Source organism: Phyllostomus discolor, chromosome 8 (assembly GCF_004126475.2).
Source record: "Phyllostomus discolor isolate MPI-MPIP mPhyDis1 chromosome 8, mPhyDis1.pri.v3, whole genome shotgun sequence".
Taxonomy (NCBI): Eukaryota; Metazoa; Chordata; class Mammalia; order Chiroptera; family Phyllostomidae; genus Phyllostomus; species Phyllostomus discolor.
Window position 1 is genome coordinate 34,303,469 of NC_040910.2, and position 121,896 is coordinate 34,425,364.

At 51.5% G+C, this 121,896-nt stretch overlaps 3 protein-coding genes across 6 annotated transcripts; 2 read left to right on the forward strand and 1 right to left on the reverse strand.

Annotated features, from left to right (window-relative positions):
• The first annotated feature begins 1,072 nt into the window (after positions 1-1,072).
• On the forward strand, positions 1,073-8,212 carry SOX7 (SRY-box transcription factor 7). Its single transcript, XM_028520718.2, has 2 exons — positions 1,073-1,519; positions 5,139-8,212. Exons 1-2 carry the CDS (start codon positions 1,282-1,284, stop codon positions 6,056-6,058), a joined length of 1,158 nt encoding a protein of 385 aa, XP_028376519.1. The 5' UTR covers positions 1,073-1,281; the 3' UTR covers positions 6,059-8,212.
• Positions 8,213-29,014: 20,802 nt separating this feature from the next.
• C8H8orf74 (chromosome 8 C8orf74 homolog) lies at positions 29,015-51,895 on the reverse strand. Its single transcript, XM_028519179.2, has 4 exons — positions 51,848-51,895; positions 50,101-50,293; positions 31,486-31,892; positions 29,015-29,344 (listed from the first exon to the last, which is right to left on the reverse strand). Exons 1-4 carry the CDS (start codon positions 51,893-51,895, stop codon positions 29,093-29,095), a joined length of 900 nt encoding a protein of 299 aa, XP_028374980.1. The 3' UTR covers positions 29,015-29,092.
• Positions 51,896-60,584: 8,689 nt separating this feature from the next.
• Positions 60,585-102,525, forward strand: RP1L1 (RP1 like 1). 4 transcript variants are annotated; one of them, XM_036032020.1, is made up of 4 exons: positions 60,585-60,953; positions 92,061-92,688; positions 94,890-95,031; positions 96,582-102,525. In XM_036032020.1, the coding sequence occupies exons 2-4, from the start codon at positions 92,080-92,082 to the stop codon at positions 101,642-101,644; spliced, it is 5,814 nt and encodes a 1,937-aa protein (XP_035887913.1). In that variant the 5' UTR covers positions 60,585-60,953; positions 92,061-92,079; the 3' UTR covers positions 101,645-102,525. The 4 variants fall into 4 exon arrangements, with proteins under 4 accessions (XP_035887913.1, XP_035887914.1, XP_028374890.1 ...); XM_036032021.1 differs by lacking the exon at positions 60,585-60,953 and adding an exon at positions 80,272-80,387; XM_028519089.2 differs by lacking the exon at positions 60,585-60,953 and adding an exon at positions 90,316-90,380.
• Positions 102,526-121,896: the final 19,371 nt, after the last annotated feature.

Here is a 121,896-nt window from a genome sequence, read left to right on the forward strand (position 1 = left end):
GATGGCCACGTTTTTATACAGTAGGGTGCATCTAAGCCATATTTACTCACTCATTTATTCATTCACTTATTTGGCAGTGCCTGAGCACCTACTGTGTGCCAGCACTGAAGTAAGAGCCAGGGAACAGTCCTACTCACACGAAGCAGGGTGACACGGAGCTGTCATTGGAAGGAAGGGGTTCAAGTCCTCCAGGGACACGGTGAGCAATCAGCCCGCGGCCCTCTGAGTTGAGCGCTGGTCCAGAACCTGCAGCCCCCGTCTGCCCTGGAGGTGTCAGGATGAGGGGAACCCGAGGGCTCTCAAGTCCTGCCAAAGTCGTAGGGGACACGTGTGGGAGGGCCCCGTGACTCCACTCGCTCTGTGGGAGCTGGTGGGAGGAGAAAAGAGAAAATACAAGAAGGGAATTCCTGGAGGGAAAAGCTAGAGGCAAGGGAACTGGAGACCTGGACACCAGACACTGGGGTGGGGTGGGGAGGGATGGTAGAAGAGAGAAAGCAGATGGCAGAGTGAACAAGAAATGAGAACGCAGCCATGGTCTCCAAGAGCCAGGGTGCTGTGGGGCCGTCGAAGGGGGCCGTCGGGTGGGCACTGAGTAGAACCCGATGCGGGATCTAACCCGAGCCAAGTGTAGCCTCTCGTGATCACCAAAGTTGGCTGGAGGCTGGGGTCCTTTTAGAAAAGCAGTAGGTGTGTTCTCTGGGGGGCGGGGGGGGGGAATGCATGGTTAATGTCCCTCGTGCCCCGCCATTCCCAGCGAAACCTTTTTGGTCTCGATTCTCTGTAGGATTCCACGCCCGGGAGGAGTTGATGAAGTCCGGCCCTTGGAGGCTGCGGCTAGGGGCCTGGAGTCCGGCTCCTACTTTCGAACGAGGTAATTGCGAACGGTGCCCGCCTCCCTGCTCGGCGGCACCTGCGCCGGGAGCGGGCGGGACGGAAGGCGGCCCCCGGGCGGCGGGGCGCGGAATCCCTGGAGGGACCCGTGAGGCGGAGGGGCGGGCTGGGGGCGGGCGATGCGAAGCGGCCCTCCTTCTCTCTCCGGCTCCCCGCAGGTTTGAGCCGGGAGTCTGAGTCCCGGGACGCAGGGAGGGGGCCGCGCGGAGACGGAGGGAGGGGCGGAGCCGTCTTCAAGAGTCATTGGAGGACGCGACAGCCCAAAGCTGATAAATAAGGGGCCGGGACGCGGCTGCGGGCCAAGTTGGACGCCCCGACCAGTGCGAGGGCCAGGCCAGCGCCCGCCCCGCGAGGCGAAGCGAGGCGAAGCGAGGCGACCCCCGTGCGGCCATGGCCTCACTGCTGGGAACTTATCCGTGGCCCGAGGGGCTCGAGTGCCCAGCCCTGGAAGCAGAGCTGTCGGATGGGCTGTCGCCGCCTGCGGCCCCGCGCCCTCCAGGGGACAAGGGGTCGGAGAGCCGTATCCGGCGGCCCATGAACGCCTTCATGGTGTGGGCCAAGGACGAGAGGAAACGTCTGGCGGTGCAGAACCCGGACCTGCACAACGCCGAGCTCAGCAAGATGCTGGGTGAGTGATCCGGCGTGAGGGCGCGCCCCGAGGTCTCGGGCTGGGGACGCAGGCAGAGGCGGCTTGGGGCAAACGCGCGAACCGTGGCAGAACCTGGCAGGTGGGGACGCGTGGAGAGCGCGGGCGTCTCGGTGCCCGCCAGGTTGGGCATCTGTGTGAGAGTGGGTGTGATGGCGGTGGCCGGGATTCAAAGTAGGGACCCCCTGGCAAGGCCCAAAGTGAAACAAGGTGGCCCCGGCGTGGCCTCGGAGGTCCACTCGTGAAGACAGGAGAGGAATTGGGGGTCCTAGGCAGAGCGGGACAGCGTCCAGGCGCGGATCGCCCAGCTATGGAGACCCGCACTCAGAAACTGCCAGGACCGAAACGCTGAAACGGGGTGGAACTGGCCTTTGCTAGGAATACCGGAGTGGAAAACTCATCATTCCATTCACTTTACCTCTGGCACCATCACAGAGGGAGGTGGTAACGACCATTAACGAATGTTCACAAAGAGACCTTTCGGGAACGCATTACTGCTTTAACTTTGTTATGAAAGCAACAGAAGAAAAAAAAAAAGACTACCGCAAGTAGACTCCATTCAAGACTATTTCTCAATCAGACCAGTTTAGTTAACTTCATCTGGATACTTACGGCAGCCGTTGAGGGTCTGTCTGTCTGGGAACCTGGCCGGTGGCTTCCCTAGTGATGCTGTGCTGTCCCAGCTGGAGTAGTCGGACTGCGGACAGGGCAAGCCAGACAAGAGGAGACAGAGAGGATGTTAGGGCATGTCCGAAAAACCAGAGTTCCTGTCAGGGTTTCTTGTCTCTCCCCTGTCTGGAGCTGAGCAGTTTTCACCTCTGCCCTACTCCTAACCTCTTAGCCCCTTCGATGTAGTATTTATCCATTTTAACGGGTGGAAACCTTTGAAAGTACTTTGTGTGTGGAGGGGACCCTCGGCCCTGTGAGCAGGGACAGTATGTGGTCACCAGAGATCGGCCCTGCTCTCCCAACCCTACCAGACCCCAAACCAAAAAAGCCGGTTTCCTTTTTCATTGGAGCTTTGGGCTCCTTCCTGGTCCGCACCTTGGACTGAGGCTGCCCACCTTTCTGCTGGTTAAAGCCGCAGGCCTGCAGAGAGAGTCTCTCCTGCAGTCTAGCGACCCTCTCAAAGCAGCTGGTGGAGTGCCGGTTTCAAAGAACCTTTTACAGCTCAGCCTCCTGGTTCGCCCTGCCCAGGAAGCCCTTGTCTTAGGGAGCCCCTTCCTCCATAAAAAAAATATTTAAAACTGTATTTTACACTGTTGGCACAAAGACAAATGAATTAGTATACACAACAATAAAACATTTTCTTCAACCTGTAAGTTTATATTTTCCCTCAGATTGCTAAAGAAATAAAAGCACTATTTTGTGGGCCCCTAATTTTTTGTGTGTGGGTGCTACGTGCTGCTCCTAGGTGCTCTTGTGACAGGAGTACAGCAGGGTTTCTGTTGTAGACCCAGGGCCAGAGATGGAGAAGGATTTGATTTGGGAAGCCTTACAGAATTGAGGCTGCCTGCGTCCAGGGAAAGGGCAGGCCAAGGGACTTGGGTGACAAATGCCTCCAGTAAGCTGATCCTTGCTGTCTATTTGCACGATAGCTTTCAGAGGTTACAGTTCATTTTACAGGAAAGACACAGATTCCTTCCTGCTTAACCACACAGCCGTTGGCACTGGGTGAAGGGAACCAACCTGATGTTGCTCTTTCAAATACGGTCTTTCTAATCTGTTCAGAGGATGATGTATTTCCACTCCCATGATCTCGCCCGACCCTTTGCTTTCTGACCTTGGAAAGGAAAGGACTGGATGTGAGTCCCAACTTTTTTGACTATAAGCTTTCTAATCTTTAACATTAAAAGTTTCATCCATGAGCACTAGTATTTTTAGTCCCTACTAAAATTATTATATGAGAAAGCACATAAAGGCAGTTAGTTACCCATTTAGTGGCATTTAAAATTAACCTATATTTTATTAATACTGTAACATCCAGGTATGCTTAGAAACCAGAGCCACATTTTAGGTACTCAGTCCACAGACAGGGCAGCGTGCGGGCAACTGGGTCTTGGGTCTCTTGCAACAATTTTGTGGTCTCAGTCCTAGGCTGTGAATTGCAGACCAGTTAGCTCCAAATCCAGAGTTCCTAACACTTTTCATGCTGCCCTTTTAAATGACAGCTAGTTACATTAATTGATGACTGTCAGAATAGTTATAAACTTTCATCCCAGTGGTGGGACACCTTTGGTAATCACCATCCTCCAGCGGTCTCTGAGGGCCTGGGTGCAGAGCCTGCCAGCACAGGCACAGGCAGGAGGGTGGCCAAACACACAGCTCCACTCTGCCCTGTGCAGAGGGTTCTGGGTCGGGGAGGCTTGCCCCTCTCCTTACTGGGTTTATCCGGGCCTGTCCTCCAGGCTAGTGACTCTGAAACTTTAGCACACATTAGGGTCATGGGGGAACTTGTCAAAGTTGTAGAATCTGAGTTCACCCTAGGAGGTAACTACCTAAGGGGTCCAGAAGTGACCTTCAGAAAACCTGCAGCTGGCAGGATGTGCAATGCACTTTGAAAGACTCAAGCAATTTACAAAACAACACCCAAGTGAGTAAGGACAAATAAGAAATACAAATGAAACCAGCATTTCAGTACCAGGCGATGCACTTTTGCAGTACTTTTTACAGAGTGAGTTTTGTGTTGGGTAGTGTCACAATGTTATTTTCTAGTGAGGAAAACAGAGACCCAGGGAAGTTAAGGGGTGTTTGCTTCCATGTGGAGAGTCCATGGCTGCGCAGGTGCCCTTCCCTGCCATGGTCAGAGGGTCCTAAGTAGATGACTGGAAGCTGCGGTGCATGGGCCTGTGTGTATACACGTGTGCTTGTTGCATGTGCATGCTTACATACATATGTACATGTCACAGGCCCATGCTAGCATTCTGGCCACGGTCAGGTTTTCACACAGAGGGGTCCTTTTGACCTTCAGATGTAAAGGATAATAAGTGAGATCCTATAATTTAATTACGTCTGTGAAACTACCGAACTCTACCTGGGCTCCCTCAAGGGAAAGCCTGTGAGGTTTATGCCATAAATAAATACTACAATATCACTTCTTGAGAAACAGCAACAATCAGCGAAGGCAGAGAATTTTCATTAAAATGCACAAATAATTAGAATTGCCTCTCCAAGGGTTAAAAGTATCCATATCAATGTCGTGGTCCTTACATGTTTTTATCCTGTGGCTGACATTGGCCTTTCGCTGTGGGGCCCACATTGTTTCCATATTTGTGTTCCCTGATGGATTTTATATTAGAGGTGATGTGACTGTGTGTGTCGTTGGCATGGAGTGGTTTTGCTCCGTGCAGGCGAGGGAGGTTGGTTTGGCCTCGCGGTGCGCTGCGCGGGCAGGTCCAGCGCTGGGAAGAGGGCGTGAAGGGGGAGTGCCTTCCTGTATTTTGTGGAGAGGTGGGGCCGCAGACGCGACTGGGCTCGGACGGGGACGAGGGCGCCCGAGTGTGCCCGTCTGGTGCTTGGGGGCGCCAGTCTGAGACAGGTGCACCGGCCGCCCCAAGCCGCGCAGATGCTGAACGTGCCCTTCTCTGACTTGTGTGAACAGGAAAGTCGTGGAAGGCGCTGACGCTGTCGCAGAAGAGGCCCTACGTGGACGAGGCGGAGCGGCTGCGCCTGCAGCACATGCAGGACTACCCCAACTACAAGTACCGCCCGCGCAGGAAGAAGCAGGCCAAGCGCCTCTGCAAGCGCGTGGACCCCGGCTTCCTCCTGAGTTCCCTTTCCCGGGACCAGAACGCCCTGCCCGAGAAGCGGGGCGCCAGCCGGGAGGCGTTGGGGGACAAAGAGGACAGGGGTGAGTACTCCCCGGCCGCTGCCATGCCCAGCCTGCGGGGCTGCTACCACGAGGGGCCGGCGGGCGGCGGCACCCCGGGCAACACGGACACTTACCCCTACGGGCTGCCCACGCCCCCGGAAATGTCGCCCCTGGACGTGCTGGAGCCGGAGCAGACCTTCTTCTCCTCCCCTTGCCAGGAGGAGCATGCGCACTCCCGCCGCATCCCCCACCTGCCCCGGCCCCCTTACTCCCCCGAGTACGCCCCCAGCCCTCTCCACTGCCGTCACCCTCTGGGCTCCCTGGCCCTCGGCCAGTCCGCGGGCGTCTCTATGATGTCCACTGTTCCCGGCTGTCCCCCATCTCCTGCCTATTACTCTCCTGCCACCTACCCGCCTCTCCACTCCAACCTCCATGCCCACCTGGGCCAGCTCTCCCCGCCTCCCGAGCACCCCGGCTTTGATGCGCTGGATCAGCTGAGCCAGGTGGAACTCCTGGGGGACATGGATCGTAATGAGTTCGACCAGTATTTGAACACTCCTGGCCACCCAGACTCTGCTGCAGGGGCCATGGCTCTCAGCGGGCATGCCCCGAGTTCTCAGGCAACACCAACGGGCCCCACAGAGACCAGCCTCATCTCTGTGCTGGCCGATGCCACGGCCACGTACTACAACAGTTACAGCGTGTCGTAGAGCCCGAGGCCGCCGTCCTGCTCTGCCTCGACGCCACCACGCTCCGTCCTGCGCACTGAGCAGAGCCGGCTGCGCGGTGCTGCCGCCCACGGCGGGCTTGTCTGCCCTGCGGGTGCTGCGATCCGGGATCCGCGGATCCGAGGACCCTCTCCACCCCCTTCCCTGCCTGCCCCACTCCCTGAAGCCTGCGTTCTGAGTATATTCCTTCGAATGAGTCTTCATTGGCAACACCTAGGAATAAGACAAGGTCGTTGCTGAGAGACGCTGGTTCCAGGTAGAATTTTCACAGACCTCTCCTCCCTGTCCCCATCTCAAAAACAAATGTTCGAGAAGCCCAGCAGCACTGTCACCGCCCAGGCTCTGACACAGCCGCAGGGATGCAGCCGAACTTGGGGTCTTCACGCGGAGGGAACCCTGGGCTGGGATCCAGGGACCCAGGATCCTCAGAGGGCTGGTGACACCCCAGCTGGCCTCTCCTCTCCTTCCAACCTGTGTTCCCATCTATAAAGTGGGGAGCACAATTGACATCTAAGGTCCCTTCTGCTCCAGGGTTTTCTGACTTAGGATTCTCGCAAGGCTGAAAGGAAAACGAGGTTTGACTCAGCAAATTCGTTAAGGTGTAACCTGTGAAGATTCCCTGTGCACAGCCTAGGGCTTTCTGCACTTGCACTGCCTTCCAAACCGGTCTTAGTCATCCAGATGGACTCTCTTCCAATTCGAGAAAAGAAAACACTCATCTTGACTTGGGAAATTAACCACTAGGGTTGGCTGCATTGCTGAAAATGAGATCGATTCAACCTGTATTTTTAAAGTATATTTTATATGTTCTTTTTTTATTATACACACATTTCCAGAGAGTATCTGCCGCCTGAACAGATGCAGTCAGTGTGTGAGACACATAGCACACAGACCTTCATGCGCACCCTCACATGCATGCCTGTGCAGACGACATCAGATACTCTTGTTGACGTTGGCAACTTCTTGTCAACTCCCTGTTCCTAACAACCCAAAGAGCGGGGAACCTGAGAAGAATCTCCTCTAATTTGAATGTGTTGGTTTCTTCAGCAAAATTTCAGCACACTCTTTAGCAAAGTTCCGACTCCCCTCTGCAGACGCTGCCTCCAACTCCTTCTCTTCCTTTTCCGGGGTTGTTTTTGTTTGTTTTTGTTTTTGTTTTTCCTCTGTTCTTCCTCCACACCTGAACTGGCCACTAGTTGAAAGATTCCAAGACTGATGATGCCCATGGGTGGGATGGGAATTCATCCCTCTCACCAGCAAGTTGGTTCTTTAGGTAACATCTTCACACAGCACTTTAAAGGGACTTCTCCATGGCACCTTCGTGTGCTTGCTTCCCAAAGAACAGAGACCCACTGTGATCCAGAAAGTGTTTCTGAGCCCTGGCCCCGCCCCCAGAACATTTCTCTCTTCCTCTCAGACTTCCTTTGAAGGAACGTACCTAACAGTGAGTGAAAAGGCAGTCGTTTGTCTTTTAATGTCAGCATATTATTGCCTGTATGAAATATGTGTTTTATATATTCTCCTATTATTTTCACCTTATATTTTGTATTGTTGAAAGATCCTTTTTTTCCTTCCAAGGAGTCCAATTGTAAAGTCACTTATAAAATATACTTAATCTTTATGCTATGACTGTATACAATGTTTGGTAATAAATAGTAAAGCACTGACAGTATGATCGACTGGCGCCGTCCGGAATGTGTATTAATAATCTTGTAAACCACGATCACAGACGTTAAGCTAAACTGTTCCATTTCCTGCTAAGAACTACACATACTTTGGAATGGTTGTAGATAATTGATTTGTCTAAACTATTTAATTTAAATAAACACTTTTTGTATAATGACCATTCTAGTAGTGCAAAAAAGAAAACATTTTCAAGTGAGGTGGAGATACCATGCCTCATCAATTTTGTTTTAATTTTAAAAAGTTGCGTTTATAGGGGTGGCTTATTTGATTTTTGAGTTTCTGGTGAAGTCATGCAGTCTAATATTATACATTGGAAACAGTGCTGTTATTATTAGTAATGGAAAAAAAGGCTAATTTATAGTCTTTTTCTCCCCAGGATATCTTCACAATTGTAAATTAGAACCGGGTGTTATCTCAAGATAGGAAATAAATTCTGCCCAATTACTTGCTCACTTAAGGCTACCACATTTATTTTTTCTCCGTTTTGAAGTAGTTTGAGAAATACCTGGATTGCTTTCTCTACTGCGAGGTGTGGATGTGGCGACGACAGACATGCGGGCTCCCAAAACTGGATGGAGTGCGGTGAGAGGAAGGGGAACACGGGCCAGCAATTAAAGGATGAAACGTCTTGTGAGGTTTAGGGTTAAAATGCCAGCCAAAAAGTGCTTGGAAAAAACTGGGGATTACTCAGTCCCCATGCGGGTCACCCATGTCTGGCTCTCTCCGTGGTGTAGCAGTTGTAACTTGTTCCAGTCAAGGGTAGTCTTGTGTTCTTTCGGGCCCTCTGGCCAAGGAGTGGGCCTTGGGAGGGCCCAGCTGGGCATATGATTCTCCTTCAATTCTGATCATAATCTGTAGTCATTACTTTAATAGCACTTTATAGATGTAGGGAGTTTTACAGTGAGTTTTATGGGATATTTCTCATCCACAGCCCCAGGTAGGTCCCTGTCATCCATCCACCCCATTGTGCCACCAGGGATGCTGAGGTCCAGGGTGGGAGGTGGGGCCGTGTAGCTCCCCCCACCCCACTCGGCCAGTGGTAGCTGGTTTCAGCCCTCACTTGTCCTGGACATTTGTTGGCAGCGTCAGCCTAACAGTCTCACAGCTCGAGGCTTTGGGCTCCACCATGATGTGGAATTACTGTGCACACGATCCGGTACACACCTATCGCAGCCCAGGGAAAGAAGAATGAACAATGAGGAAATCACAGGGCCAGAAACAGACGGAAGGTGAACTCATTGCCGTCCAGGCTGCTGCGCAGACAGTGGCACTTGCAGGGTCATCAGCTGGCTGGAGGACTTGTCTGGTGGCATCTGCCTAAGACATTGGCCCTCGGCAGTGCCGGCGGGGTGTTTCATTCCAGGACACACGCCATGGGGGTGGGGCGTTGTCCCGACTCTGGAGGGCAGGGAACAGGCAGGCAATAGGGCCACTCTTCCCATTTCTTTTTCTTTTCTTTCTTTCTTTCTTTCTTTTTTTTTTTTTGGCTCTTTCCCTTTCACTCAGCTGTGAGTGAAACAGCGGTCACCCTGAGGGACAAGAGAACCTTTCGCTTTGCCTGATAAGAAGTCATGGGTATGAAGAGCTGTAAGTTGTTTTTTCTAAAATGAAGATGTTATCATTTCATTCTTTTCCTTAAGATCCCTCAGCGTCTGCTCGTCACGCACGGCAGAGGATGAGCACAAAAGTGGGATCATGGGGTTCATGCCTCTTGGTCTCTCGGTTCCTGGAAGGGACCTGGTAAAGTAGCCACATGGCCATTTGTTTCCATAAGCTTTGCAAAAAAGATTTTATTTTGTATCTTTTCCTTTAAAAGCCCCTTCCTCCAATTGTACAAACTTCAGCACCCCTAACACCTGGCTTGGTAGCCTGTGAGTGCCCGTGTGGCAGAAGCCTCTTATGGTCCCCATCACCCCTCCACAAGGTGTACCTATTGCACAGAAAGCTTATTGTCCCCCAAAAGCACTGTCTTTTCCCATACTTTCATGTTCTCCCATGCTTTTCCCTGGCCGGGGAGACCCTTTCTCCCATTACCTATCTAGTGACATCCTGCTCATGGTCCAAGTCTGGCTCAGACGCCCCCGGCCCTGCTGGGAGAAGGGCTGGTAGGGCTTGAGCACTTACCGCCTTGTGTCAGAATCGTTTTCCTGAGATGTACAGTAGCTGCTCAACAAATAAATGGATGAACAAATGAATAAAGTAAACATCTGAGATGTCCTGTAGGTATTCTTCACATTGGTGGGAAAAACCTGAACCCTTTGGGTTTCTAATTTTGGGGCCCATCTCTGCAGAAACCAAGCCCCTAGAGCCTTCGTGTGTGTGGTTCTCAGGCTCCGAGGCTGGATGAGATGCAGCGCCGCTACTTGCCCTCACCTGCCGGAGCAGAGCCTGGGGCAGACGGGTCGGGAGACAGGCACGAGGACACTGGGGAGGGCTCTCCTCTTCCATCCTGTCTTAGAGAAGCAGAACAGAGCTGAGCACAGACAGTCTGTGACATTTGTAACTGCCTACTCTTCCTTCCAGAAGGTTCTGCTCCTGATTTTATCCCAGTGGAAGGGATTTGGAAGGAAGGAAGGAAGGAAGGAAGGAAGGAAGGAAGGAAGGGAGGAGATAACTCTATCTGTCCATCAGTCTTATCTGTCACCTCTCTCTCTATTATCGTCTATCCTGGACCCATCCATTCATTAGCCCTCTCATCCTCCTGTCTATCTTTTGTCTGTCCCATCCATTTATCTACCTACCTACCTATCTACCTACCTATCATCCTTCTATTGATGTGTTAATTCTCAAAAGAGACAGTCCTTGTAGAAAGCTTAGAAAAAAATAACATCATAGAGAAAAAATGTCATCTATGGTTCACAACTTAGAGAGATTACTGATAATATTTTTGCACCCATCCAGTCTTTTTGTCTAGTTCTACATATTCATCTGTCTTTTATAATAGACATTTTATTCATTAATATTAAATCGACATATTCCTATGTCATTAAAGTATATATTTCTGCAAACGGTGTTTCCTTTCTAGTTGAAAATCAATATGAAAAAATTTTGAAAAAATTACCCACTCCATCGGCATAACTATTTTTAACATACCTATTTTTGTATACCAAACTCCCTAGCCTTGTATTCACATGTTCAGAATTGTACCTGATGTGTTCACAGGGCAGATATAGATCTGTTGATACTTGTCTTTATATTTGTCATTTTTGGTAGTGGCACTATGCTTCGGTGCATCAACGTGGCTCAATTTATCTGACCACTCGCATGCTATTAGATAACCAAATTGTTCCATTTTAATTTTTTGCCATGATAACTGCAGTGAACATTTATTTACTCATGTCCTTGGCTGGACTCCCAGCAGGGGATCACTGGGTCTAAGCATCTGGACAAGTATCCAAAGAGTCTCAGTTGATAGTTGAGGCACAAAATGACTGCATTCAATACCCAGAATGAACTGACTCTTTCTTAACAGGAAGAATTAAAAGCCCTGAAGATTATTTATAACTGACGTAATTCTGACCAGGCTAAAGTGGCTTTACTCACGGTGCCTTTGTCTTCCTGAGGACCTTTGCTGCGCCTGCTGCTGGCTTCCACTGGAAACAGGGAAGGTTCCTTTCCCTAAACGCCACGGTGGATGGCACCCCCTTCCCTGAGCATAAATTTACTATATGGGGGGGAAAGGATTGTGCCATCATTTAGCAAGGCAAGAGGTTTGGTTCCCCAGAGTCCCTGGAACGCTCCATTGGGGCTGCTGGCTGTATTCCCAGGATGCTCAGGGCCCTAGGCACAGGAGGACAGCATCTGGAAAGATCTGGGGTCTGGGGCAGGGGGCGAACCTTACCCCATCCCTGGGTTTTGATTGGGACTTAGGTTAATCCTTGGACCTTTTTCTCATCTAACTGGCACTTCATGAATTTGTAGGCACTTGAGAAATTGTAGAACTTTGTATGCATGTATAGGATAGCTATTATCTAATTTTATTTTATTTTTTAGGGAAACTTTTGTCATTTATTGACTTTTTAGGAGAAAAGAGGCAGGGGACAGAGAGAGAGAGATAAAAAGAGAGATTTGTTGTTCCACTTACTTATGCATTCATTGGTTGCTTCTTCTTTGTGCCTTAACCAGGGATTGAACCTGCAACCTTGGTGTATCAAGACAACGCTCTGACTGATAGTGCCACCTGGCCAGGCCAGGGCTAGGGAATTTTTATTAAGAGTTTATCTGAGCCAAGCTGACAACATAGGCTGGGGTCTCAGATGCTCTGCTACTGTCTATTCTAGATTTCTCCAGACAATTTCGATTCCTTTAGGCCTGGAGGCTGGTACTGGAGTGAAAAATCTGGAGCCATATGCTTGGCACTTGGTGCACCGGGATTGACCGTGTGGGAGAAATGAGGGGACAGAACCCCCAAGGGAGCTCAGTTTTCTTCTCCCAGCCCTGAGCTGGGGCTGAAAGAGGCCATCCAGGTCATTTAGCTCATTCTCCTGCCTCTCTTGCCTCTTAGTCATTCTGAGCGGAAGATTTGCATTTGACTTGAGAGTCCTTTTAAAAAAAGGGATTTTTTTTCTCTATAAGCTAGTTTAACAAGTTCCATCGTTCAGAAGTTCTTTCTTTCACCTCCCCTGAGTCCCTTCTGCTTCAGCCGGAGTCCACGTCTGCGTGATGTCATCTGCAGGGGCGTGCACACTTTGTCCCCATCTTGCCCTGAAGGCTGGAGGTTAGCATGGGACCCTGTTTGAGGCTGGGTAGGGGTCGTGGTTCCCTCCAGGCCCTCTCTCAGGTCTGCATTCCCTGTAGTCAGGGGCTGAGTGTTGTGTGCGTGTGCGGGGGGTGGGGGTGGGGGGGGTGAAGGAGCGGGCAAGGCCAGGGATTTCACCCATGGGACAGCAGACTCTTCAGGCACTTTTGGAATGTTCTGCACGTAGGTGTAGGGTGTGGTCACTTCCCAGAGGTTCACGTCACTGGATCAAATAGTCACTCACCTTCCATCTACCCGAGGGGCCGTGGGGTGGCACCAATCTGGGACAAGGGGAAGGGGACCTTGAGACAAGACCAAGATTTCACAGGACTCTGGAAAAAGCACTAGGTTACGATGGGTAGAACGGCTCTGCAGCCCCCAAGGGGCTCTGACGGCTGATGATCGTGTTCAATGATGCACCTGAGAGGCAAGGCTGCGACTTCCAGGGTGAGAGCTCAGGTGGCCAAAAGCATCCGCTTGTTCTCACCCATGTCTCTTCATGCTGCTTGGCTCCTCACCACGTCAGCGATTCCGAGAAAACGTCATGGCTCCTCTGTTTCAATCCTGACAAGTCCACATGTCAGCGTGCTGCCAAGGTCAGGGAAAGCGTGTAAGCTTAAGCTCTAGCTCTGCAAAAGGGAGTATGCTAAGAGAAAGTGATTTGCTCTGCTGAAGACTGTCAGCTGTGGGGGGGGGGGTGCCCTAAGGTAAACAGAAAGTTAGTTCCATCAGTACTGAAACTGGAAAGAACATGAGTCTTGGAATTAGGAGATTCTCGTCCCAGCTCTGTGACCTTGAAAAAAAAATCACTGGCGGTCAGAGCTGGAAAAAAAATCGTTGTTATCATTCTGTCAACCCCCAGATTTGATGAAAAAGGAAATGGAGGCCCAGAGAGGTCAGGAGATATGCCTGAGAGCCAGAAGCTGGTGAAGGGCTGGGGGTGGAGGGGCACTATGAAGAGTGGGGGCCTGAGGGGGCCGGCCAAGACCCCTCAGGGATAGCCAGTCATTGTTCCGTAGCAGCGGTGGCCAAGGGGGCAGCCAGGACAGGACTGTGGGAGAGGGTCCCCCCTCTGCTGGCTCTGAGGTGTCAGCTGTGGGCAGGAGCTAGGAGCACAGATACAGGGATGTGGGATGAGGGGGAGAAAGGGTCGTGGGAATGTCAATGGGAGGGGAGACGGAAGCCCTGTGCATTAGCATGCCTTCAGGAGACCTCGCTCCAAGTTTCTTTTTGTGCTTCTCTCAGCCCAGGTGGTCTCAGTGGGCCCTGGCCCAGGAAAGGGAGGCTGGGGAGATGCACTGCACTCCCCCAGGAGGCAAGCACATGCCCTACGCTTCCCAGACGTTTCAGGGGAAAAGTGGTGGCTTCTGAGGGCCGGGGCTGGCACGGAGAGGCCTGAGGAGCCTCCACGGACACCTCCCGGAGCCAGCGCCCCTTTGTCACGTTTCCGTCATCCCTGCCTGCCCCACCCAGTGTCCAGGCTGCAGAGAAAGGCAGCAGGCAGTCCAGGGGCGGCAGAAGGGCTGGGAAGCCAGGGCAGCGGGGCAGGGCTGGGAGGGCAGCAGACCACAACACCGGACACCCTGCCTCCCCAGTGGGCTGGAAGATGAGGAGGAGGAGGAGGAGGAGGGTGAAGGCGTGCAGGAGGGGCTGCAGAGGGTGGAGGGGCGGCCAGGCCGCTGAGTGTTTTCCTGCCCCTGGGAGCTGCTGTGACCAGGAGGAGGAGGATGTGGCCGGACCCAGTGTTTCCTGCCTGATAAGCCGGCCCCTCCCTGGGAGCCCGGCCGGCCTACCTTCCAGCCCAGGGCCCTGCCCAGGGAGGGGCTGGCTGAGGAGGAAAATCACTTCTCCAGATTAGCTGGCCCAGGCCGAGCCTTCCTCCCCCGCCCCTGTCCCTGCAGCGGCCAGAGGAAACGGGGCTGGGGCCCAGCACGCCCAGAGGTCCCCACCTTCGGGCACTCAGGCTCCAGGCCCAGGGTCTGGGGGCTGTCTAGCCCCCCCCCTCCCAAATTCCCCAAGTGCGGAAGCCTTGAGGCTCCAGAGTCAACCCCTTCCAAGGAGGGCAGCTACTGCAAACCTTTTATGTGTTTGTCAGATCTCATGCCTGGAGTTTGGGCCTAGAAAACTGGTTCTTTTATTCACAGCAAGTTTATGTACCTGCCCCCTCCATGCTGGTCAATTGTCCCAGGGCACGAAGCACACAGGGTGCCAGTCTGTCATGGAGAGAAGGGAGGGGCTGGCTCCCCAAGACCCAGCTCCCACCCTGCTCTACCCTGTGGGCTCTGTGTCAGGGGTGAGACCCCCACCCTCTCTGAGCTTCGCTCCTCGTCTGTAGCTGGAAGGGATGACCATATGGGAGCTAGAACCTCCCTTACTCCCTCCCAGCATTCGGGATCGAGGACTAGGGTGCTGGACCCGAGCACTTGTAGGAGCACGAGGGACAGGGGCCGTCCCTGGAATAAGGACGGAGGCCCAGGGAGGGTATGGAGGAGGCTCCTCAGAGACCTGTTCACAGACACGAGCGCCACCAGAACTGTGAGCCGCTGACACTCAGTCAAGCCCGTTTCACAATAGTGTGGTGCTCCCCCAGGCCCACGGCCCCGAGCATTCCGCCCCCAAACTGTGGATACCACCTCCTTCCCCACAGCCTAGACCTGCTTCCCCAGCCGCTGGTGAAGGCACCCCCTCCACCCTCGCAGGGAGCCGGCACTTGGTGATAAAGGTGCACAAAGGCAGCATTTAACACCCAGCGCAGAGGAACATGTGCTTGTCTTGGAGAAAACATTCCCGTGGGTGCGGACAGGCCCCTGAGTGTGCGCACTCACACCTTACAGGTGAGCAGGCAGCACCTGCCCTTCTCAGGCAGGGGTAACCACTGTTTACAAAGCGCTTTCCCGCTTGGTATTTTAGGGGATCCTCACAGCAATCCCACGTAGGTACTGATTAGGTCCTGCCACAGGTAGGGAAGCCGGTGCTCGGGTGGGGCACAGGAGCCAGTAAGGTCGCATCACTGGTAAGCAGAGATAGTGACCCGCCTGTGGATTGGGAGACAAGCTTGCCCTCCCCGGTTTCTGCCCGGAAGGAGGGGCTCTCTGTCAGCCTGCTCTTGGGGGCAGCATCCTTACACACCACAGCTGAGCCTGAGCAGCGGGTGGGTGGCTGAGAGGAAGAGAGGGACTTCCCTGGGCCACAGACTGTCTGCAGCCCTGCCGGTGCGGTGGCACAAGGCCACGCCAGCTGCCTCAGCCGAGCAGCCCTCCCTAACCTGGGATCTCCTGGTTGTGGGAGACCTGGACCTGGCAGAGGCGGGAAAGGAAGGAAGATTGGGCTGTAGGCCTTTTCATCTTACTGTGCAGGGCTGGCCCAGCAGCTTGCCACACTGTAAGCTCGGGCAAGTCACTTTCCTTCTCTGGGCCTCTGCAAATTAGGACTCCGGAACTGGGAGTCTTCGGGGGCTGGAACACCGTGGTCCTCTGAGACTGTGAAAAGGGAGAAAGGGAAAGAGGAGTGTCCCCTCCTCTCTGCTCCTGGCTTCAACAAGACAAGGCGGTGCTCTCTGGGGAGGTGGCACCAGTGGGTGTCCTTGGGCCAGTGCTAGGGTGTCCCTCTGAGCAGAGTTGAGTTGTGGCTCCACAATCCAGGCCCTGAACACCTCCCACTGCTTCACCCACTTCTGCCTCAGCTGCCCTGGGGCCACAGCACGAGGCCCCCAGACACCTGGCCTGGCCCCATTCCTACATTTCACCTGGGCCCTGGTCCCACCTCCTTGGAACTCTGCCCCATCTTGCCTACATCACATAATCTCTCTACCTCTCCACAGGGGGCGTTGGGCTGGACAGGATGGGGCAAGAGGCCGCTGTCATCTGAGTCCAGCCTGACAGGTCCTCACGTAAAACACCCAGGAGGACCTCCCTCACCGCCAGGTGGGCTGCAGCACAAGGGCTGTGTCTGGTCTCCCGAGGGAGCCTGGGACCTCCAGGGTCCATGGAGCCTCTTAGATTTCACCCTCCCGCCGACCCCTGTCTACTCCCAGCCCTCAGCACAGCCCCTCGGTAGCTAACACCCTGAGCCTTTTCCCCTCCAATCCAGCTATCGAGGGTCCATAGGGTCTCACAATGTCACCCTTTTGCTTAAGCTTTTGCCTGTTCAGTGCTGCCAACAAAGTGAAGCTCAAACTTCTCAGAGGGACATGCAAGTCCCAACTCACCTGGCTGGCCTTGTCTCCCCTGACTCATTCTCCACCCTGTGTGCTGTGCATAGCCAATTTCCAAATAGGAGTTGTTTCTTCATACCCCAGTGCCTTTGCATAGGCTGTTCCCTCAGGTTGGAATGCTCTTCCCTGCACCTTCACTATGAGGATCCCTACTTATTATATCTCAGGACCCAGCTCAAATATTTCCCCTCTCAGAAAGACTTTTCCTCACATCCTCCACCCACCCACCCACCCACCCAACCATCCTCTGGTCTCCACCCCAAGTGAGTCTGTGGCCCCATTTTCTGCATATTCCCACCGCCTCTCATACAGCATCTATAGAGGGCTGATGCAACCTCTCTGTTTTTAAGCCTCTCTCCTCCCACTAGTCTGGGAATGTATTTATCTGGGAAAGTCATCTCATTTATCTTTGCTTCCATGGGACCTACTTTGTGCTAGGCACACAGTAGGTGTGCAGCCAACATCTGCTCGGTGGTGGAAGAGCTCCATCCTGGCCCACCATCTGCTCAGTGTTTGCGCTTAGACCTGTCACTTTACTTCTCCACGACTCAGCTTCTCTCTGTACGTTGGTCCTGGCATTTATGAAGACCTTTCAGATTATGGTACTGCACAGAGGCAACGGGACAGCACAGGAGATGATCAGTGCGAGGTATAAAGTCCTAGTACCGTCGCCTTTTGATGATCCCTGGAAAAATTTAATTCTCACTGGCTCTCTGCCACCTCCTAGCCCGGGCCCTCACCCCACCCTTGGCCACCAGTCAGGAATGAGAACTATGTGTAATATTGTCCCCACCAGAGCCTATCAGGAAGAAAATTTGTGCTGCATGTGGAGATCATATATATGTATACACATATGTGTTATACACATGAGTATCATACACACATGTACTATACACATGTGTGTTGTGACTTCATGAGGCCTGACATGAAAGGCCCCAGGACGCCTTGCTCCCTGGCTGGCCCTGGAGGACGGATGCAGGGGCTGACACTAACAGTTGGTGTCAGGGTTCAGCACAGTGAGGAGCTGGCTGCTTATTTTATAGTAATAAAAATGCTAAATCCACTCTGAAAATAAATTTAGCCCTTTAGTAAGTTGACTTTCCCGGGCCTAATTAAAAAGCACTTAGTTATTTCCTTTACTAAATGTGTTGTGTGGGTACTTACAGAAAACTTGAAAATACAGAGGCACAGCGAGAGGGAGGGAGAGACAGACAGAGAGACAGAGAGGGAGGGAGCCCTGTGGTCTGACCTTGCAAAGACACCTCCTGTTACCTGTTGCTGTGTTCTTTCTAGGCTAGTTTTCTATCCCTGTGTGCATACTCACAAACATATTTTGTAAATTTAATTTTAGAATATTGGGTTTACATTGTTTCATAAACTCGCTTTTTAAAAAAGTGAAGATGTAGCCTGAATCTGTTCTGCATGGATGCCTGCCTCTTAGTGGGTGATGAACGCTCTGCGTGGCCCTTTAGAAGCCACGTTGCTGTCCCTCATGTTACCGGGCCCCGAGAGCACCCTGCAGCTTGCTGGAGAAGCCCAGGTTGCCCCAAATGAGACCCTTCCTCTTCTGCTGGCGAGTTCACCCACTTCTCACATCTGATGAGCAAAGTGTACACTCCCAGCCTTCCGGGGTTTCTCAGGCTTCGGCTCCCCCCTCTTCCTGGGAGTACAGCCACCCCCTGGACTTCCTCCCATGCATGCTCCCATCACTCAAGATGTGCGTGGGGCTTTCTTTTTCAGTGGTGTGCATTGCGAAAATAGGTAGGCACTGTTTTTACTCTCTAAATGTAGGTTATACATTTTTCGTGGCATATCAGCTTTCAGATGACATGTGTCCCGCTCTCCAATATCACTCGACCTCCCTCCCCACCAGACCAGCTGCTCTGATGGGAAGGAAAGGCTGGAAAGGCTGTGGGCAGTGAGGGACACAGGGGTGCCCACTTTCAATGCCACACCGGGTGCCCGGGAGGGAAGTGACTTGTCTGAAGGTTGCTCGGTGAGTCAGCAGCTTGGCGCAGCTGCCCGGAGAATGCTGGGAACAGGCTCCAGACAGAGGGCTGCCAGGTCCCGGCCTCTGACGTGCATGCGCTGTCTTGCTCAGGGCGGAAACCTGTCTTCCTGGGAAGGAGGGGCAAAGGCCCTGGGGTGTCCCTGGGCCTGGAGATGCCTCCCTGTGCTAGAAACCACACCAGGGGCTTGTGGGTGGTACGTTCCTGTATGTGTCGGCTCTGTCCAGCCAGACTGTGACTGTGCAGGACGTGGTCTTCCTGTCTCCTGTACCTTCCCAGGTTCAACCCTTTCCAGCTCGCTGCAGGGTCAAGACAGCACACAGGGAGGGCACAGACTTGGGCTTGGCTCTCAGTTCCTCCCCGTGCTAGCCGTGAGACCCGGGGTGTGTCACTCCATTTCCTCGAGCCTCGGTTTCTCCAGCTGGAAGGACGGGAATACTGAGACCCCCTCCCAGGGTGGATTGAAATTCCATGCTGTCCTTGAATGGTTCAAAGCAGGCCCTTTGTAACTGGGCTTTTTTTTTTTTTTTCCTTTTGCTTCATCCTGTGACTGCCCATCTGGGAATCACAGTGGCTCCCTATCCTGGGAATGCCGCTCCAAAAGTCTCCACCTCACATCTAGGCCCTTTTCCAGATTCTTCTCCAAGCCTTTGTCTGCAGCAAGACAGGGTTGGTGGAGGGGGCACGACGCCTCCGTGAACATGCAATTTACAAAACAACAGGGCTCGCTGTGCCAGTGCAGCATGGAGACAGGCTTCCCTGTTCTCCCCCCGAACTTGGAGGACAGGAACCCCCCAACTCCTGCACAGCCAATCCGAGGCCTTGGATTCCAGCATCACCTCTGGCGCTGCCGCCAGCTCCACCTGTCTACTCCTCTTCTCCGCAACAAACCTTTGCTCAGGTGGGCACTCGGCCAGCTCCAGTGCCATGCCCCTCCCCCCCCCCAAAACCTCCTATCCCCGAGGTCCCTCCTGGGCAGCAGTCTGTCTCTCCTGTGCCGGCCCTGCCCCTGTGTGCTGGGGGCTTGCTGCCCTTGGGCACATGCCTAAGGGTTGAATGTGAGCTTGTCGGCCTCTTGCCTAGAAGGGAGGGGTCACATTAGTGTGATGACTGATTTAAGGAAGGGGTAAATGGCTGGGGTTAGGTCCGATGGGCCTGTGTTTGAATCCCAGCAGATTACTCATTAGCTTGGGAACAATGTAAGTAAGACCCCAACTCCTCCCAACCTCAGTCTCCTCGCCTGTAAAATGAGGGTAATGAAAGGAAGTGCGCTTGGGCACTTGGGTAGGTACTGAGTACTAAGTTAGAGATGGCTTTTGAGGTGCTGTTTCTGCATTCTCCTCTGTGCCTTGTGTATTCCAGGGATTCCGCCTAGTCCCCAACATGGGGAGGCAACAATGGGGACGGTTGTGGGTGTGCTGGGCCGGGCCGTGTGACCCCGGCAGCGCAGACGCAGAGCTGCGACACGCCGCACAGAGGCCTTGCTGACTTGCTGGGTCCTGCCTGTGCTCTGCCCCTGTGCTGACCCCTCCGCCGTTCACCGGCTCCCTCCTGTGCTCCGGTTTTGAAGAGTTTCCAGCAGCTGCTTACACCAGGTTGGAGCGTGGCATTTCTGGGGGATAAAGACTTGCAAGGGATTGGGAAGGCAGAGGTGGTCGATATGGAGAAGGCAGCCCTTCCTGCTTTCCTCCGGGCCGCATCGCCGTGTGCCGGCAAGGTCCTCCCTGGGACTTGGAGCCCTGGGTTTGTGTTTGCCTGGCCAGGGACCATGACAGTGACACTGGGCCAGTCCCTTCCTTTCCCAGGGACTGTTTCTTCAGCTGTGTTGTGAAGGACAACCTCCTGGGAAACTCTTCTGCGTGGATAGGGACTGGATAACACAGTCTTACTGCATCAGGTTCAGAAAAGTTTCTCCCTGTTGCTACCCTATCTTAGGTGCCTTGGAACCGTGGCTGGGAGCCACGTTCCAAGAAACCCGCAGTTTCTTAGAATGTTGCAGGCAGGAGGGGCTTCAGAAAGGATACAAGCATTACCTTGCTCCTCATGTAGAAACTGTGGACACTGGCGATGTTCTCTGTTTTCTCAGCCTTTGGTGGAAGTATAAAAGAGCTTGATAATGTCAGAAAGCCCTTTGGGTTCTTGGGGGAACATTTTACAAGTACCACTGTGAGGGGCTATAATAGTAAAGTGTTGATGGTTGATAGAATTTTGGACCTAATGCATTTTTAAAAATCCTCACTCAAGCATGTTTATTTACTTTAAAGAAAGAGGAAGGGAGAGAGAAAAGCAGTGATTGGTTGCCTCCTGCACACACCCCACCTGGGGATGGAAGCCGCGACCTAGGTATGTGCCTGCCTGGGGAATTAAACCTCAACCTTTTGGTGTACGAGACAATGTGCCAACCAAATGAGCCACCCAGCCAGGGCTGAACTTAATGCATTTTATGGAAGCGACCCTATTGAATGAGTAGGATATGATGGGGTAGAGTTTTTCTGAAGACAGAGACCAGTGATTGGTAAATTCTGTTTCATGTTACTCACATCCTCCACTTGGCTTTGTGTGTGCAAGTTCCCAGAGAAGGGGCTCTGTCCCCTGAGTCCACAGCAGTTTTCTAAGAGTAGATGCTGTGGTCCCACTCGGAATCCAGAACACACAGGCTGACTTCTACCCAGGGGCCATTACATCTGGGGGCAGGGTGGTCTTGGCTATAGGGACCACACCCTTTAGCTCGTGGGTGAGGCAAGAACTCTCAACGAGAGGGCAGAAGTTCTGTTTGCTTCTGTCCCGGCTTCACCCTCTATTAGGCAAGCGACCTTGTGCAATCATTTCACCTGTCCAAGCCTCAGTTTCCTCCTCTGTCTTGGAGGAAGCATTCCCTGCCCTCCCTGTCTCACTGACCTCCGTCAGACCGTGGGTGTGAGCACACCACTGCCAGGGTGGAGCTGCCTCCCGGGTGATTGGATTAAGCAGCAATCTCTCAATCAATCTTTTTCTCTCCTGCTTCCTATTGTCTGTTGTTTTTCTTCTCTTAGGCTGGAAGAAGCTACTGGCTGCTCTGATCCACAGGAATCCTTACAGCCATCACAACCAAGAAGAAGAGAACCCTGCCAGCAGTAGGTAGGGAAATTCCTGAATCAACTGGCCTGGCTGGGCTGCGGTGGGTGGGATGAGGATAGAGTATTTTGATTGGTCTAGGTTGGGTCACGTGCCGATGCCTGGTCTAGTCACTCTGACCAACAGCAGTGGAGTCCTATGAGTGGTCCACTTGGGAAATGTGCTTCTCCTTTGGCCAGCGAGGGAGGCACTGTGGCTGGGAGTCCCCATCAGCACCAGCTGCTTGTGGCAGGAGGTAGAGAACAGTTCTTCAAAGAAGGAGCTGTTGACCTTGGAAGGCAAAACTGTAAATACCCTCTGAGGTGTAGGGCTACTTTGTTAGCCTACTGGTGCCAGGTAACATCAATATTTCAGTTGTTGGCCCTGTACCTCAGTCCTGTGAGGAGACCTGGGAACTGGCACCCTGCTCCACTCTGAGTTCCCTGACCAAGAAGAATGGGGACTTGAGTTTTTACCCATCATGGAAAATTCCGGTGTCTGATGGATATAACAGTTCTTCCTCTTAAAGCAAAGAACACAGGATGAGTCCCCTTAAAGTGGTCCTGCCCATCATGGTTTTTTTTCTCCTCGATCAGCACAACTGCTGATTCGGCTCTTGGCTGAACAGGGGGCCTTTGGCAGTGCTCTCAGGTCTGTGTGCACGCAGTGTGCCCACACTGTGCCTCTAAGAAGATACACTTGTGGTACAAGGCTCCTGGTTGTTAGGGAGTTGCAGGCCAGCAGGCAAGGCAGCTGGCAAACGCAGCACAGAGGGGCGAGTGGTTGGGCGCTGGCTGGGGAGAGGAGGGAGGAGGGAGGCAGGGGCACTCGGGGTGTCTGCTCTGGTGGGAGGAAGACCCCTGCCATTGCCAGGCCCCCAGCCCTTGAAAGGCAATAAAATGTGGAAGGGAAGAGTGTAAGCTCTGACCTTCTGGTATTATTTAATCCCTGCCCATCAGTTTTCTCATCTATGAAATGGGAATGATAATAACAGTATCTACTCCATAGAACTGTTATGAAAATAAAAATATGTTAGCCTAGCCCTGGTCGGGTAGCTCAGTTGGTTGGAGCATTGTCTCGATACACCAAGGTTGTGGGTTTGATCCCCAGTCTGGGTGCATACAGGAAGCAACCAATGAATGCAAAAGTAAGTGCAACAACAAATCAGTGTTTCTCTCTCTCTCTCTCTCTCAAAAAATCAATAAATAAAATTTTAAAAAATATGTTAGTATATATCAAGTGCTTAGAAGAGTGCCTGGCACAACAGTGTGTGTTCAACTCCTAACTGCCGCCACATGTTTATTCATTTACTCCCTCCCCACTGAACTGTGAGTGGAGATGGTTTTCCTCTTTGGTGTATTCTCAGGGCTTAGAATGGTCCCCGGCACACAGCAGGCACTTACTAAATATTTATGTGTAGCAGACTGACCAATAACATTATATTTGACTTGAATTATTTTAAGATTATTTTATCTTCCAGGTTTCCCTTCTTCCAACCTCTATCTCCCCTGATCATTTTGCTCCCCCGCCTAAAACTGTGTCATGGCTCCTTCCCCACAAGGGAAGAGCCCACAGTCCCTGGCCCTTTGCTTTATAATCTGTCCCACCCTGCGTGGACATCGTTGTCAGCTGCTCTCACTCTGGTCCCCGCAGCCACTTGCCACAGCCTGCTTGCTGCCCTGGCGCCAGCCTTCTCCAGCCTGGCTCTTGCACATTCTTTTCTGTGTGATGTACTATCTCTTATACCCCCCCTCAGATAGAGTCCTAATTATCTTCCCATGTTTATTGCACATTATGCTTCATCTGAGAATCTCTCCTGTGTCTTTTCCATATCTTTGTATCCACAGCCCAATGTCGTTAATATAACAGGCACTTAATAAGTGCCCATTGAACTGCCTCAACGGTGAGGTTTCTGACACCCCAAAGTTACTTCCGTTATCTACCTGCTCGTGGCCTTCATATCACGCATCTCAGTCAGTGAGTATCTGGTTTCATTGCTTGTCTGCGTCCTGCGTTAGAATGGGAGCTCCTCAGAGATGGAGGCCTTGTTTACCCCGTTGATTTCTGCACCCCTAGTGCCTAAAAGCGTCTGGTACAAACCACTGGTGGAACAATATCCATGAGATGAACAAAAGCACAGTGTCTTCACGGAAGGAGTCTGACTCTGTATTCTGAGTGGCTCACCACCTAGCCCCATCCCTCCTTCGTCCACCCTTCTGCTTCCTGACCCTCCTGGTGCGGGTCTGACTGCTCACGTACGCCCAGCAGCCAATTCTGGGCACGTTTCTCCTCCATAGTTGTTCTTTCAATTTAGTGAGAACATTGCTTTCACAAACATTTACATATTTATAGATTAATGGGTTAATATTATAACAACAACAAACATTTCTATTTTTCACATTGAACTTTTAAAAAGTGAGTTTCCAGTAGCATTCACAACATTGAGAAATGTTTCAGCTTGAACAGAATAAATTTCCAAAAGCTTTACACTGATTGCCTGAATTAGATGAAAAAATGAACTGTTATTGGCATTGACTGGTTTGTTTCTATTGACGCACGTGATTACACTAATACAAAACTGATGTCGTCTGAGCACATGTGAACTTCTCTTGGTGGCTCTAGCTAACGAATAGCTACCACTGCCCTCTTAGCATGTGTACGAGAAAACTTGGATTTAACAAATGGACTGAACAGAGTTCTCCAGAAACACACAACCAATAGGACATAATATAAATATAATTATTTGATCACATATATGCATACAGATTATATGAGCATATAAATTTACATATATATGAGAGAGACTGGCAATTCCAAAATCTTTAGAGCTGATGTTTCTGCTCAAGTCTAAAGGCCGGCCGGCTGCTATGGAAACGGGAGCTGATGTCCCATTTCAAAGGCCGTCAGGAAGGAGAAATTTCTCTTACTCCACAGAGGTCAGTGTTCTGTTTTATTCTGACCTTCAACTGATTGGATGAGGCTCACCATGTTAGGGAGGGCAATCTGCTTTATTTAGTCGACTGAGTCAAATATTAATTTCATCTAAAGCCCCCTCACAGAAATATCCAGAATAGTTTTTGGCCAGGATTTTAGACAGTCTTCTTAAAGTTATAGATGACCTTAGAGTTAGATGCTGACGCCTCTTGAGCAGACGTGTGTCTTGCTTTTTATATCGTCATTGACATCACTGTGGTTCTCGGGGGGACAGTAAATGCAGGAAACCATTTTGTGCATGTTACAGTTTCATCATTAATTTTCCCAAAAAAGAGAGAGTCAAGATAACTTACATTTCAATACTCATGCACTTCCCCTTTCTTTTGTCGAACTCATTGCTACTGAGGTTTATTGAAAAGTGAAAACGCCATAGCAAATGCTAAGATAAATAGTTGTTGACTCTCACTGTGCAGTCAATGGCCAAGTCTCTGCCGCAAACCGCTGCCAGGCCCTCCAGCAAGAGGCCTGCCTTCCAGCTCCTGCACACCAGGCAGACGCCCCTCACTGGTCACCCCCACCTCTGCCTGCTGACCCTGGAGCCTGGTGGCTGGGCGGCGTCATGCATTTTGCAGGCTGTGGCATGACGGGCAGGAGTAGCAACACTGACTTTGTCTCTCAGCATCACCCCACAGGGGAAATGAACGCTTATTAGCTGCTTCTGTCTGCAAGTGTTTCCCCCTCGCAGGGAGAGCTGCATGTACTGTCCCTCAGAGGGTCACACTGAGTCAGGAAAGAGTGGGGACGGAGGGGCAGGTCAACCCTCATCACCTTCTGAATTTAGGTTTGTGCTGGGGTGCAAGCTCGCTCACTGCACTGGTGTCTCACACGCCAAGAGACACAGTCCTGGCAGAAGGAGGGAGTACAAGTGGAGCGCTACCAGTCTTGTCCTGGCTTCTTTTAAAGGGTTTTAAATTGGATTCCCTCAAGCAATGAGAAACCAGGTAGGACACGGGGACAATAGGAGTCAACCAGGAGGTATGGTCACCTCACCTATGGGGCACTTGACCCTCGGTCTGTAAGAGACGCTCCTGTCTCAGCCTGATTATAGGGTAGTTTCTCAGTCTGGGGTTCCATGCCTGGTGCCAGCATCCAGGCCTTGCCTGCGAGTGGGGGACGGGGGGGAATCTGCCCTTCCACAGTTGGCCTGGGGTCCTCCACCAGTTGCTGCAGAAGGCTGCTCAGTGCCGCTTCCTCAGGTGGGGGAGTGGGTGGGGCTTTCCCGGTGGGGCCACCCACTCTCTGTTCCTACCTCAATGTAGAAAGCTCAGTTTTAGGTCCCATGGTGGAGGGGGCTTGAGGCCTCCACTCCTGTTTCTGAGGAAGCCTTGAATCCACTCCTCACTGTGTCTTCCCTCCACACTTCTGGTCTCTGTGACCCTCCCATCCCCACATCCTTCATACGTGCAACCCAGCAACACAGGCAATAGATGTTTAGCAAGCTCTGTGACCAGCACGTCTACATATTTGGGTAGGAGCTAAGGGAGGAGGGCAGTGTATCAAGGTTGCTCAGGGATCTGTGTTTGAAATTCAACTTTTCCAAAGGCCACTTGGTTTTCTCCCGGGTTGGAAGGGCCTGGGGGGTTCAGCAGGGTGTCCCTCCTCCTCCTCAGACACCAACGATCCAGGCTTCCCCTGCTTGTCCTTGGGCAGGTGATACCAAATCACTATGGAAGTCAGCTGAGCATGCAGGTGTTGGTCTCCCTTGATAAATGGAAAGATCTTTTTTTTGGATGGAAACTTCTAGCCCAGTGGAGGATCCCATAGGGAAGGGCAGGGCAGGGCAGTCTCTTATTTTCACCAACTCTGCTTTTGCCCTTGGAAGGTCCAGTGTCCCAGGGAGGAGTGCCTTATACCTGACAAGTTTGGTAAGCTTCCCAACACCTCTGCAGACAGCAGAAGAAGGTGCCAGGATTTTCTTAAAATTTTCATTCATTTATTCATCATCCATCCATTCATCGTTCTTTCATTCTTTCTCACTTCCCAAATGTTATTTAACATTGGTATCTGTGGTGTGGCTGAAACCCTAGTTCCAACCCCAGCCCTTCCAGGTCAGGGGTAGAGCTACCCCTGAGGTCGAAGGGAGGCCCTGCAGGCTGACCGAGTAGACACACAGCTGCAGGGACCACCTTCTTCCTTTGGAGCCTCTGTAGCACCCACCCCTTTGTTCAGTGCTTGGCTGGTGCTAGGGAGATGACCCTGGCCAGGCTGGGGGTCTACCCATAGGCTGGTAACTGCAGGCACCCATGGCAAGGATCCTCCTGGGAAGGGCCAGGTCCACTGACCGTCAGGTCCACTGAGGAGGACAGTGCCAGTAGTCCATTGTCCACAGTTCTGTGGACAGAACTGGCAGGGCAAGGCTGGGACACTGGGGTGTGGGTGTGGATGGGACGGTAGAACCTCCCTCCACTTGGAAGTAAGACAAGGCAAGAGGGGGTTATTAGTTCCTTTGTGCTGAACGCTCCCAGCCCAGCATCAACAGGCACTTCCAGTGCCTCCGGGTCACTATATCAGTGCTCTCAGTCCGGCGTCTGCCTACGATGGCCAGGATGGGGGTCCCCAGCAATGGCCTGGTCTGGAGTAGTACCCGCTTGCCTCCGCCCCCCCAAAACACATACACTCACATACACATGCGTGCTTGCACATGTGTGCACACAAACACACATACACACTACACACACAGGCTGCATGGGTGTTTTGGGATCCCGATCAGGCCTGGACAGCATAAGAGGGCAGCTCTCCTTCTTTCCTCTGGAGCACAGCAGTTTCAGCAACACGGTAGATGTGGGTATTAAAAAATGTGGAGCAGATGATAAATACATCAATGAATGAATGAAGAGATGAAAAGTTTAAGATAAACCTGACACCTCCTTCCTCTGTCCAAAGAGGTACTGGGAAGCTTATTAAATGTCTCAGGTATAAATTACCCTCACTGAGGATAAATTTATCCTCACTGAGAGCAAATTTATGGGGAGAGTCTGGGGTAGTGTTCCCAGTGAGACACCTTCCTAGCCAGGCATCTCCTGTCTCCCGGAATTCTCTCAGAATTCCTAGCCTCCAGGGCTGGTGACGTGCCCCCTTTGGGGTTCTGTCTCCCCTACCCAAGTCCAGCCTGGCCTCCACAAGCAGGCTGACTTTGCCTGGAAACACCTAGACACAGGCACACCTTTAGTGGCAGGACCTAGAAAGCAGCTGTGGTCATGGAGACACAAACATAATGACGACAGGGGGAGCTGCACTGTGGCCTGCCCCATTGTGAGCAAGGGGCACGGGGCAGACAGCAGAGGAGACAGCAAGTCACTGGCCTGGAAGAGACAGTGAGAGGCAACGTCCTTTCTGGCCTGATCTCGCGGCCCCATTCACCTGTCAGTTATATGTCTGTGCCAGCCAACCGCTACCGGATTGTGTGGCTGTTTGCACGAGGCACCATGCTGCAGGGCAAGGAGCACTGCAGTAAGAGTCTGGAGACCTGAGCTTGCGTCCTGGTTCTTATGCTGCCCCACTGAGTGGCTCTGAGTAAACCCTCCACACCTCCTTGAACCTTGAATTCCTTGATGAATGGGAATAGCAACCCTTGCTTCATCTATCTCCTCGGGTGTGGAAGATGGACCTTAGACACCAGTCAGGAACTCCTCCACTTGACAGAAGAGAGAGCTGGGGCCCGGAGACAAAAGGGTCATGGGCAAGGTCACCCAGCAGAGGAACAGCAGAGCCAAGTTTGAAGCCAGATCTCTGCCCTCTAAGGCAGCGCTTGCTCCCCTGACTTAGTCTAAACAGTGTAGATTCTTCCAGAAGGAAGAGTTCTCCTCCAGCAGGGAGACCAGCACATGCAGGGGCTGCATGTGGTTGATTCTGTTGCACCAATCTCAGAAAGGCAGCGGAATCCCAGGACCCGTGTTCCCCATCCAGCAACAGAACCACTGTGTCAGCTGGAAGTCCTTCTGGTGTCTGGGTCACCCCTACTCTGACCAGGTTCAGCCCACTCACTGGTGGTTCTGTCTTCAGTGTCGAAACTCAGGCTTAGTCAACAAAAGGGCTGTTTGCCCACCAGGCACAAAGCTCTGTGCTTAGCAGAGCACAGCCGTCTTATTTGGGTTAGATTTTCAGGTGATAGAAGATGGTTTCTAGAATGAAGAGAAGTAACGTGATGAGTGTTGTTTCATTTCTTTTAATTGCTAGAAATCTCTGATCCATTGGGTGCCAAGCACATCACATAATGCACAATAATGATTGAGGAACGGCTCTTCCTTGATCAGTGTCTGTAGACAATGGACATGAGGGGTCTTCTACTTCTTGCCTTTTGCTCTCTTTCCTTTTTCTTTCTTTCCTTTGTTTGCTTTGTTGAACTTTAGAGATTCATCTTGGCCTGGCTGGCCAGTGATGGACAGTGGGAAAGGGACAGGAGCGTTGAGCTTTAAAGTCTTCTTCCGAAGTTTCAGGTCCAAAATATCGTAAGTTACCTGTATTTCATACTGCAGCAGCTCTTGCAGGCACTCGATCTGGATGTGAATGGCCTCCTTGATGAGATTCTCTAACTCCTGGGAGGAATGGAACATGGATGGTGAACAGGGCTCAGGGGAAGGTCAAGGCCATCTGCAGATAGGGCACCTCAACAGCATCTAATTCTTTTTCCTTTCACTGGGTGCTGGGACTTTCCATTTTCCCTTCCAGATCTCCTCTCCACCCTTCTCCACCCTGTTTTGTGCCCTGGGAGGCCGACTTTTGAGGGCAGCACCAACTGGGCACCGTGACCTTTGGTTTCTGGTTGAGTTCTGCCATTGGGACCTCCAGTTGGGAGGTCCTGGCAGGAGAGCCGAGCATGGGAGGAGAATGCGGTCTCTCATCTCCCCCACCTCCCAGCCCTGGGTTGGCCATGGCTATGATCCTCTCCCTATAGCCACTCCTGTCCCACGGCCTCTCCTGTAGCTACAGCTCTCATTTGGGGTTCCAGGAATTGCTCCTTTCCTTCTGCAGTCAGGTCCGTTGTGGCGATCACCCTGTGTGAGTGTCATTTGATACTGACATTGTTCTGGGACCATAGGCCAGTGCCATACCCCCTGTTGTCTGGTCAAAGCAAGCTCCATTTAGATTGCACCCCCTCATTTTCATCCTGCCCTCATCTCACTCTCACATCTCAAAGTTCTAGTAGCTTCTTTGGAAGGGAAGGGAAATTTCTTAGAGAGTGGGCATGTCCGTCAACTAGCGACCCACCATTGGCCGTGTTCAACAGAAGATGTTCTCGGTCACCTAAACCAGGATCATAGCATCACGAAATCCTAGAGGTTGTGTGCCAAGAGGATGCACCACGTGTATTCTACGGTGTTGAATGTCCCCAGCTCAGGCACACCCCCAGGGCACACAGCGCAGGAGACCCTAGCCACAATCCACCAAGCAGGGCCCCATAGCTAAGTGATGGCCCACAGAGAAGCTGGGAGGAGCAGGGAGAAACGGCTGTGTGTGGTGGGGGCAGGTGGGCAGGAGCTAGACAGTAGGTACCCCCTTCTACCTGTGGCCTTGCCCACATGTTCTAGAGCAAGATCCCTGGAACGGGGTGGAGGCAGGCTGCTGTTTGGGTTCTACCAGTCCCGTTGGATGTCTCAATGCACTGAGATTACGTACAACTTGCCATGCTACTTATCTGGGAGACCTAACCTTAGGAGGGCATCATTCCTTCTGCTGTGTTGATCGTTCTTTAGAGATTTGCCCAGTGTTTTATATATATTTAAATGATACTTTTCAGGGCTGTTCATTCTCTGGCTGACAATTCAGGAACCAAAAGCTTTTTGGAACATGCAGGCCCTGTGACTCGCAGCTCCACACCCAGTCTCACCCCTATGCACATGCGCACATGTATGTACACATGCACACATGTATGTACACATGCACGTGCCGCATGTCCCTGTGCTCAGAGACCATGTGACAGTGATGACATCAGTGACTGTGTGTAGTTTAAAAAAAGCTTTAGACTCTGCCAGGCCCTCAAGAAGCTGGCTGCCCTGAGGCCAAGCTAGTCACCATGTATTGAAGAGCTGCTCACTGGGGACTGGCCCCCAGAGCCCCAGAGGCCCTGGAGACCCATCAAGAGGGCGACCTAGTTCCTTAGATGCACACACCAGACACCAGACACACCAGGTCCTCCCTGACCGGCCAGCCCTGCCCTTTGCCTGTCTCATCGCAGCACCGCCCTGGCTGTGCCCCATTGCTCTTCCTTCGTCATCTCCACCCAGGCCTTGCTGCGAGCAGGCAGACAAGAGGCACCCAGAGAATCTGTGGTGGTCAGAGCCTGGGGGGATTTTTGGTGGAACCTGTCACTGATGGATGATGCCATGGAAGGAAGTTGGGCTTTGGAGTCAGCCAGGCCTCAGTCCAAATCTAAACTCAGCCACATGCTAGCTTGGTGACCTAGGATGAACCGATCAAATTCTCTGAGCCTCAGCTGTCCCATCACTAAAATGGGGACATGAATTATACCTTATAGGGATGTGTTTCATGAAACATGCGTGCAAAGCCTGTGGCAGATGGCCAATGACTCGCTGTCCTTTTCAGCCCCCTCCCATGCGTGCAGACACCTGGGGTCTCATTTGTGCATCTGACTCCAGCCTGGATGTTCTCGTGGTAGGAATGGGGGTGTTTGCTCATAGCAGGGGAGCAGCCCTCCCACCTTGGGGCACAGCCTTACCTCTCTCTTCAGAACCCGGCCCTGCTGTGCTGGCTCCTCCTCCGAGAAATATTGCTGCAGCTTGTGCTCCTGCTCCAGGTGCAGCGCCTCCTTCAGGAGCAGCATGTTGGTGCGCTTCTGCACCTCCTCCATGCTGAACTCGGCCACCTGCTGCTCATGCTTCCACAGGTCGCTGTCCTTACCCTCAGCCAGCGGGAGGGGCTCGGGTGGCGAGCACACCTCCAGGTGGGTGACCGTCAGGTTGACTTCCTGGTCCTGGCCCAGGACGTACTGGTAGAGTTTGTAGTGGCGGAGGAAGGTGTTGTGGAAGTAGTCGCAGAGGGCCAGCAGGTGGGTGGTGTTGAACTGCCCCTGGTAGTCTCTGAGCTTGTTCCCTAGGATCGTCACAGCCTCGGTGATGGAGCAGCCTGTGGGCACAGAGGGGCCAGGCCTGGAGTGTGAACCGGGGCACAGCTGCATCGATCGATACAGGCTCTGAACCCAGGCCCTCTGACCCCAGAGCCCATGGGGTCAGAGCCTACCAGCTATTTTGTATGACCATTTACTAGCCGTTGACAGCTACAGGGTGTATCACATTTTCCTTTTTACCTTGGGCTCTTGAAAACTCAAAGCCAATTTTATGTAATATCTTACATTTACCCCTTTTTTTTCTTATGTGATTATCCCTCTCCTCACCTGTATTGTGACTTTTAACTCTTGTTTTCAAACCTCAGCTGTGCTGTATATTGTTTCCACTTGAAACCCTTTGCGAAGGAGATGAGGGTGTGAATAATGGAGTCGGATAGGAGTGGAGAGTGAGCTGGTCAGAGACACAGACAGGTGTCCAGGCAACTGCTGTGTTGGAGACCCGTGTCGCAGGGTGCTCATCCCACGGAAAGGTCAGCTCTGAGGGCGGCGCTGCTGGCCCTCCCACACCGGGAAGCCCAAAGTTGGGCAGCAGCTCATCTGTCTCCGCCTTCTGACTTGGTCGCCTGCTCCCCACTCCTGGCACCCTGGCCTGGGCCTAGGGTGGTGGTCCCTGCACAGCACTCACTCCCCAGCCCCAGGAGTGCCACTTGCTCACAGAGCACGCCCACCACAACCCCACCCCACACTCCCTAGAAACTAGCTCTTTTGCTGTTTCAAGCAAAATTAAAAGTTAAGTTTACTGAAAACAGTTTTTAAGAAATTAATCTTATCAATTGTTTTGCTAGAAAATGACAGTTTTAAATGATACAAGATTTGATTGCATTGCTCTTATTATGTATTTATGTAAATCTCTTTTATGCATATGTAATTTGGCAATCCAAATTTAGGTAAGTAGATAAATTACTTCAAAAGTTACTCAGAAAGTATAGATACTTTTTTAAATAATTTCCTTTAGATTTTTAAAAAAGATTTTATTTATTTATTTTTAGAGAGGGAAGGGAGGGAGAAAAGGGAGAGAGAGAAACATGAATGGTGGTTGCTGGGGGCCGTGGCCTGCAACCCAGGCATGTGCCCTGACTGGGAATCGAACCTGGGATGCTTTGGTTTGCAATCCATTGAGCTATGCCAGCCAGGGCTAGATACATTGTTAAGTTAGATGTTGATACCTTTTAATTTTTTAATTTAACTTAAAAATTTTACTTAGTCATCTTTAGCCCTGACTCGAATACAAAGAGTGAGCTCCCTGTGTGTGTAAAGCAGACACTGTGCACACCCATTGTGCAATCAGACACACAGGCCACGGTCCCACCATGTGATAGGGGCGGGCCATCAGCAAAGAGTCTGAAACAGCTCTTCGCTGTGACTCGGAAATCCCACTTCTGAGTGTGTATCCAAAGGTAATCACATCAGGCTCTTGAAGAGATTGCTGCGTTCTCACGTTCACCGCAGCATGGATTACACCAGCCACGCCATGGACACGACCTAAGGGAACGTCCACAGACGAATGGATAGAGGGAGGGATGCCCGCGTACACACACATACGCACATAATAGAATGTATTTACCCTTAAAAAAAGAAGGAAATCCTGTCATTGGCAACAACATGGATGGACCTGGGAGATGTGATGCTAATTCAAATATGACGCAGAAAGACATATATTGAATGACCTCACTGAGATGTAGGATCTCAGAGGGTGGAGCCCATAGAAGCAGAGAGTAGAATGATGGTTGCCAAGGGCCAGGGGTGGGGGAAGTGAGGAGAGGTTTGTTGCTCAGGGAGGACAAAACTCCCATTGCCTAGGGTGTACACATACTAGAGATCACCGATCCAGCATGGTGCCTAGAGGTAACAACACCATTCCAAGTCCTTGCAATTGGCTAAGGGAGTAGATCGTAAATGTTCTCACTACAAGTAAAAGTGATAGCTATGTGAGGTCATGCATATGTTAATTAGCTGCACAGCTGTAATTATTTCACAGTGCATATCGTGATGTTTCCTTGGACACCTTAAATATTTGTGAGTTATTGACAATTGGCAAATTATTTTTCAGTGATACCTCAACCAACCTGGGAGAAAAACACACACAAAAAAGTTTTAAAAAATGGTTCCTGAGGAGAGCTAGAACAACAAGAAAAGGCTGAGATGCAGCTCTGACGCATGCACAGTGTGCGAGGCACTTTCCTCCCCTTTGCTCATTTGATTCTTACAGCTTCTGGTCTGTGTCACGGAGACCCAGCCTTGGCCTGTTCTGGGAAATAAGCCAGCCAGGTTGCTGGTCCCGGGGACCTCTTCACCCTGATCCCGTGTCTCAGGTTGGTGGTGGGGAAGGGCCCAGGGTCTGCAGGAGCCCTACATTCCAGAATCGCCGGGTGCTAAAAATACAGAGCCCCCTACACACACATGCACAAACACACCCATGCATCACACGCACATATACACGCATCTCAGAAGAGGAAGTGCTGATTCCAAGGAGGGGGATGGTTTGGGAATTGCTGCCTCCTGACCTTGATCAATGAGCCAGACTGAGCTGAAAGAACTCAGATGTAGACATACAAGGCCCACTGAGTCATCAGATGACCAGCTGCAGAAGGATGGTGCCAAAGGTCCCAAATGCCCTGTTCTGCTGAGTGACCTTGACACATGGAGTCTGCCCTTAGGACCCTGGTCCCCTCCGTGTGACATGGCTGCTGGGTCCCTTCCTGCACATGTGTGAGCTTCATGCTACTCAGAGGTGATGGGAATTTTGTTCTGTTTCTTTTTGCTTTTGGAGATAGGTGGTTAAAAATGACAAGATAGAGTGTCTGTTTTCTATGGTGCTCATGTACGTTATGTAATCACAGAACAAGAATTGAGGACTCCTCTAAAGGCAACACGCAAGTCAGTGCCCAGGGCAAGTCAGTCCCCCCGGGCACCCGAGTGCAGAGAGGAGGAAGGGGAAGCACAGTGATTCTGGGTAGGGGAGGCGCTCTGGCCCTGGGTGCAGGGACTGGGTGCTAGAGGAGGTTTCCTGCAGAGAGGACCCTGGAGCCCAGAAACAGGAGGAGTTTGGCAGAAATGGCATTCCCAGTGGAAGATCAGAAGGGATAAAGTCTAGAGGCAAGTGGAGTACTGTGTGGCTATGTGCAGGGGTCCACAAGGTTCTGAGCCCCTGGGAAGCAAAGCTGGAACCCAGGGGACTGGGCTGGGGGACAGAGGGCTTGAGGTCTTCCGTTTGCAGAAGGCAAGCATGCATAAGGCACACAAAAGAGCTGCACTTCTTCACAGAAGCCAGAATTCGTGGAACCCGAGGACATCCAAGGATGGGCTTCAGGACCCTCGGGGACCCCCAGAATTGCACCCAGAATTTTGCATGAGCATGTATTTCTGGGGAGAGTGCGCATAAAGAGAATCATTTAATTAAGAACCGCAGGAAAGTTAAGAACTGTAGCAGAGAGCTTCGGAGCCCCTCAGAGCTGTTCAGATCAGAAGTGAGAGGCCACTCGGGTATTTCCAAGGCATGGTGGTGGCCCCGGAGGATGACAGGGAAGACCAGTAAGGAATCCCGGGGGGTGGGGGGAGTGGGGCAGGGTGAAGGCACCGGTTTCTGGTCATCAGTGCTGGTGCCCAGGCCAGTGTGGAAGTGACCGTGTGCTGACTTTGTGAGATGAATCATCACACCTTCTCTGGGCTCTGAGGAGCTGAATTGCTGGAAGGTGCCCTGTTCCTCCCCCGGCCTGGCCAGCAGCTCATGGTCCTGGGTCACGGCCAAGGCCAGCTCCTAGTATTCTCTCTTTGCCCAGCAGCCACACACACAGCCCAGGTTTGAAGCAAGGAGTCCACAGGCCCAGCAGTGTTCGGTGCCCTCCATAAGTGTGCACATGTGCTCCCAGCTGCCTGTCAGCCTGGTGGAGGCCCTGCTACCAGCATGAGTGGTGGCCTCGGCCTAGAGGTCACGAAACACGAGTGGGGACCTGGTTCCGGAGCAATAGGGAAGGAGTCCCTGGGCTGGATTCTAACTTTCAGCCCTGAGACCCTCGACTAAGTTTGGTTTTCAGCAAAGCTCATCCCAAGCTGGCTCACGAGATGCTTTCCTGGCCTCCAGACCCCTCTCCATTTGCCTCGGGTTGTGAAGTCCTGATGACTCAGAAAGCCGAGGATTAAGTCTCAGGGAGAAGCCTCTGGCTGCCAGGGCAGACAGATCTGTACCTGCAAGTGGCTCTTCAATAACAGGGAGTGGTCTTCATTTGCATTGGCTGCTGGGAACTTCCTGAAGATGGTCCCCAAGCCCCTGGAGGCCAGCACCTGCTGGGGATGAGGGCATAGGAGTGGAGGAGAGCAACGAGCAGGGAAGAGCGGGGGTGGGAGGACAACACCATGTGCTCCAGAATCAGGGCAAAAAGGCACTGGGCTTGGACGAGGGGCTCGTGCACCCTCCCGGGATTCCTCACTGGTCTTTCCTGTCGTCCTCCAGGGGCCTCCCACCGCCCCTCACATGCGGTTTAGGGCTGGGCAGGAGCAAGATGTGCCACATCCCAGTGGGCGGGGAGTGGTGAAAAGGAGCTGTTCCTTCTGGGTGGGCGTGAGGGGGAGGACCCAGGTGCCACTGCCAGTGCCCCCTGACAAACCAGTTTGGTTGCCCCCGCCTTGGCTCTCAGGGCAGGAACCAAGTCAGGCCACAGCCCGGCTTCCCTTTCTGAAAGCCGAGCGCCAGTCAGGGTTGACCTTGGATGACAGGGAGCACACGACAGCCCAGGGCCCGCACCACCACCCCCATCCTGTGGCCTGAATGCTGTCATCCCCCCACACCCCGCCCATCTTTCTGCTCTTGGCCAGGCTCCGCTGAACTCATTCACCCTGAGGTGCCCATGACTCGACAGCCCAGAGGACAGGGTGTGCTTCCCTTGCAGGCACAGAGAACTCCCCTGTGGGGGGTGCTCCCACTGTGCCTCTCGTTGCTCAGGCTCCACCCAGCCCTCCTGGCTCTGACACAGGTGTAGGCCCCAACCCTATTTTACTCGAGAAAGAAACTGAGGCTCAAGACGGTCAGAGAATTTGCTCAAGGGCACGTGACTGGTGAGTGGCAGAACCAAAATGCAAACTGCGGTGTGGCTAGGGGAAGCACCTTCAACCATTCCCCGGGGTTCGGTGAGGCTTTGGGCTCTCTTTGCAGAGCCTTGTAAGTAGAGACCAGAAGGAGCCCCCACCAGGCAGTGACTACGTAGAAGTGAGTGCGCCCTGGCCAGAAGCCTTGAAGATATGTTGGATCAAGAGAAATTAAACGGAGCCCTTCATATGCTAATAAGCTCAGCAAAATATGCTAATAGGTTCAGCAAATGGCCAGAAAGGGTTGAGCATACGCAATGTTTCTCAAGTTTATTTGAATTAAATAGTCTCTTGGGACCAAAGAGCATATTTTGGCAACTATTGAGCTAGTCTAGTCTGTTCATTCTGTAGATGGGAAACTGAGTCCCAGGGAAAGGAAGGGGCTTGCCTAAGGCTCATTCTCACCAAGTCAGGACCTGAGCTCCGGCCCAGGGGTTGGTGGCCTGGCACCCGTTACCACTTGCACCATGGGGAAGGGACTGGTCTTGGTTTTCATCACTGCCCCCTGCCCTGGGGCTTCTTGGTAGGGCAGAAAGGTCTCAGAAGGATGGGCAGGGGCTCTGCCTGCCCAGGGGAGGGACGAGCTAGGTCAGGAGACTCAGGTCTGGCTCTGCTCCAGGAAGTTTACTCTGTGGCTGCCCTGCTAACCCCTGGCCCTGAGGACAGGCAGGAATCTGGGGCAAGAGAATGAGAGCTCTGTACCTTCTGGGGCTCCTTCCTGCCTGCCCCAAGGTCTGGGCTGCTGGCCTCCCCTCCTTCCACTGCAAAACAAGCAGTTCCTTTGGGAACACCCCTTCCAGGTGTGTCCGGTGATGGAGCTGCCTGGAGGGCTGCTGGGAAAAGAGAGTGGGTGGTCTGGTTTGGTCTGACATCCCCCATCTGGGGACATGGATCTGCAGCGTCCCTGCTGACCTCATCAGCACTGTCTGGGGGTGGCCAGAGAGGACCAGACTGGCTGGAGAGAAACCTTCCCTGCAGCCTTGTGACCACAGCGCCAAGGATCCCACGGCACCTCATCTTGCCAGACATGCACTCTGTTTTCAGCCACTGTTCACAGTCACACGGAGGCCACCTGTGAGCCTGGGGTAGCCCCAGGATTGAAGTCAACATTGACCTTAGGGATCATTCTCAGAGCTTAGTGTGGGGTGCCGGTTAGAGCACAGACTGGAAATGCAGACAGATATAGGCCCATATACTGCTTCTGCTTCCTAACCACTCACACAGGTTATTTACTTCTCTGGGCATCAGTGATCTCATCTGTAAAATGGGGGTGATAAAAACGCTGCCTCACTGCAGTAGATGAGGGCACACATGTACGGAGCTTTCCAGCATGCCTGGCACACGGTAAGCACTCAGTAGGTAATGGGATCGTCATGAGCAATACGGTGCAGAGGCTACTGGCTGTGAACTATTCTGGAATCAACCAGTTCCTCTGAGGTCCTTACCTGACAGCGGAGGGAAAGGGTGTCTTGGAAGTCAACTGTCCCAAGTTTTGGGGTAGAGGAAGGGTAAGGGAGGATTCAACCCTTCCAGTGAGAACATTTACTGAGTAACCCAATAGTTTATAGTTTTACTGTTTCTTGGTTATCCTGTTCTCTCCCTCTTATCATGAGCTTTTCAATGACAGGGACCTATTAGAATGGACCAGATTTCCCAATCTCAATGGATTTTTCCAGGAAATTCTGGACATGTGGTTGCTGCCTAGTGCTAAGCTCTCAGTAAATAATGATACAACCAACCTTCATTGGTATACCATTTTACAGTTTTAAAGCATTTTAATTATCCATCAATTTATTTAATTGTTCACAATCAAGCTATGACATAGGTTAATTGATTCCATTTAATAGAGGAGGAAACTGAAGCATAGAGAACCTATGGAAAATCAGGACTCAAACCTGGATTCTCCAGCTCCAAGGCAAGTGTACCACAACTACTGAAGTATCTTTGAGGAGGGAATATACAACATATAGGAAATATATGGAACTACACTGCTTCCACTGGGGCTTTTAAATCTGTGTTTATAGTGGTAAAATATATATAACATTGACCTTACCATCTTAACCATGCTTAAGTGTACAGTACTATGGCCTTAAGTACATTTGCATTGTTGTACTGCCGTCTCCAAGACTTTCTTCATGTTGCAAAACTGAAACTCAATGACATTTAAATGTTAACTCCCCATTCCTCCTCCCTCCAGCCTCTGGCAATCACCAATCTACTTCTGACTCTATGAATTTGACTGTTCTAGCCACCTGATATAAGTGGAATCTACACAGTTTGTCTTTTTGTGAATGGAGTCTTTTACTTAACAGAATGTCTTCACGGGTCACCCACACTGAAGCACGTGTCAGAATGTCCTTCCTTTATAAGGCTGTATAGTATTCCACTGTGTGGACATAGCATATTGGTTTGTCTATTCACCCATCGATGGGCACTTGAGTTGTTTCTGCCTTTTGGTTATTGTGACCGGTGCTGCTATGAACATTGGTGTCCAAGTCTCTGTCTTCAGTTCTTTCTGGGTGTACACCCAGAGATGGAATTCCTGGCTCATGTGGCTACTCTCTGCTCAGTGCATTGAGGAGCTGCCATACTATTTTCATATCCACTAGGTTTTTTGTTTTTAAGATAAACCAATAGCCTCATCAAAGGCAAAATCTTCCCAAATACTTGAATTAGAGAGACATCGTTGTCTTTTTAAAGAATTCTTCTCTTTCACTTTCCTGGGACCCGAAGGGTAAACACAGGGCCAAGTTTTTAAAGGTTGTCATGGGCTTTTGTCCAAGCATTTCTCTTCACCTACAGCGGTCGCCCTACTTTGTCTGCTTAGCAAATGCACTACACCATTTCTTGCCCCATTCCTCAAGAAGTTGCATGCTCAGTGCTAGAGAACTCTGGCAGGAAGAGCAGACTCTGAGAGCGGAAGGTCACAGGGTTAAAGCTGGCTCTGCTCTTTACTGTGTAATGATCTGCAAGTTACCTAACCTCTCTGAACCTCAGTTTCATCATCAGGGAGTGAGGACAATAGTACCCAGCCGCCCAAGACTGGTGTGAACACTAGATGAGCTGATCTGTGAAGGGGGCTTAGTGCCTCGTGACTGCTGAGTGAATGTTCACTCTTTCCGGTCCTCCAGCACAGTGCTCTGGCAGTGTCTGCTGGAGAATGGCCGAGGGAGTGGAGCAGGGTTACACAGATACAGAGGGTTCAGAGGGCAGCACAGGAGCCATTAGGCAGAAGGCTCAGAGAGACAGATTTCAGTTCAGCAGCAAGAAGAACATTCTAGAAGCAAGAGATTTGTCTGTGGAGTGACTCTTGTTTGAAAGAGTGAGGAAGAATTTATCTGGAGAAAGGATTCCTGAATAACGTGTGTGGTGGTGGTGGTGGATCAGGTGATCTCTTGAGTCCCTTTCAACTCTAAGAAGCTATGGTGACTTCCATGAAGCCGACAGTTCCTCAAAGCCCTACCTGGGGCACTGTGGGTCCTCCTGGCAAAGCCCTGCATCTGTCTCAAGCTTGGGGAGGGGATTCTTGACTGTCGATCTCCATCATCATCCTTGCTATCATCATCCCTGAGATGAAACCAACCAAGTCATCCCACCATGTCAGGGACAGGGCACGTCATAGCTACTCCTCATCCCCTTTGATGCTGGGGGCCTCCAGGACCACCCAGCATGTCCAGCTGACTGAGGAAGGATGTGGGGAGTTAGAAGTAGGACATGGGTTCACCCCAAAGGACCACAGCTTTGGTCTCAAGGGCACTGGTACCATCTGCCCACATGCTGGGGGCACCTCCAGGCCAGAACACATTAGCCAACCGGCACAACTCACCCTCCCAGTTGGGCCTGCACCACCCCCACATCAGAGCCATCCTGCTGGGGGCCAGCATCCCAGGCTCAAGTTGTGACTAACTCCAGGTGACCCAGTTAGGAACTCAGCCCCTAGGTGTTCCACCTGGTTGTTCCAGGTACTCAGCTCTTCCTGCCCACCAACAGCCTTGTTCCCCTCACTGCAAGGTACTCTCCCGGGCTCCATGTTTCTCAGGCCTTCACATGCCTGGCCTACAGATCCCTCTGGTCAAGATGGAAGGTTGCATGGTGAGGCTCGTGCTCTGCCATCAGGCAGACCTGGGTTCAAATCCCAACTTTGCTTACTGGAGGTGTGGCCTGGGGCAAGTTACTTAAACTCTCTGGGCCTTAGTTCCTTCATCTTTAAAATAAAGCTTATGATGCAAGTTTGAAGTGAGGATCACTGATGATGCTGTGTGTGTGAAAGCACCATGTTATGTGCAGGACACTCATACCCTTGGGGAAGGTTCTGGAAGGTTTCTATGGCATATCTTGATTTCTGACCTACTAACTGGTGCAGTGTCCCTGGTGAACTGTGACCTCACTCAGTGCCGTAGTTTGATTTCACATGGCGCGCCCTTCCATATGGTGAAGTCCTAACCCCCAGGACCCTCAGAATGTGACTATATTTGGAGATAGTGTCTTTAAAGAGGCAATTAAGGTTAAATGAGATCATGTGGGTGGGCCCTAATCCAATACGAGTGGTGTCCTTATGGACAGAGGAGATTAGGACGCAGACACACAGAGAGGGAAGTCCAGGTGAGGTGCAGAGTGTGAAGACAGCCATCTACGAAGCAAGGATGGAGGCCTCAGAAGAAACCAACCCTGCTGACACCTTGATCTTGGACTTCCAGCCTCCAGAACTATGAGGCAATAACTTTCTATTGTTGAAACCGCCCAGTTTGTGGCATCTTGTCGTGGCAGCCTGAGCAGCCTAATATGCTCAGGGAGGAGTGTCTGACAGGATAGCTGCCTGTTTGCTCCCAAGATATCAACCAATGGCCTTTTCATAAACTTCCTCTGCCCATTAACAAAGAAGTTGCCCCCAAAGGCCCCTCCTCTGGGTTTAGTCTGAGGGACATCAGGTTCATGCTGGCGCAAGATTCAGTCAGCTGCTGATGTTGACTCACTGTTCTTAAATTCGCTTCAGTTGCTGAGTGGAAGCTGACATGACGTGCTGGAAAATTGCAATACTTAAGGAACCATGCTCTAGGTATGAACCATTTCCCGAAGAGGCTTTTAAGGTGTTCCTGCTCTCTGCTCAGGCTGGTCCTGAATCACTGGAGGCTCCCCCACGTGGGGTGGGGGACTTGGAGGCTGGTGGATAGACCCTGGGCATGGCCTTGTGTGCGCTCAGAAGAAGGGTTTGTGCAGAGGAGCCAGGGGGAGTAATCCCCTCCTGCGGACCCCAGGCTGTGGGGGGTGCGTGAGGGGGCTGCCTTCCATCCTGGCTGCCTGGTTGATGTTTTCTGAAGAATCAGGAGTGGCCATGGGTGGGACTGCAGATACCAGTGCTGTGACACACTTCACTGGGCGTGCCCGGCCACCCCATGCCTCCACTGATGGGTCATCAAGGCCTACTTCCTCCCATTCCCCAGGACAGCAGGGGAGGCGTTCTTCCTAGCCCACATGTCTACCTGGAGCATCAGAGAGGCCAGTGCTCGCCAGACATAGAGGATGGCAGGAGGCAGAAGCTCCAAAGTGACTGAAGTGCAGAAATCTCCACAAATGAGCAGCAGTGGTGGGTCCCAGGCAAGTGTCTGCACTGGCTCACACACCTCCAGCCCTTGACTCCCTGCTGAGTGAACTCTGGAGCCGGCGAGGCTGTTCCTCCTTCTACCATCCCCAGCTGCAAGGCGTCAGTCACACATGGGAATTACACCTGAAATGTCTGCAGCTCCCCCAGGCAGAGGAGGAGACCTTAGCGTTCCCATATGCCCCAACGTCTCTCTTTAGTCCTGGTCTTGGCAGGGTATGCAAAATCTGCCTGTTACCTCTGACTTTCTCCCAGCAGGACGGAGCTGGCAGCCTCTGTCCACCTCTGCTGTGCCTGGTGACTTTGTGATGGGAACTACCCAGGGCTTCTGGGAGGCTGGCAGAGGGGATGCAATGAAAGGACTTATTCTTCCGGCCTGGGGTTGGACCCGAATGTCCCGGTGAGCCATTTGCCAGGACATGGAATCAGCTTACACTTTTGAATAAAGAGCTACCCGTTCCCTCCTGGTCCTGGGGCTCGATTGGGCAGGGAGATAAGCTGAGCTGTTGGCTGTCCTGGCAGAGTTCTGATTCATTGTTGTGCAAGCATGACTCTCCTTAAACGCTGTCTGCCAACTCTGTTATCTGGTGTATGAGCAGAGCTCAACCATCCTTAGCCCGAGATTAATCTCTCTCTCTCTCTCACACACACACACACACACACACACACACACAAATCCCTAGAGAAGCTACCTTCCAAGACAAGTGACAGACCAGTGTGGACTGTCACTGAAACAGAAGCTTGAATGTGAGCTGGTCGGCCAGTGGGACCCCTGGCTGGATGCATCTTGCACCCCATGACCTGTGGTAGGTGGGACAAGTGCCCAGGAGGAGGGCAGGGCGGGAGTGAGATGAGAGAGGCCTGACCTGCCTTCCTCGCCAGCCTTCCTGCCTGTTAACGCCCGGGCCCCTAACAGGAGCAGCCAACAGATGGCTTGGGCAGGGATGCTTCCTTACATGTGTGCCTGAGGGCGGGTCACATGTGCATGGCCAGGCTAGAGGGTGTCTGGACCACTTTTCTCGTGGCCCATGATTTGAACCCATCTTCAGTCTCATCTGCAGGGGGAGGGGAAGACAAGAAATGGCACAGACAGTAAGCCCTCTGAGGGAGAGCATGCAGTAACTTCCAGCCCTGGACTGCCCAAGTCTGCTGTTCACCCTGTCTCTCCTTCGTGCATGATGGGCACAAGGGAGCTAACATTTGCTGAGCACGTACTCTGTGCCTGTCATTCTGCAGTATGTCTTGCATGCCCTGTCTTAATTTGATCCTGCCAACTGTCCTATGAGTTGGAATTATTATTGTCCACACTTTAGAGATGAGGAAATGAAGTCCCAGAGAGGTAATGTTTTCAAGATTATACAGTAGGAAGTGATAGAGGTGGGATTTGAACCCAGATCTTTGGACTGCAAAATTTCATGCCTAATCACTTTGTTGTGCAGCTTTTAACACCATCTGGACACACAATACTCAGTGCAGTAATCTTGGGACAGGTCAAGTAACCTAAACCCTCTCTGTATACGGAACATACTGTCTCCCTGGGCATCAAAAATCCATTCATTCATTCATGGGATACCTACCATGTGCCACATGCATTATTTAGTCCTGAGGGGACAGATAGAGGGGATAAAAATAAAAATAAAGAGGGCATAGACACCCTCTCCAGTGGTTCAAGCCTCCCATGATCAGCCTTCCTTGCTGTCCATTAAAGGTCTTTGGGGGAAGAGTTTAGATCTGAATAGAAAAGGAGAGTGGACTGCCTGGTGGAAACGAGGTTTGAGAAGGGTGAACTAGGCAGCCATGGTAAGCAAGGGGGTGGTGAGCATGCATGCAGGTGCTCAGAGAGGACACACCGCAGAAATCCAGGTCTTCATCCCTGTGGTCCACTCCCAAAAATCAGAGCTAACGCTCACTGAGTATTTACCAGGCACCAAGCCCACACTATGGGCTTTACATGTACAACATCACTAAAACGATCCTAGGAAGTGGGTGCTCTTGTGTTCCCATGCGTAGATATGTAATCAGAGGCTCAGGGGGGATATGACTTGCCCAGGACCCCACAACCATCAGGAGACCAAACTGGGATTTGCACCTTTTCCCTTTGGCTGCTGAGGTTCTTGGTGGATTCTGTTTTCAGGGAGCAAAATTCCAGGTTTGGAAACCACCCAAGAGCTTGTTTCTACTCCGTGTCTGTACCAATAGTGTTTTAGAAATTTTGAGATGATGTAAAGCTAAGAGGAAGAGCTTTCAGCTGAATGGCCCAAGCTCAAGATTTTAAGATGTCAGGAGGAAGGAAAGATGGGCCAACACTGACAAAATGGAATCAGTGGAGATGATTTTAAAGTCCTGAGTGTACACTCAAAATTGTGATTGCACAGGGGCAGGATGGGACAATGTTACTTACAGAGGACTGCTTGGCCAATATGAATCAATGTGACCTGGATGCTGATGAAGTAAATGCACCCCTGGGCTGTATTAACAGCAGCAGCATCAACAAGATAGGGGAGGTGATAAATCCATGATCATGTCACTGATCGAAATCCAGGTCGTGTTGTGTTTGGATCTGGATGCCACATTTTAAGAATGATATTGACAAACACAAGTATTCCCAGAGAAAGGCAGCAAGAAAGGGAGCAGTGGGTGGGGAGATGGGGAAGAGGGGTCTACGGAAATGATACCTTATTAAGAATGATAAAAGACCCGGGGGGATGTCTAGTCTAAATGTGAAGACATGATAGTAATCATATCATCTCTAGCAGAGACTATATAATCACTAAATATCTCTAGGGCCTGCACTCTGCTTCTAGAAGGTAGACTTTGAGCATTTGAGAAAAGGTGTAAAAGGAAGATGTGGCTAGCTGTAAAAAAGAACTTCCTAATAACCAAAGTGGTGTACAAAGGAGTGAATTGCCTCAGAAGGAGGGAGCTCCCTGTTGCTTGGATGGTGCTCACAGAGGCTGGAAGAACCTCGTTGGCTGGCTGGGCTCCCTGCAGAGAGGGGAGTTTTCTAATCACCCGATTTTCTTCCAACCCTGGGTTTTAGAAGCCTATATGACCCAGCTAGGCAGTGTTGGCAAGGCGTGCGACGACCAGAGATGCCAGCAGATCCTGCGCAATCTAATCTCCTCAGTTTGAAGTTGGGTTTGCATCATCCCGCCTGTTTTTCAAGGGTTCGGCCTGTGGAAGTCTCTGATGGAAACTTGAAAGAGCCCAAGTTCCCACCTGCTCGGGGCTGACATTTTTCTCACTAGTCAGTGTTTGTTCTGGCCACGAGCCACTGCAGAGCTCAGGAGCTGAACTCTGGTCCCCACGCGTTGCTGTGAGCAGTGGGGAGCAGGACACAGAGTGGTGCCAGGTAGGCCCCGGGGCACTGGGGCTGGGGGGTGGCTGGGGTGGGAAACCAGGCTATGAACAATGCTGCGTCTTGCTCAAGCCTTCAACCTGGGACCACTGGGTGGGAGCAGGGACGTGAAAGGACACGTGAGCAGCTCAAAAAACAAAAGAGGCCGATCCAAGTGCACATATGATGGGTGATGGAAACACCGAATGGCCTAAAGCAGGGGAGGGATGGGGTTTTCTTTGTGGGTGAAAAAAATCACTGTACTGTTTGGTGAGTAGGTGCAGAGGTACAGAATTAGAAAGGTCAAGACATGGAGCTAGGTGAGAACAGGTGGTGGAGGAGGCGATGGAGACAAGTGGTGAGATCAGGGAAGGACGTGGAGGTGCTGCCGGTAGGGCTGGTGGGCGAGCTCTGGGTACGTCAGGGACGCCGTGCATCGGGAACAGGAAGTGTAGCTTGGACACAAGCACTGCAGGCCTTCCCCAGCCTTTCTGGTCACCCAGACGGCCACTAAGTGGACAACGCAGGGGAGCGTATGCCGTGTGGGAACACTGGACACAGGGGTGATTCCCGTCTCAAGAGGGGCAGAGCGGAGCAGCACAGGATTTCATCACACTACTCAGAATGGTGCACAGTTTCTGGAACTTCCCATTTAACATTTCAGACTGCAGTTGAATGCAGGTAATGCAGTTGAATGCAGGTAATTGAATCTACAGAAAGCGAAACTGTGGACAAGGGGGACTACTATATGCAAAGAATCTTTAAAATTAAACGAGAAAGCAACCCGATTACAAAATGGGCAAAGATCTTAACAGATACTTCACCAGAGAAGGTACACAGATGACAAATAAGCACATAAAGAATCCTCCGCATCCTGTGTCACCAGGGAGATGCAAATTAAAACCATGAAATACCACTGCACACCTATTAGAACGGCCAAAATCCAGAGCCCAGATGACACCAAACGCTGGGGAGGATGTGGAGCAGCAGGAATGCTCCTTCATTGCTGGTGGGGACGCAGCCACTTTAAAGGCAATTGGGCAAATTTGTACAAAACTACACATACTCCAGTCATACGATCCAGCAACAGCGCTCCCTGGTATTTACCCAGAGGAGCTGAACACTTATGTTGGCACGTAAACTTGCACACGGATATGTACTGGAGCATTATTCAAAATTGCCACGGCGTGGAAGCAACCAAGATGTCCTTTGTAAGTGAAGGGAGGGAGAAACTGAAGTTTACCCCCAAAATGGAGTAATATTCATCCCTGCAAAGAAAGGAGCTATCAAGCCATGGAAAGACATGAAGGAAACTGACATGCGTATCACTAAGTGAGAGAAGCCAATACGGAAAGGCTGCCACCTCTTGTGCCACCCCAACTGCAGGACGTTCTGAAAAAGGCAACACCACGGAGACAGTAACAGGGACCCAGTAGGGGGAGGGACGAACAGGGGAGGCACAGGGGATTTGTAGAACGGCGAAACTGCTTTGTGGCTTTACTGGTGGGTACAAGTCATTATGTATTTTTCGAAACCCATAGAATGGACAAGACCATGGAATGGAGAGCGAACCCTAATGTGAGCTACGGACACTGGGCGGCTGTGGTGCAGGTTTATGGGTTGTAACAAGCGCACCCCTTCGGAGGGGGACGCCAACAGTGGGGAGGCTGTGTGTGTGCAGGTAAGGTTTCCGTGGAAGATCTGTGTGTCTTCTGCTCTGTTTTGCTGTGAACCTGAAACTGCTCTGAAAAATAAAGTCCATTAAAAAAAATAGTACAACCTGAAGCCACACAAGCCCTAGAGGAAAACAGGAATAGCTCCTTGACACTGATCTTGACAATGATTTTGTGCATGTGACACCTAAAGCACAGGCAACAAAAGAAAAAAGTAAGTGGGATTCCATCACACTAAAAAGCTTTGGCACGGCAGCGGAAATGATAGACAAAATGAAAAGGCAACCTATGGCATAGGGAAAAATGTCAGCGAACCACATATCTGATAAGGGGTTAATATCTGAAATGCATAAGGGACTAATACATTAGCAAAAACTCAAATAATTCAAGCAGAAAACAGACAAAATACCTGAATCGACATTTTCCCAAAGAAGACATTCCCACGGCCGACAAACAGGTGCATGAAAAGAGGCTCTACAACATTAATCACCAGGAAAATGTAAAGCAAAACCACAATGAGACATCACCTCACACCTGTTAGAAAGGCCACCATCCAAAAGCCTAGAGATGGCAAGTGCTGGAGAAGCAGGGGACCCATACGGAGAAAAGGGAACCCTTGTGCGGTGTTGGTGGGAGTGCCAACTGGTGCAGCCACTGTGGACAGCAGTATGGGGTAACAGTGGAACTGCCATATGATCCAGAAATCCGCCTTCTGGGTCTATGTCTGAAGGAGATGAAATGGCTGATTTGAGGAGCTGTCTGCACCCTCACGTTCACTGCATCATTCTCCATAATAGCCAGGACACGGAAACCTCTGTGTCCATCAATAAATGAATGGAAATGTGATTATACACATGCACACACAGGTGAATATTATTCATCCACAGCAAGAAGGAACTCTTACCACTTGTGACAACATGATGAACCTTGAGGACACAATGCTAAGTGTGATGTTACTTACATGTGGAATCTAAACCACTGAACTCACAGAAACAACAGAAAAGACTGGTGGTTGCTGGAGGCAGGGGTGGGGGCAGGGGAAATGGGCGTAGCTCTTTCAAAGGTATAAACTTCCCGTTGTAAGATAAGTAACTTCTGGGGATATAATGTACAGCATGGTGACATTACTGTACTGGTTAACAGTACTGTATTGTGTATTTGAAAGTTTCTGAGATAGTAGACCTTAAAAATTCACATTATAAGAAAAAATTTTAACTAGCCATTTTCAATATATACATATATCAAGTCATTATGTTGTACAGCTTAAACTAATACAATGTTACATGTCAATTATATCACACTACACTGGAAAAAATAGTGCAAAGAAATTTTTCCCAAACTACTGAAAGAGGTCCCATCATCCCAGAACCTTTTCACATGCATTTTGCTAACATGGGGACATTCATAACCACAGCCACCAGAATCAGCTGCATCACTGCTTGACACATGGCTGCCTAATTTGGTGTTTCCTCATGATTAGATCAGGTTCTGAGCCTTTGCTAGAATCATCATGGAAAGACGCTGGGTTCTTTTGCACCCTACCCAGTGGCATGGGATTCTCAGCGTGTCTTACTGAAGACGTCCACTTGGACCATTTGATTAAGGAGGTGTCTCCCAAGCTCCCCCACTGTCCAAGTATTCCCTGTCCCCTGTGATCAATAGGGATGTCATGGGGAAGTTCTTAGGAAATGTGAAAATACCCCATTCCTTATTAAACATTCACACAGTGGTTTTAGCACCCGTCGATGCTTCCTGGTTGAGTACTACTAGGATGGTGGCTATAGAAGGCTGCTCCATATGTTGTTTAATGACTCAATCCACATCACACGGCCCAACAAGTCGACAGATGTGATCACATCTCATGCCAAGGAGACCCATCTGTAGTTGCTCCATCTATAAACTCACCTGACTCTCTTTCCCCATCCCTGCCAGCAAGCTGATGCCTGTAAAAGCTTTTCTCAAGACATTCTGCAGAACAAAACCTGATACTGGGAACAATTAGCAGTCTTTTAGGAACTCAATGGGAAGTCCATGGATGGTTTTAAGCACAGGAATGTCACATTTGATTTATGTTAAGCAAAAAGAAAACTAGACTAACCAAACGTTCTGAATTATGATCCTTCTTCTCTCTTTCCTCAAACAAAATTTGATTTCCCTCTGGACCTGCTCTCTACTAGCTACCCAGAGGTAGTGATTTGATGATGATATTCATACTAAAGTGTTAACATCTGACTGGGAAGCAAACTCCTGGTGCTGTGTGAACATCTAGGAGTGGTGCAAGGTTTTCACCAGTGAAAAGACTCGGTGAGAATATTCTGTTTGCTCCACTTTCAAGAAAGCCTGCACAAGGACCCTGTTGATATGCATGTGAAAAGGGTAGATTTAAGGGGAAAAAAGGAAGGGGCTCCTGGCTCTTTAGAGCATTCCTGGGTGTGGACTGCGGGGCGGGGGGAGGGGGTCCTGTGCATCCACCTCCCCCTGCAAGCCTCTCTGACTCCTGCCCTGATGTCCCATACCTTTGGTTTCCTTAAGTATCTCTTCTGTGAACTTCACCACCTCGACCACCTCCACCCATGGAAAGCCTTTGCCCACGGCAAAGATGATGCTTTCGTAGAGGGTATCCAGCAAGATGCTTTTGCGGGAGTCTCCCACCTCGTCAAACTTCTCCCAGTTCAGCAGCCTCCGTAGGTGCTCCCGACCCTCTGGTTTCTGCGGAGGGTGCAGGGTGTCAGGGAGGAGTCAGGACCACTGGGCAAACACTGCTGGGGGTCTCCCCGTGGCGCCCCACTGTCCTGAAGAATGACCAAGAATGTGGATGAATATGCTTTCATTTCTGGACAGCTTTGCCTCCCATTTCTGGGGCGGTACTCTTCTTTCTAACTCTTCTTTCCAGCACTGCTCATTCCCCTAAGCACTCTCACGCCAGCCACGGTTGCTCTGAGTTTGGAAACCTCCAGCAGGCTTCAAGTCCTCAACTATGGTGCTTCCTTCCTCTTCCCTAAAACAAAATTTGACTCTTTGGGCCTACTTTCAACTAGCTCCCCAGGGGTATTGATCTGATAACATAATTCATACTAAAGTGTAAATGACTGAGAAGGGGCTTGCTGAGGCCAGAAGGAATGTATTTTGCTTGGTGAAAACTCTGGCATTCTACAGGTCAGGAGGAAAGATGGATCAAGGTACCTTTTTTCCCTATCTGTAGGTAAGAACCCATTTTACTTGAGAATTCATCTGGCCCTTCCAGAAAGGTTCTTATAGTTCATCAACAGGTGTAGGAGAAACAAGAGCCTTGAAGGGAGAGGGTAAGAAAAGGTGTGGTGTGGCTGGAGTGTTGCTTCTCTGGAGCAGGAGGCAGCTCTGGCCAGGGGGATTGTGGATGGAGATGTGGACTACTGGCTGACTTGGTGCCAGAGGGAGGCCCAGAGCCCTGGCCACAGCCCCCATGAACTTCTTGTCCACCACGGCCACTTCCCGGCCTGACCCAGGCAGTCCTTTCCCGCAGCCCTCGCAGATCCCCAAGCTAATGGTTGATGGGACACCTCATTGGAAGATATAGAGAAGGTGGTGGGAGCCATGTCCCAGGACAGGGATGGAGGCCCCACCAGGGGCAACCTTCGCCTGGTGCCGGCCCATCAGCTCGTAGCTGCGGGGAAAGGACCGGGGCACGCAGTTGGCGGGACCCTGGCCTGAGGTCTGCAGCAGTGCCCTGACACCCCTCTGTGGACAGCCCTGCTTGGGAAGGAGCTTGCTGAGAAGTCCGGGCCCTGCGGGTTGGATCCTCATCACTCCTTGTCACACCTTTTGGCCTCCAAATTGGTTCTGAGAAACCAAGGAAAACTGCCCCTCCCTGCCCTAAAGCAAGAGAACCCCCACCCCGCCCCTGCCTCCCACACACCACACACTCCTTACACACTTTGACATAGAATCCCAGAGGACTCAGCGGTTCCTGACGCTCCCTGGTGAGAGGTGGCAGCCCCTGGCTCTCTTGGAGTGGAGGCAGGCCCAGAGCCCACACACCCATCCCCTCCTCCCCTCCAGCGGGCTCTGAAGACAGCCACCAACTCTAAGGGCCAGTGAGCCTTTGGCTGGGCGATCTGGAGCGCACACACCCGTCATGGGCCAGAGGTGCTGCTCCAGGGAAGGAAGGGGTGATGTCCCAGGTGTGCGTCTGAAGTGGCTCCAGCGGGGGCCACTTCGCACACACACCTCACTGCTAGACCAGTCTGAGCAAACTTCCTTTTAAAAGCCGTGTTTTCTCTTTACCTGAAATTGGAAGACTTTTTTCAGCTCCTGGGGTGTTAAGTGTGCCATGGCCCCTGGGTCCGGTTGCTGGAAGACCCAGCCAGGACTGACTCAGAGTTCCGGGAACCTGGGGGTAAGGGTGCGGCTTTGTGAGGTCATGAAGACCTGCTTCTAGGTGGCTTTCTTTGAGGCTCCCTCCCCCTCAGCCCCTCCTCTGTAGCTGGGCTGCAGCTCTCCTACCCAACACCTTTGCAACACATAGCTGCTGTGTCACGGGTCCCTTTCCATCCTTGTCATCCTTGGTAGATGCCTCTGTCTAACATAAGTTTACTTCTTGCTTTCAAATAAGCTGCTCTCTCCTGAATGATCTATCTCTCCACCCATTCCTTCCCTGCCTTCCGAGAACTTCGCTCTGTTCATCCCTTATCTGTTGGTCCCCTCCAGGGTTCTGTCTGCACCGTCTTATTTTTCTAGACCACATATCCCTTTTAAAAATTCTGTCACAGCAAGAACACAACAGAGACATACCTCAATACACTGTATTGTCGTGAGCACAATACAGTGTGCACGACAGACACACAACATTGTACACAGACCTCTAGAACTGTCCATCACGCATCACTGAAAGTTTATGCCTTTTGATGAGGAACTGTCCATCCCCCTCCCCCCAGAGTCTGGCAACCACCTTTCCACTCCCTGATTTGACGGGCTTCACTGCTTCAGACATCTCGCACGTTCGGAATCACACGTTGCTTGTCCCCTGTGACTGGCTTATTTTGCTTAGTACAATGTCTTCAAGACTTATCCCATGTACTCTTTTTTTTTCATTTTTAAAATTTATTTTTTCCATCAGGGTAAAATATGCATAAGATTTACTTTGTAAACCAGTTCAATCAGCGGCACGAAGCACATTACCGTTGTGCAGCCATCACCACCACGCATCACCAAAGCTTCCCCAACCTCCCACACTGTCCCCACTAAACACTCTCCAGCTCCTTTCAGCCACCGTTTGGCTTCCTGTCTCTCTGACTCTGACTACTCTGGGTATTAATGTAAGTGGGATGACACAGTCATCTTTCCCTTTTGTGATTGGCTTTCTTTCTTGGTGGGCGTTTTTATGACAGTTATGACCCTTTTCTGCCTTTGCATATGGGGGGTGCTGGGACAGACTCTGCCTTTTAGAGCTTTGGGCCACAAGGGACCACATGGTAGATGTGACAGAGAGAAGAGCATCACTCAGAGTTCCTTTGTGTCCCTTAGTGGAAATGTGAAGTATATGTGAATATGAATGCAAAGAATGGTCTTTATGGGTGATAGGTAGCTCAAGAGGGTGGATCCTGGCAGATGCTATTTGTGGTCTGTTCAGCATTTACTCTTCCCTAGCCTTACCATAGAACCTCAGTTTTCCCAAGGGCTGCAATGTGCACAGCTAAGAAACATTTCCCTGCTTTTTTTGCAGTTAGGAGTAATCATGTGACATAGCTCCCAGGCAGGTTTTCCAGGCTTTAGAACGTCCATTTGACCTTTATTTCTTTCTTTCTTCTGGTTGGGAATGCAGAGGTGATTGCTGGAGCACCAGCAGTCATATTGCAAGCATGTGAAGGAGAATCCCATCCTGGGGTCCTTAATGATAGCCAAGGCCTGTTGCACCAGCCACTGACTACTGACCTCTGCACTTTTTATGTGAGAAAAAGAAAAAAAAAATCCATATCTTGTTTAAGATACTGTTATTTGGGTTTAGATTTATGTGTAGCTACACTCAGGCTCCTGGTGCTAGATAGACTGATTTCTGAGGCTCACACTGGGTCACATCAGGTCAGAAGATGGACCAGGCAGTGAGGGGTTCTCGTTCACAGAAGTAAAGTGATTTGCCAGAACCAGGAAGTGGGGGCGTTGAGGTCGCCGGATATCGCCCCTGGTCACCAATGTGAGCTGCACGTCCCGCTTCCTGTCAGGGCCCTGAGAAAGAGACAGTTGGTCATCTTGGGAGTCTTTTCCAGGGCTGGGGAAGGGTGGGAATTCTGCTCGTGAAGATAAAAGGAGCCCCATCAAGGACAAGTCATCGTGATGGACCGAGAGTCTGCCCTATTGTGGACACTTCTCAGCGGATAAATTTAGGCTTTGCGGACGTGCAGCCTGTTAGACAGGTAGGAGCCCTTAGTTTCCCTGGGAAGGAGCCCTGGAGGTGGGGTGGGGAGACAGGCCGTCGAGAAAGGTCATTTTTAGGACACAGTAATCATTCATTCGTTCGCTCGTAAAAATGTTTATTGCACATTGAAGAGTGGCCAGTCTAGTAAAAGCATGAGCTACAGAGGCGCCTGTAACGTCTCCTGTGACGTGGCCCCTGACTTCCTCTTCCACCCTGTTTCCCAGCACTGCCCCCCACTCCTCCTTGCTGCTCCGCTGGACTTCCTATGCCTTGCGGCCCACTCCTCCTTGGGGCTTTTGTACTTTCCCTTGCCTCTGTCTTGAAGGCTCTTCTCCCAGGCACCTGCTCGGCCAGCTCACTTCGCTCAGGCCTTGACTACGAGCTGCATCCCCAGAGATACTTCCCCCATCACACCTCTGCTGTGGCGGCGCCTTCCTCTCTCTCTCTCTCTCTCTTTATCCCTTCATTCTGCTTTATTTTCCTTCCCAGCCCTTATTGCCACTTGACACATGTGTATTTACTGTGTGTTTATTGTCCCTCTCTAGGACGTATGTCTGGGAGGGTCAGGTGTTTGCTTTGTTCACTGTGGGGACTTGGGCCTAGAAGGGTGTCTGAAGGGCAGTGGAGGCTTCACTGAATGAAGGAACACAGGCCCTCAAGATACGCTCACTCCAGGGAAGAGAGACTGAGTCACAAATGCGCTAATGTATTAACAGTGCGTGGTGAGGGGGAGGGTCATGGAAAAAAGAAGGGGCGCCCCATCCAGCTTCCAGGAGGAACGGACACGGCCTTTCTGCCTGGGGACAATGAAGTACTGGCTAGATTGGGGTGGGGGCAGTGGCAGGACCCTGGAGTAGGAGAGATGAGCGATGTGGGGCAAGAGCAGGGCGGAGGAACCTGGGATCCGAAAGGGAGGCCGCCATGGAGAGTCCTCAGCAGCGGGGAGGGGGTAAGGATCAAAGTCTTGGCTACAGGAGTGTGTCAGAGTCTCTTTAAAGTGGCCTTCCTTGCTGGGCTGAGGTAACCCTGACAGCCCTTCCTCCCCCCTAAAGTTGCCAGCATCTGTCATGCGCATTGGTCTGGTTGTGGAGAAATCAGGGCCAACGGAGCTTGGGAAGGTAGCAACTCAAAAGCCCCTCTGTGAAGGGCTGGGATTTGGCAGCGGTAAGTGAGACCTGGGGGCAAAGAGGTAAACGTTTCAGCCCTCCAAATCCCTTCAGAGATATGGGGAGGGGTGCTCAGTTTTTCACCCATGTGGGGTGGGGCTGGAGTCTGCTTCACTGTTTCTCTTAGAAGAGAGAGCCCAGCCCGGCTTCCATTTCACGGTGAAGGGCACAGGTGACGTCATCGCTGAGTGTGAGCGGGTGGGATGGGCTTCCGCTTGCGGTGAGCAAGGGTTTGGAGGAGCAGCTGTGGAGAACAGCATGGTGACCCATGCAATGACAGCCCTGCGTGCCCCCAGCCTAAACTGTGGCAACCGTAATTCAGTCAAAGCCCTCACCACACCCAGTGGATGACTTGGTTGAGGTCCAAAGCTTCCCCAAGGGGAGAGGAGGCTGTGCCAGGGAGGTCAGAGGCACCAGGAACCAGGAGCCAGCCCGGGAGCCCGGGAAAGGGAAGAAGAGACTGGGGACTCAAAACGGCAGCCCATGAGAGCACTTTTTGTTTATTTGGCATCTCTAGTGCCTAGAACAGTATCAGATGCATCATAAGATTAGATTAACATTTGTTAAACCAATGAAAGAAAGAAATTCCCTGCATGATCACCGATCATGATTGCATGATCACCAATCAATCATGACTGCATGATCACTGATCAATCATGATCATGATTTTGCCGCCAGTGGCCCTGTTGGTCTCCAGTTTACAGCTGGTCAGACGCTTCAAAACTGAGCCATGGTCCTCCAAGTCCTGCCCCGTTAGCTACTCTGTTCCAGTTCAAGAGCTAAGGCACTGGAGAGTGCTGGGAGTAGGGAGGAGAAGACGCATGAGCTGGAAGGACGATGTCCTAACTGTGTGACTTCACTTGTAGTATGAGCTGAACTGTGTCCCACAAGTTCCCATGTTGAAACTCTCACCCGCATGACCTCACAAGGCGACTGCCTTTGGAGAAGCAGTCTGTAAAGAGGTGATTAAGGTAAAGTGAAGTCATATGGTGGGCCCTCATCCAATCTGACTTGTGTCCTTATAAGAAAAGATTAGGACACAGATGCTAGCAGAGGGAAGGCCGTGTGAGGGCATGGGGAGAGGAGGGCATGGGGAGAGGCGGCCATCTGCAAACCAAGGATAGAAGCCTCGGAAGGAACCAGCCCTGCTGACACCTTGGTCTTGGACTTCCAGTTTCCAGAACTGTGAGAATAAACTGATGTCGTTTAAGCCCCCAGCCTGTGGTACTTTGTGATGGCAGCCTGAGTGGACTCATGCGATGTGGACACCAGCCCTTTGTGGGTGGGATGGGGTGGGATAACACAATTACAAGAAGGTTCCTTCCTTTCAAAGAAAGGGAAGGATGCTGTGACTACAGCAGGGAATTGCTTCCCAGATAAACAATCCATGGGGAAGAAACTGTTTGTTTTTTAAATTTCCAGTCTGTGGCAGGTCAATATGGAAAAGAGCACAGTAAAATGAATCATTAGAAAACACATCATCTCTGTGCCCCTAGCGTGGTCGCTTCTTGGCCATGAAGTGAGGATTACCGAAAGCAAGGAGAAGTCAGCAGATGCTGACGACAGAGAAGCTGTCACGTGAGCTGCTGGAGGTTTTTCACAGCCAGAGCCCCGGGATCGAGAGCACGCATGACATGTACCAGATGGCTGAGCCTGCCCCGGACACCGCCCCAGCCACAGACCACAGCTCCTGGGGGTGCGGGGTTGGGGGCAGGGGCTCCAGGAGGAGCCCAGGGCTCTCTACAGCAAGAAACAAAGCGAACCACTGCTCCCTGGAAAATACCTGAGGCTAAAGATGTAGTTCATTTTTAAAGGCAGGCGGGCCCTACAGGAAGGATGGAGCCATATGTTTATTGCTTGTGAGTCTTCTCTTTGTTGCCTAGAACTTGCTCTCCTTGCCCTATTTCCTTGCAAAGAGGCAACAGATCAACTTGCATTTCCCCCAGGAAACTTAGGGCCCATCCAGGCTTCTCTTCCCTTTGCTCAGGGTAATAGGAAAGGAAGCACTTTTAGTATCAGAAAGGTTTATTAGAAAATTCTCACCCTGGACTGTGTAGCGTGTGATACTGCTGTTCATTAAAACCGACTGGAAGAAAAAAAGAGAAAGAAAATATATTAGAAAATATAAAACACAGGGCAACTGCTTCACATTCAGATATTAGCATAAGGTCAAGTTGTTATAAAAGTTTCTAAATGCTTGCTCTCAGTATCTGGCCTCATCTCATTTTGTGCAGGTAACCAGCAGCTCATGAACTCACTTCCAGCTGCACTCAGTAACATCAGTCTAAGGGCATTCCCCTCATTCTGGAAGTCCGGCTATAGAAGTCACACACATGGCTAACCGTGCCCAGCCGGGAGCTCCTGGGGGCCCTGCAGAGGTGGCCAGTGGGTGGCTGGCTGCCTGTGGCCAGGAGGGCCTTCCCTGCATTTGGGAGGAGGGAAGTGGGCACTCTTCCCTCCCAGGAGTAGTGAACAATGAAGGGGCAGAGGGAGGAGGAGGATCCAGATGATGACAAGAAGACAAAACCCCTCTGTCTGACCAAAGCAGCTGTCTTAGATCTGAGGGCAGTGCCCTGGTGGGTTTCCTGCTGAAGCCAATCCAAATTCTACAGCGGGGTGCAGACCACAGCTGGCTGCACTACACGAGGAAAGGTGGTTGTGGAGACCACACTACAGCAAGGCACCAACGATTTCTTTCCAGAGGATTTCCTATTCTGCTGCAAGCAGAAGTGGCTTGAACCCTATGGACCAAAGCTCAGCTCCTATCATCCCGATCAGAGGTCTCCTGAGGTGGTGACTTGGGCAAATAGACGTTGGTCGAGAATAGCCACCGTGAGGACTGGGCCTGACCTGGGAATGGTGGAAGCATGGAGGGGTCGCATCGGAGGCCCAGTTCACACTGAGACCATGAAGCTGAAGGAACCTCAGTGCCCAGGAAGGAGTGAATTCCTCCAGCTGCTTCCCAGCCCTGGAGGTGGAAGAGAGGCAGGAGTGGGCTGGATTGATCAACAACAGAGTGGCTGAAGTGGTGTCCCATGGGCACTGGGCTGGCGGCAGGGCAGTCTCGAGCCAGGAAGGGGATGATGGGATCCGAGGAGGGTGACTAGGGTCTGCCGAGAGTGAAAACAGATGGAGGGAAAAGAAGAGCAGGAGAGAACCCAGAGATGGAAGGCTGTGGTCTGGGACGGACCCTGTAGAGTTGAGGTTCCTAGAGTGGAGCACGTCTGGGCACAAAGGCCTGGGGAATAGACAGGGGAGTGAGTTCGGGGGAGGGGGGTGTAGACAAAGGGTCTTAAATAAGAGGAATCTGAGTGCCACGCAGTAGCTGTTATCTTATCTGAGATTCCTTTGCATCTTCAGTAGTGGCTATAGCAGGTACATTAAAAACATTGAGTTGTGAATCTCTTACTGATTGATACAAAGGCCACTGAGGGCCAGGTACAAAAGCTCTAATAATTTAAATAGGTTTTCTGGAGGACAAAGTCTATTGGACCATGCAACTCATGGAGCCACAGACATTTACACACAGTCCTTTTAGAGGTAGGGCAGTCTCAGGCCCGGTTGCCTGGGGCAGTCTCCTCGGCCCCTGCTGTCCTGAAGCAATTGACGGAGCCCCGTTTCACTCCCTGAAGGGTTGTGGATCGGCTGATAAAATGTATGGTCTCTCCACTTAGAGGTCGCTTGGTGCACTCACTTCGTAGATGTGGGCATCAGACGGATTTATTTTCCCTTTACTTGCAATGATTTGCATATGCTTTTGGAAAATAAAAAAAGCTAGTGAAAAATTTGATGGTCTTTGTGTGCTTTATTCGTAGGCTCAGATGAAGTGACATTTATTAAATATCAATGAGTATTGCACACTTTGCCAGTGCACTGCAAATGTGAACGATATGGCGCTGCCCACACTCTGCACTTTGCACAGATAATCTGGGTTTCAGCCCAACTTTTGTGTTTGACAATGTTTATTCTAACTTATTAAAATTATGTGGGCAGGCCCAGTGTGATGGATATAATTTTAGGTGTCACTTTGACTGGGCTAAGAAGGCCTAGATAGCTGGTGAAACATTATTTCTGAGAGTGTCTATGGAGGTTTTTCTTGAAAAGACCAGCACTCACATTGGTAGACTGAGAGAAGTGGATCTCTCTCACCAGCATGGGTGGGCATCATCCGATCTGTCGGGGGCCTCGATAGAACAAAAAGGCAGACATGAAGTGAATTCGCTCTCTCTGTTTGAGCTGAGACCTCCACCTTCTCCTGACCGTGGCTGGACATCAGCGCTTCTGGTTCTTAGGCCTTCAGACACAGAGCATGACTTACACCGACAGCTTCCCCTATTCTCATGCCTTCGGGCTGGGACTTGAACTACCCCCTGGGCTCTCCTGGGCCTCCACTTGCGGAGGGCAGATTGTGGGGCTTCCCAGCCTCCATAATTGCATGAGCCAATCCCTCATAATAAATTTCTAGATAGATAGATAGATAGATAGATAGATAGATAGATAGATAGATATAGATAGATATAGAGATAGATAGATGATAGATAGATAAACAGATAGGTATCTGTATATATCCTATTGATTCTGATCGTTTGGACTGAATGGCTGTAACTGGTAGCCAGCAGCAAGCCTTGAGTGATTTCGTTGGCAGAATCAATCAGTCGTATTGATGCTGAGCACACATTGGCTCAGTTTTTACCTCTTGATGACAATGCAGTCTCAGTCCCAATTGCGTCCACAGGTGGCTCTTTAACCTAATTAATTCACAGTGAGGAAACCACCAGCTTCAGGTCACACAGTTCATCCCTGCCTTCAGGCAACCTTGCACATGAACTCGGGGATTCTAAGAAAGAGTAGTTTTCTGTCCTCAGAGAGAGTGGGTTCGATGGTTCCAGGCTTCAGTAGTTCCCCCAAAGTGTTGCCCACCTGAAGCCCAAATGATCAATTTAGACTGCAATCAAGACTGAGGGTCCTCCAAGGAGGAGACCGGCCATTCGGCACTGGTGGAGAAAGCCGCTGCCGATGGTTTCTTCAGGTCCCTGCACACCTAATTCCTGTCCCGTGGGATGCCATCAGATTTTTTTTTCCTGCTTTATGTGGGGAGATGGCAACCAGCCAACCACCTTTTCCCTGCTGTCCCCCACTCAGGACTTGTGTTTTTGTGGGACACTCCCCGTGGACTGGGCACCCCCACCCCTGCCAGCATACCTCCCCCGACCCCAACAGCACACCCCTGCCAGCACAGACTCCTTGTGGCCCACCCAGGGGGCTGGAATTGGGTGGGAGTCCCTGGGGTTTGGAGGGCTCCCTGTAAGCCCACTGGACTGTGTTGAACAGTCCTGAGGAGTGTACCCTTGGGCAGAAGGCCAGGAACAGCCTGGGTAACCCACTAAGCTAATTACTGTCTCTGCAGATGGTGTCCCCTACTAATCCTCTTTTGGTGTATAATAATCCAGCCTGTTTTGAGAGATGTGAGGTATCTGGCCTCAGTGCAAATGGCCTGTCTGCCTTGGCTGAGAAGGCAGGGTGGGCTGGAGTTCTGGGCTCTGGAGCCAGGGAGAGTGGCTGTGAGGACCATCTGGAGGAGGGCCACGAGACCTGTGGCTCCTGGAAGGACCAGCAGCAGGGAGAGAGGCAATATTCAAAGCAGCCGGACATCCCCCTTGGACTCAAGGGGGCTCAGGAAGCCGGGCATGACCTTGCCCTCCCTAGAGGACGGTGAGCCTGTGTCCTGTGGGTCTCCCACCTGAGGACAGTGTCTACTGGTTCTGGGAAGTCACAGCCAGCGGGGTGACATTCCAGCCTGAGACTCTGGGAGGTATGTCTTGAGCAGGATGCTCGATGTGATGCAAGACTGGAGCTCTCCCGTCAGCCTGCCAGGCCATTTGGTGTTAGGTCATGTTTGAACACGGTGCACCCTGGATTCAGGCTCCTGCTCGCTGATTTATGGGATATTAATATTATAGCCTGTCTCGTCCTCCCATTGTGCACCTGGAGGGTGAACAATGTACTCAGAGAGGCAGAAGTGCCTCCTGATGACCCTTCTCCATTTCTTGGTGTGGCGGGGGTAGGAGAGGAGCTCCACTCCTGCAGGGTGAGACCAGCATGTGAGGGGTTTGGGTTGGGGGTGACACTGGCTTCTGAGAGGATCAAGGCTTCAGGGAAAGCTATCAGGGGCTGGGGCGAACATAGCATGTGTAATGAGGTCAGCGGTCCCTAGGAATGACCTCATAGGATTTCCTCTACTGGCCTGAAGTTCAAGGTCACTGGGCCCATTTTTCTCAAAGAAGGAAGTGAGGCACCGGAGAGTAAGTAATGGGAGGTCCGAGAAGTCAAACTCGGGTCTGCCTCAGACCCCTTCTTCCTTGCGGCTCTTTTTAAGGTTATTGCTGGGCAAGGCAAATGCCATTTTCCTGCTCAGGGCTGACTGGCCAAGAGGCCAAGGACTGGGGGCAGGTGAGTCTCAGAGGGCACACAGCCAGGGAGGCCAGACCCTCAGCCACATCCCGTGTGACTGCTGGTCACTGTCTCTGTGCCTTGCGAGGTCCTGTGCATTCTGTACCTCACTGCTAGCTCACCGCACACTGTAAGCTCCCCCCACAGTGGAGGGAATTAACCCTGTAGTGATCAAGAAGGGGGCAAAGCCACTGTCTCCTAGAGATGTAACCATGGAGGTGGCCCTAGAAGAGACTTTGGTCCCCTCCCACAGCCCAGAGTGTACCTCGGACAGTGAGGACATCCCCTGCTCGGGACAACCTCCAGAGAAGCACAACCCACATCCCACTCCATTAACCCTCTTAGATAGAAAAACATCATCCAGAAGTCCTCTTCTGAATTCTGCTGACCTGGGCCTGCTCTCCTAGGCTAACCCTGGGGCTAGAGAAGAGCTGGCTGCCATCTGCAGCACCTTAGTGCTTATGTATATTTGTGTATGTGCATGTCAGAGTGTGTGACTGCAGGTGTGCGTATGTGCGTGGGTGCTTGTATGGGAGTGTGTTGACAGACATGCTGGTTGGGGAGACCCGAGGCTGGAGAGACACCACTGCACCTGCAGTCATGGCGCGTAGGCTGGGCTCTGGTTCTGCTCTGTGGCCCTTGGTTTCCCAGGTGGGATGTGAGCAGGGAGGACTAAAGAGGCCATAGCCTCTCTCCAGTGCGATAGCCTATGCATGCAGCGTTCAGCAGCTCTCTCTGCTCCAAGTTAAATAACCCCAGTCCCTGTAACCTTTCCCTGTAATGCACATTTTCCAATCCTTTAATCATCTTGGTTATTTTCCTCTGAACTCCCTCCAAGATGCCTATGTCATTGGATAAGTATGTTGTATAAATTAGTCAGTAAATCAATCTGTCAACAATATCTCTTGTGCAACCACCCTGTGGCTTGCAGGAGGTACCGGGCTGATACAACCCAACCACACAGGAACAAAAAGAGTTTTCACTCTGGCTCACACCAAGAGTTCACTTGTCCAGCAGTGGCCCAAGACACTGGGGTCATGCTGGGAAAACAGGGTTCCTTTCAATGCCATCACCCTCCAAAGATCAGGGCCTTCCCCTAGCATCAGAGTCTGAATTGTTTTAAGTAAACATGTAAGGGAGCCTGCTCTGTCCAGAGCCCTGTGTGAGACTCTTCGAGGGTCACAAAAATAAGTGTGATGCAGATCCTGGCCCTCAGGGGGAGAGGCAGGGGCGTGAGGTGGAGAGTGGGGGTACAGAGGCAGAGAGGATTCTGGATGGGGAACTAGCCAATCCCCACCCAGCCTGCAGTCTGGAGGCTGCAGAGGCGCTGCTAGTGTTAGAGGTGGGTTGCTTTGAGAGGTTTTCTCCCAGACGCAGCATGATCAATAATAAAGTGAAGTAGCCAAAAGAATTCAGAATTTGGAGGAAACTATTTATTTGAGTAATGGTTTTATCGTTCATTAGCTAGGTGGATCTTGGGTGAGTTATTTAAGCTTCTGAACCCCACGTTCTTGAAGAATAACATGGTAGGATTACACCGGCCCGGAAGGACTCTTTAAACTTTGATGATGTCACATTTGTGAGTATCTGGTGCATGGTAGGTGATTCACATGCATAATCTCTCTTCTCAACAAAAATTGCAGATGAGTTTCAGGAGAGTCTTCAGCTCTTCTGGATGGATGGATGGTGTTGACCATCCACTAGTGTGGGTTCTAAGTTCTGTTAGGTGGCTATGTGATGTGCACAATGGTATCATCTCTGCTTCTTGATCCTATTTTCTTTAAGATCAGAGGATAATCTATTATCTATGGTATAGTGTATGCATCATGATTTTATAGTCTTAGATCAACAGCTATGATTTTGTGTCTTGGCTTTTATCTTTATGGTTGGCCTTTTCCAATTTAGCCTCCGTTTTCCATATTAGAAAGAGCAGTTTGCTCTTGATTGGACCTCCAGCTAACCCGGCAGGGTAACTTTGGAGACGTCGCTGGAGAGCCAGCTTGGTGCACAGCAAACACTTCTCAAACAGGAGTGTGTATCAGAATCATGTGGAAGTCTCACTGAGGTACAGACTATTGGAACCCACCCCAGAGTGTCTGATTCAGTGAGTCTGGGTGGGGCCCAGGCATTTGCATTTCTAAGAAGCTCCCAGGTGATGCTGAGGCTGTGGGTTCTGCACCGTGAGAACTGCTGCTGTAGGAGGACCAGCCCTGGAGCTTCCTGGAGCTCAACCAGCTGAGTGGACCTTCCGAGCCTGCTGTTTCTTTTGTAAACCTCTGCCTTACAGATTAGATTCAAAGGTAATAATTAAATACATTATGACGCAGAAGGCACTTTGGATACTATAAAACACAATATAGCTATTAATAGCTTAATGTTGTCCAGTCTATAGGTAAATTTACCTATAAAATGGGAATAAAATAGTAATTTTTATAAGGATTAAGTGAGATGGTCTATATAAAAACAATATGTGAAATATGAAGAACTGTAGAGTCTTATTCTTATCACTTCCTTGAGCCTCAGTTTCCTCATCCACAGCATGACAGGATGGCCAATGGGCTCACCTTCTGTGCCCTCTCGGTCACGTGGCAGTTCATTATTCCAAATGTGAATGCAAATTTGTATTTCATACCCTGCTGTTGCTGCCCTGTGTTTTGTTGGCCCTTTTGGTCAAAGCTGCATGTCAGATCACTTCTGTTAGATGGCTTCAGGCTGCAAGAAACAGAATTCCCAGCTAAAAGTAGCTCTAAGATACGGGGCTTGTTGTCTCATCTAATGGGTCTAGAGGCAGGGTGGTTTCAGGGTTGTTAACTCAATGGCTTGACCAAGTTCAGATTCTGGAATTCTCTTGGCTTTCTCCTCATGGTCACAAAGTGGCTGCAGCAGTGCCAAACATCACATCCACATACGACAATAGCCAACAGCAGGAAGAGATGAATTTCTAACTTGTATTCCTTTTAATGGATAAAAATACTTTCTTAGAGGCACTTATTGACCAGTGTTGTATCACATGCCCTATGACAAGGGAAATGGAATTACATGATTGTCTTAGACTAGTCAATATTCAACCACTATGGCCTCTATGGGGAAGAGGCCCAAGAAACGCAAGGTCACCCAATCAAGCCTCTGCCAGCAAGTGAGACAGTGGTGCAGGAGTGTCCATGCAGAGGGTGGGGGCGGGTGGGGGACCAGCAGCCCCTGCTGTACTCCAGTGTCTCTTTCCAGTAGGAATCCCATCCGTAAGGGCTTTACTTGCATATCTACTCTCCAACATTGTGAGATCTTCCCATAGCTGGGAGCACAGCTAGAAGGGGCCCCAAGCAGAATCTTGAAAAGCTGTTTAAATTAGTATTTGTGAATATTTGCAAGAGAAACTGAGCTCTCTAGGAAAATCCAACCCCCCGTGCTGGCAAGGCAGATCTACAAGGTCAGGGCAAGACCACAGCCTAGAGGACTCAGAGGCCACAGGGTTTTTCCCGGGCAAAGTGCTTGACCCTGAACACAAACCAACAACACAGCGTGACTCTTGTGTGTGGCATCTCCTCCTGAATCTAGCATAGTGCCGCAACCACAGCAGGTGCCTGACAAGTACCCATGTTTTTCTCAAGAAAGAAGCTCTCGCTGCTATGACCGAAGGAGTGAGTGAGGATGGGGAGAGCGAGGGAGGCTTTTGCAGTGGCACAGCTTTTGCTGGAGTTCTCAGAAATCCATGTCTGTGGGTTGGTCCACCCTCCTTCTTCCTCCTCTGTCAGAGCTCTGTGAATCCACTCAGGGGTTTTCTAAGGGAAGAGAAGAGCCCTACTAAGTTTTTTTTTCTAAGGAGCAGGCTCCAGTCTAGGCTCAGGGATGGCCACCAGGTTTGAAAGGAAGCAGGGCCAGGAGAGAAGGGGATGTAGCCTCGCTGTCCCAAGTGCCCACAGGGCAGTGATGGTAGCACAACATAAATGTGCTCGATGCCACTGAACTATATACACTTAGTGCTAAGTGCTATACAACAGTGCTAAGATGGCAAACTTTATGTTATGTGCAGTTCGCCTCAATTCAAAAGAAAAACAGCAACAAAAGCACACTGTCAGCCGTCACAGGTTGGGTTCCCCAGAAAGCAGACCCCAAGCGGAGGTTAGGGTACCAAGGGTTATTAGGGGGTGCCCTTGGGCCCAGTCCCTGAAGGGGGAAGAGAAAGAAACCAGACCAACAGAGCAGAAGCCTGGCCACCCTGTCAGCTCAGTGGAGACTCAGCCAATTTCACAGGAGCTCTGAAGGCAGGACAGCTCTTCGCTGTTGTCCCAACTTGGGGCGAGGTGACCAGACCGTTGGAGCTGGGCCCGGAGTTGTCATTGGTGTGCACTGCCTTGCAAGAGGGTGGCCTTGGGCAAGGCTGCCTTCTGCTGAAGCAATCCTGGGGGTGGCAGGGTCGGGGGACGGCCAAGGGCTGCCATTTGGGATAAATGGGTACAAGGTGTGTAAGAGCACAGGCACATGAGGGGCCGTCAGTGCCCGCCCTTTAGTCTTCACTGCGACGGTAGCAGCCCCCTCTGAGGAGAGCAGCATCTCCTCGTTTTACACGTAAGGCACCAAACAGTAAAGTCACTCGCTGGCCACACAGCTAGTAGTAGATGAGTGGGTGGAGAGCTCTAACCTTCCTGCCTGAATCCAGGGCTCCGTCCATGCCTGCCACCCTTAAGTATGGGCAACAAGGCTCTGCCTTGGGCCTTGGACATTAGAGGGGCTGGCTCTGGCCCTCCTCCATCTACATCCCTTCCTGGGAAATAAGGAGTACAGAAGGGTATGGGATGTCCCCCACCCAAAGCTCATATCCTTCCGTCTCTTCTTATCCACCCACTGGGGACCCAGAATTTCCTGGAAGGTTCTAGAACCTGCATCAAATCTTCTCTTGGTCCATCCTCCATAGTAAGGTATGCAAAATCCTTCAGCGGCTCAGCAGTGAAAGACAGGGTCTTAACATAACGCAGAAACCAGGACTGGCGTCCACACTCCGGGTTTGAACCCAGCTTCACTCCTGAGCTGCTGCTTGCCTGGAGGTAGTTTCAGTCTCTGAACCTCCTTTTCCTCCATCATAACCTGGAGAGGATGATAGTGGGTCCTGCAGGGTATGTGGGGAGCAGGCTGGCAGGGAACTCGACCCCTACACAGTGCTGATGTTCTGAGATACTCATCACCACGGGCTCTCAGCAACATCCTTGGGTCCAATGTCTGTGATGCTGTTTGCATGGCACCTTCTGTTTTCCTGACACAGCGTGGTCCTCACCTGTCTCCCAGACCAGACGCTAAGCTCTGGGCTCAGTCTGTGCCTGCTGAGTGAGAGAATGAAGATGGGGCAGCTCACAGGGCGTTGCAGGAGCCAGGGCTTCCTGAGTGAGGCAAAGGGCAAGCACGGGGGAGGAGAAAGCCAGCTTCAGCAGGTGCCTCCCATGTGCACAGTGTGGAATCTGAGTCCACTGGTGGCCCATGTACAAAGGGACATGTCCTCTGCCTGGCCTGGTTGTGACATGGGGCTGCACTCCCTGCAGGATGGGAAACAGCCTGCGGGGTGTGTCTCTGAGCACCCCCAGAGCTCACACTTCCAGATGTCCCATTTCACAGTTGGGAACATGGAGACCCAGGAAGTGGGAGTCGAAGGCTCAAGGTCACAGGACTTCTTCCCTTCCCGGAGGCCTTTCTTGGCAGGATGTGCCCAGCCCAGGATGCGTTCGCTGTGGTTCTCCAACCTGGCTGAGCTTCTGACTCACCAGCAGCCAGAGCTCCTCCCCACGCCCCGCCCACAGAGGTCTGCATTCAGTCTCGTGGAGTTGGCAAAATCTGTGACTTCAACCAAAACCTCATAGTGGGGATATACTAGGTGTTGAAGACTGATGTTTGGGAACCACTGGTTGGGAGATCTTTACAGAAATTAATTGAAGACGCCATTCTTATTTATTTATGTATTTACTTTCTCATTCTACTTATTTATTCTCTCATTCCCACAAGAATCTGAAGAATTATAAAAAGCCAACAGAGCACTCTATGGGGTCACTTGATGTAAAAATTGAACAATGTAAAGATAAATGGTCGTTAGTACAAAAATCAGCCAAACTGGTTGTTACATAAGCTGACGAATGACTTGGCTGAACTTCTCCTCTTTGGTGGCGACAACGGCCCCCGTGTCTGCGCAGAGCGCCGGTTCAGTAAGGAGCAGGGAGCGGGGCTCAGGTGTGTCCTCGCGTGCAGCTGGGTTCGGAATGGCCTCTCTGGCACCGAAAGAGCTCCCCCTAGTCACAGGCTTTGTGACATCCTTAGGGCAAGCCAGTAAAAGGGACGGAGATTTTGTTTTTTATTTGATTGGTGAAAAATGATGGAAAGGCTGAGTCCCAGATTGGTGAGTGGACCAACCAAAAGCTAGAGAGGGAAAGGGCTGCCTACGTGTCTCTGTTGGAGATGATGTAGCCTCCCCTGGATGGGACGCCCAGTCATCACGGCTCTCCACATAGTCGAGAACAGGGGTGAATCAGACCTGTGTGGCCTCCTGTGCACCTGCAGAGGGCAGGGGTGCGGCAGGGGTGGGAGGAGTGCCGTGGGCTGCCTCACTCTGGGCGCTGCAATTCAGAAGGTCACTGGCTTCCTGCAGAAGCATCACATGCTTCCAAGATCAACACGTTCTTTAGGGGCCACCTTGCCTGCCTTCTTCGGTTTTTTTGGAAAAGAAATCCGAGTCCAGAGAAGGGGTGTGAAGTCCTTGAGTCCTCACGGCCCCAGTGAGACAGTGTCTAGCCACCTGGCCCCAGTCCTGAGCACTCCCTAGGATGCTGTTGCCTGGTCCATGATTGGAGCCTGGGACCTGCTGGAGAAGAGAGCCGGGGAGCAGCTGCAAGCTTCCCTGGGGTGCAGAATGAGGCTGGGTGCTCTCAGGACCCAGCAGGGCCTCCTCACATTTCAAACCACTTCCCTTGAGATGTACCTCCTTGTTGACAGATGCTGGAAGGTCCTGCTACCCTCCCTGACCACCCCCCACTCTCCTTCTGCCCACCCTTGGCCCTGTTTGCCAGAATGACACAGACTATACTCAGTTTTATTGCTTCATCTTGTAAATCAGTTTCTTGTAACATTCCAGTTGCTTCCATTCTCTGAATTTCCACGGATCTATCAACATGTTTCTGGACCTGGGTGCTCTGCCACACAGCACCACCTGCCCAGGTGAGAGGTGGCTGGCAGGGCCCTGGGGGAGGAAGGACTGTTTTTCCAGCGCCCACGTCAGGTTGTCGGCAGAACCAGGATCTCCTCTTTCCTGGTGCCGGGACTGGCTTTCCTCTCCCAGGCAGGAAAGACCACATTCCAGCTTTTTCCAGGCTCTGTCACCTAGAGAAAGAGACAGATGGGAAGACAGTGCTGATGGTTTTCCTAGGACATTAGTGTATACGTAAATGCTTTCTGCCCTTTCTGAGAAGCTGAGAATGTGTCTCTGGTTGCTGATTCCCAAGTCTCACAGCTAGCTCCCTGCAGAGTGGCCAGGCCCTCAGAAGAAGTCAGGTTAGGGGCTGTCAGAAGGGACAGATCTAACATGAGCACTTACTGTGTCCGGTCATGGTCAAACATGTGCTCTCGTGTACATCTTGGGGTCGTTTTTATTTTCTTTTTCAGATAAGTAAACTGAGGCTTTGGGTCCTTAGTTAATTTACCTAAATTACATAACTACTAAGGGTGAGAAAACCCAAAATTTGACTGCAATTGGAATTCTCAGCTTCATTGTGCTTTGATTGGAGCTGTGGGAAAAAAGAAAAGTGGGGGAGAGGAAAAGAAAAATGAAAAAGAAAAATGAAAGACAAAGAACTTGCCAGAATTTCCTCTTAAAAACTAATTTTTTGTGCTTTTTAAAAGTTGATCATAGTTTTTCTAGAGCAGATGTTCTCTTGCTTATGCCTCCTAAAAGCATGCTGCTTTCTTCTTAGCTTTCACTCAGCTCATCGGGCACCGAGCTCGGGAGACGATGGGTGCAGACCAGCCTCGAGTGGCCCAGAGGCACCTGGGCTGCCTGCTGGCACCTCTCAGCATGCTGTCAGGATCTGAGAAACACTGTTCTGACATTTTAAAAATAATTTTCCAAAAACCAGATCTTTACTAAAACCTCCCTAAAAGGAGTAATTTCATGGCAAAACAACCAACAGAACTTCTTCATCAATCTTTTTTCCCTAAATTTTCCTAGAAGCGTTTCAACATTTTTCTCTCTGGATCTTCACCAATACATTCATTATCCTCTCTTCTTTTCCCTCACTTTCAACTTCCTAATTATTTTTGTTCTTTTTAAATTTCTCAAGAGTGTTCTAACATAGATAAATCTAGGATTTGTCTGTTCTTTCCATTCTGCAAACTTACTCCCTGCCCCTGAAGCACAACCAAACCCCAGGCCAACTAATCACCTTTCTTCCCTCTGTGTGGGGGGTGGGGCTGCGGGGATGGTAGGGACTGTCTGGGGGATGAGCAGAGAAATGGACTAGACTCCACTGTGGTGGCAAAATGGTGTCTGTAGCTCCAGCCATCATGGACATATTCCAAGCAGCTGGAAGGAGAAAAGAGCCAGAGGAAAAGGGTTTTTAGCAACCTTGAAAGAAATTTCCTAGAAGCCCTTCCAAATGACTTCTGCTTAAAACTCATTGGTCATCCTGATGTGAAAAGAAATTTGGGAAATACAATTTTATTTACTGGATATATTGCAGTTCTCAATAAATAGGATTTCTATGAGCAAGAGAAAAATAAAAGGACAATGGATTAATAGTCCCTGCCACATATGTTAAATAAAAGTGGTAAATAATAATTTTTGTCTTTGTCACTCTTGGGACTTTTTTTAGACCTCTGTAAAAAAATTAAACCTTTTATTTTGAGGTAATCGTAGATTTATATGCAGGTGTAAAAAATGACACAGAGAGATCTCCTGTACCCTTTATCCAATTTCCCCCATTCATAACATCTCATAAAACTAGAGTGCAATATCACAACTGAAATAGTGACATTGATCAAGCATGGTACAGAACACATTCATCACCATGGGGGTCCCTCATTTTGCCCTTTTATAGCCACGCCCACTTCCTTCCTTCACTGCGGTATCATTCATCCATTCTCCATTTCCATAGTTTTGACATTTCAAGGGTGTTATATGAATGGATCATAGAGTAAGCAACATTTTTCATCGTTATTTGTTGCGTGCATGAATAGTTTGTTCCTGCTTTATTGCTGAGTAGTATTCCATTGTAAGGATGGACCACAGTTTGTTTAACTGTTCGGTCATTGAAGGACATCTGACAACTAACTGGTCATTTCCAGTCTTTGGCTACCACAGATAAACTTGTGTACAGGTTTTTGTGTGAGCCTAAATTTTCACATCTCTGGGATAAATGTCCAAGAGAGCAACTGCTGGGCCATACGGTAGTGACATGTTTAGTTTGTAAGAAACTTCTGAACTGTTTTTTAAAGCGACTGTACCATTTTATAATCCCACCAGCAATGTGTGAGTGGCTCAGCTTCTTCACATCCTTGCCAGCCTTTAATGGGGTCACAGTTTTTTATTTTAGTCAACCTGCTGGGTAGGTCAAGATATCTCATTGTGATTTCATTTGCATTTGCCAGTGGCTAATGACATTAAATACCTTTTCACCTGCTTCTTTGCTATTCACATCTCGTCTTTGGTGAGGTATCTGCTCATGACTGCTGCCCATTTTCTAACTGCTGCGTCTCGAGATTTCGTTATGTATTCCAGATACTAATTCTTTGTTAGATATGTGGCTTGTAAATTTTTTCTTCCATTCTGTCACTTGTCCTATCATTCTCTTAATGGGGCCTTCCACAGGGCAAATGTTTTAGATTTCGATAGGCCTCAATTTAATCAAGTTTTCTTTTTCCAGATCATGTGTTTGAGTCCAAGAACTTTTAAATAGCCCCAGAGCCTGACAGTTTTCTATGCTTTTTTCTAAAATTTTTATTTTTTTATGTTTTACAGTTATGTCTGTGATTCACTTTGCATTAATTTTTGTAGAAGATAAGAAGTTGAGGATAATTTTGTTTTTACTATGGATGTCCAATTGCTCCAGGACCATTTATTGAGAAAGCTTTCTTTGTTCATTTTGCATCTTTGTCAAAAATCAGTTGAACATATTTCTGTGGATTTATTTTGGGGGGAGGTTATTTTGTTTCATTCATGTATGTGTCTATGCCTCCAATAATCCATTCTGGGGCTTTTAAAAGAAAAGTGTTTTTACCACTTAAAGTAATATAGTACATTATAGAATATTGAAAATATGCTGAGAAGTTTTTTTAAAAATTACCTACAGGTACCACCATCTAAAAAACAGAATTATAAACACTTCGGGGTGTTTTATCCATGCATTTTTTAATTATTATTTTTAATTTTTAAAAGATTTTATTTATTTATTTTTAAAGAGAAGAGAAGGGAAGGAGAAAGAGAGGGAGAGAAACATTGATGTGTGGTTGCCTCTTGCACGCACCCCAAAAGGTGACTGAACTCTCAGCCTAGGCATGTGCCCTGACTGGGAATTGAACTGGCAACCCTTCGGTTCACAGGCCCATGCTCAATCCACTGAGCCACACTAACCCAGGCACGTGCATATTTTTTTAAATGTGTGCTTTTGCTTTGTTGCTCTCATGTTTTTGCTGTGTATTAGTATGGATAGGCTAGGTAATGCTGCAGTGACAAATCTCAGGGGCTTAACCTGACAGAAATTTACTTCTCATTTGCACAGGAATGATGGCAATCTGGGCCTCCCACTATGGCTATTGTCCTAGCAGTGGTGACTCAGGCATCCAGGTTGCTTTAACCGACTCTTCTGCCCCGGCCTGAGGCATCCACATTCACTGTCTCAGCATAGTAATGGCACGTCTGTTCTCATTTCATTGGCTGGAGCTGGTCACATGGCCCCCTAACTGCGGGGAACAGAAAGTGTGGTCATGTACTAGGAAGGAGGAGTAGAACGCAGGATAGAACATACGGCCTTGCATTGGCTCCATATTGAATGAAAAAATGTTGTGCTTTATTTTATAGGTTAACATAACAATTTCTTTCCTGCTAATTCTTCTTCAAAACATTTTTAGATGATATACAGCCTAGAAAAAAAAGACCTTGGCATTTGAAGAAATAAATCTTTTGTCATCTGGAAAGTTGATTTACATAAAATGGCTCGTTCTCCAACCACCTGAGATAGTGAGGCCTCACTGTGGGAACAGCATCCTTGCTGAGACGGAACGGACTGAGAGGAGCACTGGCATCAGGCGGCTGCACTTCCCGGGCCAGGCTGTGCACGGCTCCTGGCAGCCTTCCTCTACAGTCTTCCAGCTCGCGTGCTGTCTTCCCTACGGCCCGCCTCGTTTCATGGTAGCTTTGTTTTGTTTTTAACTTGAATAAAGTAAAATCAAAAGACAAATAAGGGAAAGACCCAGACCATTTAGCACCCTGTAACAAACACACCCTGTGTGACATTCTGCCAACACCATCCCCTAAGAGGAGAAAAATGTCACAGGGCCTTTGCTCATGCTGCTCCTCTCACTTAAAATGCTTTTCATTCTGCCTTTTCCCAGTTAAATGCCATTCATCTTTTGGATTCCTTGTGTGAGGATACCTCGATACGTTGGTAGTCTAAGTACAGTTCAAGTAAACTTTCCTTAGAGTCGTGAAACAGAAATGGTCATCCTAAGATGCTCAAAGAGCACAGTTTATTAAATAAATTGAAAATATCAGTGGGAAGCAAAGAGAAAGAGGTGGATAGGTGAACACAACTGCATTACCTGAATCCTAGGTGCACAGTGGCCATGGCCATGCTCTCTCTCTCTCTGTTTCTCTCTCTTCCCCCCTCTCCCACCCCTCCCCATTCCCTTCTCCTTCTTCTACTACCTTTCCTGCTGCTGATGGGGTTACAAAGACCAGAACCGAGGGTGAGCAAAGGGCCTCAGCAGACAAAATGTGTGCTTGCTCTGTCGTGAGCTGCCCAGCTGTGGCTCCTCCATTAACCTGTTGAGCAGCTAATGGGTTTATTTGTGTCTTTCTGTCTGGTCAGCCCCCTTATTTGTCCTCAGCTCTGGTCCCAATAATTCCAACCCTCAAACAATCTGAGTAGAAATTCTTATCTGAGTTTGTAAGGAAAAAAAATCAAAGGAATGAATTATTGCAATTCTTTCTTTAACTTTCTTCCTCTGCGATACACTCAAATTCCTGTTTAAGTCGCCAGCATCCATGGAAAGTTCCTACTCCTTCCTCCCCAAGTGCCTGTGGATAAATGGAAGTGTGTTGGCATGCATGCTTAATTTGCATAGGCAAAGTTTAGCCTGCTCTGTGTTCACATATTTAATCCACGTAAGGCATACCTGAAACCAACAAAATATTACAAAGCAGGTATTTTCCAATTGTTCTTTCCCATTGTGGATTCAGTGCATGTTCCCCGGGCCTGTGTCTGCACCTCTTAGGCTGCCCTGGCCTCTCAGACCGTCGGCTCCAGGAGTGGGTGCTTTGCCACTCTTCAGAGGGCACCGGTCCTGGGGCTGCCGACGGGAGGGTGGGGCCATCCCAAGAACCAGCTCCTTATCAGGAGGATACAGAGCCCTGAAAATCCCCCCACCCCCGGAGCCTGTGTTTCCTTTTGGATCTCTGAGCATCTTTTGATCTTGAAACTAATCCATTTTTCCTCTCTCTCTTCCTATTTCCCCCCTCTCTTTCCCCTCCTGTCTCAACCAATTTAGGGAAATAAGAACCTATGTGGGAGATAAGTTCCCACAAATAACAGCGGCATTAACTCCTTCCTTGCAGGAAAGCTTAGCCAAGTTGTAATTAACTGGAGCATCTTGTGTGCATCAACTGGGTTGCTTCACTACAGGGGACATTCTTTTCACTATATTTTTTATTGATATGTTTATTCCTCTATTTATTGCCAAACAGACCTAGAAGAGTCTTCTGTCGCCACATGGCATCACACACAGTAAGTGCTCATCTTAAATTTATCATCCAGTTGGCTTGATTTCAGCGTTATTAGATAAATAGCTCCACTTCAGGGCAAGAGGACCCTGCCACTCAGCAGATTCTGTGGCAAGTTGCAGGGTTGGGGATTGTGAAGCTGGTGCCTCCTGAGCGTGTGAGCATTGAGTCTGGGTCCTGAAACCTGACCCAGAAGGTTCTACTCTCTCCTTACCTGCCCTGTGGGCCTTTCTTCTCTCTGGGTCTCAAGATCTTGTGCACTAAAACGCTCTACCTGTCTGTCTCAGTTACAAGGTTGTTGTGGGGTCAGCTGAGAGTAGGTGAAGGAGCTTTGTATTCTGCAAAGAGCTCCCCCAAACAGGGCCTTTGTCACAGCCTCAGGTCCCACGGCTGGGCTGGCTTGGAAGTTGTTTCCAGGGTCTGTGCAGACAGGCTGCCCCTCACCCTGCTCACTCTGACCCCCCTGGCAGCTTCCCGAGGGGCATCTGTGCCCAGCCAGCCTCAGTGACAGTGAGGGTGAGCTGGTTCCGACCCGCTGCAGCATCAGGCCCAGCTCTGAATCACCTAATCCCAACTAAGAGCATTTCTGATTGCTTGACCGCTGACCTCCTGCAGCTGGATTATCAGATGTGGCTTTGGGGAATAGGCTTGTTTATAATGCCAGAGACAAAGGGAGGAAACACAGAGCAGTTAAAACAACGGTCCTTCCTGTTGCTCCAGCGCCTTTCATCCAAGGAGGTCATTACGAAGCAGGCTCCTGGGGCTGGCGGGGCCCTGAAATGCCATTCCAGGGGGAAGGGGAAGAAGGAAGGCACTGACTGCAGGAAGGGTGCAGGTAATCCCACTACAGCCCTGCAGGGCAGGTGTTGATGTGTCTGCTGTATGTGGGAGTGGTGTTAGGGTCACTCATGGGTCTAAGTTCAATTTTCTGCAGCTGCCATAGGGTAGCGCTGGGGCTTTGAGGGGGTCTGGCTGACTCCAAACCCTTTTCTTCTCTCTTTGCCTCATGTTGCCATCCTTATGCTGAACAAAGCAAGCTTTAACCTACCGCACATGCCCCCAGAACCCCTCTTCGGTGCCCAGGCATGAAGTGTCCTGGAGTCTTTGTCACAGACTCAGAAAGGGAGACTATTGGAAGGTTCCATAATCATCACTGAGTCCAAGTAACTCATTATTCAGATGAAGGAACTGAGGCCCAGAGAGGTGCAGCAACTCATGCACACTCACACAGCACCCACACTGCACATGGCAGAAGGCAGGTCATCCACACAGAGCTGCTGAACACGTGAAGGAATTAGTGGCAGAGCTGCGCGTAAGCCCAAACCCACCTCTCCCCGTCTGGTGTCAGCCCCGTCAGTGGGGGTGGTGTTGTCCCCGGGTCAACGTGGTGGCCTGACCTGGGGTCTGTGCTTGTGCCCACTGCCTCCAAGCATTCCGTCTACTGACCGCCAGGTGATCTCAAGTCACCACTATTCATGTTTTTAAAGTAACCAATACTCATTTTGAAGTAGTTCCAACCTGGCTGAAAAGTTGTCAGAACTGAACCAAGAACTCCCACCTCCTGCATCATCTCTGCGAGCGCCCATCACCCTCCCCACCTGCCTCCTTCACCAGCAACCCCGGGCAGGGAGGGGAAGGCTGGAGGAGGTGGGATGCTATTAGTGTTGTTTAAATCAAAGGGTTTTCCCTTTCTCTGTTTCACAGTTGCCTGGAGAGTAGAACATTAAAGAACTCTGTCCTGAGAAGTCTTCTTTCTTGTAAACGCCAAGGACCCAGCTGGTACCCAGTGGGTAATTGTAGAGTGAACTGTTCTCATACAGTACCACAGTTTCATTAGTTATGGTCCCTTAATACACCCAAGAGGGAACAGAAGGCACATGAAGCGTTGGGTCTCGGGGGCTGGGTTGGGATGACAAGGCTTGGGGGTAGGGTGAGAAAGCCCATGGGTTAACTTGGGAAGGTGCTAGATGCCTAGAAGGCGATCCTCTTGGAGGAGGTGATGGGATCACAGGCCGCTGAAGCTCCAAGATCACTTAGAAAGTGCCTGGGACTTTGTCTCTTCCCCCACTTTCCCCAGTGAGACAAAGTGACATCCTCAAGACAGGCAATGGTCATGGCCGAATTGGATGCAGAGCTAGTCTTCTGAGTCCCAAGCTTTTGCTTGTCCCCCTCACCCTTTGTTCAACTGTTCTGTGCACTTATTATGATTGGCCCATGTTAATGTAGCAGAGAGGAGACAAAAAACTCACAAACGGTACACACTTTCACCCAGGCATGGCAGGCGAAAAGTGGCCAAGAAGGCTCAACACTACCCAGGGCCTGGGTGGATGCATTCCTGAGGGAGGCGGGCCTCTAATTCCCAGTGAGGAGGGTCCCAAGGAGACTAGAGAGGCGGTGCCTATTGATGTCTCTTGAGAAGGGGAAATCCCAGTTGGGGGTGGCGTGCTCATACCAGACAGAAGAGTCATAATGTCTAGAGGTGGATTTGCTCTGCCCACAGTGGGGATAGGGAGTCATTGGCCTGGTGGCTTCTGTGTGTGGCTCCAGGAATGCTGGAGCAACTATGCCTGCAGATTCCACTCCTGTTGGGGTGCCCACTAAACCCTTGGAGAGTCTCCTAATTCAGCAAGAGCCCGGGGACTTGGTACTCTTCTGCCATCTGCTCTGCCAAACCTAGAGTCTCCTTTAGCTCCAGCTAGCAGTACCTGAGCAATACCAGTAACTTTGGAGTGACCCTGGACAAACACGGAAACCAAGTTCCCCATGAAGCAGCAGCACACTCAGTACCCACCTTCTATATGCTGACTGTTTTTGTTTTCTTCGATTTGATCTTTCTCGACTAGTCACAATCACAGAGAATGAGTTCATATGCTGGTCAAAGCCTCAAAGATGCCAGTGAAGATAAAGTTGCCCTGAAGGATGCCTCTTGTCCCGCAGTCCAGGTGCTGAGCATCTTGCTGTTGTTGCCAGCAGCCTTGGTTGCGACTCCGTCTTAGATCCTGGGAGAGCGTGGATTCTGAACTGTTTGCAGAAGAGATAGGGTGGACCTGTGTTTAGCTCCTATAGGAAGTGAGTGAGCAGGGTTGTGTCAAATAGGAGCAAGGGTGCCTTCCCCCTCAGCAGGTGCCTCCATCACTTCTTTTCTGTTCAGGCAGCTGTGCTGGGGCCCAGCCTGACCCTCTGAGCCCTGTCTGCTCTGCTTCAGAGCCTGAGTCTGCCTCTACCCTGCAGCTGGGACTATGCGAGGATTTTTTACAATAATATGAAAATGCCTGTAACAGTGACCCACCATGAATTAGTGGTTACTACATGATTTGACATAGATCTAGAGAACTTTTCAGAGTAATTTGGGTCACAGGCTGCAGGTTTGAGGCCCCTCCTGGTGCTTTGAGGTTGACACCAGATTCAAGAAGGATAAAAATGGTGGCATTTTACTTCTCTCCCAGGACTGTGGGCAACTCTGGATAGGCTGTTGACTCTTCAGTGCCCCCCGCCAGAGTCTGGCATATAGTAGGGTGATAGAGAGTATTTATGGAGCTGAAATGCGCTTAAGGTTTCAGGGCTATTGCTGGTGCCCCTGCCCACAGTTTCCTGTGGCTAGAAGCGGAACTCATGTCGGGCGTTTGGCTTGTTCAATCTCTGTTTGACTCTCCGGATCTATTTTTAGTCCTTGACCTAGGAGTTTGACCTCTATGGATTGCCTCATGGTCTCCCTCACCCTCTGGCTTCTTGTTGGGTTTGCCAATGGGAGACACCAGCTGAAAATCAGAGGGCAAGACAATAGAGAAGTTAGGGTATGTATTTGTTAGCTCAGCCCCTGCCAGGCCATCAGTTGGCAGTGTCTACATTCCTCTACTCAAGGCCATTGGGTGGCTGTTTTGTAACTTCAGCTCTCACTGGTCCAGCAATTCTGCTCCCCATCTCCTGCCCCTTCAGGCCCAGGGGCAGTAGCAGCTCCCTGCTCTTGCTATCTCCTAGGTGCATCACCATTCCTTGTTGGACGCAGAGTGTTGGACACTCTACCATGTTGCTTCTCTAAACTCTCTCCAATTAACTGACTGTGCCCTGTGTTTCCCATAGGCAGATGCCACCGGATGCTGACCCTCACCCTCAGAGTGACTCCTAGGAGTCAGTGGCTCTAGGCCTTGTGCTTCTGTGTGGGAGGTCAAGCCCAGCAGCATAGATAAGTGAGGGCATTGGCTGAGGTACCATTCTTTAGATCCCACAGTCTCAGCCTAAGGAGGAATGAGTAGAAACTAATGACTGAGAGGTGAGCTGAGCCATCTCAAGGGACAGGTAGGTCAGTTTTGGCTTCAAATATGGACAGATCATCAAAGGGTCCTCAAAGGCAATTAAATCCTAACATGGACTGCATTGAACATATATCAGGTCAACCTCCGACTGAGAACCATACGGCCATTCTTTCTAATGAATGTTCATTCACTCACTCATCCAGGCACTCAACACACATTCCCTGAGCACCTAGTACGTGCTGTGCACTGTGCTATGCACTGGGGATCCCAAAATAAATGGCCTAACTATATCCTAGTGTAGTAGGAGAAATAAGCTGTGTATGCACATGACAATTACACAGTTGGCATGAGAATGGGAGAGAAAGAGATAAAGTACTGTATGAGTTCAAGGGAGAAAGAGGACATCAGGATGAACTAGAGCATCCCCTCCCCTGATTTCGGGTGGAGAAAGCCACATAAATCAATAAGTTGGATCATGTAGCCAAGAGCTGATTGTTTACCAATGAACTACACCACATGGGAGACCCGATCATTACTGCTGTCCTGCTACATCCCAGGTACTTCACAACCATCATTTCATACCTGGTAAATACTTTATCCCTGCTGGGCTCAGCAAGCTCCAAACTCCAGGTATGCCTCTCCACTGTCTCTCCTACATTCACGTCACAGACAAACTGCTTCCACCCATCTCCCAGAGGAGGAACGGCTGACTGGAGTGTTCCGTCTCCATCCCAGTGGAGGGCCATGGAGGGGAGGGCTAGCCAGATGTAACTAAACCTAAACGGGGAAACAGGGATTTCCTGCCACGGTTACACGCCGTGGTTGTAGCCCCAGGTTATTGTTTACAGCATTTGTTAGGATCAGGGTGTGGTGGTTAATTTTATGCTTCAACTTGACTGGGCTAAAGGATGCCCAGGTAGCTGGTGATACATTATTTCTGGCTTATCCATGAGTCTGGTGTTTCTGAGATCAACGTTTGATTCCGTAAACTAGGTAAATAGAGAAGGTTACTTTCACCAATGTGTGTGGCATCGTCCAGTCCATGGAGGGCCTGAGTGGAACAAAAGCATAGAGGAAGGGAGAATTCTCTCTCTGTTTGAGCTGAGATCTTTGTCTTCTTCTGTCCCTGGGCATCAGCGCCCCTGTTCTTGGGCCTTCAGACTCCAGGAGGACCTACAACAGCTCACTTGGTTCTCAGACCTTTGGACTTTCCGGGGCCTCCTGCTTACAGATGGCAGATCTAGACTTCTCAGCCTCCACAATCACATGATTCAGTTCCTCATAATGAATCTCTTTCTGTGTATCTCCATATATCGTATTGGTTCTGTTTCTCTGAAGAACCCTGACTAATATGCAGCGATGGTTGTGAAAACACCACCCCCTCCCCAAGCCTGCATCTCTGCCTCCTCTTTGGACAAGGTCTGTTCCCATCTTCGCTTCCTTTCCTTCCCCAATAAGACTTGGCCTCCGGTGGCCCCTCGCAGGCCCCTCCCCCACCATCTTCCACTGTGTGAAGCATGATGACAAAATGACAAAAACATTCTCAAGGAAACGAGCTGCCCCGCTCACGGAGGCCACCGTAAGTGTCAGAGAAAGCAGGGTTTGGAGTTATTCATTCTGCTTCCATGGAATGAGTCCAAATCCGTGCTGGGCTGGTTCCCCCCTTCCTGTTTTTCAATCCAGACACTTGCCGTCACAGTATGGTTCCCATGGTGGTTCAGAATCTTTACGGGTCGGTTATCCTTGGGTTTTATTTCATCGTGAATAGGCTGTTCCTCGTTTGCCTTCAACCAGTCCTCATCAACAGGTTGAGGCAGCCTCATGGGGTTGGGGTGGGGGGAGTGCAGGGGGAAAGAGCATGGCATTTGCAGTCTACAGGCCACTGAGCCTTGCCTATCATTCATGACCCTGAGGGCAAGAGACAAACAAACCCTGGAACTACGCCAGGCCTTAGACTTCTCCTTTGTTCAGTGGGGTTCCCAGCCTCGCCTCTTCTTGTAGGTTAGCCGTCCTCAAGCATGCTCCCAGTCTCAAATCCCATGAACAGAACCATTCTCCTCTCCTGTAACAGCATAAATTCATCATGCCTGTTTAGAACTATATGAAAGATTACATACTGTATGATTTCTTATGGATAGTTAAGGATTCTTTAGGCTTTGTGAACTTTTGTTGGGTTGTGGTTGTACATCCATTATCTATTTTGAAGAAGTGCCCTCTCCCTGTTGTGTGTGTATGCACAGTGTTAGGTACTGTTGCCATGACTACATCCCCACTTGGGCCTTACTCTCCCTAGACCCTCCAACCCATCCTGCTGCTTGATCTCAGGTGATCACCGCTTTCAAGGCATTGTGCCCCTGCTCAGAAGTCTACCAGGGCTCCCAACTGCAGTGCCTGCTTTATGTGTAACCCCTTCTCCCCCAAACCAGGCAGTGCCATTGCTCCTGAGATTCAGGCATCTGCTCCATCAAGTGGGGCTCCATTCCCATGGTTGCTGCAGGCCTCTCCCTGCTCTGTCAGTCAGTGCACATCTCCCCACCCCATAAAGGCTCACCTGGAGGTTCCAGTCAAATCCTCTGGATGCCATGACCAGTCTCTCACTTTAGGAGCTTCTGTTGGACTTAGACTCAACATCACATGGGTTGGTGTGCAGTTGAGTCCAGGTGTTGCTTTAGCTCAGTGGTTTTCAACACTGGCTGAGAGTCAGCTGGGGAGCTTTTCAAAGAAACTGAAAACATTTTTAAATACTAAAAATTGCTTGGCACCTCAGGCCAACCAAAGGCTCTGAAGGTAAAGTCTGGGTGTCAATACTTTCAAAAGCTTTCCAGGAGTCATGGGCTGAATTGTGTCCTTGTCCCCCCTACACCCGACCCTGCCACATTCATGCATTGAAATCCTAGTCTCCAGTCCCCAGTGCCTCAGAATGGGATGGTATTTGGAGACAGAACTTTTAAAGAGGTAATTAACTTAAATGAGGTAATTTATCAAGGTGGGTCCTTATCTAATATAACTATCTGAATAAGAAGAGAAAATTAGGACACAGACACACACAGAGGTACGACCCTGTGAAGACACAGGGAGAAGATGGCCATTTACAAGCCAAGGACAGAGGCCTCAAAAGAAACCAGCCAACCCTCTGACACCTTGATCTTGGATTCCAATCCTCCAGAACTGTGAGAAAATATGTCTGTTATCGAAATGACCACATGATTCTACTGCATGTACAGGGAGCAGCCTTTCTTCCAGCCACCCCGATCTCCCCCACCCCGCCTCCCAGCTAGATCATAATCACCTGAGGGCTGGAGGGAGCTGTGCCTTTTGAGTTCCTCTGTCTCTAGCTGGCTATTGACCCACTGGTGACTAATGACCTGTTCTGCCACGGCACGTGGCCTCCATGCACCTCTCTCCAAGGTCATTTACTCCTGATGCCCCCATCGTACTTGGAGATGCTTCAGACTTTTTTCCCCCAATGTCTTTTATGCTTATCATCTTGGCCAATTTTCCATCATAAAAAACTGGTATCATTTTCTGTTAAAGGCCTTTTCCTGTTCCAGAGATCTCAAACTTAGTTGGCATGCCTAATATATTCTCTTATTTTGGCTAAGCAATGAAGAAACTTCAGGAAAATTAGCAGTAAAGCTAACAGGGCAGACTCATGGAAGGTGCCGAAACACTGGTGACATCATGGAGCTTCTGTGCCAGCCTACAGTGTCTATTTCTAGAATTCTTTTTATGTGAGAAGATAAATAAACTTCTACCTGGCTTAAGTCATTTTGGGAGTGGGGCCCCTGTTACTTGCAGTTAGGCAATTTCTGATCCAGCAGTCATCTTAAGATCACTCTAGTTGTTTAAAATTTGTTTTCTAAGTTGAGCTGAGATCAGCTTCAGTGTCCTAGGAAGGGCCTGGCCATTCTTAACTTCAAGTTCTGCCCTCTAGGATCACCCCAAAGAAACTTAGTCCCTTCCTTCTCTCTAGCATTGACTTTTTTTCATCTTGATGTCTTTACTTCATATCTTTCGCTTGCAATTGTATGTTTGTTGGACCACAGTCCCCCTTAGTTGCTTCCTCAGCTGCTCAGGTTCATGGGCAGCCCAAGGGTTTGCACACTGTCTGTGCCTTCACAGAGCATCTCAGCTACCTCCAGCCCAGGGCAACTGTTGGATTTCCACTTTCCTTGGCTGTTTATATGTTCCCTCTATACACTAGCCCATGGTCAGGCAAGAGAGTTTTCTGCCTTTGGGTTATCCTGTCCCCATTTTATTATTTTCTTATTCTTTGCTGATGTGCTCCTCACCTTATTCTTAGCAATGTATGGTCTCCCAAGCATCATTTATTCAGCAGCAGGGACAGAACCAGAAGCACTTACAGCCTACAAGGAGCTCAGACAGCCCATTTTGCACATTCTACATTGCATTTTAAGCCCTGTAAATCCAGGCCATCTCATTAGCCTACTTCCCCTGTTGATAAGAGTTATCTAGAGAATATTAGTAAGTGGGGGTAGGGAGGGGAAGACAGGAAGGTACTGTAATGCTGGTTTTATTTGGGGTTTGTTTTTGTTTTTGTTTGGACACAGTTTCCAAGGACTCTAGTTCCTGTGTCAATCTCAGGGTTCTTCCAGCCGTAAGTCTCTTTTCCTGAGGTGTAATGAATGTCCCCTTCCTTCATCACCAGAAAGACAGGGAGCCATTTCTGGAAAACTTTTCCCAGTAGCTACAGGTTGAACAAGAGAGTGTATATTCACAAACATGATCTCTTTTCTTCTTTCTAAGCCACACCACCAGCACATGCCGGTCAGCTCAGAGCTCCATGGTCTTTCTCTCTGGTGTCCCTCCTCTTCTCAGTTTCCTCATCTCCAAGGACTACATCAAAAGTTCTTTTTTTGTGTTGTTGAAAATGTTTTAAGTTCTACTCTCTCAGCAAATTTCTGTTATACAGCACGGTGTTATCCACTGTGGTCACCACATTTCATTGCACATCAGATCCTCAGACCTAGATCAAAGGTTCTTCACCTGAGCTTTGTGGGTCTCTGGGAGGGCTCCTACGGGTGGGCCCCAGAGGTCCGTGAAATTGTATGCAATATTTTGTGCATACGGGAATGCACTCACTTTTCTGGATGGGGGCATTCTTCATGGTTTTCACACCATGATTTGGAAAGGGGATAGTTTTACCTGGAAAATTTTAAGAACTAATGCCTTTGGTATTTTCTCAAGAGGTCTTCCAGGTTCCAGGGTAATTATTTACAGTACAGCATCATGTGCTGTCTTTTCCCACAAACTCCTAGTGTAACCTCAGCAGCCATTTAGTTGAGCACCTTTGTTTTATGGTTAAAGCAACTGAAGCTCAGAGAAGTTAAGTTGATTACCCACAGCATCAGCTGTTTCCTGGCAGAGCCAGAGTCGGGGCTTGTGACCCTGGGGCCCTCCAGAAGCCTCAGGGACATTCATGTGCCAAAGGGTGAGGAGTTCTGTTTTCTTCCCTGGATTATGAATTCCATGAGACATGAGCCCATCTCACTGCACTGAGACTCATTCTCTGCGTCTCGCCAAATGTCCATCCCATAATAGGCCTCAAATGTTTGTGGCTAGATTGCTTTATACCTAGTAATCATAAGTCGACTAGCATTAGCTCCCCTTTGCTCTCACCATTTATTCTGATCCTGAATCCGTCACTCAGAACCTCAAGCCCAGGGGGTGGCTGCTCCTCCGTGTGGAGCCCGTGTGGTGTTTCCCGCACCCCGCCCCACCCAGCTTGGATGGGAGGTCTCCTTCCACCAAACTGCCTTTCTCTAAGGACAATTCCTTCCACTTGTTCCTTTTTTATTTTTCTGTTATTTTACGTTACATTTTTTATTCTGGTAACATATAATTACATAAAATTTACCATTTTTAACCATTTTAAGGGCACAGTCCAGTGACACTCAGCACATGCACACTGCTGTGCAGCCACTACCGACATCCATCTCCAAAACCTGACCTTCCCCAAGTGAAACTCTGCGCCCAGTTAAACCCTAACTCCCCATCCCCCTCCCCCCAGCTCCTGGCAGTTGCCATTCTACTTGCTGTCTCTGAAAGTGACTTTGGAGGTACCTCACATAAGTGGAATCATACAATATTTGTCCCCTTTTGTCTGGCTTATTTCACGTAGCATACTGTCTTTAAGATGCAGCTGTTGTAGTGTGTGTCAGAATTCCCTCCCTTTCCCAGACTGAGTAATAGTCACTGTGTGGATGTCGCACACTTGGCTTCTCCACTCACTCACCAGCAGTACTAGAGTAGCTTCTACCCTTTGGCTGTCATGAGTAGTGCTGCTGTGGGCATAGGTGTGCAAAGTCTGTCTGAGAGCCTGCTTCCCACTCCTTTGTGTGTACGCCCAGAAGTGGAATTGCTGGGTCACATGGTAATTCTTTATCTAATTTCTTTGAAGAACCGTTACACCAGTCTCCACAGCAGCCACACCATTTTATATTCCCACGAGCAAAATCTCCATATTCTTATCAGTATTTGTTACTTCTGGTTTTTTTGTTTGTTTCGATGATAGCTATCCTGATGGGTGTACAGTGGTATCTTATGGTCCCCTCCTTTTTCTCAGGAGTCACACTTACCCACTTGATCGCATGACAGGACTATCGGGTCGTAGCACACTGGTCCCCTGATGCTGCCGTATACACAAGTCACTCAAAAGCTTGAATACATGCTGTGGCTTTGTCATGGATATGTGCACACCCTACACTTGGCCCTTTGTCATACTGCGTTTCACCGACTTTAATGCACACAGGTTCCCCCTGCCACCCCTGCACCCATGTTTTAATAGCTCTGAAATCAGAATGCATACTACAACCAATAGTACGCTTTTGTCTTAGTTTATTACTAAAAGCTGGGGCTGAAAATGGCTGTAGACCCTGTAAAGCCTGTGTAGACCCGTGTGGTGCTGGAGGAGTCTACAAAGGGCTGGCCACCTGCTGAATGACAACAGCTCTGGTGCTTTCTGGAGGCGATGAGCCACAAGCATTTTCATCTGGGGACATGTACTAGTCACATGATGGTAGCTTCTTTCAGCTGTTCCCGTGTAATATCAATAAACCTTTCAAGGTTTCGGCCACCACGGCGTTCTTTCCTCCTCCCTCCTGCTCACTTACTCTTAGGTTTAGCACTGGTGTCGCTGGTGTCTGGTGTCATTGCCTCACAGATTGTCTTTCGCAGAGCCAGCCCCTGCCCCGCCTGCAGACTGCTCTCACCCACTTCATCCTCTTCCTCAGCCCATCGCTCTGGCTGCCTGCCCCCGCCTCCAGCCCCTCGCCCTGGCCTAGCTCACTTCCAGGGCTGGTGACAAAACCGCTTCCTCCCCTCAGGCCCACTCTGCTCCATCCCTCCCACCACGGCTGTCACCTTTTGAAGTGTTTCCTGTGACTTCTATTTTTTTCTTCTCTTGCCCCTTAATCTGTTTTTCTCTACTTCCCTCACCACCCCCGAACAGCTGGAATGTCTCCTCTGCTTTCTTGCCCTGCTTCCTCCTGAAATCCCCTGGCAACCCTTCCCCATCCTTGGCTAGCGACATCAATCCCAGGATGCTTTGACTGGTGCCGTGGACCCCAGGGTTTGCCAGGACCATTTAGAAGTAGTGATTCACCCCCAGTCTCCGTGTTCCTCAGTGACTCAAGACAGCTGGGCCTCAGAGCTCCCTCTAATCCACGCTACCCAGCACACCGGGGTGAGGCCCTGTCCCCAGTGGGACTGGTGTGGGGAGTCAGTCCAAAGGGAGGTCTCCTTCAGAGCTCAGTCGAGGGGGCGGGGGGGGGGGGGGAGGGCTGAATAAAAGCCTCCTGCTGTGGGAGTGTCTCCCGCCTTATCTAGACCTTCCCACCAGCTGCAGTGCCTCCACCAGACCCCAAGCTGGAAGTGGAGAGTGGAGAGCGGGGAACCAGGCCCCGGTTGCTCTCTTCCTGCTCCTCACCCTCCTTCCCTCCGCCTTTCTCCTGACTCCTCGCACCCCTGACTCAGTCTTTCCCTCACGGTGTCTCTTGCTGTCCACATTCCCCCTGAGTGTGAATGGGGGAAGGGTTGTCTCCCCTCTGCTGTGAGGGGGCCCTCGATCGTGTGCCCAGCCTGGTTCATGATACGAGATACGGTGACTCCCGTGTGCTCTCTCCAGGCCAGGCCCGCTATCCTACGTAGCTCGTCTTGTCAAAGAGGTCACACCCTCTCCTGCTCCTGCTTAGGGACAGGAACTTCATGACTTTGGAAGGAGAAAAGCAGGGCGAGGAAAACCAATCCATGCAACTTTATGTATGAGCTGACCATTAATCTTTGTTCCACATCGAGGGCCGGTGTCATATTCTCCCCTCTGCCACCCCGACTGGCAAGTAGGAATGGGACAGTTGTCCCTTTGGGGGCAAAAGGGGAGGATTTGGCAGGGGTTTCGGAACTGCATCCCCTCCCCTCTCTTCTGTCCCCAGAGACCTTCCCAACTCAGAAATCAGCTTGGGAATCTGGGACAGACAGGACACTTAGTGGCATGCTCCCCGGGGGTCTGTGTCCTCTCCTGCTTCAACTCCAATCCGTTAAGCTGAGGAGAAAATTGTCGGCTCCCACAACTGAAGGGCCAGTTTTCCAGTTTGGGTTCTTGTTTCAGGCTTTACTGCACCCAGGGGTTCAACTGGATCATCGGGACTTGGTCCTGTCCTTCATGGTAGCATCTTTTTCTGATTCTATGAAGCAACCTCTGGCAGTGCCAGCTTATCCCGGCCTCACTGCCAGCAGGGCCATTGCCAAAACAAGGCCACCTGATCCTAGGAACCCACCTGGACCCACAGTGTAGGCATCCAGGTGAACAGGGGTGACCAACCTGTTGCATTTAGCCAGAGACAGGTGGTAGCAGGGGCAGTGGGTCCTGGCTCATGGGCTTCTCAGAGCTAACCCTGGGGCAGTCCTGGGCCAGCCGGGTCAGCCCTACCTGCAATGACACTTGCTTCCTGTTTCCCCTTCGTGTCACCCCCCTCTGTTTCCAGCCTCCTCTTTTTCATTTACCTGTTCTTGGACCAGATGTAGAGACCCACCTGAGTTTGCTTTTGTCAGTCATGAGCCTTGAAGACTTCAGTGAAGAAGGGTTTTGGGTTCTGCTGCTGGGGCACCTGGGGCCAGAGCTGATCCGATTGTGTCTGCGCTGTTTCCTCCTCCCCACAGGGGCATTCATCAGCCCCCTTAACAGTTCCTCGTCAGACACACCCATGTGCACGTGCCCACCCCTGCAGAGAGGGGGCCTTTCCCACAACCCCCTCATGCCTGTCCCTGAAACTGTTCCCCACGCCACTCTCCTGCTGGGTGAGGAGTGAGTGCCACCTTGCACCCAGGTCCAGAGGCTAACACTCCAGGACCATGCTGTACCTCATGCTCACCCACAGCCCCTTCCCACCAGCCCATTGGTTGGTCACCCAGACCCACTGGTGGCTTCTTCTCAGCCTCTGCCAGATCAGTCCCCCTGGTCTCCCTTCCACTATAGCTGTCCTCGTTCACCAGTAACTTTCCCCACACTCTGAGTCCCCATCCTCCCTATTGCTGCCAGGGCGTCTTCTAAAATATCAGGATGGCATCCACTGAGAAGGTTCTTACTGAACACCCACGCTTGGATTCTTTGCTGCCCTTTTGCACATATGTCCCCATCCTGAACGCCTTGAGTGGAGCAGGGATGACAAACGTCTGGCACTGTGTGGTCCTCCTCTACCCTGATACTACGGCAGTGTTGCTAGCTGATCACAGCGTACAGGGAGCCTGGGTACCTTTTCCTCCCATCCTTCCAGCCCACCCCACTGTCGGAGTTGGTGCCCAGGCCACACCTATTTCCCATGCCAGTCCTAACTTCTTCCTTCTCTGGCTAATCCCAGAATTGTCCTTTAGGTCTCTGCTTCTGTCACCTCCTCCAGGAAGTCTTCCCTGACTTGCCATTTCTCTCAATCTGCTTTCAGTCATGTCCTGTATATATTATATCTCTGTCTCTATTTTTATATCTGTATTTCAGAACATTCCTTATGCTACCTTTTAATAACGTACCTACCTGTCACACAAGAATGTGAAGTTTAGAAGATGGGTGCTATGCCTCAGTAATCTTTGTATTTCCAGGATGCAGCATAGAGCCTGGTACACAATAGCTGCTCAGAAATTTTTGTGTGGCACCGAAACCAGTAAATGAGTGAGTGAGTGAGTGAGTGAGTACATGAATGACCTGTTTTGAAAGTGAAAGAATGAGAAGTTTATTCGGCCTCTTTGACAAGGATGATCAACGGGCTTCTCCCTTCCACACGGCTACAAGAGGGAGGTCATACTGCTCAGGGACTCATCATGGGGCTGAAGTTGAACCTGCTGGGCTCTAGTGATGAAGCTGGAGAGTAAGCCGATGCCCCATCTTCCCATGAGGAGATGGGTGATCTTACAGTCTTGAATGCCCTCACCTTCCACAGTTGATGGGCCCAGGCCTTCTTCGATCCTTCAGCTCCTTCCTCTAGGTCCTAAGTTTTTTTCTAATTTTTGTGCACACGAGTGAGTGTCCCTGTATGCGTGTGCATGTTGTGTGTGTGTGTGTGTGTGTGTAGGTGCACCGGCCACATAAGTCGATGCAGAATCTAGTCAGTTATACGAGTGCAGGTGCATTTAGCAGCGAGGTGACCAGCAGCTCCTCTGGGGCCGTGTGCTTGGCCTCATGTTGGGAGGGAGCCTTCATGGTGGCTCCTGGCTGCTATCAGCCTGGTTTTGTTGGTACTTAGAATTCCTCAGGAGACATTTTGAATTTCGAAAGTCCAGTTGGAGATAGAGAATTCCAACTCAGAAAGGTGTTATTTTCTAGAAGAATGCCAGAAGGGGATAGTTGGCCCCTTGAGCATGTTTTGGGATGTTATGCTTTGCCTGGGTCCCCAGTGAACTGCAAAATGGCCTTTGCCTTCACCTCAGGCCAGGCTCCTGCTTTGCCCTTGAACGCTCCCCTTCGCCCTGCAGAGCTGCCCTCCGAGAGGCTCTAGGCAGATCGATCCTCTCCACCCGGAAATGGGCTGCAAGGAGCAGAGACCCTGGAAGCACCAGGGACGCTGGGGGTCATGGTGACACTGGAGGCCGTGATGACATTAAAGGACACAGCGACATCGGGAGACACAGTGATTCAGGGGAATGTGGTGATTGTGAGGGACATGGCCCTCCAGTGTTGCTGTGTCCCCCGGTGTCACTTTGCCTCCCCACTGTGTTCCCCAGCATCGCTGCATCCCCCAGTGTTTCATAGTTTTTCTCTCAGTTCCTCGGGGAGGGCCAAGAAGGATGCTCATTGTCACAAGTGAAGATGACAGTCAAGTGGGAAGGAAAGTCAGCCCTTGAGGAAGGCATGTGGAGTAACAGCACAGGCAGCTACTGCTGTTAGCAGGAGGTCTGAAAAAGCAGCTTAAAGGGATTATTTGGGAGGGAGGAGGTTGAAGAAGCTAATTATAAAGTTTGTGCCAGAGATGAGAGAGGATTACGAGGCCTTTTTGTGCACCAAGATTTTGAAAAATGAGAGGACGATCCCTTCCCCTAAGAGGAATGGGGCAAAGGGGAAGGCGAGGTAAGGAAGGGAGATGTGGGTGCTGGAGGGACTGTAAGGAGGGGGCACAGCTGCGGCAGGGAAGGCCATGGTCACCTGCAGTGAGCACACCCGTTAATGAGGCTCCTGCGTGGTCTGAACTGCACGGGAGCAGGGACCACTCCTCGCCTGATCATCATTACTCAAGGGTCTGCTTATTGACAGGTCTGGGCTCTGTTATGTGGCTCTGAGAAATACCTGCCTTATTAATCAGCATGGATTTCCCAGGCCCCTGCTGTGTGCCAAGCTTGGGCCTGGCACCCCAGGAGCACAGGTTCTGCCTCCCATGCCTGGGGGCAGCTGACCAGGAAGGATCCAGCTCAGGATGTGGGGAATGTCAGGGAACCATGCTGAAAGTGGGGGTTGCCCCAGACTTGGGGGCTGCAGAAGGCTTATGAAAGAGGGAAGCCAAGGCAGGGTGCAGAAGGATGGGGTCACCACGCAGGGGAGCCTGAGCCAGGCAGCCTCATTGGAGTGGAGAATGCCTGCAGGAAAGAGCAGGAGCTGAGGCTTAGCGGGTAGACAGGAGCAAGATGGAGAGGCCTCGAATTGTGGGATAAGGGGCCTGGGCTTTTTCTGCAGACACGGGGAACCACTTGAAGGGCTCGGAGCAGAGGAATTATCTGGGGGAAAAACTGGATTTCAGGACAACTTGGTTAGCAGGTACACAGGACAGAGCATGGCATGGTGGCCCGGACAGAGTCAGGCTTCTGCAAGAGTTCCAGGTGAGGCAGTGAGCTCTACCATGGTGGGAATAACATGAACAGCAGGATGAATGACCTTGACTCAACCATGGCTGGCCTGCACCTCCAATCTCCCATGTCGATGGGAACGGGCTGGGAGACTCTGACAGGGTTCACTATGCATCTTCCAAAGACTTTGGAGGGAGGTAAGGAGGAGCATTTTTTTCATATGAAAGCAAACATCCCCCATACAGTGGAGAAAGCACACAACATCAAGAGGTGACATCCTCTTTGGGCTACAAATCTCCTTGTCTGCAGTCTGGCCCCTGAAGGGTTTGGGATTGAGGGATTCTACTCCAGCCCTCCACCTCGTAGTTGAAGGATGCGAGTCCAGAGACCTGGGCATCCCCCTGGCCACACACAGTCTGGGCACTGAGAGAGAGTGGGCAAGGTGCCCAGGCCTCCTGACTGCCTACCCTGCGTTCTTGCACCTGCGTTCCATGGTCTTCCCTTTATTTACTCATCTCTTTAGGAAATAAACCCTAAAATATTCAAAGGAGCTCAGGTGGTAGAAACGGGTAAGAGAAACAGCAAGGGGAGGAAAAGGAATCAAGAGGTACTGGTGCTTGGTATTTATACATATATTGGCACTCTATATGTATAAACTCATTTATACATTATAACCACTGTGCAGAGTGAATATGGCTGCATTTGGCAGGTGGGCCCTCCAAACATAGAGCATGTCATTCACCTCCCAGGTCATACGGAGTAAGGGGGTGGGGTAGAACGTGAACTCGGAACCGTCCGATGCCAAACCTTGGGGCATTCCTTCTATTCCATCAACATGGGTGAACCCACCCCTCCAGAGCTGAGTGGATCAAATTTGGAACGGGCAGGGAACACCTCTATAACGAAGAGCAGGGAGGAAATTCAGAATCTCTTGGCCACTCTCTGACCCTCCTCCTTCGATTGGTTTCAGCTGCCTGGGCCTCCACGCCATGAACAGCGCCCCGAGGGATGCCCAGGCCCCCAGCTACCGCGAGTGCCTCCTGCCTTCCATGGCCCGGACCCCCTCTGTCACCCAGGTCACGCCAGCCAAGAAGATCACTTTCCTCAAGCGAGGGGATCCCCAGTTTTCTGGGGTTCGTCTAGCTGTCCACCAACGCACCTTCAAGAGCTTCGGGGCACTGATGGATGAGCTCTCGCAGCGCGTGCCTCTCTCCTTTGGGGTGCGCTCCGTCACCACGCCCCGGGGCCTGCACAGCCTCAGTGCCCTGGAGCAGCTGGAGGATGGTGGGTGCTACCTCTGTTCTGATAAGAAGCCCCCCAAGACCTCCAGCGGGCCAGGCCAGCCACAGGGGGGAAGCCCCTCTACTCAGCAGTCTCGAGATGTTGAAGACCGGTGTGAGGCGCCAGGGACATCCTCATCCCTGAGGAACCCTAAAGCCCCAAAGAGGATAATGCTGGTTAAGAATGGGGACCCTCGATTCCAGCAGACAATGGTGCTCAGTCATAGAAATACCAGGAGCCTGTCAGCCTTTCTCAGCAAAGCCTCGGACCTTCTGCACTTTCCCGTGAGGCAGGTGTACACAACCAGTGGGAAAAAGGTAGGCTGTCGGGGCATGGCATTTTCTTTAAGAAGTCCTCTGGATGTCAGGTGAAAAAGCTTGGATGGAATGGGGAGGTTATCCTTTAAAAGGGGCACTGGTTGCCCCACCCTGCTACCGATTAAAAGTGGGTAGAGTGGAGACACTGAATCAGTTAATCAAACAATCATTATTCATATTTTTAGCTACCAATTAGTGAGTACTTAGTGAGTCCAGACACTGAGCAGTTTAATACAGGGCATTCGGGGACTTCCCTTGGACGTCTGGAGGCATGCATGCTGGGTTTGCAGGGATGCCCCCCAGCGTTCTGCAGGGAAGCTACCACCACTACCTGCAGCTGCTGCGATTATTGAGTTCGAGCAGACTTCTCGGTCAGTGGTGGCATCCAGGCCTGTACAGCTGACATCAGGGGACTGCCACACCTGCACCTTGACCAACACGCAGGAACCTTGGGGCGCTTGGCCTGGCCACCGCTGCCTGAGCTGCCACCATCTCCTGAAAACCTGTTTAGGGCTTTCTAAGCCCCGGCGTCCTGGAAAGCGCACCAGGAAAAAAGAGTGGAATTGACCTCGACAGACCTAGGGCGTAGTCTCTGCCACACAAACCCATGAGGCAGTTAAAACATACCATGTGTAGAGCTAAGAAAATTGAGGCAAAGAGGTCAAGTAATTTGCTCGTAGCTGTAAGGCTGACAAAGGACAGGTCCAGCCTTAGTGATTTCAGAGCTGCGATGGAAGAACCTTTCTAAGTTGTGGAGCGTTTGCTATGTAGTAGCATGTGCTACCTGCAGATTTCACAGGCAAATAAAACTAGGTCCCCACCTGCAGTCAATTGGCTATAGTTCAGTGGGAGTGGTGAGAGGGAGAGAGCAGGTACAAAATAAATTAATGGGAGAAAATATTAGCCTATTTTCAGATAGACTTACTGCAGGGCTACCAGCGTTTCTGTAAACACAGTGGCCTCATCACTTCCCGGCACAGGCTGTGTCAGGATTATTCGTCTCTGGGTCCTCAGCTGGATGGACACTCTCAACAATGCCCTTTTGTTGGAGGAGTCTGGGACTCCCCACAAGCCCTAGGCTCCTAGTTCCTTCTGCAACGGGAGCACCACTGAGCCTTCGGTTCTGTTTTCTCCCTTGGAAAAGTCTGGTTTTCTAGAAGAATGGCTGCATCTATAAATTGGTGCACTGGGTCACATTTGCGTCTTTGCTATGGACCAGAGATCTAAATCAAAGGAGGAATAGAGCTGGTTGTTCGAAACAAACTTTTAATTAACCGGGTTGAAAGATCTGGTGGACAGCAAACTTGATGTCATTTTGGAAGGAGAAGATGCAAGCGTTCGTTCTCTCTCTTTTTCATTCCCTTGTTAATGGGACATGCCCTTCTAATTTGAGAAAATGAAAGAGAACAGATTCAGCACTTTAAAGACGGAACTGAAGTCCCCAACAGTGCTCATTACCATGTAATGCTGTAAATAGCACAAACCCTCCCAGAGGCAGGGGCCTCGGGCCAGGTGAGATTTTTCTAAAAGCAGGAATCTATTTTCTGGAAAGCAACCCAGCACTGATGTTGCCTGTTCCACTCAGGCCCGGACATCCTGCTGGGGTGTGTGTGTGTGTGTGTGTGTGTGCACGTGTGCGCATGCAGGGGGGTGACCAGCATCTGGGAGACCAGCTTAGAGAAGCCCTGGAGGAGCTTGGGATGGAAGGGCCACTGGTACAGAGAACAGTGCCTTGCCCTTCTCTGCTCCACTAGGGCCAGAAGCAGAGGCGAGGGGCCCAGATTACACTGGAAAACACAGATCAAACCCAGGAGAGGACCTGCTTGGGCAAAGGGTGAGATAGTGAATCAGGTCTCCGTATGGAAGCTGGTTGCTTAAAAAAAAAATGCCTGTCCTGGAGGGTGCAGGTGTGGGCAGGGAAGCAGACCAAAGGCTTCATGAAGTCTTTTGCACCTGAGGCCTCCGGAATAACCCCTAAACCACAGGCCTCGCAGCAGGAGGGCGTAGTTAGGGAGGAAGATCACGGTAGTTAGGACCTCAGTCCCAAGCTGGTTATGGTATTATGGCAATTGGGTCAGAAACTCGGGATTAGATGGACAAACAGGGCCACAGCGAGTGATGCCTCCTCTACTGTGTCTTCCCAAGCAGAAGGGAGGTTCTGCAGACCAGGCCTCCTCCTGATTCACACTCTCTTTCTTCAGGTGGATTCTCTGAAGGCTCTGCTGCACAGCCCCCCGGTGCTGGTGTGCGCTGGTCCCGAGTCCTTCAGACCTGCGGCAATGGAAGGGGTGAGAAGAAGTGGGACTGAGACCTTATCGGGGCAGACTTCACGGAACAAAAATGGTGAGCTGGTTTTTGTGTTTCCCTGATGTTATTTGCGTGGGATAGTGGTTCAGGAGAGCTGGGAAGATATTCTTTCTAGATAACTTAGGAAAGCTGTCTTTGGCTCCAATTCTTGGACAACCAGTTGTTTGGGGTCTGTCTTGCCTCTTCTTGTCACCATCAGCCTTAACTGGGTTGAACATCTGGGGTATGAGAGAGGAGAGTCTGGTACTTAGAGAATAGGGATCAGGAGATCTTGAACTCTAAGTTTCTAGGACCTAATATAAGCTTTATTAAGGGCCAGGGCCATGTGGCATTTACACTTTCAAGAGTCATGACTCTCTTAGACGATGGTGGCGCCAAATGATCTAAACCTAAAGATAACTGTCAATCATTCATCCAACCCATCGGCCTAAACATCCAACCATATATCCATCCAAAAGCCTACTCTGTGCCAGAGTTTAGGGTTTGTGATTTAAAAAAAAAAACCACTTTACTTTAAAAGCACAATTAACAACTATACAATAAGATTTTCAGCAAAATTATTGGAATGACAATGGGAACATTTTGGTGAGTAGACACAATCGTACCCTTTGTGAAAAGCTGTTAAGAAACAACAATAGTGGTGTCGGTGGTTGCTGCGCGCCGGGTACTGGAGATCCAGAGGCCCGTCGGCCACAGCCGAAGGAGCCCCGGTCTCCTTTGGTGCTGATGAAAGAGCAGAGCTTTAGGAAGCTTCCTCATGCTCAGACGGACTCAGGGTGTCTGTTCTTTTGCTGGCCACAGGCTCACCCTCCACTCACTCCTCCCTCTTGTCAAGTATGAGCTAAGGAGATGAAATGAGGAGGTACTAGGGGTCTTCATTCTTTCTTGAGGTCATTTTTTTCTACCCCCAGTAGCCCCTTCTTCTCTTTTTCATGGGGTGAAATCCTGACTATCAGGACCTGCTATTGTGTGTCCAGGTCTGTCCTTGCAATCATTTATCAACCCCAAAGCTTGATGAGTATTAGGATGATAAATCACCACTAATAATTGCAAAGCATCTTACAGTTTACGATCAGGTGCGTGTGCAGCAGCTTATTGATTTTGTTTCCTGTGCTGGGGGTGGGCGGGAGCCAGGCTAGGGGTTTGCTCTGGGTGCTGCTGCCCTGCTCGCCACCTCTGCTGCCTATCAGGAACCCACTTTGTGCCAGCGACTGCAGGAAGTTGTTTTTCTTTTTTTTTCTTAGGAAGTTTTATATACATTGCCTTGCATTGTCCAGACACACTTCCAAATAGATACCATTATTTTTATTTTACAGCTCAGAAAAGAGGCTCTGCCCAAAGCTACACAGGTAGGGAATGGTAGGGTTCAGACTGAATTCAGACTTCAAGTTCATCTTGCTTTGCTCTGTTGGTTCATAAACAGCCAATGCTGGATATTTGTTCTAGAGTCGTTTCTGCCCTTACTGTGTGGCTTTGGAGGTGACACGGTGTTTAGGCTCTTGACCAGCCTTTTTCTCCTTCCCTGAAGCTCCTGCCAGCAGCTCACTGACTTTTCCTCTTTCTTCTTACTCTTCCTTGCGTGCCAGGGAGCTGGGGCCCAAAGGCCAAGCAGAGCGTGATCCACTCCAGGTCCAGGTTGGGCAGCAGGCTGCGGCAGTTTCCCTTGCTATCGGAGAGGTCTGGCCTCAGCGACCCCCGGGTGTCCCTGCATCATGCCTGGATGGGTCCTGATCCCGACAGGCGCCCTGAGGACACGCCTGCCCAGCTCGGCCCGCTGGTGGCCAGTGATGATGTTGAGAAGAAGGTCCACGTGAACGAGGACGGCAGCCTGTCTGTGGAGATGAAAGTCCGCTTCCACCTACTGGGCAGCGACATGCTCCTGCGGTCCAGGAGGGGGGGCAGAGCCAGCGCCCTCACAGCAACCAGTGGGGACGGCCATCCTGGGGGCTCCTCGGAGCCTGGGACACAAGGACTGGGGACCCAAGAGGTAGCATGCAAGGAAGCCTTTGAACAAGGCAGGTGGCAGCCAGGGTCCAGATATGAGATCTGGATGAACCCCCTGTACGCTGCCCATGAAGAGGGGACAGCAGCTCCGGGTAGGGCTAGGCCAGCCCCCCATGCCCATTCCGGGGGCCGCTGGAGCCGAGGGGTTGCTGGCAGGAAAAGCAGCAGCAAGGACAGTGTCAGCCCTGCCTCCAGTGACAGACCCCCCGAAGGCTCGGAGCCAAATTCCTCCTGCTGCTCCAGGTCCCCAGAGGGTAGCGTGGGCAGCGGTGACCTGCATCTGTCCCCCAGGGCCACCTCCCAGAGAGGACCAGAGTGGGGAGCTGGCCATGTACCCCAGGTCAGTGGGGGCCCAGGTTCAGAGGGAGGAGGGCTGGGCAGCAGGGACCACAGCTGCCTGAAACCCAGGACCCAACGTGTGACAGGTGCTCTCTCGGACTCCTCAGCTAGTGCCGGGTCTCATGAGGAGTCCAGTGAAAGGGGCAAGTGGCACCAGGGCCACCAGAGCAAGACAAGGGCCATGACTTCCCCACGGAAGGCCACCCATAGGGGAGGCCCCTGTTCCTCCACCATGAACCTCTCATGTTTGGGGAACAAGGACCCATGGGAAAAGGGGAACGGACCAGGTCCCAGACACACGCAGGCCAGGGATGAGTGTGGGGTGAGACAGCAGCTGGCTTCAGGCCATTTTAGCTCTGGGGACATTGCAGAAGGTTGTTCCCTGTCTTCTACCTGCATCTCAGCCACAGGCAGGAGAAGAAAGCAGGAGAGCAGAGCTAGTGCTGTGGCCTCACCCAGCAGTTCTGGCCTTGGCCGAGGGCTCCAGAGAGGCTGCCCGAGGCAGCACCTCGGACAAAGGGACACCCACTGCCCACTCAACTCACCTGTGTCCAGGCAAACACAGGGGCCTCCCAGCACAGGCAGGGGCTGCCCAGCCAGCCCAGCACCACACTTTCCTGGGAGCTCATCTAGCACCAGGAACCCAGTGTCCCGGGACCCAGAGCCACACCCCTCTGCCTCTCTACATTCCCAGGATGCGAGGGGGGTCAGCAGTGCCCCCGTCACTCCTATGAGTGATTCAGACTGTGTTTCTGATCTCTGCCCTGCCTACTCTCCCACGGACAGGAACCCTGAGTTCAGGGCAAACTCACTTTGCAATTCATCGGACTCTTGCAGCTCCCTAGCCAACAGCCAGGGTGAAAACATAGGGGGTGATGTCCCCAAGCCTCCCTGGCACTTGCCTCTGCCTGTTGGACAGCATGAGGTGAGGCAGCCAGCAGCCCAGCAAGGGGGCTGCAGGACCCCCTGTGGGGAGACGCACGCCCAGACTCAGGGCAGCCCGGAGCCTGTCTCTGAGGCCCCCCTGGTGTGCAGCAGGCACTGTCCCACTCTCCCCAGGGCGCAGTCTTCTGTCAAGAACCATGGTCTCCCATGCAGCAGCAATGGAGACCACAGGGCAGCTTCAGGGCCAGGGGGCACCACCCTGGGAGAGGAACAGCTTGATGCACAGCGCCCATGCCCCCCCAGCTCTCAGTCAGGGGGCCCTGGCAGAGCCGTCAGAGCAGTGAGAAGGGGCAGCCTGGAAGCCAGGCCTGCGAGGATGTGCCAGGGCCAGGTCGCTGGTGGAGGGGCTGGTCTGGAGGAGCGAGAGGACAAGGGCAGCGTGACACTGGGTGCCCTGCCCCGAGCCTCGCCAGAAGCCGTGGTCCGTGAATGGCTGAGCAACATCCCGGAGGAGCCCGAGCCCGCGAAGTACGAGACGGTGGATGGTAGTGTGGGTGTGGCCGGGGACGGCACGGAAGGCCCCACTGAGGACCCTGCAGACAGACATTCCCCCAGAAGCCTGGAGGAGCCAGCTCAGGCCAGACAACGGTCCCTGGAAGGGGCCACCAGTGAGAAAGCGGAACCAGAGGGACCCCTCCCAGTGACTGGTGACGCTGGTCCCCAGCCAGGAGAGGGTCTTCCTCACAGTGGGGTTTCGGAAGCCCCCACGGAGGCCAGAGCAGGTGGAGCGGCAGCTGGGGACTGTGGTGTGGGCCAGTGCGTGCTTCCCCGCAGGGTCTCTGCCTCCGTACAGGTCATGAAAGCACTGATGGGCTGCAAGCAGGGCCGGCCCAGCAGCCTGCCCGAAGTGTCCGGCCCGGTGGGCAGGAGGCTCAGCCGCTCCGCCCAGGCCCTCGTCATGTGTCTCGCCAGGCTCCATTTCTTTGATGAAGATCTTGGGTCTCCCACCAGCAAAGTGAGGTTCACAGACTCTCCTCAGTACCAGGAGCTCCTGAGCACCTTCCAGGCCTTGTGGCCGAGGTGTGGCCTCGGGCCAGGTGAGCTGGACTCAGGCCTCCGGGAGTTCGGCAGGTGCCAGGCTCTGCCAGGCCTCAGGTCCCAGGCTGTGACTGAGGACTTCACACCAACATCCTCTTCTGGTGTGGATGTCGGAAGTGGTTCTGGAGGCTCAGGGGAGGGCAGGGGACCCTGTGCCGTGGACTGTGCCCTGGTCTCTGAGAGGATAGACCTGCCCTTGGAAATCCCCTACCAGAGGCCTGATTCCAGAACCTCAGAGAACCCAGAGGAACTGGGAAGGCAGCAGCTGAGTGGTTGCATGGCCTCCTCAAGTTCGCAAGCACGGGCTTGCGCCACCAGGAAGGGCGAGGCAGAGGGAAGCAGTGGGGGGCAGATGCTGGGTGGCAACCTGGACCAAGTAGGCAAGAGCAGGATGCAAGGAGAGGCAGTGCAGTTAGAGAAAATAACAGAAGAAGAAGAGAGAGCAGAACTGCAAGGGGAGGCTGTCGGTGGATTTCTGGAAGAGGAAAGGGCCATGGGACAGGAATTATCAGGGGCTGGCTCTCAGGAAGGGGAGGGTGCACGGGACCAAGAGAGTGTGCAGGAAGAGGAAGCAGGAACAGACCCTGCCTCCGCCATGCTGAGCCCTGCAGGGAGGAGAGAGACACGGGCAGAGACCCTTGGGAGCCTCGGTGAGAGGGACTCAAATGCCAGTGGAAGTCAAAGTGGTCCCAACATGGAGCCCTGTTTGGAGGAGCTGCCCAGAGCTGCTGGGACAAGCCATGAGCAAACCCAGGCCAAGTCCACCCAGCAGGCTGGAGAGAAGGGCTCTCCTGCTGCTCACAGGGTGTCTCTGGACCCTGACCCCCTTTGGGTGTCCAGTCTGCTGAGGAAGATGGAGAAGGCCTTCATGGCCCACCTGGCCAGCGCCACAGCCTCGCTCCGAGCCCGCTGGAGCCTACAGGGCCATGAACTGTTGGACCAGATGGTGGCTGAGCTGCAGCAGGATGTTGGCCAGCGGCTCCAAGACAGCACAGTAAAGGAGCTGCGAAAGATCCAGAGCCGGGCTGGGAGGAAGGCGCCGGGGCCTCCCAAGGTAGCCCTCAGGTGGGAGACGTCCCAGCAGACAGAGCAGCGCAGACATCGCCTCCGGGGCCTGCGCAACCTCTCGGCCTTCTCAGAGCAGCCCCTGGCCCGGGGCACACTGTCCCTCTCCCTGGAGGGCGTGCCAAACCTCAGTGGAGCCCTGGGGACCCAGCTGGGTGGCAAGGCCGAGGAGGAGGAGTTCTGTCCCTGTGAGGCCTGCCTGAGGAAGAAAGTGATCCCTGCGTCCCCGAAGAGCACAGTGGGCATAGCCAGTCTACCCATCAAAGAGGCCTTTGACCTGCAGCAAATTCTGCAGAAGAAAAAAGGAGGGTGTGCGAGTGGGGAGACAGCAGGCAGGGCCCCCGAGAAGACAGGGATGGAGCTGCATCAGAGGGACCCCTCGGGGACTGGGACTGTCCAGGGAGCTGATGGAGGCCTGGAGCCGGGGTTAGGCCAGGGCGCTGGGGCCAGGGAGGGAGATGAGGACGAGGACAGCCAGACCCTCAGCAGAGGTGAAGATGCAGAAGGAGCAGAGGAAGATGCAGCTGCTTGGCAGAGAGGAGGGAACACAGGCCCCCGTGCAGGCCGCCACCCAGAGGCAGTGGAGTGGGAGGAGCGGGCTGTAGGGCTCAGGGAAGGGAACCCAGAGTGGGGCTCTGGGGCCCGAGGTCCAAGTAGACAAAATGATGGTGCCGACACCGTAGAGGTCCAGGGAACTGAAGGAGAGGGACAGCCAGCGTCAAGAAGAGGAAGTCAAGGTGAGAAAGAAGGGAGTCCACAGGCTGGCCCGAGGTGGGGCCAGTCAGGCGAGGCTTCTGGACCCAGCAGCTCAGACCCAGAGAGGCGGCCCACGCCAGCCCTTGCAGCAGGTGAAGACACCCTCAGCCACGGGTCAGGCACGAAAACAGGCCTCTCCTGGTCCAGAACATCCTCTCTAGGAAACTGCTCTCAGCTCTCCCAGAAAGGCTCCGAAGAGGAGCTTTCAACTGGAGATATGAGGACCTTTAGCGATGAGCCCAAGGGAGTCCCTGCTTCAGAGAGAAGAGTCACAGACATGTATCCAGAAAGCTCCACCTCTGAGCAAGAAGGGCCCTCCGCGGGCTCCGGGACTCCAGAGCCAGGGACAGGCGAAGGTCTGAGCCCTGAGCCCAGACCCGGCCAAGCCTCTGACTTAGAAGCTGAGGAGGTAGTTAAACGTCTCTCTGGGACAGAAAGGAGGCTTAGCAACCTCACCACGGACAGGACAGACGGCTTTGACCAAGACGATTTAGATTTCTAGAGATCCAGCTGTGAGGTGGTCATGAGTCTGGAGCTCTGTTTTCACTCATATTTTGTCTACAAACCGGAGTGTGGCTCAGCCCCCTGGGGATGTGTGAACGTGGGGGGAAGATCAAAGGCGTGCCGAGGACTCGGCCACTCCTTGGTGTCCGGGAGCTTCAGAGGGCCGCCGCCTGCCCACCCGCCCGCCCCATGCTCTGTGTGCGAGAGTTTATCTCAGATCTGCCCTGTTATCGCAGGTCAGCCAGCCCCGCCGTTTCCCTGCAGAGCCCAGGAGGACGGGACTGACTGGAAATGCTCCAGGGGAGTTTTTGTTTGTGTGTTTGTTTGTTTTTTTTTTTTCTAGCAAATGTTTCTCATTCTTTTGCCTATTGATCTCCTGTTATTTTTCTCCTTGGCCTCTCTTGGCACTCACCTCGTTCGACTTTGAGGTACTTTTCTGTAGTCTTGAATATATTTGGTGACTCTGCAGATGTGAAAAAATTCAGGGAGAAGCAGATAAATTCAGGGTCATTGGGCAAAGTTTGCTCTCAGCCCCAAAGTCCCAGTGTATTTCCTTAATTTGTGTATATATTTTTGGGGGGTAACAGAAACACCTGGAACAGGCAGAAAAGCAGAAAGAAGGAAACTGGCCACCCACGATCCCATCGCTCAGAGAGAACTTGCGTTAGAGGTTGGGCGTTTTTTCTAACAAATGGTCTTTCTAACCACTTGATAGTGGATGTCTCCCTCATACAGTCCTTTTTCTAACTTAACAATGTAAGAATTTCCCCTCTTTATCTTCAGATCTTCATAAACCTATTTTAATAACTGAATAATACATCATGAGAATATAAAATACTCTACTGTACCATTGTACTCTTGTTGACCTTTTAGATGGTTTTCATCATTTATTCAAACACTTTTTTTCTCCTGAACTGCAGGTGATTTCTTTAGGATAGAGGCCTAGGCACGAAATTTTTTCAAGGCTCTGGCTGTCTTGCTGCCGCCCTGTTCTTCTAAAGGTCTGTCCTAATGGACACACCTGGCCCGACGCCCTCCCATCTGTGTTTGGTCGGGTCAGTAAAATAAGAACATTTTTGCTAATTTTATGGACAAAACCTGTATCTCCTTTTAATGGGGTACTGTTTTAGATATATTTGACCACTAGTGAGATTACAGCGTTTTCTAGGTTTTTTTTGAAAAATATGAGCATGTAAAGTATATGCCTTTTGCCCATTTTTCAACTGGAATCCTACTTTTCAAAAATGAATTGACTTCCATGTGCCCTTCAAAATATTTTTTAATTTTCATTTATTATTTTTGAGATGTCAAAATTGCCCACTTTCTGTATCCTTCTTCAGCCAGCCCTGGCCTGAGTCTTGCTGGAGAGGGAGCTTCCTGCCGCGACAGGCCTCTCGTGCATGAACACTTGGTGTGCTCAGGCGAATGAAAGTGGGGTTCTATGCTGCACGAGCAGGTGTTGTTCACTGGCCCTCCAAATGTAAATGTTAATAATAAAAATAAAGCAGATGCTGGGCCTGGGCTGCATCCTCAGGCTTGCAGTCATCACTCTGCTCTGTTTCTCAGTGCTGGAGGTATTCTTAATAAAATAGCACATTTTAAAAATTTCTGTGGAGGTGATATGCTAAAGTTTTTACAGTAAAAGTCTCTCTCTTTCTCTAGGAGTCAGTATGCTAGCCAGACGCTCCCAGGGGAAGAGAGCGCATTGTGAGCTTGGTTTGGAAGTGGTGAGGTGCAGAGGTGTCCTGAACTTGTCACTGTTTGTTGACGTGGAATTTCCATTGTGCACCTCTTCTGTGACTTAAGTCTCATGTCATCCCCTAAGAGATATTCCAACTATAATCTGCTACCTCCCCAAGTGACAGAGAGAGCCATCCCTGGCACCTCCAGATCTGGCATTTAATGAAGTGGCATTGCCCATCTCTGGTTGAGAGAATGCAGTGGAAAGAGCACGGGACTTGGGGTTAGATGACCGAGGCTACAGTTCAATGACAGCCCCTCAGTTTCAACACCTGTGAAATGGGCAAAACAACATGTTTGTCACTGCACTGTTGAGAAGTAGGTCAGATCCTGTATGAAACTTCCTTATACACATGTTGGGAAGATACCAATATTTTCATTAGAACTGCTGCTTTTTGAGGCCTATTATGTGTCAGGCACTATATCAGATACAAACGATCCCATTTAGTCTCCAGCACATCTGGGAAGCAGGCAAATGGACATCGTCATCCCCGTTTCACAAAGGACGTGCCCGAGGCAGGGTAGACTGACATCAGCGTGCCCAGGCTCACGCAGCTCTAAAGGGGCAGAGCCAGAACTTAGACTGGGGTGCTTCAGCCTCCACAGTCCACATCTTTTTCCATTGTATCACATTTTCTTCCTTTCAGTTCAGGTCCTATAAATCAGTAACTTGACTAGAGGCGATCAACGCATTGTTGAATGAATTTACTGCAAAATAGTTAGGACTTAGGAAAGTAAATACACTGGGATTTTTTGCTCAACTGATTGCATTTTGTTCTTAGTAATTGTCTACTTATGCACAGATAGATACCAGGAGCTGGAGACAACGTGATCTTATGAAGGTGGAACTTAAACTGAAAGGTATCTCTCCAGGGGATTCTCCTTTCAGGCACAAACTCCACTGCTTTAAGCCCTCAGATATTTCTGAACTTTATATACATTTTTAAAAAACTTTTTTTTCTCTTAATGACCAACTCTGTGTTTTCCTCTGATTTGGTGATAAAGAATTTCAGAGCCATCAGCTAAGGTGAGGATTTTTCTCTATCCCCGCTCCTCCCACTTTTCTATAGCAGCCATATTGCACAGCCTTGCACCGGCCTCTGAAATGCAGCCCTGCTTGAAAATGTTGGTGTTCCCGTCACCCCAGCCTGTCCCTGATTCAGAACTCAATTCATTTGTCACCTCGAGTGTTGGCCAAGTACGTATAGTGTCAGTAGTCATGCAGACGTCTTCAGCCAGGGCCCCTTACAGTAAATGGAACAGGGAAGCGAGTGGTGGTGGAAAGAAACCAAGCTCTTCTCTGCCCTAGCCTTTAAGCTGGTGGGGATCAGAGATTCCAGCTCAAAAGCACGGTATTTCAGTGGCTGAGAACTGAAGACCCAGGGACAGGAGCTAGTCCCGGAGCTTCTGACCTTATTGGTCTGAATTAAGGGGCCAGCACAACTACTTGGTCAAACTCCCAGATGTGTACAGTGGTCCGCCAAGGGGGCCCATCACTGATCTAGCCCAGCTTCTTCTTCCCAGGTGAGGAGACAGACCCATCTTGCACAATAAAATTGCCCAAGTCGCATAACGAGACAAGTGGCCGGGCTGAGACCAGAGAGCGGGTCTTTTCTACATCTCACTTTGTACCCCTCCTTCCCAAAGCGCAGGGCGGCCCTGCAGAGAAATGCAGCACGCAGCACACCTGCTCCCTGGTAATCCAGCCCCCTGCTCCCTCACCTGCACGCCCGCCTACCTTCCTCGTCATCCCAATTCTCTGCTTTCTTGTCTGTTCCTGAGCCCCAGGCACTGTCTCTAGAAGGCCCCGTTAAGGTGTCCAGTGGAGAAGTGACCTGCCTTCAGTCTGTGAAGCCCTTGTTACAGTGCAGCTGTGAAGGGGACGGTCCTGAGAGGTTTCCAAACCCAGCACGGGCCAGGTTTTTCGTTCACTTTAATGAACATATAAACCACCTGGAGAGCTTTGTTAACATGGACATTTCCACTCAGGAAATTTTGGCTCAGTGCACCTGAGGGTGGGCCCAGGAATATATTTCAATAAGCACCTGGGAGGAAAAACGCATAACCCCCTACCTGGTGGCCTGCCAGACCATTAGCTTTGCTGTTCTCCCTCATTATGTGGTCTCCCCAAGGGACAGTGTGGGTCAGTCACAGTCAACCTCTCTCTCTCTGCCTCCCTCTCCTGAGATGCAATTAGAGTGGGTAAAGAGAAATCGCTGTTTGCTGGCCCTCCTACCCACTCCCAGTGTCCACACCCAGTTGGCACTTCCGGCCCCTTGTTGTCCATGTGACTCACCTAGGGTAGACATGGACCTGGGCCCCCATAGTCCTCGAGCTCATGCCCTTACTCACCCACCGACCCAGGCAGAGTGACCCAAACCTGATTCATGACTTCCGATGAAATAAGTCAGGCACAGCCTCCTGGGGTAATGGGCCCAGGGGTCTGACCCTGCATCTGCTGATCCTTCCCAGTGTCTGAGCTGAGCCCTGGCATGCAGGAGGAGAAGGCGGCTCCCCTGAACCAGGTGTCCACCCTTCCACTGTATCCACACCCTCACTCCAGACGCCCACCCATTCCTCTGGGGTTTATGAGGCCAACATATGTCCTCCTGGGTTCTAAATTTTTAGACCTGGTTTCATAGCCCAAGACACCCAGTGCATCAAGGAGAAGACCCACTGGACCTCCACAGGTCAGGGAAACGCCCCATTGCCCACGGCTGCTGCCATCCCTCTTCCATTTCCCTCTGCATCCCCCTCCCTCTTGATTCCCTGCTCCCACCACCCTCTCGACCATGAAATCTCTGCTGGTCGCTGATTTCCAAACATCAGGGCTTTATTTTAGTCATCATCTCCCTGGATGGCGGTGGCCCACTAATGACCCCTAATGACATCTCTCTGGCCCTGGGACAACGTCCCCTCCTCATGCCCCTCACTAGCCCGGCTCTGGCTGCTCGTTCTTTGCCGGCACTTTGAAGCTGAAACACTGGCATCTCTGCACCCTCAGCCCATTGCTCGTCTCCCTCTTTCGTCTTCCTGGGTGAGTCCACCCACTCTTGCTGTTTCTGCCGTTATGTTTCAGCTCGTGACTCCCGAATCCAGGGCTTCAGCTCCCAGCCACTACGTTTTCCGCAAGAGCAACCCACCCAGAGCAGAACTCATCCTCCTTCCCCAGCCTGTTCCTCTCCCCACACGCTCACCTGGCACCATCAGCGTCCATCCGACCCCAGCATCTGCCCCACCCCAGCACAGCAGCACGATGCGGATGGAACGTTGTGGACACTTGAAATGGACTAGGCTCTCTCCCAGTTTGGCGTCCAGGGGAGCGTCAGGTGGACAGGGACCCTGGGCCGGGTCTTGCCTAGGAAGCTTGGGTGTGAGATGAGGGGAAGAACATTCCACATGGAGGTGACGGGCAATAGGAGCAAAGAAGCAAGGAGGTCAAGCGCGGCCTTGCACGGTGAATAGTGTGAATAGTCAGGGTCCCTGGAGCCAAGGGCATGTGAACGGAGAGTGTGGACACCTGCGGGAACCCATAGCAAAAGGCACTTGAACCCCTAGGCTCCAGGATAGCCCCAACCTTTGACCAGAGGCATCGAAACAGCCCAGGGAGAACTCAGCTCTGTCTGGAGTGCCCTTCAGCAGAGGGTCTACTTTGTTCTTGAAGATGCCCTTTCCTCCTCTGCACAAGAAAACCAGTGGTCTCTAAACACCAGTACTCCTAAGGTGTATCCCAAAGAGGCCTTTATGTTCATTGTCACCTTTAATCCTTGCCGCAACCTTACAAGGTTGTCTGACTGCCACTTTATGGAGGCTGAAATGGGTTCAGAGGTGAGTTGCCCACGGATGTATGAATGGTGCATGCGAAAGCCATGGTTTAACCCAAGTCTGACTCTCCTGGGCCTGGGGACTTCTTCTACACACCCTGGCACCAAGCCCCACACTCCGAAGGACCTATCACCTTGCATCACTGGGCTGGGCTTCAAGCCCCACCATGTACCCTTGGAGCCCCACCGCCACATGCTGGCCAGGGTGGTGGCTCTTGGCTAGGGTGCACCTCCAGACCCAGTGCAGTGCTGCCCTCAACCCGCTGGACTGAGTCTTCCAGGATCTCAGGTCTCATCCCAGCAGCTGTCTCTTAATCCCAGAACCCACCCCCCCTAGCAGCCACCCCTCATCATGGAAGATTCCTCTCCATGATAAGGAACCGGGAACTGGTGGCTTTCCAACTCCGGGTAGCCTTGGGAAAACACTGAATGTCTTTGTTTGTCACGAGGACTGGGGACACCATTGATATCTGGTGTGTAGGGGTGGGCCAGGATGCCGAATGTCTTGCAACAACGTGGCCAGTCCCTCTGAGGGATAGGTAGTCCCACTCAAATGCCACCGGCATTATTGCTGCTGCATTTTATGATGGAGGAGACTGAAATTCAGGAGCATAGTGGCTTCTCCACAGGCACAGGGCTAGGAGCAAATAAGCATCATCTCCTGATTTCCGTCTCTTCTCAACGAATCGCAGAAAGAATGAGACTGTTTCCTAACATTCCAGCCTCCGGGCGAAGGGATGAACGGCTAACCTACTGAAGCTGCGTCAGTCATAGCAGTTCCAGGAAAGGACAAACCCAGGACAGATACCCGCCAGGTGCAATGCATGGAAAGTTGGGAAGTGACTCATTTCTTGGAAGAAGCTGAACCCCACATCCTATCTTGTTCTGCCCCAACATGGGGAGCTTTTCCTGGGCGAGGAGACAGGCTCCAACAGGACAGGTAGCTCCAGAAAATGTTGGGGACCTGGGGGTACAGCGAACACTTTACAGATCTTTTGTTCCATCATTGAAGAGCGACTATCTCTCTTCCTCTTCCGTGCACACCTGACCTTCCCAAATATGTCGGAAGCAACCCCTCAGAGAGCTTTGGATTTAAGGGCTGAGGGGGATATGAGGGTGATAACGCATACTTGATAAACTGAGTCGATTCCTCTCTGGGTCCAGGACTCTTTGCAAACCCTACTATGACACTAGAGAGTGTCCAGTTCACCCTCGTCTTGAAGATGGAGCTTATGATTTCTGCCAATGTGTTCATTGCAATTGGATGCCACAACAGCACCATGAAGGCTCATTAGCACAGCGGTTCCCTGCGTTACTCGGACCTGTGTGTCAGGGCACCCTGTTCACCAGGAGGACTGATGTGTGTTAGCACTTTCACCCAACACAGGCTGAGCAGCTGTGTGCTGCCAGGCACTGAGCCAGCTGTGGAGGACGCAGAGATGAAACCTCTGCCCTGATGCACCCCATTTCCTGTACCAGCCAGTGTGGCCCTCCCTAGGGTTCCCTGGCTCCTACCCTCCTGACATGTAAGTGAAATAATAGAGCAGTGTTCCTGCTCCCTGTGCCCACTGATGGCACCAATGGCAGACACTCCAGGCGGTGGCTGGGAAAACTGAGAGGTGCAATAGAAGTGGCCTCAGCAGCCGCCACAGCAGCAGAAGGCCAGGCTGTAAGAGTTATTTGACTGGTGGCAGCGGTAGAGTCAGGCTGGGGTGAATTTGTCATGAGCGGAGATGGAGGCTCAGGGGGCTGTAGGATGGGGTGACGGTAATTAGGAGAAACCACAGGAAGCCATCTGATGTGGTGGCGGGCGGGGGGAGGTGGTCTGTGGGTAGTGGGTGTAGGGCAGAGGGGAGCTAAAATGCCGACTGGTTGAGAATGATCTCAGAAGGCTCCCCAGGCCGGTGACCGGAGAGATATCCATTCTGGAAGGCAAAAGCGTTGTGATAGAAGGAAGGAGGGCAGCAGTGGGGATGGAGCTCTGGACAATGTGGGGGCAGGCCAATGTGGGGGTGCCCCCAGGAAACCCAGACTTCAGCCTGCCCAGCTGTCCACTCGGCGGTGGCCCCATCTCACAGCCCTAACCCGTCATCGGGTCCCAAAGACACAGGAAGGACTGACTGGGACTCTAACTGGGGGGAGGGTTGCTGTCAGCCTGTGGGGGCAGCCAGGTGAGGAGAGGAGCCAGGATTATCGGGACTCCCGGGTTCCAGAAGGCGGGGTCCAGGCCACCACGTAGGGTGTGGCCTTCTCTGCTGCAGGTGCTTCTGCCTGAGGCCCTGCACTCTGACGGCCAAGACGGCTTCTCCACTGGGCTCGGCTTCCAGTCCTGGCTGTGTCCCTGACCGGAAGAATGACCCAGGGTGCCCATGCCCTTAGAGGGTCCAGCCATCGCTTCCTAACTCAGGGAGCCAAGGATTCATGAGGCCCTCCCTGTGGTTAGTGGCCACAACAGAGGAGCCAGAATAAGAAAAGGTGACATCCCAACTTACCCAGAAACTCGTGGCTTTTAGGGCTGCTGACTGAACTGTTCAAAAAAAAATTACTGCTGTTTTTCACTTCTCTTTGTCATGGAAGCGTGAGACTTTCAGACCAGGAGGGCCGTATACCTGCTCCATTTTGGCTCTGCCATATCTCTCCATGTTACTGGAGCTTAGCGCCTCACTTGACAGAGGTCCGGAGAGGTCGAGCCCTGGCCCAAGGTCACAGAGCAAGTCAAGCCTGGAAACCGGGGCCCCTGGTTGGCAGGCCCACACGGGCTCCACGGCCCCGAGCGGAAGCCTCGGAGCCCAGGCTGCCTCCTCTGCTCCTGTGGGTGGAGAGCGCGGGCCCGGAGGGCAGTGTCCCAGCCTAATTAGAAGCTGTAGAGGATCGGGGACATGGGGGGCCGTGCTCTCAGATTAGTGCACCCTCCATAGATCATAGGCATGCCAAGGACATAATAAATAATCTGCCCAAAGGTTTTAAAGGTAAAAATCAGCAAACCATTAATAACGTTCCCAGCATCATACATCACACTGAAATCTTCCCATTACCGCACCCTGAGCCGATTCGCATTTTCTAGGCTTGTTTTTTTCCCCCCTTCCCTTTCCAGTGTGTTCTGCTGCAGCCTTGAAGCCCCTCCCTGCAGCCCGCCCGAGCTGGAAGGAGAGGAGTGTGAAACCTGTCCGGATTCTCCATGGAGGTTCTATTCAGGTATGCGGGGTTGGGTGGGGCAGGGGGGTGTCCCTCCATCTCCCTTTCTTAGGACCCACAATTCTGCCTCTGCTTTTCCCTTCAGTGGGAGGGATGGAGCCTGCCTACCTCTCCCTCCGGCTTTAAGTAAAAATAACTGTGTAGCACCCCCCCATCTCTGAGAGGCCAAGGAGGTTCAATTAATTAATGCAACAGGGTCACTTTAAACCCAAAAAGTGCTGATGGCTGCACCTTGCAATTCCTGATGTCCCAGAGCTCTAAGGAGACAGCAGGGGGCTGGGTATCAGGCTCTGAGATTTGGAGGCACTGGGCATGGTTTATAATTTTGAGGGTACCCTGAAGCATCAAGCAAATCCAGAGCGGGGATGAGGAGAGAAGCAGGGGCAGCAGGCTGATGACGACCTGTGTCCAGCACTGGGCGTTGCTGGGAGGTGGTGACAGGCGGCAAGGCAGCGAGCCAGGGAGTCACACTGGAGTCTCCTCTGCCGCACGAGGGAGAGGCTGGGCCGCGGCACCCCCTTTTGGCCTCGGCCTCCTCGATGAGAAAAGACAGCCCTTGGCCACAGCCACATGCCGCCTCCGTAAGTCTCTGAAGGGCACATGGATACGTGGCTCTGGCCCACGCTGCGGTCACAGGGTTTAGTGGCTGCAGAGTCCACACCGAGGACTGAAGGGTTCCATGCCAGCTAATGCTCCCACCTACGAAGGCCCCCTTATTAGGCCACCATAGGTGGACTTTCCTGGAAGCGTGGGTGCCATCTCAACTCTTTTGTCCTGAGCTGGGTGACTTCAGACCAGACCTTTCTCTCCTCTGGGCCTATTCCCTCACCTACAGCATTCCCAGAGTCCCTTCCCACTCTGACTCCTAGGCTGAGTCACCTCCCTGACTTTCTACCCTAGAGTTGAGTTATGTGCTGGTGGTTGTGCAAAACCTCTGGTGTAGCCCTGGACTGGGGCCTGGGACCTGCCAGCCTCGGCCTTTTTTGGCCTTGACTAAGTCACGTACCCCTCCACCCTCAGGGTTCTGTGCCAGTCCCCCAGCCCCAAATCCAGCTGACCGCACCTCCCACTGGAGTGGCCCGGCACAGTTTACGAAGCCCAGCCTGGTTTCCTTTGGCCCTCAGCATGGCTCAGTGAGGACGCCAGGTAAACTCTGCCCTGCGCATTCTGCGGACGGGCAAATCAATGTGGAAGGATGAGCCAGAGGATGGAGAAACCCTCCAGTGAAAGGCCTCTCATGGAGCACCCTCAGGTGGTGACTGGCAGCACAGGGGGTTCTCCGAGAGCCCGAGGAGACTGAGGCCTGCTGGCCAAGGACCGTCCCTCTCCACGGATGAAGCACCTGTCCCTCGAGCGTCTTGGGGTTTGGTGCAAACCACACCCACTGTGAGCCAGAGCTCAGCTGGGAATCACGTTTCACAAGAGGGACCATGATGCCCCGGGCCTGTGAGATCCAGCCCAGGCTGACTGTGCAGGATGAGTGGCAGAAGGGGCCCCACAGTCAGAGAGGAGCTTGGGCCCCAAGACCACCAAAGGTGCTGGCTTCTCTCTCTGCCAGCAGGTACTGGGAAAAGCCCAGCACCCTCCCAGGCTGGAGGGGTGTCCCAGGAGCACACCACCTCAGCTGCCCGTGTCCTGAGGGAACCCTCCCTCTGGTGGAGGGGCCCCAGGCACACATCGGTAGATCTCGAAGGCCCCTTTGGCAGACCCCCTCTGTCGTGCCTTCTCTATGTCTGCAGTGTGCTCATCGGCCACACCCTGCTGACCAGTCGTGCCATTTGGGACAAGTTACCCCTGCCTGTGAGCCTCAGGTGACCCATCTGTGACAGTGGGCCCAACGCCCGCCTGACCAGGCAGTTGTGAGAATGAGACGGCACAATACACAAGTTATTGTGTGACAGGTAGGAAGCCCTTTGCTGAAGACATGTAGAAAGCTCCTGGAGCGCAGCCGGGGGAGAAAGCCCATTCTCACTGGAGGGGAGCGGCTTGGGGAAGGTTTCACAGAAGAGATAGGCTTTTATCAGCACGTGGAAGAAAGGGCAGGGGTTTGACCCGGAGGAGCTGGGAGTGGGGTGGGGAGATTCCAGGGAGGGGACAGAAGGGTCAAAAGCCCAGAGGCTGAGAAGGCAGGGAGGGTCCAGCTTGACCAGACACAGGAATGTCAGGGGAGGGGTGAGCTTTTTGGCCTCGATGCCTGGCTCCGAAAGACCTCTCCTCACACTGGGCTGGGCTCCACGGCCCAGGTATCAACGCGGATGATAGAATGCACTTTGCCACCAGCTGTCCTGAGGGACTCTGGCTTCCCTCAACTCCCTGTCACTGTGACAGACCCTCGGCCCCCTCTCAGGCCTTGATGGATGGCCCCCACACTGGGTTTCATACATCTCCGTCTGCCCCAGAAGCTGTGACACGAGTAATTGGTGTCATCTCTGTTGATTGCATGCCAAATGCTGACAAGACGGTCGTAACAGGGAGCTTGTGCACTCGCTGCCCTGGATTGTGTGGGCGAGGGAGCTGCTGGGAACTGACCCAGCGTGGCCCCCCAGCTCTCCGGGGGCAACCCAGGGAGAGGCAGCTGGCCCTGCTGGACCAGTTGGGAGCCAATGCAAAGCTCTCTTGGCCCCAACCTGGAGGACGTGCTAGAATCTTCCTAAACTGATGCAGCTCAGTTTTCCACATCTAGGGTTTGCCTCCCAGGCTGCCCCCGGTGTCGGGCACACACCCCTGATCAGTGCAGTCTGCGTCTGCTCTGCATCCTGGGGACGTGGAGGTGGAGACCTTCCAACGTCCCCCGCTCCTGCCAGCAAGGCTGCTTCGTCTCCCCCACACGGACGATGCAGCCAAGGTTAAATGAGGTTTACCTACAAATACAGGTTGAGGTGTGGGCAAGGGGCAGTGCTTGGGGGTGTGCTGGTGGGGACTTAGGAGGGTGAAAGCCCGGTCACGTGCTCATGACCAGGTAGAGCTTGCATTATGCCAGGCCCAGTCCGGCTGTTCCGGGGCCTTGACCCCTCTGACCTCCAGGGTAGAGAGGGTGGAGCAGCCTCTCAAACCTCTGATCTTTCACAGAAGGAACGCAACCCCACCCACCCACACACCGCTCAGCCGAGAGGCCCAAGGTGACTTGGGGACACCCACAAGGGCCCTCCCAGGTATTGCAGAGAGAAACACCTCCTACTCCCACAGCCAATTCCCAATCAGAGCTCAACCAGGAGAAACGGGGTCCGTTGGGGGTTGCCCGGGGACTGTGTGAAACGCCCAATTCTCTCGATAACTAGATTCCTCCCCTTCAATTTTTGCCTTACAATTAAGCCAAAACAGCTGGACCAATGGGACCTGTCCCAGTGGCTTCCTTCTAGGGCTTTCCATAACCAGCCCCTGTCTGACCTGCCGATGAGGTCTGGGAAGCAGGCACCCCTCGCGGGGGACAGCGGGGGAGGGGGAGGGGCCCACTCCTCACGCCGAACTCTCTCTAAGAGAACTCCGGACAGGAACTGCTCCTCGGGGTCAGCATCAAAAACAACTGTTTCGTGGCTTTGTTGGGTTTTGCTGGTCCGTGTGTCTGGTTTTTGCTCCCTGGCGACGGCTGCCTTGGCAGCGCCTCTCGCCAGCGAGCGGGGCTCCACGACGGGCCCTCCCTCCTGACTCCGTTTCACCGCCCTCCCTTGCTTTCTTTTCTTCCATGTTTTGTGTTGACCTCTCCATTCTCTGCACCCTCCAGCGGGCTCTGGGTCCTTTTCGGCGTAAGGTGGGCTAAGCAATGAATCCACAGACACGGTCTCAGTATCAGAGGTCTGAGTCTCCTACGGGAAGTGTCTTGCTGGTCTCCACCTGAGCCCAGGGTGGGCGTGAGTGTATACAGGGCGGGCAAGAGTAGGCTCCGTGTTTGTGTGGAAAATAACACAGCAATTAATACACAATACTACAAACGTCCACTCTGTGTTTCTCGCACTCGAAACTGTAAACAGTGCTACTTTTGCCCCGCCCTGTGTGCTCTACCTGCCTTTGCTCCACACTGAGCACATGCCATGAGCCACAGATAAAGTGGAGGTGGCACTTGGGGCACCTCAGGCAGAAAGACAATTGCGTCTAATGTCTGGCTGAATCCCAAGATATCTGTCTATCTGCTGCCCCAACTCCCAGGCCGCCAGAGTGATGGGCAGGCCTGCCTGGGTGTCCTGTGTGCACCCAGTTGCTCTGCACCTCCTTGGAGGTATTGACGAGCCCTGCTGCTCAGCACGGGGCCAGCAGAGAAGCAGGAGAGTGACTTAGAGGTCACCGGGCCTCCTGGAGCCAGCTCTGAGGTCATCCTGGGAGCCACGCTCTCTTGTTGTAGCTGTGGGCGCTTGCCCGCCTGACCAGGGAGGGCTGGAAGGTCCATTCTCAGGTTAATGATCCCCTGCTCCACCCATGGAGAGAGAGGCGGTTGCAGCAATGGGACGGCTGCCCTGGGGAGGGACAGCCGCACCCCAGCCCTCCTTCCTGGGGCCCTGGGCACCCCCCTCACCGCCCCGACACACAGCCGTCTCCAGCAAGGCCCCTGGGACCTGCAGATCCTTCCTCGATCCCGCCTGGCCTGGGAGAGTCCCTGCGGCTGGCTCATTGTCCCATTCCTGCCACTTTTCCTCTGCCGCATTGTTCCCGTTATCAGCATCCTACACGCTGCAGCGGCTGCACAGGAAAGCGTGGCTGCCGCCGAGGCCGCTGCTGAGGCCGCTGGCGGGCCCAGGTGTCCTGCTGGCGGGGGCTGCCTGCACAATCGGGTCCTCCCACGCCTGTCTCAGAGTCCCGGCCGTCTGCCAGGGTGGCGGAGTGCAGGGTGCACGGTCTGTTTGGGCTGCCTTGGTTCTTGGTGCTGGAGACTCTGGGCCCAGGCCCCTGCTCTCCAGCTGTGATAACAGGAGGCACGTGCGGTTTCTCCAAGTCTCTCCATCAAGGTCCCTGCTCAAGCCAGAACCTCTGTGTCACAGTTTCCTTCTCCCTCAAGCACAGGCCTGATTGTTTTATTGACAGGACCAAATAAGGCCGAGGAAATGAAAGTGCGAAGGGCATCTGCGCCCACAATTCCCGGGCCCTTTCCGAAGTGCAGGGTTAGGTCAGCGTGGTCCTAATCAAGTAGCCCCTTCACAGAGTTCTGGGGGAGAACGATGTGGGGGGAGGGAGAAGGAACCCTGTTTTTGGCCTGCACTGGGCTAGAACGTTTTAGATGTCCGAGGAGAGCTGGGTGGTACAGAGTTAGCAAATGAAAGCACACCAACTTCCATTTGAATATCAGATAAACAAAGAATAATTTGTCAAGTGTAAGTATATCCAATGCACTATTTGGGACAGACTTATACTAAAAAAATTATTCTTTGTTTATCTGAGATTCAAAATGAATTGTCATCCTGTATTTTAGCTGGCAACCCTAGGTAAGACCCCCTTGCGTGGTCCAGAATGCAGCAGGGAGGTTTTTGGGATGTTCAGATGGGATTATGGAGATGGGGGAGAGGGGTCATCTTCCTGGATCTGTCTCATTTCCTAGAGTTTCTGTGAAGCACCTTTTCTAGACTCTTCTAGAGAGGACCTATAGGCTGGGGGTGGCTCTCCGTCTAAGGCACAAGAGATGCTCCAGAGTAGCCCAGGCCAGACGTTTAGGCCCAGAGCTCTTTGCAGCTTCCCCAGGTGGGGCTACCTCCTCCAGAGGTGCGGGTACCCAAGGGCAAGTCTGCAGCGCTGGTTTGGTAATCTAGGGGGACTAAGAACAGAACAGTGGCTACGGAGCTTTCTTCCTACCAGCGGGGATGCCCCGCCCTCTGGTGGCAGATGGAGATATGACAGGGTTCCTCCTTCAGCAATGATCTCTGGAAGCCTCACCAGCTAAACCTCCGTTACCACCTGCCCATCTTCAACTCGTCCTTATCTGCTCCGGGAGAGTCAGAATTGGGGCCCTTTCTCTGAAGAAGAACTTTATCTTCATGACTGCTTGTTGTCGAAAAACCCAATTTCTTTTACTCTAGCCAAGCAGGAACTCAGAGAAAGTAAAATATCAAGTTCACTAATTGGGTCTTCCAGGAGTCAACTCAGAAACTTCTGGAGAGAGAAGAGTCCACGACAGCCCCTGAGGTAATGTCACTCAGCATCAGTAATAGTGGTGGGAGCCTCGGGACGGGATGACCTCGCTGAAGGGCCTCTTAGCACCGCCTGACCCCGCGCCCCAGGGCAGAGGATGCCATTGTACCGAGAACTCAGTTCTGGAGTCACTGGCTTGCCGAGTTCACCATTGGCATCTCCATTCTAAGACATAGATATTTAGGTGTTTCCTGTGATTCCCCTCTGTGTCAGCTCAAGACAACTCCAAGTGACCAGAAATTTCAGGACAAAAGTCTCTGCACTCCACTCGAAAGGCCAGGACACATCTCTACAGGTTGCAGCTAATGGAGTGCGAGAAGAGGAGTCCGTGCCCCCCAGCCGGGGACAGTTTTATTCTGTGTATGAATACAAGGAACAGGAGACACTTCTTCACCATCGAGATAGTTATAATCTGAATGCAAAAATGGCAAAGTTATGAGTTGATAGAGCTGCAAGGGTTTATTACGTATAAACAGGTCAGACCCATGTTTTGTGGGACCTTAATATTTGGGAATTTCTTTCAAAATGATGCACAATGGTGAATGCATAACTGGGCTCAAAGTGAATATTTATTTGAGATGAATTACAACAATTTGCATATTTTAATAGACTTTATTTTTTAGAGCAGTTTTAAATTCACAGCAAAATTGAGGAGGAAGTACAGAGATTTCCCAAATGCACCCCGCCCCCACACAGGCCCTGCCTCCCCCATCGTCAACACCCCCACCAGAGGGGTGCTTTCGGCACAGTCGGTGAACCTTCACTGCCACGTCGTCATCACCCAGGTCCGCAGCTCACATCAGGGTCACTCTTGGCCTCGTACATTCTGTGGGTTTAGACAAACATATAGAGACATGCACCCACCGTTAGAGTACCATCCAGAATAGTTTCCCCGCCCTAAGCACCCTCTGTGCTGCACCTATCCACCCCTCCCTCCTCCTGACCCTAGCAACCCATGGTCATCGACTCTGTCCACAGTATTGCCCCAACACTAGAGTTTTTAAAAGATGAAGAGCTCCACAAATATCACAAAACCAGAAAAATCATGTAGTCAAGCTTCTGGCTCTCGTGTCTCCTCTGCTTGGTATAGGCTTCCATCGCTGGGAACCCTAAGACATGCTTCTGGCCTTGAACTTTCATCTCACGGCACCGTGGGCCATTGGGGTGGGCCTGCAAGCCGTTTTGACACCAGGACAGTTAGACATCCTTAACTACACAGAAGTGACCCAAGTATGTGTACACAGGGCAGGTGTGACGGAGGGAAAGTCAGAGTGGAAGCTCACAGCAGTCTTTACCAATTGGTCATTGAAATAGCTTACTCTTGCAAATTTCACACAAATGTAATGCCATGGGAACACATTGTTAGGGCCCTTTGTCCAATGAGGAGGGGCCCCAGGCCTGGCCTTCACTGGCCTCAGGGTAAACCTCCCTCTGCACATAAACCAAAGCCAGATCTCAACGCTAATAAAGTTAACACTCTCCACAAAAAATGTGGCTGCGTATTTAGAAAGTAACACTATGGACGTCTGGTTATTTTCAGTGTTCCCTGTATCGTGGGAGCTTTTCCCAAGAAGCATAGCCTGTAAGAGTATTCTGATTTTTGCCTGTGCTTTACAGAAACTAGGCTCTTGACCTATATGCCCGATAAATAATTAAACACTCTTTATTTACTGTTCGTAAGATCTAGCTTTGTCTTGAACTCTCAGAAATGGTAAATTTAATCTGTTAATGTCCAAATTAAGCCCAATTTTTGCTGTCCCAACCCTGCTCCAGGCCCCACCCCAGGGACATTAACTTGGTAGGGAATGCTGGGCAAACAAGAATAATAGAGGGAAGGCATCTCGGGGAAGTAACCCGATCTGCTACAACATGAACAGAAGGTTCAAAGTCAGTGGCATAGAATAGAGGAAATGTAGCACAATGGGTGCAGGTCGGTCTAAGGATTTCTTGAGAACGATGGCTACAATGGGACTGAGTTCCCGAGTGAGACAAGGGATTGCTTGTGAACTTATGACCTTTCCATCTACTGGGCTGGCGTGGACATGTCTTGAAGGACACAAGAGAACCAGTTAGATGACCAGAACTAGGGGACCCAAATTCTCTTGTCCTAGGTTCATGCCTGGCTTTTAGGTAAACAGCGCCCTCTACTGCTAAACAGCTTCCATGACAGCTCTCTCCCCCAGGAACCCTTAAAGAGGAGTAGAACAAGGTGGAAATGATTTGATCCATAGGACACCAAGAGTCTTCAACCAAAACAGAGGTTTCAGAATTCTATTTAAAGATACCCAGGAGACCTCACCCTAAAGAATCCAGAATGTTTTCCTATCTATAATTGCATCCCAAGGACTGCAAGCTCACAGGGTCCTAAAGGTTTAGGCAGACAGGCATTCACCCCTCCAGGTGCCTGGCTGGGGAGGCCAAGCTCCAAACACCCGATCCCCTGGCGCTCCAAGTCTCCATCCCCTCTGGAGGAGGCAGCTCTCCAGTGGAGATCGCAGACTCTGCCAACCACTCTCCGTTTGATTTTTTGTCTAAGCTCCTTGGCATCTGAGGATGGAAGGGGAAGCCTGATAAGACTAAGAAATAAGTCCATGATATTTAACCATGTGCTCAGTGGGGTCCTTGAAAGAGCCCATAAACATGGAAACCACCTCAGGAGGTCAGGGCCAAGGGCCTCCCCTGCAGCCTTCTGTTCCCTCCACAGGGTCCCGGGGCCTGGCTTCCACTCTGGCTTGAGCCTTCTGCTCTGCTGTGGGCCTTGGTATGGGAACACAAATGGGGAGGAAACTTCCCTCTGAACGCAAGGCAACCCAACAGCAACCAGGAGGAAGCTCTCCAGGGACAGGGTCCTGCAGGGTCCCACCTCCCACTGCAGTAGGTCAGACCTCTGTCTGGGGATTCTTGGCACCCTGATCTGTTGCTGAGGTTCAGATGGAAGACTTGGAAAGTGAAAAGCCAGGCTTAATATCCTGTGCATGTGTACACACACACACACACACACACACCCTCCTGACTGTAAGTACAGGATTCAGCCTATAAAAGAAACAATGAGGGCTGGATTCAATGAGGTTCCCCGGACAAATGAAGTGTTTAGGGTTTTGTTGGGATTCTATTGTGTAGACTGGAGTTTCTTAACACAGTAAGACAGCAAGCAGCTTCCTGTTATGGAAACAGCCAAACCCTGACATTCAGAAAGTCAATCTATACAGCAACTGGATAAACAACCAAGATAATGATCAGCCATAATCGGCACAATAGCCAAAATGGGATTGCTTGGAGAAAAGGGGCTGGCACGGGCCCAAGCAACGCAGATGAATACAAGCCATCTCCTGCGCAACAATCCCCATTCAGCACACCCTGGGCTGGGGTGGGCAGGGGCAGACCCTAGTGCTATTTCTAGGCAGCTTGCCTGGAGCCATGGGTCTGGCTCTGTGGGTGACCTTTGGAAGATCTGCGGCATTGTGCCAGGACTGGTGTCCCCTGTCTTTGTCGCCAATCAGACTGGTGTCATGCTCCAGGTCCTGTCACTCATGGAGGGGTGAGCTCATCCAAGCCGGTTTTTGAGTCTGGGCCTTAGTTTCCCCATCACTGTAGGACTGTCCTCATAATGTGTTTGGACCGCTCGCTCTGTTTCCTCCGAGGCTGTGCAGATGACCGTGCCTTTGGATCGCAGGAGAAAGGACCACAGACAAGGCTCTGATTAGTAAAGTGTTTGAGCGTGGGGCTCCTCCCTTTGGCAACTGCAGCTCTGGATGCAGTGAGACCCACCCTCTGCTCCCCAAGCTGCCCTCCTGGGGACACCTGGGTAGGACATTCCAGTGTCAGGAGAGACAGAAAAGCCTAGCCCAGCATGATGGGGACTCTTAGGACTGACTACCTGGTGGGACAGAGTTTAATGCTACAGGCATTAAACTCTGAAGTCTAAGAACAAAGGGTTTATAAAACATTTAGAGTTTTCCCAAAGGGCCGGAACTTACTTTTCGGAGCTAGTATTTCAGAACCAGGACAGGGGTGCCCTGTCTTTGTCAGCAGGCACACTGGGATTCCACTTCAGGTCCTGTCACCCATGAGGATGTTCGAGATCATTCCAGGCCAAAAACAGAGGCTCAAGGAGAGGGCGTGACTTCCCCAAGGTTGCAGAGAATGTGAACGTGGGGTGGAATGAGAACCCTGTTTTCCGAGCCTGTTCTTCTTCCCACCAGGGCTCACTGCTTCCGTCCACTGGAAACTGGGATGATGGCAGATGCCCTTGGAGCCACTGAGCTTTTGAAACCCAGAGAGGGGCCTGACCAAGGACGCTTTGCATTCAGGATTCCCAGGCCCCCTGCGTCTCCTGCCTCTGCGTGGGAAGGAGGGGAACCTGGCTCCCTGGGTGCTCTCTCCAACCCCTGCCCAGGACCAAGGCCTGGCCTGGGCTACAGGAAGCCCATGACCTACTGTGGCACCTCAGTCTCGGCAGCTCCTGCACCCGGGGGTGTGGGACAGGCTGCAGCAAAGGCGGATGGATGATGACCTGGAGCAGGACCAAGTCTCTGGGTCAAGAAAACCCATCCTAGAACTCAAAAAGCATGGCCCGTACCACTTACACAGCATTTCACAGCATATGCTCTCTTTCATGTTCATATCCTGTCCCACCTTGACAACGTCCCCGTGGACCTCGTATCCCACTGTTTCATTTTACAAATGAGGAGAACTAATGCCCACGGCCAAACAACTTCCCCGAGCCCACGTGCCCCGTGAGTCCTGGAGTCAGGGCCCCGTCAGGCCCTTCGGCTCCCAGCCCAGTGTTCATCTCACTGACTCTCCCGAACCTGGATCCACAAACCCTCCCCTTCAACATGACCGTGTCCACCGACACCAGGCTGAGTGTTTATTCTGTTTGCCTGTGTCCCTCACAACGGGTCATTTCACACTTCTACTAGATACCACTGCTCACCTGCTGTGAGTTCAGATAGAAGGCTGTGCAGATGGACCGTCCTATCAATCTGAAGTCCTTGAGAGTAAAATAAAAGTCCATGCTGTCTCAATTCTCAGACAAGGCGAACAGCCCACATTTCTCCATGGCAGACTCAGCTGCCTTCAGTTATACAGAATAATAAAGACGTGGCCTGAGCGAGGGGCCGAAGCAATAGGACACCCTTCCGTCCACTTCTCACTCCCCAGCAGGGTACTTGCTGGACCCCAGCTTCCAGCTCCCCGTGGACCACACTCAGCCCCATAACTTGGGTGACAAGCCAAGTAGTTTTTGCCCTGGGACTGGGAGTCACGGTCCTGATCTCTCTTTCCTTGCAGGGCCCCTGGCCAGGCAGGGCCTGGAGCCGTGACTGTGCCCTCCTCCTCCTTGTGCTCGCTGATGGTCGTAGACCTGGACCCCAGGTTT

Bases quoted from the DNA above. Each gene is read 5' to 3' on its own strand.
- SOX7 (XM_028520718.2), top strand. From the start codon at position 1,282: ATGGCCTCACTGCTGGGAACTTATCCGTGGCCCGAGGGGCTCGAGTGC. The intron at 1,520-5,138 runs GTGAGTGATCCG...TTGTGTGAACAG, and splicing joins CGAGCTCAGCAAGATGCTGG to GAAAGTCGTGGAAGGCGCTG.
- RP1L1 (XM_036032020.1), top strand. From the start codon at position 92,080: ATGAACAGCGCCCCGAGGGATGCCCAGGCCCCCAGCTACCGCGAGTGC. The intron at 92,689-94,889 runs GTAGGCTGTCGG...CTCTTTCTTCAG, and splicing joins ACACAACCAGTGGGAAAAAG to GTGGATTCTCTGAAGGCTCT. The intron at 95,032-96,581 runs GTGAGCTGGTTT...CTTGCGTGCCAG, and splicing joins GACTTCACGGAACAAAAATG to GGAGCTGGGGCCCAAAGGCC.
- C8H8orf74 (XM_028519179.2), bottom strand. From the start codon at position 51,895: ATGGCACACTTAACACCCCAGGAGCTGAAAAAAGTCTTCCAATTTCAG. The intron at 50,294-51,847 runs GTAAAGAGAAAA...CACCCTCCGCAG, and splicing joins AAAAAGTCTTCCAATTTCAG to AAACCAGAGGGTCGGGAGCA. The intron at 31,893-50,100 runs GTATGGGACATC...CTGTGCCCACAG, and splicing joins GATACTTAAGGAAACCAAAG to GCTGCTCCATCACCGAGGCT.